Source organism: Lygodium microphyllum, chromosome 6 (assembly GCF_053477565.2).
Source record: "Lygodium microphyllum isolate KBCC chromosome 6, Lygodium_microphyllum_v1.1.10, whole genome shotgun sequence".
Taxonomy (NCBI): Eukaryota; Viridiplantae; Streptophyta; class Polypodiopsida; order Schizaeales; family Lygodiaceae; genus Lygodium; species Lygodium microphyllum.
Genome location: NC_141140.1, coordinates 15,018,228 through 15,162,406, shown reverse-complemented (window position 1 = coordinate 15,162,406; position 144,179 = coordinate 15,018,228). Strand labels below are relative to the sequence as shown.

The window sequence follows — 144,179 nt, the reverse complement described above, 5'->3', positions numbered from 1 at the left end:
AAAATATGACCCTGTGGATCTCAACAACTCTCTCAGGCTGCCTATGCATCTTGTCTTCATGGAAAACTACATCATGACTATGGATGACTTTCTGCGCCTGTAGATCCCAGAGACGGTAACCCATCTCACATGCATCCCCATAACCAAGGAAAATGCATTTGACACTCTTAGGATCTAGCTTACTTCTCTTGTCCCTGGATACATGGCAAAATGCCTCACATCCAAAGACACGGAGATGCGCATAAGAGGGAGGTTTTCCAGTCCATACCTCCTCTGCAATCTAGAAATCCAAACCACTAGAGCGTGACCTGTTTATGACATGCACATCTGTACTAACTGCCTCAGCCCAAAAGCTTTGTGGAAGGCATGCATGGCTAAGCATATTGCGTACACGCTCATGGATGGTTCTAGTCATCCACTCAGCCAAACCATTCTGGGGGGTGTAGGGGGCGGTCAACTGACGCTTAATACCCCTCTCATCACATAACTGCTCAAAAGCACATGAGACATACTCACCCCCATTATCTGTCCTTAGGCATTTTAGCCTAAACCCAGACTAGTTCTCAACCAATGCAAGCCATCTCTGAAACATAGCAAAGGCATCGGATTTCAACTTAATGGGATAAGCCCAAACTTTCTGTGAAAAATCATCTATGAACGTAACAAAATTCTTTGCACTACCCATAGACTGACAAGGCATGGGCCCACAGACACCCGAATGTACCAATGCCAAGGGCTCACTCATGCATGGCCTACCAGACTTCTTATGCGTAGACCTAGTCTGCATGCCATAAAGACAATGCTCACATGAATCAAAACATGCATAATCCAGGGGCGGTAAGTACTACAAACCAAAAAGCATTTTCATTCCCTTCAAAGACATATGGCCCAAACGGGCATGCCAAAGAGATACATGTGGGATAGAACCCACAGAAAAAACATGATCAAGGGAAGAAGTTGATACAATCAAGGGGTAGAGACTGCCAACCTTGACACCTCTCGCAATCACAAGTTTGCCACGAGTGATCTTCCATGCAGAGTCTCCAAAACGTACACGATATCCTGCATCATCAAGCTGTCCACACTCACATGAGACTGTGTGTCAAAGCAGGTACATGACGTACATCCTGCATAACAAAACTACTGCCAGAAGAAAACTGTAGCCTAACATCACCAATGCCCACAATATCAAGAGAGCTGTTATCACCCAAGCGCACAGAACCCAAAACAGTACGGTATGAATGAAACCACTCTCGGCAAGGTGTCACATGAAAGGACGCATCTGAGTCCAAGAGCCAACACTATGCATACATAGAGTGTATCTCTGTCATCTGCGAAGCACTAGAAGAAGCTGCTAGGATATAATCATCATCATCAACATTCTTAGGCTGCATAACATTGATCTCTTCAATTTTAACACTGGACTTTGCAGGCACTATGCTGCGATCAAAAGACTTATCCTGCACTTTGTCTTTCCCCTTATCTTTGCGCCTTTCATTGTGCAGTTCATGGCATTGTGGCCTAATATGGCCCTTTTTCCCACAATGGTGATAAGTAACATCTGCATTCCTACCAGGGATTTGTTACATGACTTCCCACGAGACTTGGACCGAGATTTCTGAGAATCCCGTCCACGGCCACTGCCACTGCCATGCTTTCCATAACCATCATTCTTGCATCTAACTGTCATAGCATGCAATACACGAGAGGCATCCAAATTCTTACGGTTGACCTCTTCCTGCAAAAGAGCACTCTCAACATCAGATAATTTCAAGGTAGCAGTAGAGGCACATAATGCAATGAGAAATACATCCCATGACTCACTAAGAGTACCGAGCAAGAAAAGAGGAGTGACATCCTCTACAAAAGTGATGTCCTGCGAAGTCAAGTTCTTGAGTATAGCATGGAATTGGCTCAAGTGAGCAAACGTAGTCACATTCTCCTTCATGTGGTGCAAATCCATAAGTTGCTTCAGCCAATACATCTGACTCGCTGGACTTTTCTTATCATAGAGATTCTTGATTTTATCCCACAACTGCCATGCACTTTGTTCTTCCTCAAATACATTGTAATAAACTTGTTCTGTGAGAGATAATACAATAGTGGACTTGCATAACTCATCAAGCTCAAACCATTCCTCATCTGGCATAGTTTCAGGCGGCTACCCGCTGAACCTCCAAGGTTTGATCTGCGATTTCTGCACTAACAACTGCCAAATCTGGCTCTTCCAATAAGAGTAATTCGTACCATCAAGCTTAGTGATGTTGAAAATAGCATGATCAATGGACGAACTCGTCATAATGCACGCTGGAAGATTGTAGACAGTTCAAAAACCGCTTGCTGTTTACTGCAGAAAATGATTAAAAAATCACCAAAATCAAGAGAAGATGGCGAGAAAAGTGTAACCAAAGCTGCTGCCCACCAAGTACTAGTGAAAGTACATCATTTTAGAATATTTTAGCATGAAAAATACTTGTCAATCCGGAGTTATATACTTGCTGTAATAAATTACATCAGGGTACTGTGAGAATCAATTTCTGACCAAATCACTGCATTAAGTCAGTAAATGATAAACAAGACATGACCAACCATAAACGGGCATAAATCAGTACCAAATAGTCATCAAGACCCAGAGCAAACACCCAAACATGTCACCAAAGCATCCGTCAGTGAGTAGGCATACCTCTTGGACAGTAGGGCAAAGTATACATAGCACTAACAAGACCTGACACCAGTAGGTGTATGCTCACTAGAGTGCAAAGCCCAAGCTCAGGTCAAAAGCAATTCCAAGATATCAGTGCATGAACCATGCAACATGTAAGTGTAAGAGATCCCAAAGTCTTAAGTATCTACAAAATGCTTAAATAGCATAAACCTCCTGCTCAATGTCAGTCAAGCATATAAGATGCTCCCACTGGCTCAAAAGGCGAATAAATGAGCTCAAAAGCTCAAGCAAACCAAGTCAAAGTACCAAAGACAGGTAACCAAGACAATGCCTCAATAGCATCCAAGGTCTAATGGAAAAAGCCAAGTCATAATGGAAAAATCCAAGTCAATGTTCAACTGCTCAAGGGAATACTCAAATGAATATCGAGACGAGCTCAAATAACTGTCATCCACAGCCAAAGCATAAAGCATTCACCAAGACATCATAACCCATACAGGGTAGCCTAGACATAAACCATGTCATAGATGAAATGCCAGCTGCAAAGAAGTGACAGACAAACCCAAATTGAGCTCTAATCTCAACTCAAAAGCATTCCAAAGCATAAACAAGACATGTGTCATAGTCCAAATACATCATGACATCATACTGAGTAGCCGAGAACACCCCGTGTGACCAATAGGCATAACTCAACTGTAGCATAAATAGCTTCAGCCCTGAAGTTTTCAGTAGCATATAACGTCTGTAAACTGATCAAATCAGTGCTCAATCCAAGCTCAAATTATAGGCATACATTCCCGTATGTATAGGCACCAACCGGGCATAATCGGGCATCAAATGCCAAGACCTGTAAGCATAAAATTGAAGTAACAGGTGGCTGCCCTGTTTTGGACAGATCTAGGATTGTTCAAAACAATCAATGGTTGAGCTGAATCATCTCCAAATGCGTCTCACATAAGAGGCATAACATCCACAAGTGATCCGGTATCAATAGACATTAGTAGAAGCATCACATAAGCCATGTCTCAGACTTGAAATCTGTTGCTGAATATTCTTTCATCAGAACTTGGCAAATTCAACATCACCATCACGTCTGGAGCATGCAAAAATCCCAACTTAGACTCTTACCTTGCCTAAATCGGGTTCCGAATGCCCGAGATATGACAAAAAGAATGATTTTTTTTTTTGCTAGATTTTGAAACATGCACAAAAAAAAAACATGAGCTAGCTGGGAGGTCTGTTGTCCCACGTGTCAACAATGGGACCCAAAGGAGGCACAAATGGGGGCAAAGAAGGCCTACACCCTCAGCAAGCCTTGATAGGCTGGAAGCAAGATCCAGGTGAAGGAAGCTCCAAGAGGTGTGAGCTATGGCTGCCCACAACCTATGAAAACCCTATTTACCTAGACCTGTGGACTGAAGTAAAACTCTGAAATAATGAAGCAGTAACTCAATGTCAATGCCCTGATGGTGCCTCAATAGGCCGAGAAAAAGCTTGGGAAGCCGAGGAGTGACGGGAGCTCAAGAGAATGAGCCATGGCTGCCGGGAAGGAGACCCAATGCAAGCGGGGAGTTGATGGGAAGCTGAGAATGCCACAAGCCAAGCTCAAGAGTCAGAAGCCGTGCTTTGATACTAGTTGAAAGGAGAGAAGGATCGAAGCTTGCACTCAAGAGCTATGGCAAGAGAGCAAGAGCAAGAAAGAGAGAGATAAGAAATGGGAACTCCAGCAGTCACAATGTGTGACCATGCATTCCTTTATTCAAATTGTTACTAAAGGAATAAAGAATAAAGTGATGGTGATGGGCACCCGCCACCTACAGTGTGCAGTGGCAGTGACTGTCAATGTAGTAATACATGGGCGGCTAGGCAGAGGTGCCTTTACCCCCAGCATTACAGGCTTCTGAGATATATTCTATGTATGCGCAATGCTGGCTCTTGGATTCAGGTGTGTCCTTTCATGTGACACCCTGTAGAGATTGGTTTCATACATATCGTACCATGTTTGGTTCTATTCATCTTGGTGATAATAGGTCTCTTGACATTGTGGGCATTGGAGATGTTAGGTTGTAGTTTCCTTCTGGCAGTTCTTTTGTTTTGCATGATGTACACCATATACTTGCGTTGACTTACAGCCTTATGTCAGCTGGACAGCTTGATGATGCAGGGTATTTTGTATCTTTTGGAGACTCTACATGGAAGATTACTCGTGGTAGGCTTGTGCTTGTAAGAGGTACCAAGTCTGGCAGCCTCTATCCCTTACTTGTATCTGGAGCTACATTGGATCATGTTTTGTTTGTGGGTTCTATTCCCCATGTATCCCTTTGGCATGCTCGTTTGGGGTATATATCTCTTAAAGGAATGAAAATGCTCCGTGCTTTGTAGTATCTTCTGCCTTTTGACTCTTCGCATTTTGATTCTTGTGATCATTGTTTGTATGGTGGGCAGACTAGAAATCCGCATAAAAAGTCTAGTAAGAAACGCATGGGTGAGCCCTTGGCTCTTAGGCACTCAAATGTATGTGGGCCCACGCCCAGTCAGTCACTTGGTAGGGCAAAGTACTTTGTTACTTTCATAGATCATTGCTCACGTGAAGTTTGGGCTTATCCCATAAAGAGAAAATTCGATGTCTTAGACACATTTCAGCGTTGGCTTGCATTAGTAGAGAACCAGTCTGGGAAAAGGGTAAAATGCCTAAGGTCAGATAATGGGGGTGAGTATGTACCATGTGCTTTTGAGCAGTTTTGTGATGAGCAGGGTATTAAGCATCAGTTGACTGCCCTTACACCCCTCCCCAGAATGGTATGGTTGAACGCATGAATAGGATCATTCAGGAAAGGGTATGTAGCATGCTAGCTTACCGCAACACTTTTGGGCTGAGGCAATTACTACTGCATTGCATCTCATTAACAGGTCGCTTAGCAATGGCATTGACTTTCAGGTTGCAGAGGAGGTATGGGCAGGCAAGCCCCTCTCATATTATCATTTGTGTGTCTTTGGATGTGAGGCATTCTGCCATGTGTCCAAGGACAAATGCAATAAGTTGGATCCTAAAAGTGTCAAATGCATTTTCATTGGCTATGGAGATGCAGGAGAGATGGGCTACCATTTATGGAATCCGTAGGCGTGAAAAGTGATCCACAGCCATGATGTCATCTTTCATGAGGACAAAATGCATATGCAGCTTGAGAAAGTGGTTGAGGTACACAGAGTTATCTTTCAGAAGGAGCCACCTACTCCTGTTCAGCCCACTACACGGCCAACTAGACAGCATGCAGCATCACTTGATGCTCATGGCCTAGATGTTAGACATGCTGATGTTAGACAGTATGTCGGTCAGGCAGCAGAGTCTGGGTTGAGGCGTTCTACGAGAGATAGACGACCTCCTGACCATTTTGCGCCCTCTATGGATTATGTACTGGTTACAGATGTAGGAGAGCCTCTCATTTATGATGAGGCTATGCACAGGGGTGATTGTCACTCTTGGGAGAGAACTATGCAGTCTAAGCTTGACTCATTGCATAAGAATTAGACTTGGGATTTGGTTTCCTTGTCTCAGGGTAAGAAGGCTTTGCCATGCAAGTGGGTGTACAAGCTGAAAAGTACCCCTGGATACCCCAAGCCGACATACAAGGCTCGATCAGTTGCTAAGGGTTTTAAGCAGGAGCATGGTGTTGACTTTGATGAAGTCTTTTCTCACATGGTCAAGATGACCACCCTACGCTTAGTCTTGGCCTTGGTTGCACAACTTGATCTAGACTTGTACCAGATAGATGTCAAGACGGCTTTTTTACATGGGGACTTGCATGATGAGATTTACATGGAGCAGCCTAAGGGCTTTGCAAACCCTGGTAGGGGACATCTAGCGTGCAAGCTAAAGAAGAGTCTATATGGCTTGAAGCAGGCACCTAGGAAATGGTACCATAAGTTTTATGCATTCATGCAGTCACATGGCTACAACCGGAGTGCTATGGATCCGTGCTTATACAGAAGAAAGCCATGATAGCCACCCATCTAGAAATAGCTTTTGCAAATGGGATTGTGGCACATTATATGGCTACACTTGGCAAGAAACATTGGGATGCCGTGAAGGGTATCATGAGGTACTTGAAGGGCACATCAGATATGTGTCTTTGTTATAGCAGCCAGGATACAAGAGTCATGGGGTACACTAACTCTGATTATGTAGGACATGCAGATAGTAGGAAGTCCACTTCTGGTTATGTGTTCACTTATGCTGGAGGGGCTATCTCTTGGATGTCTAGGGTGCAGAAGTGTAGGGCTCTTTCTACTACAGAGGCCAAGTATATTGCAGCCACAAAGGCTTGCAAGGAGGCTATTTGGTTTGGCCGTTTGATTGTTGACCTTGGTATAACAGATGCTATGCCTACACTGCATTTGGATTCTATGAGTGCCATTCAGTTCGCCAAGAATCCGATCTTTCATGCGAAGACAAAACATATTGAGGTGAGGTATCACTTCATTCGTGAGGTCATTGAGGATAAGTCTGTTGACCTTGTCAAGATTTCACCTGAGCAAAATCATGAAAAGCCTCACTACCACGCGCTTTGCCTTCCTCAGGAGATTGATGGGCATTGGATGAGATGACGTCTTTGTTGGAGGTAAATGTGCCTCTGTCTAGCCGCCTGTGTATTACTACACTGACAGTCACCACCACTGCACACTGCAGGTGGTGAGCGCCCGTCACCATCACTTTATTCTTTATTCTTTTAGTGACAATTTGAATAAAGAAAGGCCCAATCACACATTGTGACTGTTGGAGTTCCCATTTCTAGTCTCTCCCTTTCTTGCTCTTGCTCTCCCGCCATAGCTCTTGAGTCCAACCTTCGATCCATCGCTCCCTTTCAACTAGTATCAGAGCTTTGCTTTCCAACTCTTGAGCTTGGTTCATGGCATTCTCAGTATCCCATCGACTCCCTACTTGCATTGGGTCTCCTTCCTAGCAGCCATATTCGATTCCTTCGAGCTCCCGTCACTCCTCGGCTTCCGAGCACCTTCCCAGCATTGTTGGACACCTTCAAGGCATTACATCAGAGGTATTTGATCATTTTCTTCAGGGTTTACTTCAGTTCTCAGGTCTCACAGGCTGTAAACAAGATTGGAGCAGCCACCATTGAAGCTCCCTTGCTTCATATCTCACTTGCCTTTGAACAAGACTTACTGGAGCTTGTTTGTGGTGCGCAGATCGGTCGCCATATGCGCGCGTAGTGAGCGTCAGAAGGTCCCCAAGAACAAAAGAACTCTACTTTTTACACACAAATCAATGTAGAAAGCTTACACAACATGAACAAGAGACCAATTGGGTGCAATCTCCCCCCATGCCTTGTGTGAGCGCTCCACAAAGCACGTATTTTATATATTATTCATATTCAAACTCAAATAATAGCCCAAATTACAAAATAGCATGCTTTAGCTTTTGAGTTTGCTTTTATTCCAATAAAGAATTAAAGCTAATGGGCACCTAAGAAGTTAGATGTACCCAAATACAATGTCCAATACAAATATTTAAATCATGCACCCATGTGCATACAAAAATAATAAATAAATATCAAGCGCTTTGATAAATAAGTGTGACAAAATATAGGCACCATGCCTAAGATATGCGCCCATCAAAATTTGACGATAATTTGAATACACGCTATCCTCCAATGCTTCCCACTGCCACCGCTGCTTGCTCTACACATCAACTGAAGCATTCACAATTGTTAGAAAAATAATACAATTAAACCGACAAAAGTGAATACCTAGCAGTCTTCAGCTACATAAATAAATTGGTTAGAAATCAATCCTAACCTTAATTTATCACGAGTGCGCACTCTAAACTTATAAATGTTTATTAATTTAAATATGTATTTTGTGGAATCACCCGCTATGGAATCACCCATGTACGCATAAAATTAACAAAATGCCCGAAAAGGATAGGCGTCCCCATCGACTTCTCGCACAACGAATCCACTTTGTGTATGAGCCCCGGTAATAAAATTTTACGGAATCCATTGCAAAACCTCACGAAATCCACCATGGAATATGCCTCCTGGCATCATACCCCCGGGGTGGGATAGCAATTGTCCTCAATTGCTATTAGCTCAATGTGGAGCTAACAGAGTGGGGAAAGCATTTAAGTCTCTAGTGTGCATCCATTGGGCCTCTTCAACAGGATGGTTTTTAAACTTGACCAAATATCTAGAATATCTACGGCTAGTTCTAGTGGTCATAAAGTGAGTATCTATAATAGTTTTAGACTCAAGGATTTCAGTTTCCTCATCTAGTAAAGGAGGATTTCATAGAGAGGGTGTACAGGTAATTGGCCTCTAAAAGATCGTAATAAACTGATATGGAAGGTGTTGTGGATTTTCCAATGTTGTGGTAGTTCTAGTTTAAATGCATTGTCATTGATTTTGTGTATGATTTTGAATGGTCCATAAAATCTAGGTGGTAATTTCACAACTGGGTGTTTATCTACACTTTGTAATCTACGTTTTTCTATTCATAACCAAACATAATCATCTACTTTAAAATTCATAGCTTGTCTTTTCTTGTTTGCTTGTTTTGTATATGACTGCTGGGCTTTGGCAATCATATCTTTAACTTCATAAAAAATAGTAGCATGCATGTTAGCAATATCATCATCAGTTTGAATTTTGTTTGATAATGATGCAACAGGTGCAGGCAATCTATATCCATAAATAACTTCAAATGGTGCTTTCTTTGTAGCTGTATGTGGTGTATTATTATATGTAAACTGAAGTAAATATAGATATATATCCCATGTGTGTGGTTTTGAAATAGTGTAAGCACGTAAAAGATCTAAAATAGTACTGTTAGTAGCTTCTGTTTGACAGTTTGTTTCAGGATGAAATGCAGATGAAAAATCAATCTTTGTTCCTAAGCTAGTAAACAAAGTAATCCAAAAATTATTACAGAATGTAGAGTCATGATCAGAAATAATAACTTTTGGTAAACCATGGTTAGTGAAAACAGTTTTCAAAAACAATTGAGCAGCTTGAGATGCAGTTAAAGTTTTCTTGCATGGAATAAAATATGCTTGTTTGCTAAACCTATCTACAACAGTCCAAATCATATCATGGTTAGCTTTAGTGTTAGGTAAACCAGTGATAAAATCCATTGAAATCTGTTCCCATGGTCGTGATGGAATAGATAGTGGCATTAGTAAACCATATTGTTTACCATGGTGTCTTTTAACTCGTTGACAAACTAAACATTCAGATACAAAGTTAGATACATCAGTGTCCATATGTGGCCAATAAAAATCTTCAGTCAATGTACGCAAAGTAGATATAATTCCTCTATGACCTTGATATGGAGGACAATGAATTTCATTCAAAACAAATGATCGAAATGGAACACTCACACATAATCTCTTTTCATAAAACATGAATCCATTATTGTAAGACAGTGAATCAATAGGAATCCAATTATTTGCAACTAATTTATTCCAATCAGCTTGAAAAGTAAGATCCTAATGATAAGTATCTTTCATAGGGATAAGGGAATCAAATGATATCACAGAAATATTATGAATTGTCGGTCTTCTACTTAAAGCGTTAGCTACAACATTCTCTTTTCCTGGTTGATATTGTATAAGGGGATGAAAACTTTGAATAAAAGCTACTCATTTAATGTGTCGGTCAGATATTTGGGATTGACTAAGGAGATGTCTAATGCTTTGTTGGTTAGTTTTGATCATAAATTCAGATCCCATTAAGTAATGTTTCCATTGACGTAAGGCTTGTACTATAGCTAGAAAATTTTTATCATATGTAGAATATTTAAGTTCAAATGGTTTGAGTTTACAACTAGAGTAGGCTATGGGATGATTATCTTGCATAAGGACAGCTCCTATTCCAGATCCACTAGTATCAGTAACTACTAAAAAGAATGGTCTATTGAAGTCAGGCAGTTGTAATACAAGAACATGGGTTAAAGCATGTTTCAATAAATCAAAGGATTTTTATTGATTATCAGACCAGTTATACACAATACCCTTCTTTAAAAGTTTAGTCAAAGGTAATGCAAGTAATGAGAAATTCCTCACAAACTTTCTGTAAAAGCTAGCAAGACCTAGAAAAGAACGTAACTCATGCACATTTTTGGGTATGGGCCAATTTAAAATTGCTTCTATCTTTTTAGGGTCAACCTTAATACCTTTTGATGAAACAATGTGTCCTAGATATTCAATTTCTGTTTGAAAGAATTCACTCTTTTCTGCATTGGCATATAATTGATTGTCTTTTAACAACTTAAAAACTAAAGACAAATGTTTATAATGCTCATTCTCATTTTTACTGTATACTAATATATCATCAAAGAATATTATGACACAATGCTGATGTTTCAGAAATATGTGATTCATCATACGATTAAATGTAGCTGGTGCATTAGTTAAACCGAAAGGCATAACTAGAAATTCATAGTGTCCAAATTGTGTTCTAAATGCAGTTTTGAATATATCAGATTTATCCAATCTTACTTGATGATAACCAGATTTAAGATCTATCTTATTGAATATGGCAGATCCTTGTAGTCTATCCATAAGATCATCTACCCTAGGAATTGGATATCTATTCTTAACATTAATTTTATTGAGGGCACTATAATCAATGCACATACGATAAGTATTATTATTCTTCTTCACTAATAAGACAGGTGCACCAAATGGAGAACTACTAGGTCTAATTAATCCTCTGTTAAGCAATTTCTCTATTTGATTTTGAATTTCTTTCTGTTCAATTTGTTATGTCTATATGGTGCTTTACATGGTGGTTGTGTTCCAGGAATTAAATCTATTTTGTGATCTTTAGGACGTGAAGGTGGTAGTCCAGGTAGTAAATCATCAACAAAACAATCTTGAAATTGGGCAAGAAATTGTGTATGCCTAGGATGCATTTGTTTTTCTTTAGCTTGAAGTTCATTCACCCATATTAAATAAGATTTGCTACTTTTACGTAATGCACGTTTAGCTTGAGTATGAGTAAGCAGTGGAAAATTATTAGAAGTGTGCATACCATGCAATGTGATTTGTTTTCTTTGAAAATAAATTTTAATTGAATGTGTAGAATAATCTATATCAGGATTATACTGATGACGCCAAGGCATTCCTAATATAATATCACTAGACTGCAAAGGTATAACTAGAAAATTTCTTCGTTCAGTATATTCACCAATTTTAATTTCTAGATTATGCACCTCTTGTGTTCCATTATATCTTGTGCCTAGGAATGCAGCTTTGATGCGATAATGTGTAGAAACAGTTTGTAAATTCAATTCTTTGACTAACTTTGCAGAAATAAAGTCATGTGTGCTACCATCATCATGTAAAATAGTCTTTTCTTTACCATACACAAAACATTTCATTGTCAACAAAGAATGGGGAGTTGGCATACCTGGCAAACATCCGAAGTAGTACCAATGTCGTCATCATCTTCCGTAAAGTCAGGCATTTCCTCGCGTTCTTCTTCTTCAATTGCTCCAAGATAATTGATATGGATAGGTGGCTTTTTGGATTGACAATTGGCTACTAGATGTCCAAGTTGATGGCATTTGTAACAAACTATGGGTTTGGCTTTAGATACGTTATTGGTAATGGCAGGAAGTTTAGGAATATTGGGATTTAACTATGAGGATGGCTTAGGGTTTGGATTGGTATTTGATGGCAAAGCAGGTGGTCGTGTCCAAGATTTACGGAATGAAGATGGAAGAAAATGACTTTGATTGAATCTTCGAAAATTTGAATTGAATTGTTTGGAACCATAGTTACCATTAGTTGGAAATTGTTGTGGTCGCTTGTCTCTTCCGCGAATCTTGTCTTCAGTGTCATGAGCCAAGGAAATTGCATCTTCAAGGGTTGTTGGCTTGAACATATTGACTTCAATATAGTAATGTCCAAGTAGGCCAGACATAAACTTGCATTTGTGAGTTGCTTCAGGTACATCTTCGAGCATGCGTAGTTGTAGTAGGGCATTCCAAAAACGTTCAGTGTATTGGGAAATAGGTTCGCGATCTCTTTGCTGTAGAAGATCCCATTGCTTTATGGATTTTTCATGGAACTGAGGAGGAAGGAAATTCTGCAAAAATTTCTTTTGGAAAGTCTCCCATGTAGTGGGATAATCAATGCTCTTGCGGACCACAGTCCACCATAAGGATACTTGATCAACTAAGTGGTTAGTGACTCATTTAATTTTGTCTTTCTCAGCATATGTTTTTTCATGGAAGTAATCATCAAATTGATTGATAAATGTAAGTACAGTCTTTCCATCTCGTGATCCATTGAAAGTACGAAATTTGAAGTTTCTTTTACTTATCTTTGTTTCTTTGCGGATGGATTGGGCTTCAAGTGTCGCATCGATGGTATGTCGTATAAGATCTTCGGGTTGCGGTCCATCTTGGCCGATGATAGATCGTTGCAGATTGGCCAATTGAACTTGCAAAGCTCGTCGGGCTTTTCGTTCTTCTTTGAGCTGCATTATAATCAAATTCAACTTTTGCTCCATCGTTGGTTCGGGTAAATTACCTTCAGCCATAAAATCGTCCATGTTTTGTTCAGTCATCCTGTAAAATCCAAAAGACCTCACACTCTCGAAATCTTATTAGCAGGATGAGCGTAGCTCAAAGGCGGGTATACAAGGCTTGTATATTTTGTTTGGCTTTTATGGTCTTTGTCCTTTGCGTATACGAAATTCGTTGTCACAACCGTCGTCCAAGAGAATAATGTTGCGTAGAAACTGCGTATGAACTTCTGTTCTTGCTGAAACTGGTTTATCAAGTCTGCAAGTATGAACAGAGTCTACCAGAGAGCAATAGACTAGTTCGTAAGCTTCTGCGTGTGAACTGCCTTTATGGGAGTTGTTGGAGTAAGTCTTTTATGACCTTTGTAACTTGCAGGATTAGGAAGACTTGGAGAACTTAGAGGATTTAGGAGCTTTAGTAAATTAAACTAGTCATGATTTTTTAGGACGTCAATATGTTGGCGACGAAATCAGTGCCGTTCAGGACATACTCTTGCCGCCTAGTGATGAATTCATTGAATAAGCTTTTTTAAAGCTTACTATTAAGCTTAATAAGCTTTAAGTTAAAGCTTTAAAGCTTTTTGGCTATGGAAGCTTACTGTTTGAAGACGACTTTGAAGAAGGAGATATCCACGTGGTCCTCCGCCTACACAGGCTGGTCCTTCGCGATCAGAGAGTGCAGATGGGGGTTCTTGACCGCTAGGAACACACTGGTATCGACCGTTCACGACGAAACTGACTATAGAGCTCGATTGTTCCAGGAGATCCGTCTTCGTGCAAGATAATAAGCGATTGGAAGCTCTCGATCTCGGCTTCGCTCTGATACCACTGGTGCGCAGATCGGTCGCCGTATGCGCGCATAGTGAGAGTCAGAAGGTCCCCAAGAACAAAACAACTCTACTTTTTGCACACAAATCAATGTAGAAAGCTTGCACAACATGAACAAGAGACCAATTGGGTGCAATCTCCCCCCATGCCTTGTGTGAGTGCTCCACAAAGCATGTATTTCATATATTATTCATCTTCAAGCTCAAATAATAGCCCAAATTACAAAATAGCACGCTTTAGCTTTTGAGTTTGCTTTTGTGCCAATAAAGAATTAAAGCTAATGGGCGCCCAAGAAGTCAGGCATACCCAAATACAATGTCCAATACAAATATTTAAATCGTGCACCCATGCGCATACAAAAATAATAAATAAATATCAAGCGCTTTGATAAATAAGCACAACAAAATATAGGCGTTATGCCTAAGATACGTGCCCATAAAAAATTAACGATAATTTGAATATACGCTATCCTCCAATGCTTCCCACTGCCACCGCTGCTTGCTATACACATCAACTAAAGCATTCACAATTGTTAGAAAAATAATACAATTAAACCGACAAAAGTGAATACTTAGCAGTCTTCAGCTACATAAATAAATTGGTTAGAAATCAATCCTAACCTTAATTTATCACGAGTGCACACTCTAAACTCATAAACGTTTATTAATTTAAATATGTATTTTGCGGAATCACCCGCTATGGAATCACCCATGTACACATAAAATTAACAAAACGCCCGAAAAGGATAGGCATCCCCATCGACTTCTTGCATAAAGAATCCACTTTGTGTATGAGCCCCGGTAATAAAATTTTACGGAAACCACCGCAAAACCCCACGGAATCCACCATGGAATATGCCTCTTGGCATCAGTTTGAGGCCTTCCTTGGCTTTAACCAGACCCCTCTGAAGCTTGGCCATCATTTTTTACAGCCCCAGGACCAGCATTTACAATTGGCAGAATCACGCAACCCTCCCATATGTGTCTTCAGCATTGACAGTCACAACAGCAACTCTCCCGCTCCATTGGCACTTGGAAAGGCTCCATTTCGGGCATATGAATATGCTTTGATACTTTGTTTTGATTGTTGATGTGTTGGCATAGCATTTGGACTGATTTAACACTATTTTGGGACTATCATAACAGTCCATAGGCAATTTATGACAGTATTACATTGACATTTGATGCTACAACTTGTTTGGCATTGTCATTTGATGCTCAGTTGGTCCCGTTTGATGCCCGGATGTTAGGGGAATATATGCCTATTGCTTGGCAACCATTTGGAGTTGATTTTGGTGCTAAAATTCACAGTTTTGAACAGAAAATCATTGCTGTACATAGTTGGGCTGAAGTCATTTTACTCATGTATACTTATGCCTATGCTTCTCGAGCTATGTTTCGGACATATATGGTGATGTATTGACACTTGGGACTCGACATGGAGCTTGTTTTTGATTCGGGATTGTTGGTTGAGCTTGTTGAAAAATACGGATCTAGAGCATGACAGCTATGGAGGTTGGAACTCAAAGTACAAACTCATGAAGACATATACTAGACAAGACCAATTGTCACACAAGTGAATTAGGTTCCAAGATTGAGACTTGGACTCATAAAGACATTCTTGTGTGTAAGGACAATGACACTAACACTTGATTGAAAGGACAATAGCATTACTTGAAAAGTGAACCAAGTACATGTCTTTATAGCTTTCCCACTTCTTCACTCTCCTCAATGTGCTTATGGGATACAACACCTCATCCTGCAGCATACATCATTTGTCTATTTCTCAACACCCCCACTCAAATGATGAATCTCTATCCTTGCTGGCTTTTGCCCCCCTTGTATACAAAGATGGACCAAGAGAGTAGCTCTATGGCAGCCTAGTCAAGTTAAGGCTTGAAATTGTACATTTTTGGTAGGGTTTTTACAAAGTCAAATCCAGAAAGATCCACTATGGAAAAAATATACAATAAAAAATCTTCAAAACAATATGTCAGAGTTGTTGATGGTAGCGGAAGCATCTTCTTCTTCTTTTTCTTCATTCATGAACCGGTTTTGGTGATGATCACTTTGCACTTGTTGGGCTCTTTTCTTGTGGAAACATTCACTGGCTACATGGCCAGTCTTACCACAATAATAGCATGTCATCTGACTTCTATTGTCGGTGTTGAATCCTTGACCTCTTCCTTTGGGTCCAGTATCTCCTCTAGTGTATAAGAGGTTTTCCCTTGAGCTGGTGTCTTTTACATCTTTGCTTTTAAATTTATTTTCTTCATCAAGTAGTGAGTGCTCAATATCTTTGAGTGAGAGACTCGGAACATTACTTAGAGTGGACACAAGGTTCTCATATAGATCCTTGTTTACACTTGCAAGCAATACAGCTATTACTTCATCTTCATCAATATTCTTTTTAAGAGTTGCAAGCTGGGTTTTTAGACTCTTAAACTTATTAACGTGTATGGACATGGAAGCACTATCCTTTATATCCAGCTTATAAAATTGCATGAGCAATTTTACCTTTGAATTCTTTGCTTGAGTACCAAAGATCTTGTCAAGCTCTTCCCAAGCCTTTGTAGCATCTCTGATGCCAGAGATATGGTGTGGGACATCATAGATAGTCCCCATGCAATGATGCCTAGAGCTTTGTTGTTCATCTTCTTCCATTCTTTGGTTCTTGGAGGAGCTACTGCAAGTATCCCGATTTTTGCATCTTCCTCCTTGTCATCTGTATCTTCTTCTTCATCTTCAAATAGGTCCCACAAATCCTTTCGCATGAGGTGGTACATGGTCTTCTCCTTCCAGGCATGGAAGCCTTCTCCATTGAACTTTGCTATTTGCTCAAGCTCTATCATGTTGAGCAGCTCCAATTAACTGAGAAAAGACCAATAAGGGGGATTTGTGAAGTGTCAAAAGGAGGTTAGTGTCAACTGACACTAGTTGAGTATCAATAGATACTATTCTTGAGCTTAGTATTGAATGTCGGTGCTTGATCTTCTTCTTGCTTGTTGATTTGAAGTGTTAATCTTGCTGGGAACTGAGTTCAAACTCAGATAAGAGTGGCAATGTGTGCCCTAAGTTGAAGGAAATGAGAAATTGAAAAAAAATGAGCTTGGACCTTGATGGCTATGGCTTCCTGGATTAGGGTTTTGACCCAGGCCTGGTTTTTTCCAGATATCTAGAGCTAGATTTGATCTTTTTGAAAACTTTTTTTATGGAAATGTAGCTTACTCCATGCTCTATAAGAGCCCCATGAAAATAGTCAGGATCGGGTACAACAGTATGCGCGCAGATCAGCGAATCATAAACAGGCGCAGGCAGCGATGTCGAATTTCAGCAATGCCAGGCTTGTGAGTGCCCAATGTCAAGCTTAGATGTGATAGGAAGAAGCTCCTTGAGTAGAAGAACAATCCTCCAGAAGAAAGCACACTGAAATATTGCCTGATTTGAGAGATATGAGAGCTCAAAGTGAGGTATGTCCTGCAGGCCACAAACTAGGGCTATGGCAGCACAACTGACAATAGTGACAATGCTGAGGTCCAAATAGCCAAATCTCATGGATTGATGTGATACAGGGAAGCTTTGTGAGGTGGAGAACACTCTCCAGAAGGAAGCTTAGAGAGATTTGGTATGTGGAGTGAGATACAGGAGCTTCAAGATGACAGGGTGCTGTTGGCTATGGCTGACATGGAAGCTCAAGTGAAGGTAGAGTTGAGAGATGAAGTCATGGACTAGAACTGAGCTGACTAAAGTTGAAGAGGGATTGAGAGAGAGTAGAGGAGAGCTAAACCATGCTCAACTGAGCTCTGATACCATGTTGAAAAACACGGATCTAGAGCATGACAGCTATGGAGGTTGGAACTCAAAGTACAAACTCATGAAGACATAGACTAGACAAGACCAATTGTCACAAAAGTGAATTAGGTTCCAAGATTGAGACTTGGACTCATAAAGACATTCTTGTGTGTAAGAACAATGACACTGACACTTGATTGAAAGGACAATAGCATTACTTGAAAAGTGAACCAAGTACATGTCTTTATAGCTTTCCAACTTCTCCACTCTCCTCACTGTGCTTATGGGATACAGCACCTCATCCTGCAACATACATCATTTGTCTATTTCTCAAGAGAGCTTGAGCTTGCTTTGCAAAGCATTTGGATGCTCCGTCTTGGAAGTACTTATGGCATATATGTTGCTTATGTCTGACCGGTCTTGACATGCTTAGCCTATGCCATTACTACATGCTAGTTACATTGTTTGGAGCATATTGCTAGTGGAGCTCGGTCTTGGCTTGACCTTGGATTCTCGGAGCTTATTTGAGTTATTTATTGGCTGGCTAGAGTTGTATCTTGGAATGTACTTGATGTCTTACATGCTTATGGATGCTACATACGGATGCTCTACCGCCTACATGTTCGGGATGTACTATTGATGTATTGTCTTGAACTTATGTCATTGGCATTGTGTCTTGCCTTGGCTTGAGCTCTTGAGCTCGTACATATAGCTTTTGTGCCAGTGGGAGCATTCTTGAATGCTTATCAGACATTGAGTAGGTGGTACTTTTATGCATTGAGCCGTTACATGCTATTGAGCAGTTACAGACACTTGAGACTTTGGGACTTCTTACCTTTTGGGATGATACATCGTATGTCTTGGTTCACTGTATGCTTATGAGCTAAGTCTCAGTCTTGGATCTATATCTTTGTGAACTGACACCTACTTGTGTCAAGTTTTGGTAGTGGCAAAAACGCTTTGCCTCGTTGCCTGGGGGTGTGCCTACTCACTGGGGCAGATATTTGTATGACATACTTGGGTGTTGGATTCATGCTTATCGACCGTCATATTCTTATCCTATGCCCACATGATGCCGGCTTTGGTCTTGGCAGTATCTGATTGCCTTAGGATCCGATTTTGGCACTGTTAGCTCTCTTTTACTGAAACCTAAAATTTAGTACAGCAAGCATATATGTATGGATTGACATGGATTTTTCATGCTGAAACACTCTGAAATGATGTACTTTCACTAGTACTTAGTGGGCAGTAGCTTTGGCTCCACTTCCTTCGCCATTTTTCCTCGATTTTGGTGGTTTTTTGGTCATTTTCAGTAGTAAACAGCAAGTAGTTTTGAACTGTCTACAGTTTTCTAGCCTGCATTATGGCAAGTTCGTCCACTGATCATGCTATTTTCAACATCACTAAGCTTGATGGTACGAATTACTCTTATTGGAAGAGCTAGATTTGGCAGGTGTTGGTGCAGAAATCGTGGATCAAACCTTTGAGGTTCAGTGGGCAGCCGCCTGAAACTATGCCAAATGAGGAATGGTTTGAGCTTGATGAGTTATGCAAGTCCACTATTGTATTATCTCTCACAGAACAGGTTTATTACAATGTATTTGAGGAAGAATAAAGTGCATGGCAGTTGTGGGATAAAATCAAGAATCTCTATGACAAGAAAAGTCCAACGAGTCAGATGTATTGGCTGAAGCAACTTATGGATCTGCGCATGAAGGAGAATGTGACTATGTCTGCTCACTTGAGCCAGTTCCATGCTATACTTAAGAACTTGACTTCGCAGGACATCACTTTTGTAGAGGATGTCACTCCTCTTTTCTTGCTCGGTACTCTCAGTGAGTCATGGGATGTATTTTGCACTGCATCATGTGCCTCTACTGCTACCTTGAAATTATCTGATGTTGAGAGTGCTCTTCTGCAGGAAGAGGTTAACCGTAAGAATTTGGATGCCTCTTGTGTGTCACATGCTATGACAGTTAGAGGCAGGAATGATGAATATGGAAAGCATGGCAGTGGTAGTGGCCATGGACGAGATTCTCAAAAATCTCGGTCCAAGTCTAGTGGGAAGTCACGTAGCAAATCCCGTGGCAGGAATGCAGATGTTACTTGTCACCATTGTGGGAAAAAGGGCCATATTAGGCCACAATGCCATGAATTGCGCAATGAAAGGTGCAAAGATAAGGGGAAAGACAAAGTGTAGGATAAGTCTTCTGATCGCAGCATAGTACCTGCAAAGTCCAGTGTTAAAATTGAAGAGATCAATGTTATGCAGCCTAAGAATGTTGATGATGATGATTATATCCTAGCAGCTTCTTCTAGTGCTTCGCAGATGACAGAGATACACTCTATGTATGCACACTGTTGGCTCTTGGACTCAGGTGTGTCCTTTCATGTGACACCTTGCCGAGAGTGGTTTCATTCATACTGTACTGTTTTGGGTTTTGTGCGCTTGGGTGATGACAACTCTCTTGATATTGTGGGCATTGGTGATGTTAGGCTGCAATTTCCTTCTGGCAACAGTTTTGTTATGTAGGATGTACGTCATGTACCTGCTTTGACAACAGTCTCATGTCAACTGGACAACTTGATAATGCAAGATATCATGTATGTTTTGGAGACTCTGCATGGAAGATCACTCGTGGCAGACTTGTGATTGCAAGAGGTGCCAAGGCTGGCAGTCTCTACCCCTTGATTGTATCAGCTTCTTCCCTCGATCATGTTTTGTCTGTGGGTTCTATCCCACATGTATCTCTTTGGCATGCCCGTTTGGGCCATATGTCTTTGAAGGGAATGAAAATGCTTTCTGGTTTGCAGTACTTACTGCCCCTTGATTATGCATATTTTAATTCATGTGAGCATTGTCTTTATGGCAGGCAGACTAGGTCTACGCATAAGAAGTCTGGTAGGCCACGCATGAGTGAGCCCTTGGCATCGGTACATTCGGATGTCTGTTGGCCCATGCCTTGTCAATCTATGGGTGGTGCAAAGTATTTTGTTACGTTCCTAGATGATTTTTCACAGAAAGTTTGGGCTTATCCCATTAAGCTGAAATCCGATGTCTTGGATGTGTTTCAGAGATGGCTTGCATTGGTTGAGAACTAGTCTGGGTTTAGGCTAAAATGCCTAAGGACAAATAATGGGGGTGAGTATGTCTCACGTGCTTTTGAGCAGTTATGTGATAAGAGGGGTATTAAGCGTCAGTTGACCGCCCCCTACACCCCCCCTAGAATGGTTTGGCTGAGCGGATGAATAGAACCATCCAAGAGCGTATACGCAGTATGCTTAGCCATGTAGGCCTACCACAGAGCTTTTGGGCTGAGGCAGTTAGTACAACTGTGCATGTCATAAACAGATCACCCTCTAGTGGTTTGGATTTCTAGATTGCAGAGGAGGTATAGACTGGAAAACCTCCCTCTTATGCGCATCTCCGTGTCTATGGATGTGAGGCATTTTGCCATGTGCCCAGGGACAAGAGAAGTAAGTTGGATCCCAAGAGTCTCAAATGCATTTTCCTTGGTTATGGGGATGCAGGGGAGATGGGTTATCGTCTTTGGGATCCACAGGCGCGGAAAGTCATCCACATTCATGATGTAGTCTTCCATGAAGACAAAATGCATAGGCAACTTGAGAGAGTTGTTGAGATCTGCAGGGTCATATTTCAGGAGGAGCCGAGAGCTCTCGCACAGCCAATTGGATAGCCTACAGTTACAACATATGCTCATGATCATGGTGTTGGATAGGCAGTTGGACAGGTAGCAGAGCCTGCCGTGAGATAGTCTACTAGAGACAGACGTCCACCTGATAGATTTCAGCCCTCGATGCGTTATGTCTTGGTTACAAATGCAGGAGAGCCTTTCACCTATGATGAGGCTATGTGCAGGGGTGACAGTTACTCCTAGGAGAGGGCTATGCAATCTGAGATAGATTCCCTGCATAAGAATGGCACTTGGGATTTGGTTTCCTTGCCTATGGGCAAGAAGGCTTTGCCATGCAAGTGGGTGTACAAGCTGAAAAGTACCCCTGGACACCCCAAGCCGGCATACAAGGCTAGATTGATAGCAAAGGGTTTTAAGCAGGAGCATGGTCTGAACTTTGATGAGGTCTTTTCTCCTATGGTTAAGATGACCACCCTGCACTTAGTCTTGGCTTTGGTTGCTCAGCTTGACTTGGATTTATACCAGATGGATGTCAAGACGGCTTTCTTACATGGGGACTTGCATGATGAGATTTATATGGAGCAGCCTAAGGGCTTTGCAGAACCTGGCAGGCACACCTAGTGTGCAAATTGAAGAAACATCTTTATGGCTTGAAACAGGCACCTAGGGAGTGGTATCATAAGTTTGATGCATTTATGCAGTCACAGGGCTACAGCCGGAGTGCTATGGATCCGTGTCTTTACACGAAGAAAGCACGTGATGGTTCTTTATTGATTTTGGTACTCTATGTGGATGATATGCTGATAGCAGGGAAAGCTCATGATGAGCTAGATGCTATTGAGGCTCAGCTCAAGAAGAGCTTTGAGATGAAAGATTTGGGACATGCCGCTCACATACTTGGTATGCGCATTAGACATGACAGGCATCAGGGACTCGTCTACTTGTCACAGAGGGAGTACATTCATAAAGTCCTTGAGCGCTTCCGCATGCAGGACGTAAAGCCTATTGGCTATCCATTGCCTTCTTATGTGAAGGTATCACAGGCTGATTGTCCGCAGACAGATGAGCAGAGGGCCGAGATGGCCAAGATTCCCTATGCATCCATAGTGGGCAGTCTTATGTATACCATGATAGCCACCCGTCTAGATATTGCATATGCAGTTGGTGTTGTGGCACGTTATATGGCTACACCTGGCAAGAAGCATTGGGATGCCGTGAAGGGTATCATGAGGTACATGAAGGGCACTGCAGATATGTGCATATGCTATGGTAGCCAGGATACAGGAGTCGTGGGGTACACTGACTTTGATTATGCAGGACATGCAAATAGTAGGAAGTCCACTTCCGGCTATGTATTCACCTATGCTGGAGGTACTGTTTCTTGGATGTCCAGGGTGCAGAAATGCACGACCCTTTCTACTACAGAGGCCGAGTATGTTGCAGCTACTAAGGCTTGCAAGGAGGCCATTTGGTTGGGTCGTTTAGTTGCTGACCTTGGTATTGATGCTATCCTTACACTGCATTCGGATTCTATGAGTGCTATTCAGTTAGCCAAGAATCCGGTCTTCCATGCGAAGACGAAACACATTGAGGTGAGGTATCACTTCATACGTGGGGTTGTTGAGGACAAGTTTGTTGATCTTGTCAAGATCTCGACTAACCAAAATCTTGTAGATCTGCTCACGAAAAGCCTCTCTATAGAGCGCTTTGCCTTCCTCAGGAGGTTGATGGGCGTGGGATGAAATGACGTCTTTCCTCATAATGTTGTACTGTCTTTTTTCTTTTTCTTTTCACTCCTCACTGGGGCAGATTTGCCTTTAAGTGGGAGGTTGTTGGGGGTAAAGGCGCCTCTGCTTAGCCGCTCGTGTATTACTACACTAACAGTCATCGCCATTGCACACTGCAGGTGGCAGGTGCCCGTCACCGTCACTTTATTCTTTATTTTTTTAGTGACAGTTTGAATAAAGGAAGGCCCGGTCACACATTGTGACTGTTGGAGTTCCCATTTCTAGTCTCTCCCTTTCTTGGTCTTGCTCTCCCGCCATAGCTCTCGAGTCCAACCTTCGATCCGTCGCTCCCTTTCAATCTTTTTCCTCATTTTGTTGTACATGTGTACATGTTGTATTGCCTTTTCTTTTTTCTCTCTAACTAGGGCAAATTCGCCTTTAAGTGGGAGGTTGTTGGGGATAAAGGTACCTCTGCCTAGCCGCCCGTGTATTACTACATTGACAGTACCCGCCACTGCATACTATAGGTGGCGGGCGCCCGTCACAATCACTTATTCTTTATTCTTTTAGTGACAGTTTGAATAAAGGAAGGCCCAGCTACACATTGTGGTTGTTAGAGTTTCCACTTTTGAGTCTCTCTCTCTCTTGGCTCTTGCTCTCCATCCGCAAAGGGCCAATGGAACTAGTACCTATAGCAAAGGGATGTTTATAGGCAAGAAGGCAAGGGAACTAGTATCTACAGCAGTAATTACAGCAAGTTGCCTACATATCCAACAGTATATGGATCAAAACCAAGTGAAGTAAATGGTTATAGGCCAATGGCTGAAGCAAAACAAAGCTTTGTAAGGGCTAAAAATGCACAAAAGGAATCTCAAAACAACACTTATAGCAAAGTTATTTCAAATGAACAAATTAGAGACATGAGGGTCAAAGGGTTATGCTTTAAGTGCAGAGAAAAGTAGACATAAGACCATAGGCTAAAATGCAAATCCAAAAATGGCAAGCTTAACTTTGTCATTAGTGGATGAGCTGGATGAGGATGAAAGTGAAGAGGGGAATGCATTTCATGTGGAAGCAAACCCTATGGTTGAAGAAATGCATGATGAGGATGAAGGAAATAATGATGAATTTTATGATATTGTGGATAGTTTTTCTTTTGATCCGGGTGGTTCTTTATGTGCAATTTCTCATGATGCATGGGCCGGTTGTGAAGGAGAAAACACCCTTAGACTTGAGGGGCTAATCAATGGTAGAATAGTTCACATTTTGATTGATATGGGCAACACCCATAGCTTCATTAATAACAAATCTTTGCATGGGTTGAGATTGCTTCCTCAACAAACACAAGTGCCGTTGAAGATTCAAGTTGCTAACGGAGCTTATGAATCAAGTAATGAAGTATGTCTACATACATCTATTACTCATGTATTATGAAAGTGGACTTGATCACTTTGAAAATGGGTCCCATAGATATTGTCATTGGCTGCGATTGGTTGAAATCATTGGAAATTTTTCTTTGGACTTGCAAAACATGTTGATGGAATTCCAAAGGAATGGACAACCAAGATGCGTAAAGAAATCAATGCACGATTATGGATATTCACTCTTTTTCTTGTGAAAGTGGATGAAGAGTAGTCACCGAATAAGCCATCATCTTCTTCAAAGCAAAAGGATCCAAGAATGGAAGAGCTATTGGAGAAATACAAAGATTTATTTCAGTAACCATCATCTTTGCCTCCAAAGAGAGAGGTAGACCACCCTATTGACTTGCTGCCCAATACAAAATCCATCAACAAACCTCCCTATCGATTGTCAAAGTTTGAGAGGGAAGAGGTGGAAAGATAGTTAAAGAGTTGCTGCAAATGGGTTTAATTCAGCCAAGTTAATCTGCGTTTGCCTCTCCTATGCTCTTGGCTAAGAAGAAAGATGGATCTTTTCACATGTGCATTGATTATAGGAAGCTTAGCAAGTCCACGGTGAAGAATAGATACCCGATTCCTTGCATTGATGACCTCTTGGATGAGCTCAAAGATGCAAAGGTCTTCGCCAAGATTGATCTTCTTTTGGGCTATCATCAAATTCGAATGAAGGAAGGGGATGAGTTCAAAACAGCCTTTAGGACTGAAAGAGGGTTATACCACTTTTTGGTCATGCCATTTGGCCTTTCAAATGCGCCCGCTACTTTTCAAGCACTCATAAATAAGATATTGCAGCCTTTCTTGTTCAAAACAATCCTTGTATTCTTTGATGATATCCTCATTTATAGAAAATCCAAGGATGAGCATTTAATGCATGTGCGAGAGGTCTTTGAAACATTATGAAGACACACACTCTTTCCTAAAATGTCAAAGTGTTCTTTCATGGAAGATGAAGTTGAATACTTGGGTCACATTGTGGGAGAGCAAGGCGTTCTTGTGGATCCTAACAAGGTGAAATGTGTTAAAGAGTGTCCTACTCCTACAAATTCCACTTCCTTGAGAGGTTTCCTAGGATTATATTCATTCTATAGGAGGATTATTAAAAATTATGCTCATGTGGCAGCTCCTTTGATCGATAGGTTGAAGAAAGAGGCTTTATTTTGGGATTCCATAGCCGATAAGAGCTTCAAAGAGTTGCAATCTCTATTAGTTTTAGCACCTATTATTGCATGCCCTTATTTCTCTAAGGAATTCATTATATGTACGGATGCTAGTGGAAGAGGAGTTGGGGCTATTTTGTATCAAGACCATGGAGTTATAGCCTATGATAGTCGCAAGCTTGATGACAAGGAACGTCAACTACATGTCTATAAATAAGAGATGTTGGCAATTTTGCATGCTATCAAAAAGTGGCATCACTATATATATGGCAACCATTTCAAGGTGAAGAGTGACCATCGTGTGCTGAAATACTTGCTTTCCCAACCAAATTTGTCCCCTAAACAAAGGAGGTGACTAGCTACTCTTCAAAGCTATGATTTTGAAATATACTACACGGCTGAAAAAGATAATCTTGTGGTGGATGCTTTATCACATATGTAGGTATGTTCTATATATTCAATCTCAATCGTACATAAGGACTAGATTCATGACATCCAAGAAGAATATTTGCTTGATGAGCAAGCATCAAAGATAATGAAGGAATTTCAGCAAGGAAAAGGAGAAGAATATCCAAATTTCAGTTGGCACAATGGTATTTTATGGTATCATGGTAGAGTCTACTTGACACCACAATCCTCTTTCAAAGACCATATTTTGCATGAGATGCATTCTTCACCTTTAGTGGGCTATCATGGGCTGTTCAAAACATTTGGCAACATCCATAAGAGCTTCTATTGGAAGGGCATTTGGCGGGATGCCAAGGACTATGTGATGCAATGTCTTCCATGTCAACAAAATAAAGATTGTCTCTTCTAGCCAGTGGATTACCTCAGCCACTTCCTATTCCTCAAGGCAAGTGGACTGATATCTCTGTGGATTTTACTGTGGGATTGCCTACAACTAAGCATGGGTGGAATAGCATTTATGTGGTAGTCGATCGGTTGACTAAATCAGCCCATTTCATCCCTACTAAGGCCCAATTTACAACAAAGCAAGTTGCTCAATAATTTATGGAATGTATTTTCAAGCTTCATGGTTTGCCAATGAAGATTGTGTTCGATCGCGACACTAAGTTTATGGGTAGCTTTTGGAGGAGTTTGTTCTCTTCAATGGGGACTCTTTTGACTCCTAGTACCACATATCATCCACAAACGAATGGGCAAACTGAAAGAATTAACAAATGGCTTGAAGTTTATTTGAGGCATTTTATCCATGAGACACAAAATGCATGGGACCAATGGCTCCATCTTGTGGAGTTTTGTTACAACAATACTTACCATATGAGCATTGGAACGTCTCCTTTTGAAGCTTTATATGGCTACAAAGTACAAGTACCCTCCGCATTGTTTCATGAAGATGTAAATCCACAAGCACGTGAGGAGTTGGAAAAGATGCAAGCCCTTTATGAAGCAATGCAATGACAACATTCATAAAGCTCAACAGACAATGAAGGTCTATGTAGATGAGAAAATAAGACATGTAGAGTTTGAGGAAGTTGAATGGGTATTTTTGAAGGTTTCCAAGTCACGTTATGCTTCTCTTAAAGGAGGACACAACAAACTTGCTCATAGGTTTTATAGTCCTTATCGTATTATCAAGCGAGTTGGGGATCTTGCTTATCAAGTAGACTTACCTTCAAACATAAGAATCCATAATGTCTTTCATATATCTCAGCTTAAAAAGTATGTGGGACCTCAAATTCAAGTTCTTGAAGAACTGCCTCCCTTGGATGATGATGGTTTGATTATCTATGAGCCCGAGAAGATTATTGGCAAGTGGGAGAAGTTTCTAAGGAATTGTATTCTTATGGAATACCTTATTAAATGGAAGGGTTTGCCTATTAAAGAGTTTTCATGGCAACAAGTATCATATTTGGAATAATTTCCATGGCTTAAGCAAGAGGACAGTTCATAAACAGGGCAGTTACAGCTCACTGTATTAAATTTCTATGAGAAAGTAAATTGTCTTATCAGCATCAAAATTCAATTTTAAAGGCATGACTGGATACTACATGTTGTCCTCTACATTTCTATATCTCACATATGGAAATCAGCCACTTCTAGCTCAAGATATGGCCAATTTCGTACTACATCCTAGTCAGTTCCATTTACGCAGTCCATCTTCATCAACTTTTTTTTATCTTCATCAACATGGAGCTTTATTTCAACATGATTCCAAATGCTTCAAGCTATCTTTGTAATCATCCTTGTAATTTGTTCCCAATTCAGCTTCGAGGACAAAGCTCTTTTAGACCGGGATGGCTTGTAATAAAGCATAAGTCACCTTAGTCTAGAGTAGGATAGGGTTAAGTATAAAAAGTGGAGATGTAACTTGTGGGGGATCTTTTTGCCATTTCAAGCAATACATACTTTGAGGTTCCTTCTTGCCCATCAACTAAGAGGGTGCATGCTCTTAGCCACCAAGATATGGGGTGCATACCATGTTCCACCTTTACATGAGGTGAGTATTCATGTTGCAGCTTACATTTATGATTCTCAGCCTTTCATGGCAATACTATTTCATGCCTAGCTACCTTGGCTATGGCTTCCTTGCAAACATGGTGTATTTCTTGTATTTCTTTGCAAGTTATTTGACTTGCTATGAGAACTAATATATTACATGAACACCCTATTTTAGCAGGCATGTTTGACAAATGTATGACTAGGAGAATGGCCTCGAACAAAGTGCATGAGTATTATCTGTGTCAGGCAATGCCATGCCAAACAATAAGTAGAAAAATTCAACAGAGCAAAACCATAATATGGACCATGTGCTCGACTTTGTGAACATTAGACAAATGAACATCCGTTTTTCATAGTTAGTCCATCCAAGCATCCTATTGAACCTGCCTAAAGATAAGCACTCCCTTTACCCTAGATGTTTGAGGATTCGAGGCAAAAGGTTGTGATTTAAGTTAAAGATGTCCAATGTCCACTAAGTAAAAGGGAAAGCATATTTGCATGCACTCACTCATGAGCACAGTACTAAGCCTATTAGTCTGCCAGGAGTGTGATCGAACGGTTTCTTCGAAGGGTTTCTCTCTTTACTCCTACCGAGGCTTCCCGATTGATTGAGCAGCAGGCTTGTGTCTCATCAGTCAGTGCGAGTGCTGCTGCAGGATGCCTCCCAAGGCCGCCAAGAGCAAGGAGCCCGCCCCCGAGAGGCCCATCTTGGGCCGATTCTCCTCTCACCTCAAAATAGGCATCGTAAACCCTGCTTCCCTTAACAAACCACCCGCTGTGTTATTTTCCAGACTCAATAGATTTGACAGTACCTGTTTTCTTTTGGTTAACACTGGAGCCCCTGTGTAATTGTGCATCTGTGAGGCGGGTCCAATGAAATTGATAACAATACCCCCGTTAAATTTTTTTTTTTTTGCAAGTTTATCTTTTTTTGGGTGTTTGTGTGTTCGTCTCCAGGTCGGTTTGCCGAATGTGGGCAAGTCAACCCTGTTCAATACACTGACCAAGCTCTCCATCCCGGCTCTGAACTACCCTTTCTGCACCATCGACCCCAATGAGGCACGCGTGAATGTCCCAGACGAGCGCTTCGAATGGCTTTGCAACCTGTACAAGCCCAAAAGTGAGGTAAGCTGGTCTCCCCTGGCTCTCACAGATTGATTGATCACACAAAATGCATAAGTGATTGCAAACAGTTTTCTTGTTAATAATTCAAGGAAGTCTGTTTAGGCTAGCAGCACTTAGTACAGTACAAGATGAGTATCATGGACAGCTAAATTTGTTCTCCTCTTGAAGATGTTTAACATCTTAATTTAAGAAAACAGCCACAGTGAGTGAGTTAATGCTTATTTTGGAATATCACATTGTGCCCCTTTATTGCGGTGCATTCATGTTCTGAACAGAGGAGCAAAGAGGCCTTGTTGGAGGGACTCCTTCTTGGTGTCTGTCTTTACACCACTACAATTTTCTTGCTGCAGCTCTGGGTTCATAAGCTTCGATTTATTATTTCTAAAAGTGACTTGTTTCAAACAATGTCTCAACAAACTTTAATACAGTTGCAATCGTCCAATTTCCCAAATGATGTGATCTGAAGGTGCTGAAAAATATCCGAATAGAGAGTCTTTAATGTCTTTGCAGTCTGCAGATGCTGTTTGAGATAGATAAACTCAATGTTCATGTACCTTAGCTAACTTGTATTTGTTGCACAATCAGAACTTCTGTAGTGGTCTGTTGGTCCATTGGCTGTGTATTACCATCAGTACTAAGCTTTTGGGATTGTGCCTTATTCTGAAGACATTTTGAGTATTTTCATTTGTGACAGCTTTGGAACTTTTGCAGGTTTCTGCATACCTAGAGGTACATGACATAGCAGGTTTAGTTCGAGGTGCACACCAGGGTCAGGGTCTAGGAAACAGTTTTCTATCACACATACGAGCAGTGGATGGGATTTTTCATGTATTAAGTAAGTTTTCTTTTGTGATTAACTTCAACAAAGCTTGTACAACTGCATCACATTCATACAACCTAGCCTGATTTTACAAAGTTTCTGTAATTCCAAGATTAGACATAAACTATGTTTGTTTAAAAATCTGATTTTGACACCAGCATGGAATGCTGTAGGGCAGTTCCTACTGGATTGCAGGTCAAGTTGTTACCCTTCGTTTTCAGAAGTTGAAGTCTCTCTTGTGATTCCGGTTCACCTGCTTTCTCTCAGTTTCTCATGGTGTTCCACAGCCTATCCTGAATGGAAGATTATTGAACAATCTTTGCCTTACACTTTGGACTTGAAAATACTCATAACTCATTTCAAGTTAGGAGCCAGAATTTATAAATGCGTGCTGTTATATTCACCAAGATCTTTATTAGACTTAACAGTGTTTAGCTGGCACCTTGTGATGACCTTTCAAGGAAGACTTGCGCAGCTCTCCCTGGAATTGCTGATCATTTGCCTAATTGTTGCTTTCACGTTGCATGCTAGTTAGATGCAAATAAAGAATGAGTTAATTTCCATAATATGGATTGCTAATCACACTGAGCATGGATGTGTGTGCTTGTTTGCTTTGTGGTTCTGAACAGCATGCAGCATTGTTTCTCATTCACATGTAGCTTATGCATCTTCTCAAATGATATTTGGCAACCAACACCGCTACACAAATCATTATGGGAGCATAGATATTATTTCACAATAGAAAATTCATGGCAAGAGGGTGCAGCATTGCTTTTCTGACTTATCTTGTTATACACTTTGTTTCTAGGAGCTTTTGATGATACTGAGGTCACACATGTTGAGGACTCCGTTGATCCGATCAGAGATTTGGAGATTATTACCGAGGAGTTACGATTGAAGGTATATTTGTTGCTCTTAAGAGTTAGTTGGACCTATAGGACAATCTTTAAGGATCTAAAGGCAAGGTTGCACCACGAGAAATAAATGCATCTTTGAATAAATGCATATTCTCTCTCATCTCTTAGGTGAATTTAATGTAGCCTTGAATGGGAGTGTGTAAGTGGCCATTTGGAAATATCCCATATTCTTAAAGGCTGATTATTAGGATTCACAATCATGTTACCAAGGAGGTGAACTGAATTTAAGCTAGGACTTTTGGGAGTTCACTCCAAAATGGCCTTTAGAGGTATGTATAAACCATGCTAGCTGATGAGATGATCCAAGTAGAACATCTTAGGCATGAAGAACTTTTGAATTTTTAAAATTTGTAAAGATTTTGTCGGCGATGCAACAATTGTATTAAATGCTCTTTTTATTCCCCGTGCAATGTATCATAAACTAAAGTAGTTTTAAGAAAAACAATCACAAGTTGTAAGGCACAAGGTCTAATTTGCACAACTCAATAGAAGATTAGAGAATCCAAATGGCGGAAGAGATCCTCAAATCATCATTATAGTAGTCAATAGAGATTTGTACAAGTGTGGTTTCGAGAATCCAAGCATAAACCGTCTTGAATGAGCGTGAATCCACAAAGTTGTTGAACTGGCCCATTTAGGACAATTCTTCACACTGTCTCAATTGCCCCCAACAATCTTCACCTCGACCAAACCATAGTGCTATGACTTACCTTGATTTAGACTCTCTAGCACGTTGGCAAGATTGTCCCCCCTTGCTTTTTGCAATTGGCACGAATAGAGAGGAAGATGCATTGATGTTGTGATCTTCATGATCCAACCAAGAGGGCTTTTAGTTGTGAATAGTCACCTTAAATAGGAAACTTGCAACTAGTTGTTGATCGATCTATTTCTTCATGAAACAACATAATCAGAAAAGTAGTTGACTTAAATAAATTTGCCATGTTAGAAAAATAAATAAGCGGCATGTCCAAACAAGTTAACATCAAACCAACATATCTTGCTTTTTGATGCCTTGCTTCTTGTGCGACGCTCTTGTCCTCGTGATTGCTCATGCAATTATCCATGCCATCATTGCTCCCATTGCCATGAATTGCTTCACCATGTTTTGTTGGTGCTTACATGTGTGACTTTGCTACTTGCCTTGGCATTGCTTGCCAAGCGACTTTGCCATGTTATTTTGACTTGCACACGATCGTATGAAAATGAACATGGTTCAGGTACATTAGATTCTTCCCCAATAGAATTGTGACCATCCTTGGTTGCATAGCCTCATGGTAGATCCAAAGCAAAGGTAAGGAGTATTCGCCAAATTGATTCTCATTCAACCATACTACACTATGCATGGGTAACGCTTAAACTTGAGTAGATATTGAAGCTGCTCCTTTCACATACCCTTTTTGTACTTGTTGTGAAGTGACGCTTCTTCCAGCACCACAACCCTCGAAGCTTGTTAGCATTCACTATGGCTTCTCCTAATTTGGAGTTGTGGTAGGAATAGGTCCATTTTTCTCTTCAAGGTTATTCATGTGAAATAGTGGTGGATGCAATTTTAGTTAGAGGGTAGCTACAATCGATAAGTACTTAGTTTCTTAATCATGCAGAATGGTCTCTTCTTTTGAGTGCTAGCTTAGTTGAACCCCCAAATTGCTCTAAAATTTGCTTTTTGATCTTGAGATAGCATCATCCTTTTGATACTGTGGTGCTTGCTAGATATTCTCGCGAACTTTTTTCAACATTTGATCCATATTTGCAATTAGTTGATCCATTGTACAGTTCTTGGAAGAGGTCTCTAAAGCATGATTGAAGTTATTGCTAAATAATTGGATGCTTGCAACTATCTCAAATGTGTGTGGACTTTGTCATTGATTGAAAATGCTGGATTGATAGTAGATATCCCTTCCATGCAGCTTGATCTTCTTGATAGTTGCAATGAGGCATGGTAAGCATGTTACAATTAGAATGCTATTTGTGCCCATGAGTTTGTGGGTAAAAATTGGTAGAAAATGCCAACTTTGGGCCAAGGCCATTGGAGAGTCCCTCTCTCAAGATGGATGTGATTTGATACACAAGTCAAAGAGTAGTGGAGTATGGATAGGCTATAGAATGAGACTCTAGACAAATGAACTTACCCTAAACAAGGTGCTCAATTGTCCATAAAGGCACCCAATAACAAGCTTAACACCCATGAAATATATTTTTTGACAGTCTTGCAGATCATCAATGATGAGTAGAATTCATATACAACAATGGGGAGCAAGAAGGCCTTAAGAACCTATCAGAGTACAGTGATGCGGAAGCTTGGGACCAAGACTGAGAGAGAGAGTGAATACAGAGAGGAGAGAGAAAGAGACAGTAGAACAAGATCTGATGTAAGAAGTATGTTGTATACAAAGGAATGCAGATTTGTACATGGGAGCAATGTGTATGTCTGTGTATCTCCTCCTCGATGATGTCACCACACGAGCACACCTCGAGGATAGCAAGGCCCTGATCATGATTGGATCTCCACGATCTGTTGAGAGTGCCTGTGAATCTATGAAAGTGTGCCAAAAGATTGGCTATATATAGCCTAGAAAAGAAACAATGTCCAGCAACAGGTCTGCAACCGACTGTATAAAAAAATGCCAAAAAACTGACTATGCAGTGCAGTTGACTACATAAAAAATGCCAAAAAACTGACCTATTGCACAATCCTTTGCCACGTGGCATCTGCAACAACATCTCCCACCACACATGTGATTGCTGACTTGGCAAAAATGATGACGTGGCACTCAAATTGACCCCGAGCTGCTCCGCACACTGCCTGAAAGAGGAAAATGCCTGTGTCCAGGGGATGATCTCTAACACCCCCTCTTAGATCTTGGATGAGGCATAAGGCTGAGGGATCTGACATGTCTCCAAAGAAGAGCTTGGGGAAGCGCCTTCGTAAACAAATCTGCAAGATTATCCTTGGGCGTATTTATAAACAAATCTGTAAGATTATCCTTGGTCTTGTAGTACTCTACATCAATGGTTGCATCCAGAAGCTTCTCCCTAATGAAGTGGTACTAGATCTCTATGTGCTTTGTCCAGGCATGGAATATAGGATTCCGTACCAAGGCAATGCAACTCTCGTTGTTGCACCGTAGAAGAGTAGGACGAGACTAGGGGACAACCAAGCTCCTCCTACAATCTCCGAAGCGACACAACCTCACATGTGGTGAAAGACGCGGCCCAATACTTTGGCTCAATAGAAGAAAGGGCTACTGTGGGCTGCTTCTTGCTACTCCATGAGATAACACATGCACCCAAGGTGAAACAATAGCTTGTAGTAGACCACCGGTGGTCCACATCCCAGCCCAATCCGAGTTGCTTCAACTTGCAAGAACAAGATCTGAAGCACTTGTACCTGTTGGATAAGAAATCCCTAAGTCAGAGGTCCCCCTCAAATATCGAATAATCCTCAGGGCAGCCTGCCAATGCACCCGTTTTGGTTCACTCATTAACCCCGCCAAGAGACCTACAACAAAACAAAGATCAACACGAGTGTTGAGGAGCCAAGTCAATGATCCAATCAGTTGATGGTAGCGGGAAGCATCCGTCAAGGGAGAATCTGAGTGTGAAGTGGCCTTTCAGTTCGGATTCATAGGAGTAGAAACGGATCAACAAGTCTCCATCTCAAAAGTCACCAAGAGCTCTTAAATGTATCTTTGTTGAGAGATGAAAATCCCCTTTGAGATTGATAAATCTCGTGACCCAAGAAGAAATGAAGAAGCCCCAAGCCCGTTATCTCGAACATCTGATGTAAAACTGTCTTTGTCTCTTGGACCTTTTGTGCATGTTCGCCTATAAGTATCAAATCGTCAATATACAACACAAACAACACACGACCAGTCTCGGAAGTGTGTACATAAAGCTGCGGATCGGCCTTGGAGCGCTGATATCCCAGTACAGATGAGAACTCAGATGTATGTACGGGAAATGGAATCCATATATTTAAACACGAGACAATCGCATACAACAGTGAGTCACTGGTTGCGCGGGCACTGGCTCCTCTCTCCACAGAGTCTGCAGATGGTGAAGGTGGTAATAACGACTGAGGAGGAGCCACTTGAGTATAAATAGGCTGAAAAGTGGGGAGCAATAAATGCTGGTCGGCCAGCATTAATGCTGGCCGACTGGTGCATAAAATGCTCCACTGGCATAAAATGCCACACCAGAAAAATACCTAATAAAAATGCCTAGCCCAGATCAAGCTCAGACTCACACATGAGCTGACAAATACTTTGCTAACACCCTCTCTCAGATCATGGGTGATCTGATAGAATACAATAGTACAATGAAAAGGGATTAGAAACTATACAACATAGAACCACCAAGTAGAACCATGGATACCCAAGCAGTGGGTGATCAAGCCACCACCAAGGTGCCTCGGAGAGAACCTGATGTCGATGTCGATCGTACCAGATACTTGAAAATAGAGAAGATCATAGCATGTCTCTGTGTCCATCACCAATGTCTCGCAGTAGCATACAAGACCATCTTGTCAAAAATGCCCCTGAACATAGGTGACCATGGATTCCCTGCCTTTGGCCAGACTGCCGAAGTGTCCCCTCATGTGAGCTCCAGACGAAAGCCTCCCGCTCTCTGTCAGATAACCAGCTCAGCATGAACCTAGATGTCAATCCTAGCTCCAGGATTTGATTCCGCCAGACTGAAGTTGATGCGTCAGGGATGTCCCTCTCTGGAACCTGTGCACCGGTAGAAATGTATAAAAGTATAGATGAGGTGCGGTTGTCCCATTTGAACACCTGCTCACACTCCCTCTCTGGCACAAGAGAGTCGTGAGGGATGACCTCATCACCACCACTAGAAAGCAGCCGAGGAAGGGGCCACCAAGCCCTTCCCGCGATCCGAAGAAGAGGATCCCTTCCGTGCCTTGGACTTCACCTTGTTCGGAGGATCTGAGTCGGAGTCTGATGAAGGAGAGGACTCATCGGTAGAGTCAACATCCCGCTTTGTCTTCTGCTCCTTCCTGGAAGCCGCTAACGTCTTGCAGTCCTTCCGCAAATGTCCCTTCTTGCCACAGTGGTAACACTGGGCCTTCGACTTCTTCTTCTCATCACCCCTCTCTGAAGCTACATAAGCCTCGCCTCCATAATGTGTCGGAAACCGCCCCTGTAATCTCAAAGATGTCTCATGCTCAAGAAGCATCGAGGTCATATGTGTAAAACTGACAGGAGTCGATGATGTCTGCGCCCGCAAAGCATTGGCCACTCCATCAAACTCCGGGGGGAGCTTGTAGAGGTTCGTCCCGACGAGATGCGCCTCGGGAAGAGCAGATTGCATGTGCCGAAGCTGGTCCTGTACTTGCGTAACACGAAGAAGAAAAGATTGATATTATCTTTCGGCTCAAACTTCATCTGCTGGAGCTGGCCATAAAGTGTGACTGCCCGCATGGTGGAAGGTGCCTCGTACATCTGCTGCAACTTCTGCCATACTTCAGGAGATGTCCTATAGGAGGTAACCGCCGGTAAGACCGCTTTAGAAATACACCGAAGCAACGCCGAGTAAGCACGGGCAGCATCATCCGAGTCCCATGTGAGCACCGCTTCCTCATGGTTGTCCTCATCAAAGTCTTCAAGAAGAGAAAAAGGACGGAGGGGTCAAGGAATAGCTCCATAGACGATGTACCATAACCGCTTCTGCACAAACCAAGCTTTCATGATAGCACTCCATGTGAGATAATTAGGTCCATGTAACTTATCATCAGTGGAAGTGCACGGAGGAGCCTTATGGAGGGGATAAGAAGAGAAGTAGAGAAGAGATGGAATGTAGAGAGGAAACACAGCCAAAACACAAGCACAGACTGCAGAAAATGAGAGTTCACATGCAATATAATCCAAAATTTGATCAATAGAAGACAAAATCTGCTGCAAAAAGTCAAAAATCCGAGTCCCATGTGAGCACCGCTTCCTCATGGTTGTCCTCATCAAAGTCTTCAAGAAGAGAAAAAGGACGGAGGGGTCAAGGAATAGCTCCATAGACGATGTACCATAACCGCTTCTGCACAAACCAAGCTTTCATGATAGCACTCCATGTGAGATAATTAGGTCCATGTAACTTATCATCAGTGGAAGTGCACGGAGGAGCCTTATGGAGGGGATAAGAAGAGAAGTAGAGAAGAGATGGAATGTAGAGAGGAAACACAGCCAAAACACAAGCACAGACTGCAGAAAATGAGAGTTCACATGCAATATAACCCAAAATTTGATCAATAGAAGACAAAATCTGCTGCAAAAAGTCAAAAATCCAATTAAAAATTGCCAAAAACAGCAAAAACGGCCTGAATTAACAGTCACCCAGCCACGAGAGATGCTGAATCAGCAAAACGCAGGCTGTAAAATGCAGAAAAAACAGGTAGAAAACTGTTGCCAGCAGCTGCTGATGGAGAACGCAGGCAGCAGAGGGTGCGGAGGCAGCAGGCGATGGTAAAACTGCAGAAAACGCAGGTCAAGCAGGTCGCCTGTATTGAGCAGCAGCTGCGTGAGCAGAAAAGGTAAAACAGTCTTGAAATCAGCAATAAAACACAGCAGGAGCACAAATCCTGAAATCTGATACCATGTCAGAAGTGGAGCAGCGGTCGGTAGAAGCATAAACATGTGCTGAAATAAACTGCTGAAACATAAGACAAAAAGAGAAAAGAAAACGATACAGATGAGAACTCAGATGTATGCACGGGAAATGGAATCCATATATCTGAACACGAGACAGTCGCATACAACAGTGAGTCACTGGCTACGTGGGCACTGGCACTGGCACTGGCACTGGCTCCTCTCTCCACAGAGTCTGCAGATGGTGAAGGTGATAATAACGACTGAGGAGGAGCCACTGAGTATAAATAGGCTGAAAAGTGGGGAGCAATAAATGCTGGTCGGCCATCATTAATGCTGGCCGACTGGTGCATAAAATGCTCCACTGGCATAAAATGCCACACTAGAAAAATACCTAAAATACCTAATAAAAATGCCTAGCCTAGATCAAGCTCAGACTCACACATGAGCTGACAAATACTCTGCTAACAGACCAGTCTCGGAAGTGTGTACATAAAGTTGCGGATCGGCCTTGGAGCGCCGATATCCTAGCTTTGACTGAAGGAATGAGTTGATATTCTCGTTCCATGCATGCGGAGCTTGCTTTAGGCCATACAAGGCCTTCTTCAACGTGTATACTTTCCCATCCGAGGATCCAAAGTTGGGAGGCTACTCCACATAGATCTTGTCCTTCAAATCACCATTTAAGAAGGCCGACTTCACATCTAATTGAAAAACAGGTCATCTTCTATGGCTAGCCAAGGCAAGACTAGCACGAATAGTCACTTGGCGAGCTGTAGGGGCAAAAGTATCATGGAAGTCAACACTTGGGCGTTGTGCAAAACCTTTAGCAACAAGGCAAGCCTTGTGCTTGTCCAAAGAGCCATCACTATGGTACTTGGTCTTGAAAACCCATTTGACACCAATCACCTTTTTATGAGAGGAACGAGGCACAAGGAACCAAGTGCCATTCCGCTCAATAGCCTCCAACTTGGCTTCCATCGCCTTTTGCCAATGTCAGACTATAAAGCCTTCTTTACTAAGGTAGACTCTTGATCCTGTATAACATGCGACATCAAACAGTAGTTCGAGCAAACAAGCTCCGCAGTATGTGCCTGGTGCTTGTGTGATCTTTGCGGGCCATCCAGCGGTTCCCACTCCTCAGGAACCCCCGCGATCCTTGAATTTCGGAGTGTGTCACATGCCCAACGAGGAGGCCAAATCTCTCTTCGTTGCTCTCCATCTGTTGAAGGCTCGGGTATATCCACTGGTGAAAGCTCCACGGGGGTGGCCGATGGAAGAGAAGACTCTATATCCGAAGCAAAATTGTCATTAAGAGGCTTTGGCTCCAAGGGAATTGTCTAGGGAGTCCAACTCTCCCCTAGATCTCCAAGTACGGGGTGCTACTCACCCCCCTCTATAGCCGAAACTTCCATGAACCGCACATCTCGGCTCGTGTAGACATCCCGCTTCATGGGATCATACACGCGATAACCTTGGAACTGGGAGCGGTAGCCAACAAAGATATGTCGTCGGAAAGCCGCCTCAAACTTGTCACACTGCGTCTTCGGGATGTGCACATAGGTGTCACACCCAAAGACCTTGAAATAAGAGACATCAAGCTTTGTCCCAAAGTAAGCCTCAAAAGATGTCATCTTGTCAACGGCCGAAGTGGGAGATCGATTTAGGATGTGGATTGCTGTAGCCACTGCCTTGGCCCACAGAAATTGAGGTGTTTGTTGGTGCTCCATCATGGTGCACGTCATCTTGATCACACTTCGGTTCTTCCGCTCCATTCTCTTAAGGAGTGTTGGTATTAGCAAACTCCTGGTGAATGCCCCTATGTGTACAAAAACGAGCAAACTCATTAGAAACAAATTCAGCATCCTTGTCTGATCAAGGTCTTCAATCTTCGGCCAGATCGGTTCTCCTCGAAGAGAAGCCAATCCTTGAAGTGGGAGAAAGCCTCCAACTTCAGTGTCAAGAAGTAGGCCCATGTCATCCTACCATAGTCATCTACGATCAATATGAAGTACAAGCTCTCCTTCAAGGACTCGTCCTCATCGCGCCACAAAGATTCGTAGATACAAGCTCCATAGGTGAAGTAGACTGCCTCGAAGCTTTGTGGGGAATCACATCTCGATGCTGTTTCCCACGAATGCAGGAGACACATGGCTGCTGGCTCACCACTATGTTCGGCAAACCTCGAACAAGCAATCCTTGTGACGCCTTCCGAAGATATGCATAGTTCAGGTGTCGAAACCGAGCATGCCATAGCTCGGACTGTGTTTGAGAGGTAAGAAGAAGAGAGGTAAGAGCTGTAGAAAACTTAAATTTGTAAATGCCGTTCTCCTCATACCCTGAAGAGAACCTTCCTTGATCCATGATCAAGGACTCGAACAACATCATTGTTAAACTTCACCAAAAGGCCAAGAAAACAAATCTTATGTACTGAAAGTAAATGATACCCTAAACCTGGCACATGCAACACCTTGGAAGTGTGGGTACTACCACGTCCATTTGGAATCAGCTGTATCTCACCTCGCGCAGCAATGGACACCGAAGAGCTATCTGAGAATCTACCCACGCGAAGGTTGCAAATGGGCAACACCAACGGTAGAAGAAGTCATGTGCTATGAGGCACCATTGTCAATGATCCACTCTTGAGCTTGGGGGCTGTCATCGCAATGTTAGAAGTTTGCGGTATAGGGTTCTCAATGACCGCTAAGTGTAGAAAAGCAGCTGATGAGGGTGCAGCCACCGCCCTAGAATCCTTCGTGTCTTTCTTCTTGGTGTCCTTCTTGTCCTTGTCGGGGCAATCCTTCTTCCAATGACCGGTCTTACCACAATATGGCATGTCAATTCTCTCTTGTCCTTTGGTTTGTTGTCCTCCTTCTTTTCCTTGTGGTCCTTCCCCTTCTTTTGAGAGGCTTGACCTGTCAATGCCTCCGATTTGGAAGCATTCTGTCCCTTCAATTGTTCCTCTTGGTCCAAGACCATAGGAACCAACTCTTCCCATTGAAGAGTCGACTCCTGCCCTGATCGAATAAGAGCGGAATAAAGGGTACCGAATCGTGGCGGCAATCGGGACAATAAAGTGATTGCCATGTCTTTGGAGGAAATGGGCTTCCCTGCATTTTGAACTTGCATCTGAAGCTGCCGAAGCTTGTTAATGTGTTCCTGAAGCGAAGAAGACTTATTCACGGACAAGGTCCGCATTTGCACCTCCAAAGAAACCCTCTTCATAAGGGTCATCTGGTTGTACATTTGGTCAAGTTCCAGCCATATCTCCCGAGCCACCATCAAGTGCTCGATGTGGGCTATCATGGTTGTTGTACAAGATAGAAAGAGAAAAGAACGAATCTTGGCATTCAGGTTGTCCCAATGAGATTGAGCTTTGGCCAACTCCGCACGAGCACTGGAAGAGAGTTTGGACTTATCTCTTACCGAGGGCCGGTTGATCTCCTCCATCACAAGCTTCGCCAAATCATAAGAATCCAATATGGCCAACATGATCACTTGCTAGATACGGTAATTGTCGCCATCAAGCTTTTGATTTGATGAAAGAGCCGGTAGGATAGGCACCTTCTGGTCCATGATCGCTTGGAACTCCAAGTCATACTTTGTAGACATTTTCACTTGTAATGCCTGCACAAATGCAAAAGCAGCCCCCTTTGACTGTAAAGACGCAGCTTGCTAGGGCTCTTTCCTCCGCATCCCAAACCTTCTTCAGCCGTTGGAGGCGATGAAAAGGTAAAATCTGCAATTGAAGGCCGAAAACACAGCCTTTCTCCTCTTCAAACAGCAACAAATAGCAGTAAATTCACCAACCGGATTCCTTTCCGGCACGCCCATGCTCGTTTCAGCCTTGTTTCGATGGGCAGCCCTCCCGCTCGCCCTCGAATGTTGGAAACGCAGCCTTGTGTTGCGTTGAAATCTCCTCTTCAGGTAGGTTTTTCACTCAGTCTATAACCAGCCTTTCTTCCGTGGATGGGTAGTAAATCCTTGATTACAACTCAGCAGAAAACAATTAATGCAAATCTGAAAATACAAATTTACCTACTGATCTTGGACAATGCACACCCGATCGGTCCCAAAATTGGTGCCCCTTTCGGTATTTCTTTAGCTTTATTGAAGAAAAAGTTGATTTACAATGGGATTCTCCCGATCCCGTTCGCAATCCAAACTCCTCTTGCTGTCCAAAGTGACCAGCAAGTCTTCAATCTATTTTGCCCCTTGATTTGGGCACTTAATTGGCCTTCTCCCACTTCATAGATGATGGAAATGGCCCAAATTCAATGGTTGGCTAGTCCTTCACTTGAATTTAGCTGAAATTCACCTTCAGCCCTGTTGAATACGAGTTTAGGAGCTTCCAATTTTTGGCACGCTTCCCAAGGTCCAAATGTTGAGATCTTCAGAGTAAGGCTGTGAAATGGTTGGGAGATGAGAGAGAATTCAGAGTTTTGTCACGAAGAATGACTGAAAATCAGTCAAATGCAGCTATTGCCTTGCCACAACAGTTTGTAGATGCAAATAACTAAAGAAAATCAGTCATTTATTGGTGTTGCCCTGTCTCAACAACTTGTAGATATTGTCACATGCTGTTGATTGGTTTTCTCCTGTCCCTGGCTGCCTCAGAAGGTCCTGCAATGGCTGCAAATCAGACCGGCAGTATCTCCTCCCTCTCTCTTGCAAGCTGAATACACTAAAAATGCCTATCTCTAGTCTCTAAAGACGTTTTTCAGTCTTGTATGGGCATTTTTGACAAGTGACAGCCTTTTCAAATGGTTTTTCTAGCATTAGCCATAATTAAATATTAATTTTCAGTCTTTAAGTACTAAAAATTAATCTAATAATTATTCGGTGCCTTAACTGGTCAATAATTAAATTGACAAGGCAACTTTCATTCCCGAGTGTCTCTGCGTCATCTTTGACCATCAGATTGGTGCTAGGTACCATTAAACGCCACTTCTCTAGTGTCACCAATTGACACTTATGGCCAAATGAATAACCTAGGTCAACAATTGACACCAAATACCACCAAGTACATGTGTGGTATAACTTATAGCAACTTTTGCCTTGACATCTCGTGATTTCTTCGGGCCATGGGCTCGTAAATTTACTCTAATCTCAGTTACACCTCATATGTGCAACATTTACTTAACCATGTGATTAAAAATTAATCTATATGTTAAGTGAGGTTTCAAAAATACATGTTCTCATGACACAGTTAGTTCGTCTTCATCGCTCTGATAACATGTCAAAGTGCAATGATGTAGAAGTGTGGGATCAAGATAGAGAGAGAGTGAACATAAAGAGGAGAGAGAGAGAAAGAGATAGTAAAACAAGATCTGCTGTATACAAAGGAATGCAGATCTATATACGGGAGCAGTGTGTATGTTTGCGTATCTCCTTGATGATGTCACCACACGAGCACACCTCGAGGACAACAAGACGTGATCACGATTTGATCTCCACGATCTGTTGCGAGTGCCTGTGAATCTGTAAAAGTGTGCCAAAAGATTGGCTATATATAGCCTAGAAAAAAACAATGTCCAGCAACAAGTCGCTTGCATTAAATGCAACCGACTGTAAAAAAAAAGCCAAAAACTGTCCGACTACACAATCCTATGCCACGTGGCATTTGCGACAGCATCTCCCACCATACATGACTGTTGAGCTAGCACAAATGACGACCTGGCACCCTATTGCTGACGTGACACTCAAATTGACCCTGAATTGCTTCGCACATTGCTTGAAAGAGGAAAATGCTTGTGTCCAGGGGATGATTTGTAAGAGAACCATCACCATAGAAACTTGTATCACCATAGTACATACAACAATATCAAGTGATGTCCGAAGAAGATGTTCGAAGTACTCCAATGGACCGTCAGGAATACTCTAAGAATATAGCTTTGGGCTGTGAGTGCTAGTTAGAAGACATCTAAAGAAGAAGCATTAAGTTGTTATCAATCATACTCAAACTCTACTCACAAAAAGTTGAAATAGTGAGATCTCTATGTTTGTCGTTGACAACTTTGCAAAAGTATAATGCGACCATCAATTCCTTGCCTTTTGCTAGATCTCTAGTGTCCCCTTGTGTGAGGACAAACGAGGAGTAAACACCACTTGCTCTCCAAACCTCCCATCATGGACTGGAAACGTAAACCAATTTCAAGATTTGAAGGGTCAAACTAGATTAACACATGTAGAAAGCCTCCTTCAGGGTCCAGTGTACTCTGTAGATGTATAGCAGCCATCAATATGCTCCAACTCCACCCCCTCACTATTATCTCCAAGTATAAAAATACATGAGGAGCATTGGCTGTCATTCCGCTACTCCATGCCACATGTCAAGTCATGAACCAAAGGAGAATAGTTGTCGCTGTTGAGATATCGAGCTCCACTCGTGATATGCCAGGGTGACCGTTGTGCATTTATGTCACCGACTTGTCAGCTGCAGATGCGGTTGATACACCGCCCATGAATAATAGCTAGATGACAGCTATCCTTATCTACTCTAGTTCGTGGCTCAGTTAGTATGCCACCTTAGTTAGTTGAGTTTGGTTTGAGATCCATATATAGGGTTCTTCTATTTCTTTGTACTAGAGTTCTTTTGGCTTACATAACTAAGAAGAGTAAAACTGTTTTCAGCCTCCACCTGTGTGTGTATTCCCCCATTGTGCAAGCAAGAAAGCTACAAGTGAGACTCCTTCCTTCTCTCCCACATTCTTGACATGGTATTAGAGCCTTGTTCATGGTAAGGAGCTTAAGAAAGCAAGCCAAGTTCGCGGTGTTCTGGTAAGAGGACCAGTGTTGCTTTCATTTTTCTGTATTGGGAGCAAGTCTTTGCAGGTAGCATAGTTGGAAAGTGCAAGAGTGTATTGTCTCAGATTGAGCCGCCCTTTGCAGTATAGCAAGTGGGCTTTAGCCCTTGGTTGCTCTGTTTTTTTGATTTGAGGCCATTTCGAGGCCTGTTTTGGAGGCGGAAGTTGTCTGCACGCACTCAGGAAAAGGCGCTGTTTTATGCTGTGCGACTACTGTTTTACAAGTCAGTGAAAAGTTACTGTAGAAATTGCATCGTATGCTTGTGCGCAGAGACATTGGGAGTTACAGAATCATCCTTGTTACCTGTTGATGCAAATTCGTCACTAGAAAGTGAGTGTGTGGTCAAATACTACTTTCGTAAGTTTTGCAGATTTGCCCTTGTGAGGTTGAAGTTGTGTTCTTTGCAGTGACAGAATTTTTTGTAGTGTTCTGTAATGGTATCTAATTTTCTTTCACAGATTGTCACTGAAAAGCTTGACAAGAACAACTTCCAAGCATGGAAGTTCAGAATGACGAATTTCCTTATAGGAAAAGGATATTGGGAATTTGTTGCAGGAAACGAAGAAGAACCAGTTCTTCCTGATGTTTCCAATCAACAGCAAATGCAGGCATTTAAAGCATGGCATGAGAGAGCCAGGAAAGTTATGTACTGGCTGTTTATCAGCATTTCAGACTCTATGATTGTGCATATTCAAGATGCAAGTACGCCAAAGGAGGCATGGGATACTTTGTCAAAAATGTATAGCATAATACGCAAGCCAGGAAAATGCAGCTCAAGTAAGAGTTGTACAATGTGCAAAGAGAAAGTATGAGCATCAATGACTACCACATGAAGGTGAAGAAGATTGCAGATGCACTTGCTTCCATTGGGTCGTCAGTGAAAGATGATGATTTAGTTTCTGTGACCTTGAATGGTCTAGGAAATGATTATGCACAGTTCCGAACATCCATTTCCGTCCGTGAAAGATTTTTTGATTTTGAGGAGTTGATTGCTCTTCTAATTTCTGAGGAGCAAAGAAATGGTGGTGCATCTTCTTCAGGAGGAACTTCAAAAGAAATTGTTTTCTACTCAAATGCTGGAAGAGGTAGAGACAGAGGTAGAGGAGGCCGATCTGAAGGCCGTGGTAGAAATCAAAATATGCAACAAACTCAAGAAAACCAGTCCTATGGAGGAGGACGTGGTAACTCTAGAGGCAAGGGGAGCCAAAGAGGTCGTGGTGGATGGCAAAGAGGCTAAAATGCAAATATCAATGTTGAATGCTACTACTGTGATAAAATGGGTCATATGGCTAAAGACTGCTATAAAAAGCAGAATGACATCATGAATGGAAAATTGCAACATGGGAATCATGCATCTTCTAGTAGATAGGGTGATGACAGAAATGAGCATTTGTTTATGGTGCAGCACATGACCAATTCTGTGACAAGTGCAGGAGAAAAATGACGTGTGGTATGTTGACTCAGGTGCATCAAACCACATGATAGGTCATGCAGAATGGATGCAGGATGCAAGGAAAATGAAAAAACCAGGATTTGTGGAGACTGGTGATGATACTGCACATCCTATTGTGCAGATTGAAAATATTCATTTGTCTATTCAGGATGGGAAAAAGAAATACCTGTCGGATGTATTTCATGTCTCGAATATCACCAAGAACCTGGTTTCTGTTGGTCGAATGGTTGAGTAGGGCTTGTAGGTCAGATTTAATTCTCATGGATGCTTTGTTGAGGATATGAAAAATAAAGGTCGCTTGATAGCAAAAGGAAAGAAAAATGACAGAATGTTTACGTTGGATGCAGACATGCTTGAATTGAGTGCAGCAATGTTTGCACATGGGATCGGTGTAGTTGCAGATATTGATATCTGGCATAAACGCATTGGTCATGTTAATGTACAACGACTTAAATCAATGCAAGCTCAAATATTGTTGCAGGATTGTCTAAATTCAAGGTTGCAGAAATGCATAAGGTATATGAAGCCTGTCAGTTTGGAAAACAGGCAAGGAAACCATTTCCTAGACATGTTCAAGAGAGTAAGAAGCCATTGGAATTAATCCACTCTGATGTGTAGACTACTAAAGTTGCATCTCTTGGAGGCTGTCATTATTTTGTCACTTTTATTGATGACTATAGCATAAAAGTTTGGGTGTATTTTATGAAAAAGAAAAGTGAAGTTTTTGGGCATTTCAAATCTCCTAAAGCTATGGTTGAAAAAGAAACATGCCTGCAAATAAAATGTCTAAGGTCAGATGGAGGGGGAGAGTACCTCTCAAATGTGTTTGTAAGGTTCTTGCAGGAGTATGGCATAAAGCAACAATATTCATGTAGTCATACCCCATATCAAAATGGAATTGCAGAAAGGAAAAACAGGCATATTGGAGAGGTATCTCGTGCTATGCTTAACGAAAAAGACTTGCCAGATTTTTACTAGGCTGAAGCAGTTGCTACAGCAGTCCACATAATGAACAGGACTTCCACTGCAGCAATACATGGGATGACTCCAGAGGAGAGGTATACTGGTAGAAAATCAGATATTTCTCATTTGAAGATTTTTGGATGCATTGTCTATGTTCATGTGCGAGATGAGTTGAGATCCAAGTTGGATCCAAAAGCTGAGAAGTGCATCTTTATTGGTTACTCTTTGCAGCAGAAAGGGTATAGATGCTATAACCCTTTTACTCGTAAGTTTACAATGAGCATGTTGTTTTTGATGAGATGAGTAGCTGGTATAAACCAGTAAATGTGATTGATAATGTAGATGCACAAAATGGTAATGCTGCACAGAATTCACAGCAGCAGTCATAAGATATTAGTGGACTTGGAGCGTCCTCTAGCAGTGGTTCACATTCTTTGCCATGGACAGACAGATTGAGATCAGGAGAATCTTCTCAAAGAATGCAGATAGTGATATGCAGGTATCACGAAAAGGAAAAGAGAAGGCAGATCAGCCCATGTTTGATGTGAATGCAGGTCACTTTTATGTGGATGGTGAATCCAGTGGCTCAGAACAGAGCATTGATGATGAGTTGGGTATTCCTTCTATTGTTATACTTGGAGTAAGGAAGACCAGGGATGTTTTGAGAGCACCTGGGAGTGAACCTACTTTGCGCAGGTCTACTAGAGCTAGGTATCCTGTGGATAGGCTGAAATATGATGGATTTACAGCCATTCACTATGCATATATGGTCAAAGTGATACAGGAACCAGAACCGACTTCTTTTGAGCAATCCATGGGAAAAGAAAAATGGGAGGAAGCCATGGATGAAGAAATGGATGCTTTGGAAGCAAATGCTACATGGGAATTGGTACCTTTGCTTAAAGATAAAAATGCAATTGGTTGTAAGTGGGTTTATAAGGTGAAACACAATACAGATGGTTCTGTGAATAGATACAAGGCAAGATTAGTAGTCAAGGGTTATGCACAAACATATGGCATTGATTATGAAGAAACATTCAGTCCGTTTGCAAGGATGGCAACCGTAAGAGCAGTCATTGCTATGGCTGCATCAAAGGGATGGTCTTTACATCAGATGGATGTAAAGAATGCCTTCTTGCATGGTGATTTGCAAGAAGAGGTCTATATGGAGCAGCCACTAGATTATGTGCATGTTGTTCATCCTGAGTTTGTTTGCAGGTTGAAGAAAGCCTTGTATGGCTTGAAGCAAACACCTAGAGCATGGTCTGACAAGATAGGACAGTATCTTGTCACTATTGGCTTTCAGATTTCCAAGGCAGATTTCTCACTTTATGTGAGAAAAACAGAGAAATATAGTATGCTACTTGTTATTTATGTTGATGATTTGATTATCGCGGGTGATAGTGATGAAGATATCCTTCATGTGAAAATGCTATTGAAGCAGAAGTTTGAGATGAAGAATTTGGAAGAGCTGCGTTATTTCTTGGGCATTGAGTTGATTAGATCACCAAGTGAGATACGGCTCTTGCAGAGGCAGTATGGATTGGATATGGTGTTCAAATATGGGATGACAGGCTGTAAGCCTATTTCAGTTCCTTTGGAGCAGAATGTGAAGCTGAGCGCAGATGCAGGTGAGCTTCTGGAAGACCCTACTATGTACAGACGCATAGTAGAAGTTTGATTTATATGACTATTACCAGGCCAAATTTGAGCTATGCTGTTGAATTGGTAAGTCAGTTTATGTAGGCTCCAAGGAAACCGCATTTGGATGCGGCTAGACGCATACTCAGGTATGTGAAGTCCACATTGCAATATGGACTACTTTATGAGACCAGGGTTCAGATACAGTTGTATGGATACACTGATGCTGATTGGGCTGGTAGTATTTCTGATAGACAATCTACTAGTGGATATGTGTTCTCTTTTGGGAGTGTTGCAATCACTTGGAGCAGCAAGAAACAGCCTACAGTTGCCTTGTCGAGCACATAGGCTGAGTACTGGGGTGTAGCAATGGCTGCATGTGAGGTAGCTTGGTTGCATAAGCTACTTTATGATATGCATCAGCCTACAGATGGGCCAGTTGTCATTTATTGTGACAACATGAGTAGTATACACTTGGCAAATAACCCAGTCTATCATGCTAGAACAAAGCACATTGAGGTGCATTATCACTATGTGCGGGAGAGGGTTTTACTAGGTCTTATTGATCTAGTTTATGTCAGCACAGAGGATCAGGTAGCTGACATATTCACGAAGGCATTGGGCGTAGAGAAGCTGCGCAAGTTCAGAGACCTGCTTGGTGTGCAGGAATTGGGATTGAGCTCGAGGGGGAGTGTTGAGATATCGAGCTCCACTTGTGATATGCCAGTGATAGATGACGGAAAGTCAGATAGAAAAAAAGGATGAAAAAGCACGAGTGATTCTTCTCCTCCCAACCACGCCTAGATCAGTGATGGCCCTCTCACTCGGATTCCTTTGCCAGCCGTCAACTTCCTAGAGTCCTACTATTCCTGGACTCTCTTACTCTCTAGGCTCCCCTTAACCCCGTTCGGGCGCCCAAGAGCCCGGACGGTCATTCTCGTGCACGTTCCCCTAGATTTACCTTAATGTGACATTAAATGTCACTTTTAATGTCACATTCCATATTTATGATCTTAATGTGACATTAAATATCACATTTAATGTCACATTTCCTCCTCTTAAGAATCGATTCCGTCCTCGAAAACGATAGTTGGAAGGTCTAACTGTAAATCGGGAAACCTTTTCTTTAAAGTACTTATTCGCTCCCATGTTGAGCTTTCCTCTGAAGAATCTTTCCACTTAACCAAACATTCTTGATAAATAGTATTCCTCGTTCGCCTATTACGAACATTTAATATTTTTTCTGGTTCATGTGGATTAGATTGGTCATAGAATAACTCCTCAATATCATCATTTAAGATGAGATTATCCAAATCACCCAGCTTTTTCCTTAATTTACTTACATGAAAAACTGGATGTATTTTACTACCAGTAGGTAGTTGGAGCTTGTAAGCCAATTCTCCCACCCTTTTAAGTATTATTAAAGGACTACAATACCTTGGTCAAAAGCTTTGGACAGTGTCCCTTTTTCATAGTTTTAGTTTGTTCAGGCACCTTAAGATAGACCAATTCTCCTTCTTCAAAGGAGATGTCTCTTCGGTGAGGATCCGCATATGCTCTAGCTCGATTTTGAGCTTTTTTAATATTTTCTTGAGCAAATTTTAACATACTATTCATATCCTCCAAAAAATCTTTAGTTGCTTGAACCCTTTCCTTATGCAGTCCTACTGCAAAAGGAGCTCTGGGCTGAAATCCATACATTAACATAAATGGACTATATCTAGTGGAAGAGTGCTTGGCACTATTATATGCAAACTCTGCTATCGGCAAATACTCTTCCCAATTAGTTTGCCTTTTACTTACATATGCCCTACGCATATCTTCAAGAATTTGGTTAACCCTTTCAGTTTGCCCATCTGTTTGCGGGTGATCCGCCGTACTCATGCTAAGTTTAGTATCCAATTTCCTAAATACCGCACGTAAAAAATGGCTATCAAATTTTCTATCCCGATCAGAAACTATATTTGCCGGAAGGCCATACAATCGGTATATGTTCTCTACGAACAATCTAGCCAATTCTGGTGTTTTAACATCAGTTGAAGTTGGAATGAACCTAGCCATTTTGGTTAACCTATCCACAATCACCCACACAGAATCGTGCCCCCTCTGTGTTCCAGGTAAAGCAACAATAAAGTCCATGGAGATACTCTCCCATTTTCCCGAAGGAATTTCTAATGGATGGAGAAGTCCTTCCATTTTTAATTTTTCAGCTTTATTAACCTGGCATTTATTACATTTGACCACATAGTCAAGGACGTTCTTATTCATTCCAGGCCAATAGAACTGCCTTTTAATAAGACTATAAGTCTTATTAACTCCTAGATGTCCCGCACTAGGGGTATCATGACACTCAAAGAGTATTTGGCGCCTTATTTCTGTATCTTTCGGGACACATACCCTACCCTTGTAGAGTAAATAGCCATTATCAATGGTAAAATTCTTCCACTTGAATCCAGTTTGAGCAACCCCTAATGCTCCCTTTCCTTGTTGAACATCCTCAGATATTCCTTCCTCAGTAGAAGCACTTTCAGTTGGATTCCCATTTTTTATTGCTTCCCATATGTTGGAATATGCCGGATCAACCTGGCATTTCCCTTTTAAAGATTCAAGCAAGTTGGAAGTGAACTGAGTAAAACTCAATTCATTAATGATGGGCATTCTGCTGAGTGCATTAGCTACTATATTATACTTTCCTTTTCTATAACTGATCTCATAGTCGAACTCTTGGAGAAGTTCGGCCCATCTGGCTTTACGCCTTGTAAATCTGGTTGATCATTAAGCCACTTAATGCTTTCATGATCCGATAAAATCAAAAGTTTGGCACCATACAAATAGTGCCTCCATTTCTTCATTGCATGTACTATTGCATACAGCTCCCTCTCATAAACAGAATAATTCTGTTTTGCACGATCTAATTTCTTGCTTTCAAAAGCAACTGGTCGACCTTCTTGTAATAAGACCGTGCCTATTGCCTTATCATTGGCATCAGCTTCAACCACAAATGGTTTATTGGGATCCACTATTAATAATACTGGAGCTGTAGCAATAGCTACCTTAAGTTTTTGAAAACTTTCATTTTGATCTGTTCCCCAATTAAAACTTTTCCCTTTCCCTTTAAGTTGGTCTTTCATTGGAACAACTATTTTGGCATAATCTCGAATGAATCTACGATAAAATCCAGATAAACCTAGGAAGATCTGCAGCTCTTCCAGGTTCCTTGGAGGTGGCCATTCAATAATTGCCCTTACTTTTTCTGGATCCATGTTGATTCCCTCTTTCGAGATAATATGCCCCAGATATTTGACCTCGTGTGCAAAGAATTTACATTTAGTTTTCTTCGCATAAAGGGAATGTGTTCTTAACAGTTGGAATACTAATTGTAAGTGTTCCAAATGTTCTTCTCTTGATTTACTAAAGATGAAGATATCATCCAAAAAGACTACTACAAAATGTCCTAGATAGGGCCGTAAAACACTATTCATCAGCTTCATAAAAGTAGCTGTGCATTTTAGCTTTATTCTTATTTTTGTGTTAAAGCAAACTCAAAAGCTAAAAGCTTGCTATTTTGTAAATTGGGCTATTATTAAGCATGAAGATAAAATATACATAAAATACATGCTTTGTGGAGCTCTCACACAAGGCATGGGGGGAGATTGCACCCAATTGGTCTCTTGCTCTTGTCGTTCATGCTTTTTACCTTGTAATTTGTGCAAAAAGTAGAGTTCCATTGTTCTTGGGGACCTTACGACATTCACTACGTGAGCATACAGCATTCGATCTGCGCACCATTGACTAACTCCTATTATCATGACAATGAATGAGGTAAGCGTCAAAAATTTCCCATGGCACTACGGCTTTAGCATAATTACTTGTTGATGCCATGACCGCCATAGCTTCCAACATACTTGTTTCATGCCCTCTAGGTTGATGGATGGTTATACATGATTTCTCTTGGGTAGAGACCACACCAAGGCAAACCTCGGTCCATGCCATCGCATTAGAGGATGGGGTAACCACTAACTGGTTACTCTTCTCATCACCTAAATTATTCTCTATAGAGGACTCATGCTCTACATAACTAACTAAGTCCATCAGTAAGTTTTGTGTAGGGAAAGCCAAGGTTTTTCATCCTTGAACAAACCCCATTTTATGGTTAGCTTAGCATACTCCTAATGGAAATTATAAACTTAGGTCCCTTTATAACCTAGATTCGAAGACCGCCACTTATAGGCAGCTCCCAACAGGCGCACCATTGACGGGACCTAAAATGGGCCGGCACTGGCTATGGCACTAGCATCGGACCTCATGCATACGACAAACAATCCCACCACATGGCCTCGCAGGCTAGGAGCGTCTAAAACTCACTTTGCACTAAATGCTTATGACGATTTTGCGTTTGTATCCAATATGTAGTCCAACGTTCATCTTCCCTTCTCCTCAGAGGGAGATTCCATAACATATAGGCATAATGCCTTGTAATACACACATAGAGAAGCACCTCTCGACTGATTGCCGCGGCTCCATTGCGACTCTCCTACACCTCGGGGATTGGCCCCAAGATGCGTCGCTCCAACATATATAACATAACACACAAACTCCTTAGCGTTCTAGGAGATTTTGTGCCTTAATTCTTATTTGGTGATAACTTGATCTTAAATCTATTTTTGTGAAGAATTTTGCCCCTTGCAATTGATCAAAAAGATCTTCCATTCTGGGCATAGGAAATTTATTTTTCACCGTTATTTTATTAAGTGCTCTATAGTCAACAGAAAGTCGCATAGAACCATCTTTTTTCTTTACCAATAAAATTGGTGAAGCCCAAGGTGAATTACTAGGTTGAATAAATCCTTTATCCAGGTAATCCTTAATTTGTCTTTCAACTTCTTGATGCTGTGTTTCACTTAACCTATACGGTGGTTTTGAAATTGGGTGTGTATCCTTATTTATATCAATTGGGTGATTTATATCACCCCTATCTGGTGGAAGGCCACTTGGTAAATCAGAAGGAAATACATCTTTAAAATCATCTAACAAACTATTCAATTCATTATTAACATTCAACTCACAAACATAAGAAAATTGTTGCTTTATATTACAGAAAGTAAAAGTATTATGTACAGGAAAAGACCATAGCATATATACCTCACAAACTTCCTTCTTTATCAGCTTCTGAACTTCAATAGAACACAGCAAAGGATTATCAGATACTTCATGTTCACCTTGAATGACAAAAGTCTTACCATCCCTTTCAAATTCCAGTGTATTATGGTGATAGCTACGTTTTAAGGATGGTTCCAATCCCCATAGCCACTCCCTCCCTAGAGCAATATCAGCTCTTTCCATGTTCATTATTTGGAAATCAAGCTTATCTTTATATCCTTGAATCTCAATTTCCAAATTGGATACCATTGTATCCCATATTTTATTGTCTTGGTCTTGCATCATACGAACAACATATTGATGCTCACTATTTTGTTGGGGAAGTTTCAATTTTTTGACAAGTGCATAATTTATAAAATTATGTGTGGCAGAGTCATCAATCATGACTCTAACCCGTTTTCCAGCTATCAATCCATGTACTCTAAGTAAATCATGTGGCCCAAAAGTAGGCTGCCACATAGAAGTTGACATACAACACTTATGTTGTACATCCATGTGCAAGACCTCTAAAGATTTATACTTTTCATGGCCCTTTAATTCTAAGGTCTGCACTACATGGATTTGTTTTTCTTTTCCCTTGCCCTTGTCCTTATCCTTTCCTTTGTCTTCCCCCTTTTTCTTTTGAGGGCAATTCCAAGTAGCATGGTTAGGGGATAGGCAATTAAAACACAACTTTTCTTTTTTGGCCTTATCAAAGTCATCAGGACTTAACTTTGGCCTCATATATGGTTTCTTTTCAAAAGATTGTTTTTTACCCTTTAAAAATGGCATTTTCCTTTTAAATTTGCCCACAAATTTTGAGGTTTCCAATTCCTTAGACAATTTTGAGGTTTCCAATTCCTTAGACTTGGGCTCCGTATCAGTGAGACTAGTGAGTGTACCTGGACGCATACTATCTTCATAAATTAATGCAAATTTAATTGCCTCTTCCAGCGTCTTGGGTAAACTCCGTTTTACTTCCTTTTTACAGGCTTTATCGAATCCCCTAATGAATCCTCTTGTTTTTTGGAATTCATCTATTCCTTCCAGTTTGAGGATTATCTCACGATATTCCTCCAAATATGTCAGTAGGGGTCTTCCCTTTTGTCTGACATAATCCCAATCTTCCCAATTTATTTCCATTTCATTTTCAGGAAGAAATTCTTTCAAAAAGACGGATTCAAATTGAGCCCAAGTTTCAGGTATTTTATTCGCCTCTTTTAAAGTTCGCCACCACTTATATGCTTTGGGCCCCAAAGTTAAACTAGCCTCCAGTGCTTGGAGATGTGGTGGGGTATTTTTTAATTTATGTAAATCTTTCCATTTTTGGAGGAAATTAAAGATTGTGTCTTTATTCCTATCTTTTTCCTCCCCGTAAAATTGAGGTGGTTTCATATCCTTTAGAACTGGATTATCCCTCAATTTATGGTAAGGTTGGGGTTCCTTAGGATCTCGCATAGTCACATCTAAATCTTTCGATGAAGATGGGACATCCGAGGTTTCTATCTTATTTTTATCTCTTTCCAACAATAAAGTTAATTGAGATTTTATTTCAGTAAGTGTTTGGGTTAAAAATTCCATTTGAACCCCCTGAGTTTGCACACGAGCAGTAAGATCATCGAATTGCTCTCGCGTAGCAAAAAATTCTTCCCATTGTTCTTCTTGTATGTCTGGTTCATGGGGATCTACCATAGGTTGATCCCCGGAACTAGAACTTTCCATTACCCTTTCTTTCCCTTTTTTTGCCATTAATACACTGGAATTGGAAAGCAAAAATAAGAAATTTGCATACAAGATAAAGTACTTCCCTGATTTTTAATGGCAGGCTGTGGTTGCTGGTTTGGAAAGAAATCCGAAGAGTAAGGAACAAATTTTATCGCCCGAAGGAAGTCGGTCACGCAAGAAATGGAGTTTCTTTGCAGAACGACTAGTATTCAGCCCCCTTCTTTAATAATCACGCTGGTCATTAATGTCGCTTTCCTGAATTTGCTTCCTGCTGAACCTGTACTTATGATATAAATACAGTCGAGGCTGAAATTGTGTGTCTTGTTGGTGTGTTCATGGAGAAGCATTCACAGTCAGGCATGGGCAAGATTCGATGGCCCACGATCAGTTTTTTTTTCTTTAAAAAAACACGTAAAACAGAATGGCTACCCCTTTCGATATATTTCGTGGCCAAATTTACACGTCATGTTAACTTTCGTGACGTGTCACGTCACTTCTAACCAGTGACTTACGGGTCGTTACAGGTCCGTCGATTGTTGTCGACGTCTCGTATGACCAGCGACTCCAACGACTTCTTTTCGTGACGTGTCATGTCACTTCTGACCAATGAATTCACGGTCCATCGAACCTTCGACTGAACAGATTGCGGGCGAATCCGTCACTGCTCTTCCGTTGAAGACCTCCAGGAATCCTCACGGCTCTGATACCAATGATAGATGACGGAAAGTCAGATAGAAAAAAACGATGAAAAAGCACGAGTGATTCTTCTCCTCCCAACCACGCCTAGATCAGTGCTGGCCCTCTCACTCGGATTCCTTTGCCAGCCGTCAACTTCCTGGAGTTCTACTATTCCTGGACTCTCTTACTCTCTAGGCTCCCCTTAACCCCGTTCGGGCGCCCAAGAGCCCGGACGGTCATTCTCGTGCACGTTCCCCTAGATTTACCTTAATGTGACATTAAATGTCACTTTTAATGTCACATTCCATATTTATGACCTTAATGTGACATTAAATATCACATTTAATGTCACATTAATATCACAGCCAGGGTAACCGTTGTGCATTTATGTCACCGACTTGTCAGTTGCAGATGCGGTTGGTACACCGCCCATGAATAATAGCTAGATGACAGCTATCCTTATCTACTCTAGTTCGTGGCTCAGTTAGTATGCCACCTTAGTTAGTTGAGTTTGGTTTGAGACCCATATATAGGGTTATTCTATTTCTTTGTACTAGAGTTCTTTTGGCTTACACAACTAAGAAGAGGAAAACTGTTTTCAGCCTCCACCTGTGTGTGTATTCCCCCATTGTGCAAGCAAGAAAGCTACAAGTGAGACTCCTTCCTTCTCTCCCACAATCTTGACAGTCGCAAGGGAGGAGATTAGGGATTGCTAGAACTTGCATAAGAAAACCTTCTAGGCCTTGGTCTAGCCTATCCATGCCATAGGAGAAGTTGGCTTGCCTCCTCGACATGAAACCACCATCCAAGTCACTTTGAAGGGTCGAGGGCGAATGTACCGGTCACCAAAGAATCTAGTGACCTTCTCTACATCAAGCACCATTGTCAGTCGGACAGCATGGTCACCATTGAAGAAGCATCACACCTCTCATATGTGTAGCTTAGAGATGGGGCCACCAAAGCCACCTGAAAGCAGGCACCAAAAGAAGTTGATGAAGCATGCTGGAAACAATCATCCTTTGAAGATGCCTGTAGTGGCATTAAAGAGGTGGAGAGTATGTGTGAAGCTTGGAATAAGGTCGAAGCAGAAGATAAAACATGTGGAGTTGCAACCAAAGGCCAAGCATCCTCAAAGTCAAAAGGAAGCCTTAGAAGCTCAAGCTTAGGCCATACTGAAGAAATATCAAGCCACTGAGATAGAGAAGTCAGAGAGGAATTGATGGCACACAATATGATAATAGAGAATCGAGAGGGTAAGAAATACCTAGGGTACTAATGGTCAACCAGCCCAAAGAACCAAAAAGGTTCAACATTTCAATATAATAGTACAAACAAAGCACAAAGAGATGGGAACAATCGTGTAGAGAGTGTAGTGTATGAACATGACAAATTTCAATTGACACACAAACCGTCTCTTAATCGCAAATATAATGATTACCACCAGCCATAAAGAAACAAAAATCACATGGAGGAAAAGAACGTTGACAGGCTAAAATGTGCTTCGTGTTAGTGCAAACACAGCAGCAGAGCATACATTTATATTGGCTTTGAAATGAGTAGCTTAAATCTTTGCAGGGAGACTGACACTTTGAGATGTGTTCTTTTATTGTACTGTCTATGTATTAAAAACTGATATTGTCTCAGGATATGGAGTTTATGGAGAGAAAAATTGAGGACATAGAAAAGGCTCTAAAGAGGAGTAATGACAAACAGTTGAAACTCGAATTAGAATGCTGCAAAAAGGTACCCAAGTTAAAAATACCAGCCTTGTTACTTCTACTCATTTCAGAAATGATTATATAGAGGGAAACCCTAACTGGCTACTCATGACCAACTTTTCTGGTTTCAGGTTCAAGATGCATTAAAGGAAGGTCATGAAGTGAGGCTTGTTGACTGGAAATCAGCCGACATTGAGTTTTTGAATACCTTCCAGTTGCTAACATCAAAGCCAGTTGTATATTTGGTCAGTCTTTTTGGCTATGCCCTGGATTTTGTGTTTAGCATTTTATGGGTTCCATTGATTGAAGTTTCTCTCTTGGCATTATTGGAGTAGATAATAGTGATTGTGGTGATTAAAAAAGCATTGACACGTTAGCATTGAATATTGTCACTAGCCTTGCATGAATAGGCAGGACTTGTTCCATGTTCTCTTTGCGCAACTACACAGGACTCTCTCCATGTCTACTTACTTTACAGAATCACTCTGTTATCTGATACAGGTGAACGTGACAGAAAAAGATTATCAGAGAAAGAAGAACAAGTGGTTGCCAAAAATTCACAACTGGTTAGTTCTCTGGAACTCCATCTTACTCTCTCTGTAATCTCGTGTGATTAGCATGTCAAGTCTGGTTATTATTTGCTATGAAGATTAATTGGGAAGTGCTTATCCTTTAATAACATACTGGCTTGCTTTTAGGGTCCAGGAGCATGGTGGTGAATCGATTATCCCATTTAGTGGAGTGCTGGAGCAGAAGCTGGCTGACATGCCTCCTGATGAAGCTGCAGCCTACTGCAAAGAAAACCAACTGCAGAGGTAACAAAGAATAAGTTTCTTTCTGACAGTGATCTACCTGGATTTATTTGCATGCAAAGAACTAAGATACAATCAAGCAAGCATTTCTTTTGCTTCGCATACAGCAAACTTGCCAGCTGTTTGTTCTTACACAGGTTATGGTAAAGCTGCACTATTGCTCAGGTTGATAACATTACATTGAAGGTGAAAACGCGTAGGATTAACTTTAGCATAGACATGGACAACTGGATTTTTACTGTAAATTCTCTTAAGCTTTTATACTTGTGTCTTGTTTATATTGTTTACTCCTTGTACATGATAAGGTAATGCTTTCTCTTGTGGGACACACATATGCCTAGTGCTAACAGCCTCTAGTTTACTTTTCTAACCTCCCCTCAGGCTTGTTGGGCTTGCACCTGCAGATTTTGATGGTGTTGTCACTTGCCGGTAAGTAGAGACTGAAGAAACCGCAAGGGTTTGCATTGAGGAAACACAAGAGTGTATGACCATGACAGAAATACAACGACACAAATAGCAACATGCAAAACTCAAACCCTAAATGCAAAACACAAAATGCAAAAACACAAACACAAATAGAGAGAGAAGGAGAATTGTGAAGTGAACGAATCAATTCAGTAAATGAATGTAAGAGTGTACAGAATGCTCAAGGGCAGAGAGATGAGTGTCAGAGAGTGACCTCCACTGAAGACGGATCCCGAGTGCTGTAACCACCAGTAAGAGTGTGTTGAAGGGTTTAAAAGACCAAAATGCAGATCATTAGAAGCGGGAGGATGCCATGCGATAGCGGTGGAGATGCATGAGGATGTCGACGATGGCTGAAATGATCAAATGCAATAGAAGAGCTGTCAACTGGGGCTAGCAATGGTTGTTTGGGGCCAAATGCAGTAGTGGAAGAAGTGCTAGGCAGTAGGCGGCAGTTGGAAGGGTAGTTGCTAGGGGCTGGAGCAGCAGACGGAGTAGTGGCAGCAATCACAAAGGCTGGACAGCCATGTGGAGGAAGGTTGATGGCGAAGATCTTCATGTGAATGCAAAAAACTTGCATAAAAGGGACGAAGATTGAATGAGGGTAGCCAGTCTTTTTATAGATATGGATGGACCCTCCTAAATTAGGGTTTTATAGAAACTCTCTCAAATCACGTACTGATTTTGGGTTTTTCATTAAATAAGCACGTTTTGGGGTTGTTTAAGAGGCTAATCATCATGGAATGCATTTCTTAGCTCAACACCCCCTCTTAGGCCCAAAACACGGCTAGAAAAGAAGGCTAAGCCGGGTTTACACAAGATGTTTCATCCCAAAGTAGCTAGGGCATTGGACAAGGGTGCACGGTGGTTGCCCAGTGGCCTACCAAGACAAGGCGATGGATATCTTATTAAGGGAGTCCAAGTAGTTACCATAGAGAGGATAGGGCAAGGCATTGAACAAAGGGTGTTCGTGTCAAGAAAACGGGTATGCTCTAATACCATGTCAAGAAAATGACACAGACATCAAAGAGACAATAGGGTTTGCGGGGAGAAACACTGAGTGTGTACGGCAAACATTGAGAGAGAAGAGAACTCAGAAACACAAGAAAAACAAGGTGATGATACATTGAATCATGCTATGAGAAGAAAAGCTAATGCAACGGAGCCAAAGCTTAGAAAATAACTGTATTGTCCGGTTTGAATCAGGTTGCAACACATGTGGGAAATCTGCACAGTGAAGGGAGAAAAATGCAGTCCTCTGAGCAGTGGGCTATGGAAGTAATCACTAGAAGGTGAATAACAATTGCCGAGGGAGTGAATGGTAGTTCTCTGATGTCGTCAGGGATGAAGAAGATGAGTAAAGGGAGTGAACCGTAGCCCTTGAATGCTAGAAAGATGGCGTGGGCAGCAAATGCAAATCCGAGAGTTTGTTAGAGCATTCAAATGCATGGAGAGCAGCCTAGATGTTGATGCTAGGGGATGGATAATGATGCTAGATGAAGGAATAACCATGGGGAGGGCAAATGTAGCTTGTGAAGATCGGTCAACCCAAAAACGTTGGTATCTGGGGCTTCAAAAATTGAGGCTAGACATGGGGTGATACCAGGCAAGAAGATGTTGACTTTAGGTTTGTGAAGGTAATGTTAGATGTGGAGCAGGTCTCCAAGCAGCTAAATGCAAATCTGGTGAAGCCTAAAGGGAGTGGTGAAGGTAATGTTAGATGTGGAGCAGGTCTCCAAGCAGCTAAGTGCAAATCTGGTGAAGCCTAAAGGGAGTGGAAGAGGTTGCCAACTATGGAGGATTGACACCAAGGTAGGAGTGTTGTTGCCAACAATTTGATGATAATGCCAATAGGGTGGAGTCTCCAACAAATGCAGGACTTGAGTGATGGGATCTGGGGCTTCAAAAATTGAGGCTAGACATGGGGTGATACCAGGCAAGAAGATGTTGACTTTAGGTTGGTGAAGGTAATGTTAGATGTGGAGCAGGTCTCCAAGCAGCTAAATGCAATTCTGGTGAAGCCTAAAGGGAGTGGAAGAGGTTGCCAACTATGGAGGATTGACACCAAGGTAGGAGTGTTGTTGCCAACAATTTGATGATGATGCCAGTAGGGTGGAGCCTCCAACAAATGCAAGACTTGAGTGATGGGACATGGCGTCTGAAGGAGAAGAGGGAGGGTGACCACGAATTGTGATGTCCTCTAGTAGGGGTATGGCGTTTGAAGGAGAAGAGGAAGGTAAGTTGTCTAGGATGCCACACCATGGTGTGTGTGCCCACTGAAAAAATGGCTAGAATGTGGACACTACTCCTTTTTGGGATTGCTAGTGCAAAACCCTAAATGAAGTGTGTGAATGGAAGAAGTGGCTTCTCAATAGCTCGTCGGTTGCTCAATGGCCTACCAAGTCCTGCAAAGGTGGATGGAACCACAATGAACTATGTGTTTTTCTCTTTGGGTTTTTAAAATATATAAATATAAAGGTGTTTGGAGAGATGGTTGGCGGTCAATTAAGTAATTGTATCATATGGGAGAATGAGAAGGGGTGGTTAGGTCTAACCCATCACAAAATAAACAAGCTACCCATATGCTCGAGGGTGTCGATGATGAGGGAAGTGGTGATGGTGTGGTGTAAGAACCTTTGGGGGAGATAGCTCAGGGTTCGCCTAGGGGTGCTTTGCACAATGAGATGCAAAGGATGCTACATGTTGAGAATGCTTATGTAGTGCCAGTTGGACAATATCCCTCTTGGAAAAATTGATCACTCGGCGAAGCACCCTTTACAAAGATGATAACACCATGCAATGTAAAGGAGAAGGCACAATAGGAGGGAAAAGGCCGATGTCGAAGACAAGTGACGAAACCGAGAGAATACCAAGAAGGGTAGTAACCCCCACAATCGTGGATGTCGATGCCGAAGAAGGAAGAGGAGCCAGATGTTGATCGTTGCCAATAGCAGGGCTTTGCTAATGAAATCCTTGATAAGGTGGTGAGGTAATCCTAGATGGAGGTGAATGTGAAGTGGATGTGTAGAGTGCAATGGAATCAGTACTAATAGACCAATATGCTAATCCTTTAGGAATAGTGGAAGATATAGGCTGTTGAGGCTATCTGCATGCTACATGTCTAGTAGCCATTGGGGTAGATGGAGCAGATAGTGCAGTAGCGAGAGGTGTAACCAGATTGGATTGGCTAGTCGGAGTGGAGGTAGTCGTAGGAGTTTGCCGCGGTTTTCTAGGTGGAAGACCTTTTTGCTTTGGTACAACACTTCTTATCCACATGGCTCGACTTGTAGCAATGTATGCAAAACCTTTTTTTCTTAGGGAGTTGTTGCGAAATGGGTTTTGTTTCTTTGGTTCCATTTGAGGAAGAGGCATCACCCTTTGATTGGATTACCTTGGCATCTTGTGAGTTTTTGCAAGTGTTGGTTTTTCCTCTCAAAGAAGAGGTAACCAACCCCCTTTGCTCAAAAGTAAGGCCATGTGGAGGCTTTCTTGTGGACTTGATTGTGCAGCCGTGTGTACCACAAGAATTAACACTCAAACTTATAGAGGGCCGGCAATCTGCATAGTGAGATAATGTACTGGATAAAATGGAGGTATTTGTCAGGTAACTTGTTCAAGAAAAACGTGACTTTGAGGAGCTTGTAGTGGCAAATTCCGCGTGAGTAATTGTTGATATTCAGCCAACTTGTTGACTTTCAGATTATCCCCTTTCTTAATGGAAAACTTATGAAGCTCAAAATCAAGATTGATACATCAAGTGCGATCTCATGCCACATAGCGGCAAATGAGATGACTCCCTCGCTTAGATGCGAGGAGAAAATGTTGTAATTGACAGTGGAACTCAGGAAGCAATCCCTACATTAACTCAACATTGGTTGTGGCATTGTGGGCTTTCCATTGAGGGATGAGATTAGGGTGAGCTGATCGAGGGTTTGGTATAGGCTTTAGATCAACGACGAGGTTCCAAAGTCCTTGAGATTGAAGCACTTGTTACATGAAGTTTGACCAAGTGGTGAAATTTGACCCATTAAAACGAGTCTTATCCGTGAAGAGGCATTCTTGGCCATTACAGCAGGAGTGATAGTGCTATGAGATGGATAAGGTGTGGAATACAGGTAGGGTGGATAAGGAGGATAGGGTGGGGGAGTGGCGTACACTTGGGAAGTAGTTCTAGAGTGCCCTCCATGCATGTGAGAAGTGTGCACAGTGGATTTAAATGTGTGTATGGGCTGATTGGGTATGGACATGGTAATCACATGAGGAGCCTATGGTGGAGGGATAGGGACATGTGGAGCACAGGATTGGAATCCTTGCGTAGGAGTGACTCAAGGGATGTGAGATGACACACCATAAGCAGAGGATGGAAATCCGTGTGTTTGAGAGGTTACAGGAGGTGGGTGATTGGGGGTAGAAAGGGGGATGCCCATCATAGTTGTCCTAGTGCGAAATGATATACTCACTAGTGGCGAGATGGAGGGAATAGTGACAAAGGATGGAATGCCCTGTAACAAGGCCCCATGGTGCAAAGAGGCTTAAGGGTAAGTGGACGATATAGTGTTAAAGGGTGGCATTCTCCCTAACAATGTATCATGATGTGAAGGGGTACGAAAGTGCACGTATGGAATGGAGAATGAGAATGTGCTTGGAGCGGAAACAAAGGTTCCAACTCCGAATGTGGAGGATGCGGATGTGGAGTGTAATTCAAAGGTTTGGAATGAAGAGGCGAGGAAATTGATGTGTGGTGGGATGGGAGGGATTTGAGAAAAGTGGTTTACATGCTCAAATGAAGCGGAAGATGTAGATATACGTGATGAAGGATGCTTGCTTTGAGATCCCCCTCCATGGATGTTTTTATTCAAAAAATCATCCAGATCTTGCACAACAAAAGGTGAAACAGAAGAGAGTTTTGATTCATATGGCTCATAGTGATTGTGCAAACCTGACATTGGGCCTGGCTGAAATGAAGAAGATGGGCCACTAGTTGTCTTGAATGTTGTATGTCCTCCATGATTTGAGAGGTGGCCAGTCTCACCAACCAGCTTGGATGGTGTAGCAACATTGGTAGGAGGGGTGTAAGATCGACTATATGTGATGTTCAAGTACACTTTAAACTCCTTTGTCATGAGACTAAAATTTGGAATAGGAGAAAATAAAGAAGGTGAAGGTGAAGGTGGGGTGTCGTCTTCCTCACCAAGTCCATAATGCTTGCTTAGGGCCTCCAATGATGTCGAAGCTTGATAAGACATTATGGGGTCCTGAAAAGAAGGTGACCGAGACATTGTGATTTGGTTACGAGTCGATCGTGTCTCACACAAAACCTAGCACTCTACAATATCTGTAGGATACTCTTTACAAGAGCATCTAATCTGATACCATGTGAAGGAACCGCTAGGATTTGCATTAGAGTGTATGACCACGATAGAAACACAAAGACACAGATAGTGACATACAAAACTCAAACCCTAAATATCAAACACAAAACGCAAAACACAAAACTCAAAAAAACAAAAACACAAACACAAATAGAGAGAAGGAGAACCCTGAAGTGAATGAAACAATGCAGTTAATGCGCATAAGAGTGTGCAGAATGCTCAAGGGCAGAGCGGTGAGTGTCGAAGAGTGACGTGCACCAAAGAAGAATCTCGAGTGCTGTAACTGTTAGCAATCGTGTCTTGTGTGGTCATCTCTTGCTTGTGAGCCTCAGTTTGAGTTAGACGAGGACATTAGGAGCTTTGACATTGTCTTTGTTTGTCATTGTGTTTTAGACACATTAGATTGAGGGCACATTAGCATATTTCTCTTTGTGCACTTTTGACTATTTTTTAGGGGTTTGACTACATTAGGGTTTTCCCTCTTTTTCGCCTATATATAGGCGGCTTGTCCTCCCACTTTCATAATCCATTATTCATCATATTTCCTTTGTGATCAGCCAGCCCTCCTCATTCTCTCATCCCCTTGCTTTTGTTTGCCACCCACATCGATGCATAGAGCTGCATGTTGGGGCTGACTGTTGCAGCCTTGTACCTTCAATCATTGCAGTGATATTGTTGCTTCTCTCTGCGTTCTCTTTGTATTCACTGTCCTCTATCTGTTGTGCACTCTCACATGGTATCAGAGCCACGCATGGGAGCGGGAGATCTCGAAGAGGAGCGTGCTGTCCACGACAAAACTAGATGGGCGCCATCCACGTGTTGCAGTCCTTGTGTTTGACATTCAACAGTGTAGGGCAGCCTATCTCCAGCCCCATAGTAGGCTTGGTTTGACATGAACATTTTGCATTTTGCACGAGGGTGCTTCTTCCCAGGTTGGGCAGCCATTAATTAGTGCTGAGCAGCATTACAGCAGCTTGGGCAGCCTGTTTACAAGCAGCCAGACTTGCATTTTCAACAGGGCGGCCACTCTTCTTACGTGGGCGGCATCAACACAGCATGGATGGCCTTCAGACGAGGTGGACATATTACTGACCTGGGCGGCCTATTTCAGGCTTGGGAAGCAGCTTCTTGGCTCAACAAGCGAGTTTTGCTGTGTTTCATATTGGATAGATTCTTTTGACCTAAACATCATATTTCATATGAGCAGCTTCCATTGTAGGCCAACAAGTGAGTTTTGCTGTGTTTCATATTAGACAGATTCTTTTGACCTAAACATCATATGTCATCTGAGTGGCCTCCATTGCGGGCCAACATCCAGGCAGATTTGCATTTACTACATGGACTCGCTTTCCGGGCACTCCTGGTCCTTGATGAGTCCCTGGATTGGTTGTGTTTACAGGTTGAAGACCTATTTTCCTTTGCATTTAGTGCTCCCTCTCTCTACTTGCATTGTGTGTTCCCTTCGGCATCGGATACTCCTCGTCTACCTTGCCCCAGTCAGTCTTTTTCTATACCATGGCTTGACAGACCCCAATTATCTTGAGGACATCTCTTATTTTGGTTGTCTTTATTTGTGTGGCAACATCTTCTTTGTTTTCTTGTAGATACTTTATTGAAGGACATTTATGGTGGCCGACGTGTATGCTATGGGGGATTGTGTGGTTTGAGATCATTTTGACCGAGCACCATCTTATTACTCTTTCTTGTTATATTCTTTCGGCGCTTCTAGTTCCTGATTGGCATATTGATGGCATCTCTTGAGCACATGCTAGTCCTACCCTCGCTCTCGGCAGTAGACAAGTTGGATGGGACAAACTATCCTGTATAGTTGTGCCTCATGGAGTGTCGCCTCGATGATTGTGACCTTTGGGATTTTGTTACAGTCCCTATACCTCAACCTACTGTGGATTCTCATGATGGTGTAACTGTGGATTCGCAGATTTATGGGATTGGTTGAATGCCAGAGCTAGCTCTTTTCTCTAATTGAGTTGTATAGATTCTGTGCTCATACATGTTTGTATCTATACCGCTACAGAGATTTAAAGAAGATCGACATCTCTCTTTCAGATGTAGACATTTGGGCATCAAGCATCTCTTGAGTTGAAGCTCCAATAGCTTTTTGTCGTAGATTCCCCTATGATGAGGGATCACATCCACAAGATGGAGGAAATTTAGAATGAGCTTTTATTCCTTGGTACAAACATTTCTTTAAAGAACCTAGCTGTGACACTCCTTTCACATCTTTTGTCACCGACAAATGATGTGTTCTACATCAATCTTCTCACTTCTCGTAGTTAGGAAACTCTTACATGGGAGGAGCTAGTCCTATTGGTGCTTGAGCAAAACGTGTGTCACAGTGAGACAGATTCTTGTAGAGCCTGTGCATATGGTTGTGCTTATGCGACTTTATCTGCAGGTATAGGACAAGCCGAGCAAAAGAAAGGGACGAGGAAGAAGTTGGAGTCATCTTTCGACTTTGATACAACTTTTGTGGGGAAGCGTAGAGGATATCTCACATGTCCTCATTGTGAGAAAACCTCGCATCTCGAGGAAAAGTGTTGGAGAGTATACCCTTACCTTCGTTTGGGAGTGAGGGTGGATCTACAGCTAATGGCACCTTCAATAGTTCTTTGCCATCTTCTCATAGTTGGGTTCGAGGCTTGGCTTACCCATCCTCGAGTGGAGTTTTCAAGAGTGATCTGTTTGAGACTTCTTTGTTTCCTTAGCCCTTTGGTGACCTTCCGTTTGATCAGATTTTTCTATGGAGAGGGGCTCTTGCTCCTTGACTGACTTTCTTCGTTGATGGACTACATCGGCATTAGCACTCTTTCTACCACCCTCTGATTTGCATCTCCTTTGGCCTTTTGCCACATCCAGAATCTAAGAGAGGGTGCTAGCACTTGTGTGTCTTGTGTGGTCATCTCCTACACGCGAGCCTTAGTTTGAATGAGACGAGGACATTAGGAGCTTTGACATTGTCTTTGTTTGTTATTTTGTGTGTTTTAGATACTTTAGATGGAGGGCACATTAATGCATTTCTTTTTGTGCACTTTGGCTATTTTTTAGGGGTTTGACCACATTCAAGGTTTGATCACATTTAGGGTTTTCCCTCTTTTTTTCTTATATATTGGTGGCCTACCCATTTCTTTTTGTGCACTTTTGGCAAATTTTTAGGGGTTTGACCACATTAGGGTTTTTCCTCTTTTTCGCCTATATATAGGTGGTCTACCCTCCCACTTTCATCATCCATTATCCATCATTGATCCTTTGTGATCATCCAGACCTCCTCATTCTCTCATCCCCTTGCTATCGTTTGCCGTCCACATTGACGAGTAGAGTTGCGTATTGGGGCCAACTGTTGTGGCCTTGTATCTTCAGCCATTGTAGTCACATTATTCCTTCTCTCTCTTGCATTCCCTTTGTCTCCTTCTCTTTGTGTTCACTTTCCTTTTTCCGTTTCACACTTAAAGTAACCACGAGTAGGAGTATCTTAAAGGGTGTAAAAGACCAAAATGCAGATCACTGGAAGCAATAGGATGCCTAGTGACTACCCTTTTAGTTTTCCCCTGTTGTTGAAGAAGGTGACTAAGACATTGTGATTTGGTTACGAGTTGTTCATGTGCCTCGCACATTACCGAGCACTCTATAATATCTGTAGGATACTCTTTACAAGAGCCCTAGTTTTGATGCTATGTGAAGAAATCACTAGGGTTTGCATCGAGGAAACACAAGAGTGTACGACCATGGCAGACACACAAAGACACAGATAGTGATGTGCAAAACTCAAACGCAAAATGCAAAACTCAAAATGCAAAAATACAAACACAAATAGAGAGAGAAGGAGAACTTTGGAGGGAATGAATCAATGCAATAATTGAATGCAAGAGTGTATAGAATGCTCAAGGGCAGAGTGGTGAGCATCGGAGAGTGGTGTCCACTGAAGATGGGTCCCAAGTGCTGTAACCATGAGTAGGAGTGTGTTGAAGGCTGTGAAAGACCAAAAGACAGATCATCGGAAGTAGTAGGATGCTCGGGGACAGCAGTGGAGATGCACAAGGATGCTGGCGATGGCTGAAACTACCAAATGCAGCAGAAGAGGGGTCAGCTAGGGCTGGTGATGGCTGTCTGGGGTCAAACGCAGCAGTGGAAGAAGTGCTAGGCAGCAAGGGGTAGCTAGAAGGGCAGTCGCCAGGGGCTGGAGTAGCAGACGGAGTGACGGCAACAGTCACAAAGACTGGACAGCCATGTGGAGGAAGGTTGATGGCGAAGATCTTCACGTCAACGTGAAAAACTTGCATAAAAGGAATGAAGATTGAATAGGGGCAGCTTTTCTATTTATAGACGTGGATGGACCCTCCCAAATTAGGGTTTCATAGAAGCTCCCTTAAGTTGCACACCGATTTTGCATTTTCATTAAGTACACATGTTTTGGGGCTATTTAAGAGGCTAATCAGCATGGAATGCAATTCTTAGCTTAAGAGGGACTCTTGTAGGTTCCTCGATTGGTGCTTTTTACATTATGATTCCATTAGCTTCTATGGTGGCTATTCTAGGCTAGAATAAGACACCCATCAAGCATCTTTGTTTCAGATCCTTCCTTATTTGATCAATAGTTTCCATCAATTCTTTTGACCTTGGCATATAATTTGTTGTCTCCCTCTTTGACGAAGGTTCCTAGACCATGGGTACATTATTGTTCAAATTTTTGGAAATTAAGAGTGGTTCTAGGTAATCTGTTTAATGGTCAAAGTGTAGTTGAGTTGTGGTCTCCTTCAGATTCAGAACCTTGCCATGTAGGCAGTAGGCCACAGTTGGATGAGAGCTAGATTATAGCAAATCAGGGCTGGTTTTGGAGTGTTCTACCCTCCTAGGCAGTCTACGTAGGAGGCACTTTTGTTCAAACCATTTTTTACAACTTGATGCTCTAGATGCTTGTGTGTTTTATTTGGATGCCTTAGACTTCCTAAAGATTGCAATTGGAGCATTTTTAGAGAGTCTCCAAGTGCCAGGTGGACAACATTATTTGAAATTCCAATCATGGAGATCAAAAAGATACTAGCACTCAATGTGGATTGAATATGTATATGCTCATTGTGCTAGCATGTGGTTACCAAGAATTGAAAGAGAGGAAGCAAGACAATGTGAGAAAGACGAGTGACACAATGATAGAGATAAAAAAGCATATTTTTGTTTATTCATGAGATGCTTGCTATATAGGCTCAATACATCAACTAAGACCCAAGCGTTCCTTAACATCACAAGTGAGGTGGATGCCACTCCTCACCAAATCCTCTAACTAAGATTTTACCTATTAAGGCTCTCTTTTCCACCACAGTAGAGCTAGTTCTCATGCCCTTTTCCATGCCTAACGTTTAGTGCTAGTTCCTATGTTTTTAGACTATAGCAATACAGTGAAGGTCCATGTAATTTCAACACCTTCCCATGGTCCAAGCATGACATCTCTTTTGTTTATGTGGACTTAGGCTGAGTTTACATCAATTTTCAAATGGAAGTACTTGAGCTTTACATCTTACCTATCAAACTACTATTTCAAGAAAGCTTTGAGTTTGACATCTTGGCTGCTAAGCTACTATTCCAAGTCAAATTTGTGGCATTTTGGATCATTCATTAACCTGAAATCGGGGCTCTTTCAGCAAGGATTGAAGTGCAGCTACATCGTCCCCAAAGTTGGGGTATTTGGGATGTGAAAATTCCACCTAGATTTGGGATATTTTCAGCAAGAAATGCAAGCTGAAATGCGGTTAAGTTTGGGGCATTTGGGATCTGAAACTACCTTCAAATTTGGGGCGTTTTCAGCAAAGGAATTCGGGCTGGGATACCTTGAATTTGGTGGCTGAAATATCCCGGAAGTTGGGCATTTTCTGCAAGGGAATGCAAGCTGAAATAACCCCAAATTTGGGGCATTTTCACCAAAACATATGCATGCTGAAATTTGGGCTGCATTTGTGTGCAATTTCTTTGAGGTTTATTGGAATATTTGTCACTTTTTGCAATTTATGTAACTGGGAATTCGGATTTGCAGGTTTGATATTGTCATGGAAGCATTGATATCGATGGGATCTTCATCATCCTTAGTAGGTACTTTGTGAACAACTAGACAAAGTCGAAGCACTACTTGGCCATGGTGGGATGAGGTAGATGCAGGGGTGCCTTTTGTCCATAGACCATAGTCTCCTCCAACTCCCCTTTGTAGCCGAGACAAATGGGAGTTGTTCCTCAAAGAGGACTACTCACAAAGTGAGAGACTTGGGTGCAATCGGGGGTTAAGACGGTGTCAGACCAAAGGTTTCCTTTGTGTCTTTTGAGTTCTTCAAGGACCTCTTGTGTGACTTGGCAATTGGTTAGCCAAAGTAGGGGGAAGGTATTGCAAAGGGAGCATCAAGAAACTTAGCTAAGAAAGGAAAGTGGGGCTAGAGATGTGTGAAGGGGTGGAGAAGCATCACAAAGCCTTGCAAGTACAAGACAATGGCGGTGGGTAGAGAAAAGGCTGTAGGTGGTGATGGTAGAATTGGTGGATGCACACGGGAGGGTGTGAGTAGGTTGGTGGTAGAGAGGGTGCAAATTGACAAGCATGTGGTACATGTGATGATGTGGCAATTGGGCACCAAAACATTTTGGTATGTGAGCTTGCTTGGATTTAGATTGTGCCTCCATTTGATTGTATTCATATTTTTTCATTGTCCACTAGCTTAATATCTCTATTTCCATTAGTTTCTCTTTGAAGAAGAGTTTAAGTCCTATTAATGAGACTCCTTGGAACGAAATATCCCAAGGCAAAATGCAAAAATAGAGTAGCCTTGTAAGGGACTTCCATATTTCAAATTATGTAATAGGGAGAAGTCTATTACGACAAGGGCAAGTCTATTACAAAGCTTGAATAAGTAACCAGTTGGATGGTCTATAATGTAGGTAAAAAAGAAGAAGGTGACAAAATCACAGCCTGAGAAAAGCTTCTCTCCTCCTCCTTGTAGTCTTTGAACTGTCATGGATCCTCTTCCATTTGTTCGTAGAGAGTATGTACAATCTTTATCTAGATCCTAGAGAGTTTGGAGTTTTTTTTTCCTTTGTCCATCTAAAGCTATATTAGAACTTCTAGTTAGTTGTTTCATTTCCTCATGTATTTCTTTGTGATGTGCAAGATAGTTCAATAGATGGTATGCCAAATCTATCATACATTTAAGAAGATGTGCACAATGGTTTAAATGTATTTATGGGGAGTTTGCATTTTTTCCTATGTACTAAAAGTATTGCTAACACAACGTTTTTGTCTTCTTCTTATATCAGTGCACTCCCAAAGATAATCAAGACAGGCTTCAGTGCTATTAATTTGATCTATTTTTTCACAGCAGGTCCAGATGAGGTAAGTCTTTGCCCTTTTTCCCTAGCTTTTACGTGTTGTGATTAGCTTGTGTTTCTTATATAAAACATTTGTGTTAACTCGTCATCCAATATCCCTTATCAAGCATTGTAGTATGAAGTCTAATAGATAGGGCTTCTCTTTGTCTCAATCACTCTTCCTCCCCTCTAAACCCAAGAAAGAAAGAGAAAATGAAAATTGTATTAATTACGTCAAAAGGTTTAAATAATCTATGAGACTTGGAAAGTTACATATATGTTGATTAGTAATGTTGTCGTCATGATAAATAAAGGAAATGAATTATGAAACTAATGTTTATGACTATCTCAAGTGCTTTAAAGAAAAGAGGGGAGACACCACTCTAGTACCAATGGATGTCTCCCAATATCCCTCATTAAGCATTGTTGTATGAAGTCTAAGGTATAGGAGTTAAAATAGTGATGTGGTTGGCTCCTAAAGTGGATGGGGTGTTTGCAGCATTGGATCTTTAGAGCCTGAGCTAGTATCACCCCCTTGGAGTGGGCTTTTGGTCAAGGATGGATGAATTCATTTTGGCAAGGGGTTTGAAGAAGTGGTTGGTACTCTTTGTGGGTCATGCTGCAGACTGCAAGGACTCATGTATAGAAGCGCTAAGAGGAAGAGCTCAAAATATCTTTGATCAAGGAACTTCAAGGTCTGAGAGCGTGGCCCAAAGGGAAAAGCAATGAAATCTTTGTTGGCGTTCACAAGAAGCTAGCATCTGCAAATGCAATGATCCTTTATTGCGTGTGAAGATATTGTGGGCTTGCACTCAGAAAACACAGAACGTACGAAGATGACAAAACTCAATAACTTGGACAATGACACAAAAATCCTAAGAAAAAGGAAGGTTAACTTTGAAGTAAATGAATGAATGCTGTAAATGAATGGAAGATTGTATGGAATGCTTAAAGATAGAGTTGCTGAACAGTTGATGACTATTATGGGCATAGGTTGAGGGAGTAGTCGTAGTGTGACGTCCAATGGAGACGGATCCCGAGTGCTATAAACCATTAGTCAAAGTAGACAGGCAGCAAAATGCAGCTTGTCTGAGTGTATGTTAGGTTGACGGGGGCATCTAAGTGTAGAGTGGTTGCAACCAGCCTTCCTTCTCGGAGAGGGTAGTAATGACATGATTAATTAACAATTACAACAAGCATGAAATTCATATAAACTGAAAATGCAAATGTTATTGCTTAGTCTTGGACAATGGACAACATGTGGGCCCCAAAAGTGGTGCCTCTTGTGGTATTTCTTTATCTTGAATTGAATTTGAATGGAATACAATGAGATTTCCTACTCTACCATTGCCACGTTGTCATACATGACCAATGAGCCTTCAAACCAATTTTCCCTTATGCAACTTCAATTGTACTCTTTGGGTGACAAATTGGGCCCTGAATGTTTGTTGGCTAAATGGCTACTCGAATCTTTTGAAATTGCCCCAATTTTAGTGACTAAAATTCAAGTCTCTAAGAACTCAAAATTTTGAGCGTGCTTCTTGAGGTGATTGTCAAACCCTCATTTTAGTGACTAAAATTCAAGTCTCTAAGAACTCAAATTTTTGAGCATGCTTCTTGAGGTGATTGTCAAACCCTCATTTTTGTTGTGAATTAGGGTTTGTAGTAGAGATTAGTCAAATCCTTTACCTCCAATGGTTGATATTGGTGGAAAGTGATAAGGAAGGACAAGATTAGGTTGGAGGATGAGAGAGTGTTGAAGAGAGAGAAAATTCAGACTTCTATCTCTAGAAAATGGTAGAAATCAGTTGATGCCTGTCTAGATTGCTTGTCTAGACAATTGTGAAAGTTATCTCCCCATTGATGGAGCACCTTGAATATGATGCTGTTGTTACCTATTGTTGTATCTTTTGGACATATCACTAGTTCCTGGAGGGTCTCTTGCTGGTTGAAAATGGCCTACCAATTGTTACAGCAGCAATGGCTTTCCCTCCCCCCCCTCTCTCTCCCCCCAATGCTACCGATCGATCACTACTAAGGTCTCATTGTCACTTAATTGACTTGCATTTCATATGTGTATCTCCAATGTGCACAACTTAATAATGCCAAAGCTAAGCATTAAAAATGCACATTCTCGTGACAGTGATAAGAGTAGGACCTGAAATTAGACAAAATGTAGATGTTAGATCGGGGGCTGACGATGACATAATAGCTAGAAGTTTCGGAAAGGGTAAGGTAGGAAATGAGTTTCAAATATGTTTCTTGTAGTGTTCTTTTAAGGAAATGTCAAATAAAGCGTTTCATACATACATTAAAAAGTATGGATCATAGAGCTTGTATACATGAGATATTTAGAGAATAGATCTAGTTATTCATTATGTACACGTCCAATGATTAAATTCTGCAATATTGACCTCCAAACAATGTCAACTCTTTTAAAATATAGGCATTACTTATCATTTCTCAACCATATCATTATTTATAATGTGGCTAAAAGGGAAAAAACTACTAAATTATTTACAATGATCATAGAAACAATATTTGAAAGGAAAGTTGTAAGTATCAAAGGTCAAGGAAGGCAAGGACAATGCTACATATGTAATAAAAGTGACAAGCATGAATATATCAAGAAAAAGTGTCAAACAAGACCCATGGACCTTTCCAAAATGTTCATTACATACATGGAAAGTACAAAAAGGCACTCTTTAATCCTAGAGAGTATTTCACAACTCACCCTCCACATCCTCCTCAATCTACTTATTCTTTGTTGTGTAGATGTCGTGTGTGCGGTGACCATTTGTAAGAAGTTTGTAATCTATGATTGTCCCACACCACCCACCCCCCAACCCCCAACCCGAACCCCCACCACACCCACCCCCTCTCAAAAAGCCTGCCACCTGGGCCTTATGTGGAGAGTGTCTATGGTAGTGATTTGCAAAGTCGTTGGATGTTGGCTATGAACCGGTCAAGTCAGCATTGGTTTGGGGATTCCTTGACCAGTTTGAAAGATGCATCCCCTTTGAATAGTGTGGGGTATTTGGCTTGGGTTTTACTGTAGGCCTTACATTTGTAGATGTAGTGCTTCTCGCTCTCCACCTTGTCCTGGTATAGTATGTAGATCCATTCATCTTTGGGGATGCGGATTGGTCTCCCAACCTCAATCTCGAGATGGTGAGAGGAGACTCTAAGCTGGCCGATTGCTACACACATCTTGTGGGGTTTGGCATAGTATGTAGATCCGCTCATCTTTGGGGATGCTGGCTGGTCTCCCAACCTCAATCTCGAGCTGGTGAGAGGAGACTCTAAGCTGGCTGATTGCTACACACATCTTTTGGGGCATGTATATGTTAAGTTATCGCAAGTCTCGCAAAGAAGCCATCTGCTGTAGTCATCATGAAGTGGTCCTTGTAGCATGACATCTTTGGGGGAAGGGACTGTTGGGGTAGAAAGCTTGTATGTTGTGTTTGTAGTTGGTATAGATCCTGTCACGTGACTGGGTTCCTCTCTGTGTGAGAGGTGTATGGAGGCAGATTCAGGATCATACTGGAAGGGGGGGAGGGAGATAATCCATGTCAATGTCACATCTTGGGAACCATTGCTTGATCTATGCATATTACGAAGTCTCATGTCATGCCTGAGCTAGTTGCCTAGAGGCCTCGGAAGCTCTCCCAGGTAGTCTATGTGGGTGCATGTGGTGTACTTTGTGTACAAAGCTGATGGTCTGAAAGAGGGCCTCTACAAACGTTGAGAGAGAGAGAGAGAGAGAGAGAGAGAGAGAGAGAGAGAGAGAGAGAGAGAGATGTGTGTGTCACCAGCTATCATGATTCTGAAGGTGCGTTATAATCAACATGATAAAAGTGAGAAAGACTTCGTCACATTTTTTGGAATCACCAGAATTTTTAGGATGATAAGAAACTCCCCTAATTTGAAAGAAACATTTCTTATGAAACTAATAAGTTTCCATGAAATTATGGAAGATGACGTGGAGCTTGTTCCAAGTGCATAGAGTGAACAAGAGCCTGCTGCCTGACTGTAGGAGCAGAAAAGACAAAGCTGGACGTGTCAAAAAGATGGGACAGATGTTGATGCACCAGATTTGATCAAAATGCAGTAGTCTGTATCCTCTAGAGCGCTGGGTGGCAGCTAGTATCAGGTCATCAGGTCACTAGGGGCTGGAGGTGTGGGAGCAGTTAGAAAATAGGTGGCCACCATAAGGTGGTATAGACTTGATGGTCGGGATGCAAGTGATTGAGTAGACCACCTATTTGTAGATGACAAAGCAACCAAACTCAAGAGAGTTTGCTTATTTCCTTTTTTAGCCTAACACCCTTGCTGAGGCCCAAAATTGGAGCTAGAAGGATTGCAAACATAGCTCACCTGTGTATACCCCAAGATTTCCCACCTTTGAGCAGCTAGGGCATTGGCCAATGGGTGCATTTTGGCTGCCCAAGAACCTTACAAGACTATAGAGGCAAAGGCTACCTTACCTAGGGAGTCCAAAGGGCCACTGAGAGAGGCCAAGGCATTCAATAAAGGGTGCAGAAGAAGAGTTGCTGGGCAGTGTGCAAACTTGTAGAAGAGCTGAAGAAGGAGGTAGTACTACACAAGGGGAATATTCTGGTCTTTGCTTTGATGGTGTTGGATTATTGCTCCTAGGCAGCACAAACAGATGACAAGACACCATACCGATGGTTTTGTCCTAGCCAGTTGCTCCACAAGCATACACCTTACTTGTTACACACGTGCACACAGACACATGCACGTATGTAGTCCATACCTCACAAACATAAGAAGGTAATCTAAACTCATGCAAGCATCATACAGGTACACACTCAAGAATTTACGACTTTTCAATTCTCCTCATGATCAAAGAATATCCTCGATACACTCATTCTAGATGAGCCTTATTTCTGCTTCTCAAGTGGTGGTGCTTACAATGCAATCCAAGCATGAGTTTATTGATGAGTAGTTTGGTTGCATGCAAGAAAGATGATGTAGAAATGCAATTTTTCTTTTGTATGCTTGTTAGCTCAAGTCTTAACCCTCACACGGATTAAAATATCCCAAGATTGTGAAAATAACTTGAACTTTCATGTGAAGGTCTAACTGTTCATTTTTCATCCATGTAACAGTAGATAGCTTGGGTTTTTGCACTCCTTTCCTTTCTTGACTATTAATTCAATGGGACAGCCAAATTGGGAGATTATGAGTTTGTATTTTGTATGTTTTAAAGAGAGGTTCTAGGCAACAGTTCTGCATTTTCATCCGAGCTGAAGTATTGGTGGAGGAGCACGAGGGGTTTTCCTGTTACTTGGCTGTTGTGTGTCCCCAAGAGACTGCAGTATTGTTCTAGTTTAATTGTGGATAGAATCTTTCACTGCTTTACATGTGAAAAATGTATGACAGATAGTGCATGTGCTAGGGATCACTTTATTATCCTCAAAATGTTTTCAAACAGATTCTAGAGTATATTGTATGTAATCTTGAAATCCTTTTCAAGCTTTTTGGTAACAGGGACTTGACCATGGGGGTAACTAGTTACACATTCAAGTTTGTCAGTGTAATGTCTATGCTTTGTGGCCGATAATGTTTCTGCTTAAACCACTTACCTCAGGATTGATTCAATTACAATCAAGTTGAATGATGAGATATGTTTGTAACAAGTTAATTCAAAGGATGTAAATATGTACACACGTAACACCTGCATGTGCTTATTATGCAATGAAATTATTGATTTGTTTACAAATTTTCTCTAATGCTACCCTGGTGACATAGTTCCTAATGAGCAAATAATGAGCTCACATACATTGATTCTGTCTATTCTGGTAGGAATGGCTTCATAGTTTTCCTACAATTTTGTAATGTGTTGAGAGTAACTGTCTATTCTGGTGGATCTATCCCGCATGCTCCTTTCCATGTACAACTCTGACCATGATATGCTTGAGGTTTGATCACATGTGCCCAGTGGGGTTATGTAGGTGGAAGTGTGCACTATCCTTGTTGTAACCCACTATGTCTATTCATCAGAACCGATGACCGCTCATTAGTGGCTAGCTCCATAGCACTGTTCTAGATATCTTTCAAGTTTGAGATATACAAGTTTAATGATTAATTGAATATGCAAATTCAATAAAAACACTATGAGTTCTTTTGTGTTGTGTAGTGACATGTTATGCTCTGTGCAGGTCAAATGCTGGCAAATCCGGAAGCTGACTAAAGCTCCTCAAGCTGCAGGAGCTATTCATTCAGATTTTGAAAGAGGTTTCATATGTGCTGAGGTATTTGTTAACTTGTCTTGGTTTTGTTGATTGCTTTTTATGTGCATGTATTCAGTTTTGATATGACATCTGTTATAAGCCTTAAGAGCTCTTTTTGTTATCACAAAGCACCATTGCACATGTACAGCTCAAAGAGCAATTAGAGTGGATACTTGCATTTGCTTGGGATGAAGTTCATTGTGTTTGTGTCTTGGAGTAGTGATTTTTTAAGGTCTTGTGTATAGGTATGCATACGTACTTGCCCACTTTCTTTAGGGTGATAGATCCAAAATACTCTTCTGCTAGATAGGATACGATCCCTTTAAGCTTACGTATGGTATTCTCTTGAGTTCCTTGTGCAATAGTCTACAAAAGGAGAGTATGAATTCAACCAAAGATTTCATAGAGAATAGGAAGGAAATGTTAAAACTTGAACAAAGAAAAATTAGGAAGACACAAGATAGAGCGAGAGCCTATGTTGACCCACATAGAATATTCCATTAGGAGTGCAAGTATATTTTAGGGCACCTGAGCAATGTGAATCCATGAAAATGGGATAATGTCACAAGGTGTCCCCTAGGTATTGTGGTCCATTCAAGAAGATAGGTGAAATGGCTTATAGACTCCAAAATCCTACAACAATCAAGATACATCCAATTTTTCATGCAAACTAGCTATAGAAACAATGTGTAAAGCTGATAATCTGGCCTTTGGGGATAAGATATTGGAACTCTTTGATGATAATTTTTTTCTACATAAGTCTGAATGAATATGAGGTGTTCATTCTAGATGAAGTAGGGATACTACTCACCTAGAGTGTCTAGGAAAGTGGAAGGATTATTCAAAAGAGATTTCAAAATGGGAGTCTGTAAGCATTTAAAAAAAAAGTTTACTGCTTTGCACTTACACCTTTCAAACTTTGGAGAATGAAGAAGTTGAAGTTTTGAAGTGAGAGGGATATGTATGGAGTATAGGGGGGTGCGACTAACAACACATATATGTGATACATGTGACCAAGGGCTTAGGCCATTTAAAATACGGGGCGTGCGCTCTAAGGATTAAGCCAAGCAAGTTGTGTTAGGTTAGGGTTCAACAACATGCATACACACACACACACACACACTCTCTCTCTCTCTCTCTCTCTCATAACGAACAAGTGAACAACAAGAGAGGAGAGTGCTGGAATGTCATGTCCACTATGTCAAAATGATATGAAGGTACAATCCCTAAGGTACTAAGTACCATTGAGGGGTGCTTATATGAGAAAAAAACCCATCACTTGCTAGAAGGTAAAAAGTGGGTGTGGATAAGGGAGTGTTCACACCAAAACTTAGGAGGAACACGATAAGTGTAACAAACCCCTCTTGAGTGAATGATGTGAATGCATATAGGGTATAGGTAGATAAATCCCCAAATGGTATCAAGCCTAGAGCCTTGTGAAAGGCTTCAAACTTTTGTTTAGAGAGAGCTTTCGTAAACACATTTCCCAAGTTGTCCTCTATAGGGATATAAACCAAGTCAATCTCCCTTGCATGGAGCCTCTCTCTGACATAATGATAGTGCACCTCAATGTGCATAGTGCGAGCATGAAAAATTGGATTTGTTGGAATTGCCATGGTACTTTGATTGTCACTATTGATAGGAGTGGGTGATTGCTATCCCAGATTAAGATCGACCAAAAGGCATCTTAGCCACATACATTCCAATGTAGCTGTAAATGCTGCCTTGTATTCAGTTTTGCAGCTAGATGTGGCCATTGTAGACTGCTTCTTGCTCAACCAAGAAATACATGAATCACCAAGCACAAAACGATTACCACTAGTGGACACCCTTGGATCAAAACAACCAGTCTAATCACTGTTTGTGAATGTATGCAAGCAAAGAGAAGTGCTGTTAGGATTAAAAAGACCCAATGTTTGAGTGCCTATGAGATAACAAAAGACACACTTAATTGTTGCGAGTGTGTAGTACCAGGGTTGTCCATAAAGGTGGCAATTAAGAGACTCGAATCAAATACCCAACCGAGTGTTACAAAAATACAATAAATATCGAGTAACTTGCTAATAAAGAGAAGCATCAAATGGATCTCCTGCATCCTTGAGTGTAAACATGTCGCTTGTCTCAATTGGAGCAGAGATAGACATGCGGTCTTGCATGTGAAAATGCTGAAGCAGCTGCCCAATGTACTTACAATGTTGCAAAATAAGACCCCTCTTAACTACAGTAAATTGTATGCCAAGATAGTAGTGCAAGTGGCCAAGATTTGTCACACCAAAAGCATGTTTCAATTCAGCTTTTAAGGTTGAAACGTATGCTTCATGAGGACCAATCAATAGCATGTCATCTAGATAAATGATGAGAATCAAGAAGTTATCCCCATCTTTGTAGACATGAAGTGTGCTTTCAACGTGTGAATTACTGAAGCAAGAGCAATCAAGTATGCATATATCTTTTCCTACCATGCCCTAGGTGATTGCTTTAAACCATAGAGGGACTTATTGAAATGGTACACTTTGCTTTCTGGCCCTTTCTAAACAAAGTGAGGAGGTTGTGTGACATAAACCTTCTCATAAAGATCACCATTCAAAAAGCAGTCTTCACATGGTGGTCATATGTGAAGTGGATGCAAACGTCTCATCATAGTCAATCCCATGCTATTGGGTGTTGAGAGACCCTCCACTTGTGTTTTGCGTTTTGCGTTTAGGGTTTCACAATGGACAGCCCCAAAAAGGGGCTCGGTGCCCATAGTGGGGCACAACCCTAGACAGCCAGCGCCCTCCCTTTAGGCACCAGCGTAGATCGTCTCTTGTCTTTTTATAGGCTGCCTGTGTCACTCATTCTTCACGGCTGATTCATTTAGTTTGTTACCTCTTCTCTCCAACCTCTCCACTGCCCTCACACCCTTTTAGGAGGACATTGCGGTTCGTGGTGCTACGACACCCTTGTTCCCTTGTATCACATTCACTCCATGAGTCAGATCTTCATCATTCCATTCATCAGAGTTTCTTCTCTTTTCTCTTCTCTTCTTAGTGTTTGTCAAGTTCACTTTGTGTTCCATCCCGCAAACCCTATTGTCTCACTGGTACGCTGTCTTTTGACATGGTATCAAAGCTGCATATGCTCAAATGGCTGCAAAGATCCTCCACTCTAGTGAAGGCAAAGACCGATGGCGGGTTTGGCATCAACTTCTCTTCTTCTTCCATTGCATCAGCACCTTACCTAGCGGCTGCTCTCCCTTGCACCTGCTGTTTTTTGCTTGCGTTTCAGCTTGCTGATAGATGGCGGGTCCTCCCAATTAGTCGGTAGCTCCTCCCTGCTGTTGGGAAGCTCAGCCAGTCTGTTGGCGGTTGTTGGGAATAAAGGCTCACTGTGCCTTTTATTGTGTTCGGGTGTGAACGCACCCTAACACTTTGTACTTTATATATATTTAAAACCTAAAAATGTGGTACATTCGTTATTGTACTGTATACCCATTGTGTCGTGCTCACTCTCTCACTCTAGTGCTCTCAACTCTCTGCACCTTCACTCTCAGCTCAGCTCACGCACAGACTCCTCGACTACAAACTCGACTACAAACTAGTATTAGAGCGGGTGACGGGTGCAAGGTAACTGGTGTGAGGTGACACGCCTGAGGTGACGAGTGACAGTCAGGGCGTGCGACAGATTGCAGGCCAGTCAGGGTGTGCGACAAACAAGTCGTTGGCAGGCTCAACAGACAGGTGTGACACGACAAGTTGCACGGTGGACAGAACGGGCTGCAAGAGATAGGTTGCACGGATGATGAAACGGGCCGCAGGAGATACGGCGCACGGTGGACGAAACGGGCTGTAGGCACACGGCGCACGGCGGATGGGACGACAGTCGCCACAAATGTGGCACGCAACAGGCAAGAGTCAATGTTTTTTTAAAAGGAAATATCCTTTCTTTCTCTCTCCTTCATTTGGCGTTCACACGCCAAGGCACAAAGCCAAATTCTCCCTGAGAAAATTGGGGCTTTCCTCGGATTTGGAGACTCTAATGTAGAAGTGGACAATCTAAATCTAACTCAGAAATTGCAAAATTAGTGCACAATTGCTTATGAAATTTTGGGGCTTTTTCACATTTTAGTGAAATTTCTTCAATTTCAGTGAAATTCGTGCACACCGGACCCGAGAAATTTGGGGCTTTTTCAGAATTTCGTCAATTTGTGCAAGAATTGCTTGGTATATGCACTTGGGCACTTGAATTGATGCAATTTTGAACAGATTATCCTCAAAAATTTGGGGCTCGAGAATGCTTTTGGAGCAGAAATTGTGGTGAAATTTTGGGGATTTCACATGTAACTGTTGCCTTGGTCGGTAATTGTGTCAGAAATTGCTTGAGGAGTGCAGAAAATGACATTTTTTAATTCTGAAAATTCATTTGCAGATCTGAAAATTTCTGCAATCTTGGGTTTTTCATTGCTGGTTGGTACTCTTGTGCATTGTGTTCACTTGTGTCATATTTGGGCTTGCCTTTGGTGACTGGTTAGTCAATTTGGGACTACAAATTATGGCTGGAAACAGTGACAGCAATTATCGTTTGCACATTAAGAAGCTTGAGGGTGCCCATAATTTTGCAATTTGGCAGAAACAATGCTATAATGTCTTGGTGCAGAAGAAACATGTAAAGCCCATCAAAACAAAGGGAATCAAATTAGCAGACATGGAACAAGACGAGTGGGATGACTTGGATGAGCTTGCTTGCTCTACCATTGAGCTCTCAGCATATGCAATGTGGCAAAGGCTTGAAGAATTGTATGCTCAGATGCTCAAAAAAGTGCAGCCGACAAGGTTTATTGGCTGAAAAAATTGATGCACATTCGTATGAAAGAGGGTACAACCATGTTTGTACATTTGAATAAGGTTAACTCAATTTTCAGTCAGTTGATTGCTTTGGATTTTCATATTGACGAAGAGTTCAAAGCTACCTTTTTGCCATGCACTCTACCTGAAAGTTGGGATACCTTTAGGACAGCTTTAAGTAATTCGAATGCTTAGCTGTTATACTCTGATGTGGAGAGTTCTTTGCTGATGGAAGAACTAAACATGCAAAATAACTTAGCAAACAAGTCTTCAAATGCATTACACACTAGAGGTAGATTTCAACATAAGAGCAGTTCTGAAAACAGAGCATACAACAAATCTCGTGGAAAGAATGTGGAGTGCCATCATTGTGGCAGAAAGGGGCACTACAAAAGGGATTGTTTTCAGTTGAAGAAAGAGAAGGGCAAAAACAAAAACAATGAAGCCAACAAGGTTGAAAACAAGGATAGCCAACATGCCAAAAAGAGCAATGTGAAAATAGAAGAGGTTAATGTAGTCACTTATGATAATGACAGTGACGGTGATGTACTTCTAGCTTCTTCTTTGGATGCACATGCATTGATTGCAGATTTTGAGGACGATGTTTACACTTGGATACTTGATTCAGGTGCATCTTTTCATGTCACACCACATCATGAGTGGTTCTTTGACCACAATGGCGCACTATGTGGTGTTGTTCACTTGGGGGATAACTACGCATGTAAAATTGTAGGCATTGGTAGTGTGAAACTGGAATTTCACCATGGCTCTGTGTTTGTTTTGCATAATGTGAGACATGTATCTTAGCTCAAGAAGAGCTTGATAAGCACATGGCAACTAGATGATGAAGGCTATCAGACCACCTTTGGGGATAGCAAATGGAAATATGTAAGGGCTCTTGCATTGTTGCTAAGGGGTCCAAAAGTGATACTCTGTATCCTCTACATGTATCTAGTGTGCGTGACCATGTTGTCGCTATAACTGAGCAGCCAAGTGTTTCTTTGTGGCATAGCCGATTGGGACACGAGTCAATCTGGAATGAAAGTGCTCTCTCGTTTGGGTTATCTACCGTCTTTGAGGTATGCTGATTTTGAGCAGTGTGATCATTGTATTTATGGTAAACATGCTCAAACGTCACACAAAAGATCTCTTTCTCTAAAGTCTTCACCCTCAGAGTTAGTTCATTCAGATGTATGTGAAATGCTAGGATTATCTCTAGGGGGGAAGAAGTATTTTATTACCTTTGTTGATGATGCCACACGCAAAGTTTGGGTTTATCCAATCCGTCGCAAAGACGAGGCCTTGGATAAATTTAAAAAATTCTTGGCACTTGTTGAAAATCAGACCAGCAAGATGTTAAAATGCCTTCGCTCTGACAAGGGTGGGGAATATGTGTCCAAAGCGTTTTAAGACTTTTGTGACAGCAAAGGGATTAAGAGGAAGCTTACTGCTCCTCATAAGTCGCCCCAAAACAGTGTTGCAGAGTGTATGAATTGGATGATTTAAGACAAGGTCCGTTCAATGGTGTCACATGCTGCTTCACCCCATGGTTTTTGGGCAGAGGTTGTTATGACAGCTGTACACATGATTAATCGGTCACCAAACAGATCTTTTTGTTGGGGGGGAGTTTTTCAAGAAGTGTGATCGGGCAAGCCATCTTCGTATGCACACTTGAAAGTGTTTGGCTGTGAGGCATTTGTGCACATACGCAAGGAAGAACGCAACAAACTTGAGCCAAAGTTCTATAAATGTATTTTCCTAGGATATGGTGATGAAGGTGAAATGGGGTATAGATTATGGGATCTCGAGAAAAGAAAAGTAGTATGCAGCAAAAATGTCATCTTCTGGGAAGTTCGCATACACAAATATCCCAAAAGAACAAAGGAGGTCTGAAGGGTTGTATTCCGGGAGGATGTACCAATAGGACAGCGAAGAATGCCTGTTAGAAAGCAGCAAATACCTGCTGAAAATGTCCCTGAAAATGGAGGGAATGATGCTGTAAATGATCAGCAAGATCTTGGCCATGATGTCCCACAAAATTCTGAAAGAACATGTGCACCTGGAACAACTTGAACCAGTTAAACAGCAAGTTGTACCTGCAGAATAGCAACCTGTTAATGCAGGTTCACAGGCTGAACAGCCAGCAAATATTGACCATTGGGTCTGTAGGTCGACCAGAGTGCAAAAACAACCAAACAAATTTGTTCGTGGAGTAAATTATGTGGCTGATTATGTCATGTTAATAGATTCCAAGATGCAATGGACAAACAAGATAGTAGGAAATGGCAAAAAGCAATGCTATTAGAGATGAAATCTCTCATAAAGAATGGCACTTGGAATTTGGTACTTTTGCCAAAAGAACAAAAAGTGTTACCTTGCAAATGGGTTTACAAAAGGAAAGTCACTTTTGGTTCTTTGCCCAATTACAAGGCACACTTGGTTGCTAAAGGGTACAAGCAAGAACATGGAATTGATTTTGATGAAATCTTTTCTCTTGTAGTCAAAATGACTATTTTGTGAACCATCTTGGGCTTGGTTGCATCTGAGGCCATGGAACTCATACAAATGGATATAAAAATCGCCTTCTTACATGGTGATTTGTATGAGAAAATCTATATGCAGCAGCCTGACGGTTTTGTTGCAAAAGGAAAAGAGCACATGTTATGTAAACTCAACAAAAGTTTGTATGGGCTAAAGTAGACATCACGCGAATGGTATTACAAATTTGATACATTCATGCAATCTTAGGGATTTAATCGTTCTTAAGTTGATAACTGCTTATATACCAAGAAGGCAGCAGATGACAATCTTATTCTCCTGGTTTTATATGTGGATGACATGCCAATTGCAGGCAAGGAAGCTCATGCCTTGGACTCCTTAAAATAAAGCCTACACAATAGCTTAGATATGAAAGATCTTAGTGAGGCAAATCACATTCTTGGCATGCGTATACTCAGAGACAGATAAAAAAGTCTTCTTTATCTGTCAAGGAAGAAGTATATTACGAAAGTTCTGCAACGTTTCAATATGGAGGGGGAGAAAGCTATTAACGTACCATTGTCTCCATATGTGAAACTTAGTGCATACGACAACCCTACATTAGATGATGGTAAGGTTGAAATGGCCAAGATACCTTATGCTTCAGCTGTTGGTAGCTTGATGTATGCTATGGTTGCTATACGTCTTGACATTGCATTTGCGGTGGGAATAGTTAGTAGATACATGGCATATCCTGGCAAAAAGCATTGGAAAGCAATGAAGGGTATGATGAGATACCTTAAGGGCACAAAGGATTTGTGTATCTGCTTTGGTAGCTGGAAGTCATCTGTTGTTGGTTTCAATGATGTAGACTATGCTGGCCATCATGACTATAGGAAGTCTACTTTAGGATATGTGTTTATGTTCACAGGAGGAGCAATCTCTTGGATATCTAGGCTACAAAAGTGTGTTGCACTGTCTACTACAAAGCCAGAATACGTGGCTGCCATAGAGGCATGCAAAGAGGCTTTATGGCTTTCACGTATGGTGAGAGAGCTTGGGATTACAGAGGTTGCTATCCTCCATTGTGACAGTCAGAGTGCTATTATGCTAGCACGGAATTGTGCCTTTCATGCAAAGACAAAGCACATACATGTGAAGTATCACTTCATCAGGGATGTACTTGACATCAAAGGCATTGAGCTTATCAAGGTACATACATATGATGATCCTGCAAACCTTCTCACGAAAGGTCTCCCAGTCAAGCGGTTTTCTCATTGTCGCCACATGATGGGGATTGGATATTATATGTGTCTTTTAGCTTTGTACATACATACACTTAGCTGATTCTTTCCTCTATCTTTAGGCACGTCGTCTTTAGGTGGGAGATTGTTGGGAATAAAGGTGCGTCGTGCCTTTTATTGTGTTCTGGTGTGAACGCACCCTTACACTTTGTACTTTATATATAATAAAAACCTAAAAATGTGGTACATTTGTCATTGTATCATATACCCATTGTGTCGTGCTCACTCTCTCACTCTACTGCTCTCAACTCTCTGCACCTTCACTCTCAGCTCAGCTCACGTACATACTCCTCGACTACAGTGGTGGTTATCTGCAATTTGGTGGCTGTTTCTGATTTGTTGGAACTTGTGTTTTCAGCTGGCAGCTCTTTCTTCTTAGTCAGTGGCTCCTCCCTTCAGCTGGCAGCTCCACCGTACTGCTGTACCGTGTGTTTTTTTGCTGGTAGTTCTACCCAATCCGTTGGCGGCTCAGCGTGGTCTTTTGGTAGCACTTCTTGACTAGTGAGGCATTTCAACAGCTATTTTTGTTGTTGAAAGTTGCGTTTGTAGCTGGTGGCTCTTTTAAGTCAGCCAGTGGCTACTCGTGATTGTTGGCTGCAACCTCTTACTGTTGGTAGTATCCTCCTCCCACTGGCAGTTCACTCTGAATCCTTCCACTACCCTCCCACCCCTTGAGGCGGACTTGCGGTTTGTGCTTCGCACTAGTCGCACACCCCTTGAGGCGGACATTGCGATTCATGGTTCGTGGTTGACCTCTTCCACCTCTTTCTTTTTCAACAAGGCACACTGGTACCCATGGCTTCTTTACCAAGTGATGACCATTCTTTTGGATGTTGCTATTGTGGCATTATTGGACACACCATTGATGCTTATCAATTTCGAACTTTGCTTCCTACTCCTCTGGAGTATATGTCTTCCACCCGGCATTACTTGTGCTACTTTTCCTTTCTGGGCCATAGAGATTGTTTTGCATCGGCTATTAGAGTACTATGCTCAAGGCAATAAGACACATCCGATGCATATTAAGTCCTTTCGAGCACATGGAGGATCGATTGGTGCTACGATCTCCTGGAGATCATCGCAATGCTAGTGGCAATCTTCTCCTACCTATTTTTGGGTACAGTGGCTACTATGGCCGAAGGTTTTGTAGTCTGCTCCATTGAGAGACAGTGATTGTTTGATACGGTCTCCTTGTCAGTCTGCTCCATTGAGAGATAGTGGCTGTTCGACTCCTTTCTCTTCTTTGACTTCCCAGTCCACTCCATTGAGAAGCAACCATTGTTGCCTACTCATTGCTCAGTTTGAGCCCCACCCTTCTCCACCCCCACCTACTCAGGTTTGAGAGGCCACCTCTGGGAGTTCTTCACCACCCTAAATACCTTCTTCAACACAATCGATGGCACTTTCTTCGTCCTCAGACATTTTGGAGTCCGTGATCAATGAGTTTTTGAATTCCCTATCTACCTCAGAGAGGGGTATTCAGAGGGGGATGATCTTTCTTTGCTCTTGAGGGGGCATCTACATCTACTGCGACGTTAGAGGGACTCTTATTCCTCTAGTTTCAAAGGGGGTCCCAACCACCGCTTAGTCCTTCGTACACCTTGGTGGAGGTCTTTTACCTTCTACCCTTGGATGGGGTGGCTTTCTTCCAGTGGTCATCTCACCTATTGATACCTAGAATCTCGAGGATCTACCTAGATCGGGGCCTTGAAGGTTCAACCGTGACTTGGTGATGAGGCCTTTGTATTCCTTCTCGCATGGATTGAAGGGGAGAGAGTGTGCAGTGGAGTGCGAGATAGAGGCACGAGTAGCAGAGTTGAGGGTTAGAGAGAGCGAACATAGAGATAGGTGTACTAAATTGTGATGGTACACAAAGAATGAAAGAATGTACTTATATGTTAGGGTACAATAAGGGTGTGTTCACATCCGTATGACTATAGATGAAGGGACTTTACACCCAACAACTTCCCACTTAAAGGCTCGAAGTGGTACCTTTAAGCTAACCAACTCCCACTAAATGAATTCAATGCTCATGTTGAGCCTTTGCAAGACACTTAGTGAGAACATATGCAGGGTTTTCTTGGGTTTTGACCTTAGTCAATGTGACAAGACCATCATCGAAGACCTGTTGGACGAAGTGGTACCGGCATACTGCACTTTGGCTATCACAACCAAGCACTGGAGTACGTGAAGAAAGACCAAAATCCTTGACTAGACGGCCAAGCCAAATAGCTTCCTTAGAAGCTTCTTTGGCTGAAATATATTCAGCTTCTATAGTACTTAGTGCCACAATTTTCTGCAATCTTAAACACCAAGACATAGCCCCACCGGCCAAAGTAAAAACATACCCACTGGTAGATTTCCTAGTGTCAAGATCTCTTGCCATGTCCGAATCACAAAATCCCTGGAACTCTAGTGTACCCTTTCCATAGCATATACACTTTTTTTGTATACCTTTCAAGTACCTAAATATACATTTCATTGCTTCCCAATGTGGCTTGCGAGGGTTAGACATGAATCTACTAACATTTCCCACTACATGAGCAATGCTAGGGCGAGTTGTCAGGGCGAGTTGCAACCATGGCATACATCAAAGATCCACAAGCTGGTGCATAAGGTATACCCTTCATGGCACTAGTAGCTGCATTATCCTTAGTGCAATCAACTTTGCTAAGCTTTGTATGCGGCGGTAAAGGCACATCAAGAGGCTTAGCATCAGCCATATTAAACCTGTCAAGTACTTTGTTGATGTACTTGTCCTGTGAGAGAAACAACAAATGCTGCCCTCTGTCTCTTTTAATGTGCATGTCCAAAATGTGTTCAGTTGCCCCCAAATCTTTCATGGAGAAGGCTGAACTCAGCTGCCTTTTAAGAGCATTCAAAGTACTCTTATGCTGTCCTACAATCAGTATGTCATCCACATATAAAACTAGCGCAATAAGGCTTCCATCATCAGTTTTTTTAGTGTATAAGCAGTGATTTGCATGACTGTGTTTAAATCCATGGCTGAGCATAAAGGTATCAAATTTTTTGTACCATTGTCTAGGGGCTTGTTTCAGCCCATATAAGCTGCGTTTCAGCTTACAAACCAAATGCTCTTTTCTTGGAATAGCAAATCCTTATGGTTGCTTCATGTATAACTCTTCATCCAAGTCACCATGAAGAAAAGCAGTTTTCACATCCATTCGATCCAACTCTAAATCCAAGGATGCAATGAGAGCAAACAAAACACGGAGCGTAGTCATCTTCACCACTGGTGAAAAGACCTCCTGGAAGTCTATGCCTTCCTTCTGTGTATAGCCCTTAGCAACCAGTCATGCCTTATATTTGGGCTTTCCATCAATACATTTCACTTTGTAAAACCATTTATTAGGAATAGCTTTCCTATGCTTGGGCAAAGGTACAAGTTCCTATGTGTTATTTGCATATAGAGACTTCATCTCTTCTTGCATAGCAAGCTCCCACTTTCACTTGTTTTCACATGACTGTGTCTCTTTAAATGTCAGAGGCTCACCCTCATCAGTCAACAAAATGCAATCCAAAGATGGCTGAAACCTTTGTGGCTGCCTTTTGACATGTGTAGACCTTACCCAATGATCTGTATTATCAGGCAGTGGGCCTACATCCTGAGGAATGTACACATCCACACGAAGTGGATGATTTTCAGCATTTTCTTGCTGCTGTAATATTTTTTCAGCATGTTCTTCTTGCTGCCCTATTTCATCCTGTGCATCTACGTGCTGTCCATGATGTTCTGGCTGTAGCAGAATAGGTTGCTACTCATTTTCAGCATCAAAAGGAACAAAACTTTCAGCTAATGGCTGCTGAATGGCTGACTGTTCATACTGAAATTTGACCTTCTTTTTGTCAAGATCACCTTGTGTAGCATTTTTTAGCAACTTTGCCTAATTAAATACTACGTCTTGGTTGCGTACTATCTTCTTGCCCTGAGGAAGCCAAACTCTATCTCTCCCTCATCTCCATATCCCATGAAGATGCCCTTGATGGATTTCATGTCTAGTTTGGTCCTCTGTTCTACAAGTACATGCACAAAGGCATCACAACCAAAGACACGCAAATGGTCATATGAAGCAGGTTTGCCAGACCAAACCTCTTCAGGAATGCCATTTTCCAATGCACGATTGGGAGAGCAATTGCGTACATGAATTTTTAAGAGCCTCTCCCCAAAACTGCTGCGGGAGCTTAGTTGTGGACATCATGCATCTGACTCTCTCAGAAAGTGTGCGATTATATCTTTTAGCCATGCCATTTGATGCATGATCGTAAAGGGCTGTCAATTTCCTCTTAATGCCATGCATTTCACAAAACTTGTTAAATTCATTTGAGACATACTCACTCTTATTATTTGTTCTTGTGGCTTTCAACTTAAGCCCTTTCTGTGTGGTAACAAAAGCATGAAAACTTTTTAAAAGCATCCAATACTTTCTTTTTGCTCTTAAGTACATACACCTATGACTTTCTACAGAAATCATCAATGAAAGTAACAAAGTACTGTGCATCCCCATACGAATTAACAGGCATAGTGCACATATCAGAGTGTACTAAGTCAAGAGCATTAGACTTCTTAACGACACCAGAGTAATAAGGAGACTCCACATGTTTTCCATATAAACAATCATTACAAAATTTGAGACCAGAGTCTTTTATATCAAATCTCCATAAAGAGGAGAGAGCTTGAAGGCCTTTCTGGCTCATATGACCAAGTCTTTTGTGTCAAAGCTCTATCTATGAATGACTTCAGCCAGAGCCAAGAACATGCTAGGTAATGCTTTACAATGGAAGTAATATAAAGTTCCCCTTTTACTGCCTTTAACAATCAGCATAGAGCCCCTATGGACTCTCCAAGATCCACCACCAAAGGTAGTAAAATACCCTTTAGCATCAAGTTGTTCAACTGATAGTAAACTTTCCTTTATGCCAGGTACAAATCTGACATCCTACAAAATCAGCTCTTGGCCATTTTCAAGGGCCAAGTGAATGGTGCCAACACCCTCTGCCAAAAGATGACGTACCAACGAGACAATAGGGTTTGCGGGGAGGAACACGGAGTGAACTCGACAAACATGGATAAGAGAAGATAAGAGAGAAGAAACTCTGATGAATGGAATGATGAAGTTCCGAATCATGGAGTGAATGTGATACAAGGAAGATGATGAAGATAGCCACAAACCATAAACCGCGATGTCCTCTTGAAGGGGTGTGAGGGTAGTGGAGAGGCTGGAGAGAAGAGGCGACGGACTGAATGAATTAGCCGGTAGGAATGAATGAGAGAGTGGTCTATAAATAGGCACAGTTAGTCTAGGATGGCACCCCTTTTTGGGGCTGCAAAACCTAAACGCAAAATACAGAAATGCAAAAAATGCAAACTGCGGGTGAAGGGTTTCTCGATACCCCCTCTCAAGCCCAAAAAGGGGAACAAGAGAAGAGTGAGGTGGAGATGAAATGCTACATGCTGAAGAATGCTCATGCAGCAGGTGTCAGTTGGACAGTGTCCCTCATGGGGAAATTGTTCACTTGCCCAAGCACCCTAGTACAAAGATGATTAAAACATGCAATGCATAGGACGAATGTCGGACTTTGTGTGGTGCCGAGAACCATAAGGATATGCTCATATGCGATCTTGGGAGGTGGCTTTTTGTTGACCAAGGGATGAAGGCTCTTAAGAAGAAGAGGAAGAAGATGTAGAAGATCCCTAAGATCCAAGATTTCCATCGGAAAGGGGACCTGCAGTAAAGAACAATAGACAGAGTGAGTTGGAGAATCCGAAACTCAACCTTGGGAGAGAAGCCACTAGATCCGTGCATTCATGCTGGAAGGAATACGAAGGTCTCGTCACCAAGTCGCCGTTGAACCTCCGAGGTCTTGATCTAGGTGGTACTCGAAGATCCTGGGTATCAGTAGAAAAGATGACTGGTTGAAGACAACCACCCTAAGAAAGTAGAGGATGGGTGAAGATCTTCATGTGGAGTAGGTTTCCCCTTTGAGGTGGGAGGTGGAGGGGCTCCCGTTGAAGTCGAAGAAGAAGTAGATGCTCCCTCTGAGGGCAAAGAAATAACATCCCTCTCTGAATCCCTCTCTAAAGTAGATAGGGAATCCAAAAACTCATGGATCACGGACTCCGAAATGTCTGATGACGAAGGAAGTGCCGCCGATCGTGCTGAAGAAGGTATTTGGGGTGCCGAAGAGCTCCCAGAGGTAGCCTCTCGAACTTGAGTAGTCGAGGATGGGAAAGAGTGGGGTTCAGAATGAGCAAGAGGTGGACTCCGAAATGTCTGATGACGAAGGAAGTGCCGAAGGTATCTAGGGTGCCGAAGAGCTCCTAGAGGTAGCCTCTCGAACTTGAGTGGTCGAGGGTGGGGAAGGGTGGGGCTCAGAATGAGCAAGAGGTGGGCAACAGTCGTTGTCTCTCAGTGGAGCAGACTGGGTAGCCAAAGAAGAGGAAGGAGTCGAGTAGCCACCGTCTCTTGAAGGAGCAGACTGATGAGGAGACGGTATTAAACAATCACTATCTCTTGATGGAGCGGATTGCAGATCTGTAGGTTGTGGAAGCCACTGTACTTGAAAATAAGTGGAAGAAGACTGTTGTTGGCATTGCGACGATCTCCAAGAGGTCAAAGCGCCAATCGATCCTCCATGTGCTCGAAAGGACTAAGTGCGCATCCGATGCGTCTTATTGCCTTGAGCATAGTACTCTGATAGTCGATGCATAATGATCTCTGTGGCCCAGAAAGGAGAGGTGGCACAAGGAGTGCCTGGTGGAAGACGCATATACTCCGGAGGGGTGGGGAGCAAAGGTCGAAGTCAGCAAGCATCGGTGGTGTGTTCGGTGATGCCTCAATAGGAGTACCTAGTAGTCTGGACATCTATTGGTAAAGAAGCCATGGATACCAGAGTGCCTTGCTGAAGAAGGAAGAGGTCAGCCACCATGAACCACGAACCGCAATGTCCGCCTCAAGGGGTGTGAGGGTAGTGTGAAGTACGAACTGCAATGTCCGCCTCAAGGGGTGGGAGGGCAGTGGAAGGGTTGGAAGTGAGTTGCCAATGGGAGGAGGATGCGACCAACAATAAGAGGTTGCAACCAATAGAAAAACGCAGGTGAGGAGAGAGAAATACTAAAAACGCAGGTAGCAGGTGAGAGAAAGACTAAAAACGCAGGCAGGACAGCCTGTAGGAGAGAGAAAGACTAAAAAAGCAGGAAAAAACAGCAGCAGCAATGAGTATGCTGAAATCAGCTCCGAATAGTGTGTGGTAGACTAGGAATAGACGCCAGACTGTTGTAGACAGCAATGGCCAGCTTGGACTGCAATGTCCTCCGTGTTTGGGGTGTGGGCAGCAAAGCTGAAATACTTGAAATTTGCAAAAACGAGATTGTTTCTTGAATGAAGAGTGATCAGCAACAGTCATTCTGCTGTAAACAGCTGCAAACGCGGGTGGAAAGCTGGAAACATGCGCCAGATTGTAAATGACAACAAGGGACAGCTAAGACTGTGATGTCCTCTGCGAAAGGGGTGTGGGCAGCAAGTTGAAAACATCTGAAATCTGCAAAAACGAGATTTTGATGTAGTGGAAGAAGAGATGTGGATGCCGAACCTGCCACCGGTCTTTGCCTTCACTGGAGTGGAGGATCTTTGTTGCTAGGTGAGCAGATCCAACTCTGATACCATGTCAAAAGATGACGTGCCAGCGAGACAGTAGGGTTTGCGGGGAGGAACACGGAGTGAACTTGGCAAACATGGAGAAGAGAAGAGAAGAGAGAAGAAACTCTGATGAATGGAATGATGAAGTTCCAAATCATGGAGTGAATGTGATACAAGGGACCAAGGGTGCCGTAGCACAAGAAAGATGATGAAGACAGCCACGAACCACAAACTGCAATGTCCTCCTGAAGGGGTGTGAGGATAGTGGAGAGATTGGAGAGAAGAGGTGACGGATTGAATGAATTAGCTGTGAGGGATGAATGAGAGAGTGGCCTATAAATAGGCATAGTTAGTCTAGGATGGCACCCCTTTTTGGGGCTACAAACCCTAAACGCAAAACGTAGAAACGCAAAAAACGCAAATTGCGGGTGGAGGGTTTCTCAACACCCTGTGGCAACCTGTAGTGTATTTAGAAAATGACTCCAAAGAGGGGGTAACATGAAAAGAGGCACCGTTGGCGACTATCCATGATTGTGACAGCCCATCATGAGTTGAAAGTAAAGCATCAATTACATCCTTTTTGGTGATGTGCATATCACCCACTGCTGCCATAACGTTTACATTAGTGCATGAGGCTGCAACAAGTATCTCTTCAGTGCCAGGAAGCTCTTCAGTAACCACACTAGATGCAACTTTTGCCTTTGCAACTTCTTTTGAGGAAGAGTTGTGATCATCTTTCTTATCATCCTTCTTTTTCTTACTCTGCTATTTCTTTCTTTCTTGCTCTTTCTTGAAGTACCGGCAATTGGGCTTTTTATGCCCTTTATGCCCACATTGATAGCATGTGACATCTTGCTGTTTGCCCTTGCTTTTGCTTTTGCTTTTGCCTTTATTGGCTGCATTACCCCTCTTTTCAGGCTTACCTCTTACATGGTAAGTTGAGCCACTACTATCATCACTAGACTCTCTTATGATTACTTCGTCGTTAAGGATTGAACCTCTAACACCATCAAAAGTCAAAGCGGGGTTGCTGCTAAGTGACACAACCAAAGATTCCAAGCTGTCAGGCAAAGTCATCAATAAGAAAATAGCTTTCAATTTATCATCGAAAGCCGTCGAAATAGAGTCCTGCAGTTGACTCAAAACCCCTGTGAAAGCATTCAAATGCTCAGATGTTGGCTTAGACTCATCCAACTCCATGTTCACAAGTTTACGCATAAGTTGCACTTGATTCACAGGAGTTGTATTTTCATAAGTGTCCTTAAGCTTTTTCCATATAGCATAACCTGTATCAAGATGCTTGATGTCTGTAAGTACATCATCAGACATTGCCATCTTAATGTATGCAATGGTCTTCTTGTTAAGTCTAGCCGAATCCACATTTGTCATAGCTGCAAGCTTAGTCTCCAAGAGAGCATCTTCACAGTCCTTGAGAAACAAAATGCTTTGCATCCTATCCTTCCACAAGTCAAAGCTAGTGCCATCAAACCTCGTGATTTCAAAGAGGGATTTAGTGTCACTATTGCTAGAAGCATTTGCAGCCTTTTTTCAACAATACACCAGAAACTCAATGCTGCAATTTATGACAGCAAAAATGAGCTGAATATTCATCCGATTTCAACCCAAATTTTCAGCAAATAATAGCAAGATTCAGTCTAAGTACATGTACAACAGTAGAACAAATGGCTTTCAACAGTATGACTGCAATTTCAGCATACATTAAATGTATACATCACTGCCAAATAACTCCCACCTCAGCAATATCACCAAAAATAGATCTGCAACAATCCTAGATCTGCAAATGATCACTAAGAGTGTTGTAATATGAATAATCAGCAATACATCAACTCAATGAGAGCTGCCTAACATGTGTATTGCATACGTATGTGCTCGTATCAACTTCTGATACACAAAACACCAAGAAATCTCTGCAATTTCTCCAAATTTGCATAAGCGGGAGATAGAAAATGCTCAAATCACTTTGCTTATGGCAACAAGATTGCTTCAGCAATATTCCCAAAGTGCATTTCACGCATCAACTTTGCCAAAATCCACAGATTTCAGCAAAAGCCCCAAAATTTCACTAGTAAATTTGCCCCAATTGCATTAATACATGTTCTCGAGAGCATAAAACGGGCAAATTTAGCAAAATTTCACAAAATTTTGCAAAAGCCCCAAAATTTCCGGTCCAAGTGTGCACAAATGTCAGCCAATCTGACTCAGCAGAATAAAATTTCACCAATACAGCAAAAACCCCAACTTTTATGGGCCCAGTTGAGAATTTTTCCTCGAATGAGCAAAATTTCACCAAATTCGGTGAAATCCCCAATTTAAACACGCACAATGTCGGCAATTTCTAACGCCTGAATTATGCATGAACAACACTAAATTTGGAAAAGCCCCAAAGTTTTGGGCATAAATCTGCACAAATCTGAGCACTGTGCTTGTGTGCGCGAACCCGCGTTAGTGAGCAAGGTGCCTGCTTGCAAAAATTAATGAAAAATTGACGAAAATTGCTGATAATGTGACGAAACACCAGCTGTTGACCAGCCGCCTGTCCCGTGTGCTTGTCGCCTGATGAATCTGCCTGCGCCTATCCTTGTGAGCTGTTGCTTGCTGTTCGTGATTGCGCTTGTTGTCGCTGACCTGCCGGAAGTGGCGAAAACTGCTGTGCTGACCAGAATCAGCTATTGCCTGCAAAAACGAGCTTGCACGTGCTGTCCCTTGGCTGGGAATAGTCAATTGTCTGTCTTGGCAACACGTGTGTCATAACAGTGACGACCTGGCCCGTATTTGCCTGCAAAGGCTGTGTGTGGCCTGTTTGGTGACTGTCTGAGCAAAAACGAGCCTGAAGGACTATTGCCTGTCTCGTGCGTGCTCCTACATGACCAGCAGAGATGACGACTTGCTGATTTCTCGTGAACGAGCGTTGGCGATGTCTCGCACGGGCTTTGGGAAGTGCGCACACCTTAGCCACATCTTTGATACTAGTTTGAAGGGGAGAGAGTGCACAATGGAGTGCGAGATAGAGGCGCGAGTTGCAAAGTTGAGAGTTAGAGAGAGTGAACACAAAGATACGTGTACTAGATTGTGATGGTACACAAAGAATGAAAGAATGTATTTATATGTTAGGGTACAATAAGGGTGTATTCACACCCGTATAACTATATACACGAAGACGAAAGGACTTTACACCCAACATGGATGCATGGAGCTAGTGACCTCTCTCTCGAGTGGCATCTATATCTACTGCGACTTCAGAGGGGGACTCCTATTCCTCTAGTTTGAAAGGGGGTCCCAACCACTGCTTAGTCCTTCGTACACCTTGGTAGATGCCTTTTACCTTTTTCTACCCTTTGATGGGGTGGTTTTGGTCATCTTACCTATTGATACCTAGAATCGCGAGGATCTACTTGGATCAGGGCTTTGGAGGTTTAGCCACGACTTGGTGATGAGGCCTTCTTATTCCTTTTCGCATGCATGCATGGAGCTAGTGGCTTGTCTCCCGAGGCTAAGTTTTAGGTTCTTTAGTTCACTTTGTCTATTGTTCTTTATTGCAGGTTACCTTTTAAGCGGCAATCTTGGACCTTAGGGACCCTACATATTTTTTTTCCACTTCTTCTTGCCTTGGTCACTTGGTTAGCATGGAGCCAACTTCTGAGATCGAGTATGGGCATATCCTTATGGTTTTCGGCACCACACAAAGTCCGACATTCCTCGTATGCATTGCATTATTTCATTATCTTTGTACTAGGGCGCTTGGGCAAGTGAATAATTTTTCCATGAGGGACATTGTCCAAGTGGTACCTGGTGCATGAGCATTCTTCAGCTTGTAGCATTGCATCTCCACCTTACTCTTCTCTTGTTTCCCTTTTTGGACTTGAGAGGGGATGTTGAGAAGCCCTTTACTTGCGTTTTGCGTTTAGGGTTTCACAATGGATAGCTCCAAAAAGGGGTTGGGTAACCACAGTGGGGCACTACCCTAGACAGTTGGCTCTCTCCCTCCGAGCGCCACCCTAGACAGTCTCTTGCCTATTTGTAGGCTGCCTCTGCCACTTATTCTTCACAGTTGATTCATTCAGTTTGTCACCTCTTCTCTTCTCTAGCCTCTCCACTGCCCGCACACCCCTTTAGGACATTGCGATCCGTGGTTTGTGGCTGTCTTCATTATCTTCCTTGTGCTACGACACCCTTGTTCCCTTGTATCGCATTTACTCCATGATTTAGATCTTCATCATTCCATCCATCAAAGTTTCTTCTCTCTTCTCTTCTCTTCTCAGTGTTTGCTGAGTTCACTTTGTGTTCCTCCTTGCAAACCCTACTGTCTTGCTGGTATGTTGTCTTTTGACATTGGATACCCTTTGGCAACAAGACGTGTCTTGTGGTGATCAATGCTACCATGAGATGTATGTTTTAATTTTTAAACCCACTTTGTGCTTATAGCACACTTGTCAACAGGCAAGTCACGTAACTCCCATGTGCCATTTTTATAAATAGAGTCCATTTTTGATTGTATAGCCGCTATCCAATGTTCATTTTGCAAGGCATCATGTAAAGAGATAGGTTCCTCATTGCATGCAGTAGCTATGAGTGCCTATGCAACCAAGTTACCTTGTGCATTGCGATTAGTTGCTCTAGTTCTATCAAGAACTGGAATGGATTGTTTGCTGTCCTATAATGTGTCTAACAACCATCGAGGGACTGTTGTAGCTTCCTGAATGGCAGCCCTCTTATCGGCCACATCATCATTAGCAATGCCTTGATCAATAGGCTGAAAATTAGGTTGCTGTTCTGCATGTATGTGCTGCTGATTTTGCTGTTGTAGACCTTGAATAGGTTGCTGAAATTGACCAAAATCAGGTGCATTTCGTTGAAACAATGGGAACAAACTGTCAAACATGTCGATAGGCCCCAAATTGGGCTGATTTTTGCAGTTCTTGAAGGGTTGACCAGCATGTTCAGTGAATACTACATCTCTACTAACAAAATCTTGTTGATGGAGGGTTGGTACAAGTGGTACCCTTTTACTTTTTGCATAGTAATGAATAAAAATGCATTTGACAGCCTTGTCTTGCAGTTTATGTCTTCATGGCTGTGGCACCAAAGCATATGCCAAACAAGTTACAACCAAAAGCCACAAATATGTGACATCACTGGTTTTTGGCCATTCCAAGCCTCATAAGGTGTACATATTCCCGATGCTTTAGTGGGGCTGTGATTCAGCACATACATTGCACACATAATGGCATTAAGCTAAAACTTTGGGGGTAGCTTATTATGTTAGAGCATACAACATGCCATTTCCATCAAAGTGCAAAATTTTCTTTCAGCCACATCGTTTTGTTGAGGTGTGTAAGGCATAGTACACTGATGTATAATGTCCCTTTCAGCCAAAAAGAACTAACGTGACATGTATTCCTCCCCTTGATTGGTATGTAGTGTAATCAACTTGCATTCAGTGCCATTTTTAGCCAAGTCCAAGACGGTTTTAAAGCATGCAAATACTTTTGGTTTATGTCTCAAAGTATATGCCTATTGATGATGAGTCATGTCATCAATGAATGTAACAAAGTACAAGTATCCTTGGATGGATTTGACTTGCATGGGTCCACAAATATCACTATGCACAAGCTGTAATTACTGATTAGCACGCATAGATTCACCTTTGGAAAATGAAGTATGATGCATTTTGCCAAGTACACAACTTTCAGATACATTGTAAGTAGGTGTTTTTAAGGGACAGAGATCAAGCACCAGGTTTTTACTTTTTAGGGGAAGCAAACTACCATAGTTAAGATGACCAAACCAAGCATGCCAAACTCAATGTTATCCACAATGGTGGCATCAACTTGTAATGCATGCTTTGATGCTCTCCTCTCATATAAATCAAGCTGGTAGAGTCCATTGTACAATGTACGAGTGATAGTGAGGGAATCTCCATCACTATAGTCATAGACATTGCATCGATCCATGTGGAATTTAACCACAAAACTAGCATTTGCAATGGTTGAAGGTGGGAGCAAATTTTTCTTTATGCCTAGAACATACAAACATGATAGTTTTTCCACCTATTGCAATAACGGGAATGTGACCAACACCTTGAATTGTATACAAAGCATTGTGTGCACATACAACGGATCCCTTTTTTGTATAGGTAGTGGATGAGCTAGAAGAACTTGTCGCATTCTATGTTGCGGGGCCCGCAGGCCTAATCTCTGAACCACATACATGACCCCAAAGCTGCTTGGCAACAAGAATATGCTTCATCATTTATGCCCTATGGAATAATTAGTGCTTTCCAATTTGTTAGAGTTCCCAAACATATTGAGCAAATTATTTTGCCTGGCCACGCCTTGCTGCAAATTGCTGGTAGTTATGACCAGCAGCTGTCCAAAGTACAAATGCAGGGCAACACAAATAAATCAAATAAAAGGCCTAAAGGCTTATATTTTTTGCAAAATTGATAATGACAATGAGGAAGAATCTGCAGTTGAAATTACTCCAAAGAGCGCGAATGTCAATGTAGAATGTGTAATTGGCCTCAATGTTGATGAATTTGGGGGAATTTCAGAAAAGCCTCAAATTTACTTGCTGAAATTTCGTGGAATTTGAGCTCGAATGTGAAAAGCCCCACATTTTTGGCATGTAATCGAACACCTCCAAGCTGCTCACTTTATTTTCATGCAATATGCACGGCAAGCTGAACTCTCTAAGGACTCCTATAGTTTCTCATTGCATCTGAAAGTAAGAAATGTAGTCATTTTCACGTCAAACCCCCACTGAAGCAAGTACAATCCAAAGCTTGCAGCAAAGTCCCGTGTCAGGCCTGCTTCCACAGTCACAGTAGATCTGAAACACAGCTGATTTTGGCTTTGGCTTAAGATAGGAAAGAATGTAATAGACAAAATGAGAAGACAGAGTAAGGCACTATGAAGAACATCAAGTTGCATTATATAGTAGATCTACACTGCTACCTGATACTCGAAATAAGGTGCCGGTCTGCTGATATTAATTTGGAATTTCAATATTAAGTTACTCAGTAAGTCACAGTTAACTAAGATGACCATTTCAAGTGTGTTCTGAATCAGAATGTAATGTGGTTAAATACAGGTCATGAAGTTTGAGGACCTGAAAGAACTGGAAAGTGAGGCTGCAGTAAAGGTGAGCTTTTGAACATCATCAATTTAGAATAATAGCGTAAATATGTGGGAAATTTCATGTGAATTTGCTTTGCAGGCTGCTGGAAAGTACAAACAGGAAGGAAAGACCTACGTTGTTCAGGATGGTGATATAATATTTTTCAAGTTCAATGTTTCTGGGGGCAAGAAATAAGCTCTACTTCTTGGTGGTGATTCTAATTGTTCTATGCGGAGTACTCTCTCTTGGCCAACTGCAAATGGTTTTTAAAGAAGAAAAGGGTGTTTGCCATCAGTTTGCCACCAAATCTTCAAGCATACATGCACATCACTGGGTCTTACAAGTTTTCCTGCAGGGTTTCTTGAATGTCATACTCAATATTGTTTCCACAGATGCCCACATCCTTTTACAGCCATAGACTTCCCCCAGCTGCCTCTACATGGGGATTGAGATGGGTTCACTCATATACTAAGAGTGAGCAAAGTGCAGATCTAAATTTTTTTCCACAGAAGCTATTTACTCAGTCGAGAGCCATTATGTAGTGCCCTTGATGTTCATTTCTCTATTGACATTCTCCAACTGTATCTTAGCCTTCGAGTTTAAATCAAGAGTGCTCTTGTAATAGACACTGACAACTGTCTTGCAAATATCAAACAAAACTAACTTGTTCATTAACCTCATTCTCTGCAGGTCTGAGGTTGCAAAACAATCTCATTAGGAGGCGATGGTGCTTTCTGAACAACTTTTATTGAGAAGTGCATACATTAAATTCCAGTCTTTATTCTTTCTTGCCCAATGGGATTGTCCGATTGAAAGCATAAGATTCTTTGTAGTAGAAGCTAAGACTTGCTCTTACAGGCAAAATCTTGTTCTAAACAAAGAGTGCATTAGACAACCTTATTGAGATTGTGAACTTGATAGTTGCTATGTTGGAAGGTTTGCTCCCTCTATTATTTACAATGACAGATAGAAAATCACTAAGAAAAACAAGATTGCAATATCTAGCCTAAAGCTAGCCTTAACTTAGAATGCATTAGTGCTTTATATAGCATAGAGAGGAAACATTTGTCCCTGATGTTTCCTAGCTGTGATGGCAAGACCCAACCCAATGCTAATCCTAGCTGAAAATGCACTAGACTTAGAGGAGACTATTATTTATTCTTGTATAGTACATATATTCTCGAACCCATGTCTTTTTTAAGGGTTTGATGAATTCAAGTCCCTCAAAGGTAAGTGTTTGGCTTGACTTCATAGTTAAAGTTTTTAAGGGATCGAATGGAGGGCACATGCTATGCCTTCTGTCAAGGGATGGTTGTGTATCCAGGATGTATGTGCATTTAATGAAGCCTCTATGATGTTACAGCAGTGCAAGCATATGGAGACAAAGTTCTTATGTTTTATTGGACTCTATATCAATGAATATGGACTTCCTAGGCAGGTGTTAGGGTTGCTAAGTCCCATTGACCAGCAGGGTGGCCTTTAATGATAGGTAGAACCTTCTTGTAAAATCTAGTTGGGTGCCATTTGGATTAAATGCCTAGCAAGACAGCTAGCTATCCTCACTCTATAATACCATGAAAACTAGCACGGCATAATGAGCAGTATACATTATAGGATACAGAGTTGTATTCCAAGCACTGTGAGATCCTTGTGGAGAAATGCTGCCTAGAATTTGTACTTTTGAAATGCTAGACAAATCGTGGCTCAGCCTCTTTTTTTCATGGCCTTCACAATCCTTTCATTCTCTTGTAGAGTGTAAAGTTGGATTCGTTTGCCTATCTATGCATATTGTCTGTGCTTCTAACAGGGAGTAGAGTTGGTCTCCTTTTTTGATTGTTGGGCTGAAATCCCTCAAGCCCGAGGATTGGGAGGATGGTAGTGGGGTAATACGGTTAGTCATTTCAAAGGCTTATATACATGCAATTGGTAATGCTTGCATTGGCTTGTGGTTTGTCAACATGTTTTTCATGTTTGCTTGTTAACTATGTGTTACGTGATGATTGTGTTGCATTTGACTTGTGATTGCCTCGTGTGTTGTTAGTGCCATTGTATCATCTTGTTGGTTGCTGATGTGTACCTTTTTCTCCATGTGTTTACTTGCATCAAAGTTGCATTTGAGTGCTACATTAGGCATTTGCCGTTGTGAACACATGGCATGTTGAAGTTGGTTATGATTGTGATCTCATTGTTGTCTCAATGTGTGTTTGAGGTGCATGTTGTGTTCCTTGTTTTGTAGCTTTTTGTTCCATTGCCTTTTAAGAGTTTTGTGCATCAATTTCCATGTGGTATTCTTCGTGTTGGTTTGTATGAGTATTTTTTTGCTGGGTGTGTTTTGCTTGATTCATATAAATTGAAATGTTGATAGGTAAGTGTTTGCACTCCCTCCTCTCTCTCTCTCCACCTAGGTGACGTGTGAGAATTTTCTTTTGCTTTCAATTGGATACGATTTTCTTAATACCCTTGTTATTAAGAGAAGTATCTCCTATCATGATGTAGCAGGATGGTCATGCATTTGAAGGCCATGGATTAATGTTGTGTGGTGTCACATTTGAAGTTGAGAAATATCTAGAAGACATGTTGCCTTTGTGTGGTAGATATCATGGTTGTGCTTGGTGGAGGACAAGATGACATGCAAGGTTGCATCGTCTTGGTTTACATAGGGGATATTGATGGGCAAAGTAAATGACTCTTCATGGCTTCAATGCAGTTGCACACCTTCATATGCCCCTACCTAAGAGAGGTAAGTGCAACGGTGTAGAGATGGGATGTAAATGCTTATTTGTTCTTGGTGGATTTGATGTGTCATTGACTTCACATGGTTTGGCAACTTGAAACATAGGATTGGTGTGTTTAGCATGAATTTCATTATGGGATGTGCAACATGATGTATTCATGTGGTCTTGCATTGAGGGGGACTCCCAAGGGAATGGATATGTTCTTGTAGGGGAACTATTGAAGGGTATGGGTCTTGCATTGAGGGGGCTCGAAGGGTATGGGTATGTTCTAGTAGAGGAACTATTGAAGGTCATGTGACTACTAGAGGTGGAGGTGGATTGCTTGACTACTTTGCCTTCACAAAGGTTATAGCATTTGGAGTTCAAGGTGCTTTCTTATGTAGGTGCATCCAACACAATGCACTTTGCCAAGTACGCACAATGCATCTTCGGTATTCTTGTTCTTTGCTTATTCACATGTGCTCTTAAGAGTGGATGTTGAGAGTGGTCCTTTCATACGCTTCAAGCATGGCTACTGTTCTCTCGTTTGCTGTCATTGGTCTTGGTCTTATTTCATTTCGCCGTATGTTTGACTTGTCTATAAACATGTGGTAGTGGCCGATTGGCGGACGACAAGGTTTTTCAATAAAATTGTTGGGTAGGACGTTTTTTTCCTCAATTTCGAGTACTTAAGAAAGTGTGGGGGGAGCATTTTTTTTCTTTTCTTGTTTAGGATTTTGGAGGTTCCTTTTACTAGATATTCTCAACAACTGGAGGTTCCTTTTACTAGATATTCTCAACAACCTACCTATTGGCTTGAAAGAGAGCTTCAAAGTGCTTATGTTAAGTGTAAATTTTTCCTCATTTAGTGTGCTTTTGGCCTCTAGTGATAGTTGATTGTGTTATCGTTGTGATATTTTCCCATGCAATGCTACAATAATTGCTATGAAAATAATTTAATGATGTTTGTGGAGCTTCATTCAATTCTCTTCTTACTACTATCATTTAAATTTAAGTGCCTTGTATGTATGTATGGTTCCCATTATTTGGGGTGTTGTTCTTTGTCAACCTTTTTTGCATTTCTACTAATTGCAACAAGTTGGTAAAGTGGAAATTAGTTTGCTTGCATGTTGTGACTTAGGAACCGTGTGCCTAATGGAAAATGGTTTGACTAAAACATCATGACACACAACAATAATAAGTTGAGAGGATGATGAATACCCAAGTGCTGGGTGATTAAGCCGTTGCTAAGGTGCCTAAAAAAGTCAACACTATTGATGTCAATCATACTTGTGTGTTGGCCATAAAAAGTGGAAATGGTAGTCTTATTTCTTACCATAAACAACTCCATAGAAGGCTTGTCATGACCGTGTAGGGGGTTTGAATTGCTAGAGTTCAACAATGCACGAAGAAAGCCATGCTCAAGGCCCACCAGATGAAGATATGGATGAGACCCCAAGCTACATTACCATTATCTTGTCAAAGTTCCTCTTTAGCATGCAAACTCATTTAAGGATAGTAGCATTACTAGGGCTATAAAATTGATTCCTTGATCATGACCTTTGTAATTGCAAGGCGAGAATCAAAGTTGTAGTTAGAAAATGATGAAGAATCGTTGTCATCCTTCCCCTTCTTGACCTTCCACAAATAACATACATGGATCTCATTTTGGCAGCCCCTTGCCCCAAAGATGTACTACAAGGACCACTTCATGATGACCACAGGAGTTGGTATCGTTGAGAGACTTGGATACCTCCATGTATACATGCTACATGAGATGTAGGTAGCCATTAACGAGCTCAAGGTATCCTCTAATCAACTCGAGATTGAGATTAGGAGAGGAGCCCGCATTCCCAGAGTTGAGTATATTTACAAACTATGTCTGCGTATTGTATTCAATTCAGCCACACATCTAAACATGCACATTTTCATCCTCTTCTTATTCCTTGCATGGGCATTCTTTTGTCTTGTATATCACCTTAGCTTCTTTTCACAATATATCACTTATAACCTTTTGTCATAACACACTTTGATGTCTAGTGACAATTAGCATGGTACATGGTTTTGTCTAATAGGCCAAATTTGGCCTCAAAACACACACCCCCCCTCCTCGCACGCACAACATCTAAACATTAAGTGTAGCAATAAATTCTTTTTCCTCTAGTTTATTTTATGTAGGTTCTTCTCTCATCCTTTCAAGTGACATCGTTAAGGATTCATTTAGCTGAGCACTAAGGTAAACTACATGCAAGAGGAAGAGCCTCACATGTTGTTGGGGGCATGCCACTCTAGGTAAATAATAGTATTGAATGATATCTAACATGCTTTAAGTACATTGACTACCTTTGGCTGGGTCCACTTATAGGGAGAGATGTAGACCTCAAGAAGCTATGCATCTATGGCTATGGCAATGGTTTGTATGGCATAGTGAAATGCCATACTAAAATTTAGATAATATTCTCAATCCCAACATTCCAAACATGGTTATTTTCATTTACTCCTATGACACCTCTTGTATTAACATTCATCATAAGCTTAAAGTGCCTAAGTACTCTACTTGGCGTGCTACTATGAAAGCTTGGTTTGTGCAAAAATGATTGTGTTGTATCACATCACGATTGGCCCTTAATCCTTAATAACCTTCTCCACTACATTTGGTTAGGATGAAAACAAATTCAAGGAAGAGGTCCTCTAGTATTCAAATAAAGTCGCATCATACTTGTCTCTTCTCCAATACATCTCAAAGAAGGTCTTACTAGTAGTCACCTCATGTGGGACATCTCTCGAGATCTATATGAAGCTTTGCCACATGTATGCAACTCTGCCACCCATGAGAGCTCTAAATCTTTATGGTTAGATCCAAACCCTAAAGTTCAAGTTGATAATATTCATTCTTCCCTTGCTTCTCCAAGTGAAAATCATTCAAGTCAAACTTTGGAACATGCGTGGTACCCTTCCGAAAGCATGTTTCCTAGTGATGGTGCTTTACAAGATCCCTCCTATGTTTGATGGGGTGGCCAATACGTGTACTATGTGTATGAAGTTGATGGTCTAAAAAAGGGCCTCTGTCATCCTGGGGGGTGTAGCAAACTCAACTCTAATGATCTCATCTAGTATTGATGGTTTGTTGAGGATCATTTGTGATTGAATGATAATCTCTAGTTTGTCAATGTGTCCATTGATATGTAGTTAGCGCAGGGGTCCAAAATAGGTGTGCCACACACCATGATGGTGTGACGAATCTGTTAAATAGCCACCTTTGTGTGCGAGGCTCTTGGAAGTGTGCCTTGTGGCACTTTCTCTCTATCATGGCCAATGCCGTGTCCTTCTGTCAGTAAATCTCTAGTTGCTTGTGCCATGGTGAATCTCCTAGTAGATGTAGTGAATGTGACCCCAAGTAAACATATGAGTCCACAACCTCCACTTGTCCTATCCCTAGGGGTGAAGAATGATGTCCTTCAAATTGGGGTTGATGTCATTGTAGACCCTCCTATGGCTCAGAGATTAGAACAATATCATTAGCATACAACATAATAGAGATCAATAGAAATCCTATCTCCACCCTCCTCCTCATGTGATGTGGTCTTTTATCTCAATGTATAGTAAAAAAGGTGTAGGGTAGAGGGACATCCTTGCTTCACTCCAATGGTGCTAGAGAGCATGTGTGAAAGTCCTCCTCGGCATAACATTTTCCCTAACACATTGTTGTACAATGCATAGATGCCACAATCATGTCCTATGCGTCTCTTATGTCTATGTCCAAAGCAATAATAAAATATCAAACTTGTTCGAACAACCTTCGATGTGAATCTTATTCCTACTAAGAAGTTGTCTTTCCACATGGTGATTGATGGAAAAAAAGTATTCAATGTGAATCTTCTTTTCAATTAGAGCTTCTACACAAATCCCATGGCCTAATCAATTCAACTTGACTATACTTTTTTAATAAAATCTAACGAAGGAAAGATTCCCATGTGGTCAACTAGAGGCAGGTTATATACTTAGAAGACCTAATGGGAAATCCAGTAGATATATGTTACCTAACAAATTGAAAGTAAATTAATACGCTAAGGGTTGTTTACCTTTCATTTCTCACAAATCCATATCTCATCTTCATACTACTAAGAGTAATAGATTCATGTGCATATAAGGTAAGGTTTAGGGTTTGATCCATTTGATCTATTAACTCTATGGACACAAAAGTTGTTGTATAACATATGGTGTTTTGTGTGGCTATTAAAATTCTCATAAGGATGAGTAGTTATGGCACAAGAGCTCCAAAGGACACACCTCATATAAGTCTCAACTACCTTCACATAATAGTATGGTTGTGTAAAGAAAATGACAAAACAAGGACCATTCCAGAATGCAAGCTAGTGATAGTAGAAATGTGGACTTGATTTGAAGACTGTAGGATAAAATTTTAAAAGTATTATAAGTGATGAGAAAAAGTATTATAAGTGATGAGAAGTGTAAAACTTTAGCTTAAGAATTGGGGTGATACTTTAATGCTGAGACGTCAAGCTCCACATGAGCTAGCATCCAATACATGCCTTAGTGATGTGGCAAGACTTTACTCAATTCGTGTGTTACATAACCAACATGGAGGATATGCCAATGATTCTATAAACTATATGCATGTAGTCTACTCTTGGTTATGCACATTCATTGTGCCATCTCATTTATCCTTAATGGATTAACACTTAGCGAGTGCATATACATGCTTTTGTAATTTCATATTAGTTGTAAACCAAGGTTTTTTGTATGGAAAGCAGGAGAAAGGAGAAGAAAAAGATTTTAGCCCTATTTCTTTGTGTATACAAATATCCATTGTGTGTATATGCTCTTGGTTGCTTCATCTCTCTTTTCTCTTCTCTATCTATTTGGTATCAAAGTCGTCCCATGGTTTTGGGGAGCTTGATTGAAGGCTGAGATGAAGGTAACATAGGATAAAAGCAAGCAAGAAAGAAACTATAAGAAGCTCTTCCATCTTGTTTGATTTTCTTTGGAATATGGTTGTAGGAGATTGTTTTGGTCTCTGTTTTGGCCTTGCAAGTTGGTCAAGCATTGTAGTCACGCCATGTTTGCATTGATCTTTTTATTTGGCACAATGCAAGAACTCTATTTAGAGACGCTTATTCATCCTGACCTAGATGCTCAAGTTGAAGTTTTAGCTATGTTTTTCCTTTATAGATAAAAAGGTTATGCATTCTGAATCTGTAAGGTTTGAAGTGTTTGTTGGGTTGTAGACATAAGAGGACATCTGCATATAGATTGTAGATTACAATTATTATGATGTTGTTAGTGAAAAAGGTTGTGTGCTTTGGTTTTAGTGCCCCTAGTATTGGTTGAAGATTGTAGGTTTTGCAAGGTTGCTTGTCTTGCCAAAAGGTTTGATAATTTCAACTAGATTATAAGTGAAAAGTTTGATAAAAATAATTAGCTTGCATGGAAGTTTAGGATGATAAAAATTTTGAAGGGAAAGGGCATTTGAAATCGCATTGAAGGAGACATGGTAGTGGCACTTGAAGTCCTTCTACAAAATGCTACTATAGAATAGATAAAGGCTAGGAAGTATTGGGAGTAGACACATAGGAAAGTGATATATTGGCTATCTACGAGTGTTATAGATAGTATAATAGACTATTTGCAGGAATTTGAAACCCTCCATGTTACTTGGAAGAGTCTAACAAGGCTATTTAAGGCAAACACAAAGGCCAAAAAGCTGTAGTTCAAGTCAGAGAGCTCAAGTTAGAGCTAAATCTAGTTAAGAGAGAGAGTTGATTCATCAATGATTGTACATTATAGATCAAGCATATTGTGGAAGTTCTTGGATCTATGAGTGTAGCAATTGATATGATGATGCTATGTGTGCACATCTAGCAAGACTCGGACTCCAAGTACAAGAGCTTTAAGTCATATATGGATACTAGGAATGATATCCCTAACTTTGCAAATTTGATTTTCATGCTAGTGCTTGAGGAGAAGAACATTGGGTCAAATTCCTTTTCTTATCAAAGTAAGATCAAGTCTGAATAGGTGTTCTATTTTACTAGCATGGGTAGAGGTTGTGGCTAAGGCCAATATGGTGCTTGTGGACAAAGTTATGATGCACAACAAAATAGGGGGAACTGTCATGAGGAAGGGAAAGCCAAAGAGGGAAAGTTGTAGGTTTTAAGGTACAATGGAAATCTCTCTCTCTCTCATTTACAATCCAAAATCAATCATGTGAGCACTTTGAATTGATGGGACTTGTATTACAATGTATTATGACAAGCGTTGCAACACATAGTTCTCTCTTTACTCATAAATAGCAATCTCTCTCTCTCTCTCTCTCTCTCTCTCTCTCTCTCTCTCTCTCTCTCTCTCTCTACTCGTAAGCATCTCTCTATGTTGCGGAACAAACACTCCATCTCTCTCTCTCTCTCTCTCTCTCTCTCTTCCTTTTACAATACAAAAAAATTCATACAAGCAATCTGGCTAGATTTGTATTACATTGGTGTACTATTGTTTCACAAAAGGAGAGAGAAAATAATGGTAAAAGATTATAAAAGAATTGATCATAGCTAACCAAGTGAGCTAAGTTCATATTTTCCTAACAAAATAATATGCATTTGTGCTAAGAACTAGCATAGTTTTTGTTTTCTTGGTCACACTATGGGCGATGCTAGACAAGTTATTCTACTTCCAAATAGGACGTGCAGTTTTTCTTCAATAAGCATGAATTGGTATATAAACATGTTTACATTTGCATCCATTTCAGTGTGTCTCTTCACAGTTGCATCTAGAGCCAATGCTGAATCTATCCTTTCCCCTGTAGCTCATGAGACACTATTCTAATATTTGTGTGAGCCCTCGTTAGCATCCACTTGTTGTGCACTCTCTTGTAAAACAAACCCATCACTATCTAATATATGGATTTTTTATGTAGTCAAATTTGTGCCATGGACCAGTGGCCATAATTATGGAACTCTAGGTGGTGCATGTTGAATGGAAGGACACATGTTCCATGTGTGGTCCATACTATTATTACCACATGAATTGGCATTGTATTCCATGTGGATTGCTAGATTTCCCTCTTGAGTTAGACCACTCCATGAAGCCCAAAAATGAAGGTGTAGGCATCCCATGTGTCGTGTTTCTAAATGGTTTCTTGCGTTTTCCTTCTTGAGCCCCCAACAACCATGACGTTGGACATGATTGTGAGATAGAATCCTTCTTATGGCTAGATGGTGTTGTGGTATGTCTCCACCACCACTTTCTTTGAAGAAATCAGAGACATTATCCTTACTTGGTTTGAAGTTGAAGGGCCCTTAGAATTTCTTATACCCTTTCTTTTGGATTGGTTTTCAATTATCTACTCAAGCTTGTGAGAGGAGTTTGCTCCTTTGATTGCACTTTCTTATCAACCTTTCATTTGCTCGCTATAATTATACTGTCACATGCCAAATCAAGTTATTGATGCATTTCAGTTTGGTTGGGAATAAAGGGCCACCATGTTCACACCCACATTGGGTGTTAATGTCTCTTTATGGGACATTGTACAATATACCTATCTGAAATGAATAAGTGGTATGCATTGTAGTATCCAAAAGTGACTGTGTCTATGTATGTCTTTCTCTCAACCCGCATCTCCATTGACACACCTTTGAAGCTCCATCAAAGATCAGTCTTCTACAAATTGATATCAGAGTAAGGTTCTTATTGAAGGAGCTTCTAACATTTTGACTCAGCAGTAGTCAACAAGCCTACAGATCCAACTCTTGGCAACCATATCTCATTCTTGTAGGTTTGTCTTGATTTGTCCTTTCTTGGCACTTATCAAGGAAGTAGTGGAGCTTCATTAGGTCATTTTTGAGCCAATCTTGAGCTCATTTTGAAGAGCATTTGAGTGCACACAATAGGGCAGCTACTGTTGCATGCCTCTCATCATTGAATATTGGCAACTCTATGCTCAATGCCTTGCTTCAAGGTTTCTTGAGGAGGTTCTTGGGGGTTTATTAGAGCTCTAAAATCTCTCTTTAGAAGCATTGGCACCTTGTAGGCCAGCAATAGAACATCACACTGTTTGCACCTGTTTGCAGGCTGTTCTTCTTGGTTTTTTTGATAGCCATACATAGGCTGTAATTGCTCTTTTGGGCTTTGAAAATCCATTGACATTGGCCTAGACAGTGGCTACACGCTTCTAACACTGATATCAAGCCGCCTTGGCATTGGTGTCTAGAGTCCTCCAATTGTAGATAGTGGCTGTAATACACATGCAACCCCCTATTTTAAGTTGACATTGATCAATGACTATATGATGCAAAAACATTGGCAGATGATATGCCTTGGATCTAAGGTGCTTTTGGCCTAATTTTAGTAGGGATTTTACTCAATTTACATAGAGTTTTGTCTGTTGTAATAGTAGGGTTGAATGCACTTGGTAGAGGTTTATGCTATATCTATTGCTTTGTTGAGCTATCTCTCGGGTGCTAGTAATGCAATGTACATGTACAACATGAATATCAATCATTTGGAGGTGACTTTGGGGATGTTTTGAGCTTGATTTGGAGCTTATAAACATTGTCTTGGTAGTGGAAATTTGCAAGCACCAGGTACCATACCTGTAAGGGATTTTGGTTGGGTTGTATGCTTTCAATGAAGCTCTCTAGTTTTGATTGGGTACTAACATAATAGCATTTTCTTGAGCAGTAATTGCAGTTGCTTTGTGCCTCATATCTAGTTCGAAATAGATCAGTTTATTCAGATATTTTTTTGATGTTGTACACTTTGAATATCAGGTATCATTTGTAGACAATCTATGCCTAGAGTTGTCATATGTTATTTGATGATGCATTCATGTATACTACTGATTTGAATTGTCTTGGTAGTGCTAGAATATGATGAGTAATTAGTATTGAACATAAGAATTTGGAACCATCTTGCTGGTTGGATTTTGCATCTCCTCTTGGTCCTTTGTGTGACAGTTTGGGCTTGTCTTTGGTGACATTTCTTGTCATTTTGGGCTACAATCATGGGGCTTATAGTAGTGATAGTAGCAACCTACTACATATCAAGAAGCTTGAGGGTGCACATAACTTTGCCATATGGCAAAAGTAGTGCTATAATGTCTTGGTGCAGAAGAAACATGTGAAGCCTATCAAGACAAAGGGGGTATGATTGGCAGACATTGAGGAAGAGGATTGGGATGAGCTTGCATGCTCTACTATTGAACTATTAGTTGTTGCAGATTTTTTGTTGTTCAACATAGAGAGCTAGACTCTGGCTATGCTATGTGGACTAGACTTGAGAAATTGTATGCTTAAAAGAATGTTGCTAGACGGGTTTACTAGTTGAAGAAGTTGATGGACCTTCGCATGAAGGAAGGTACAACCATGTTTGTACATCTCAATGAGTTTAACTCGATTTTCAGCCAGTTGGTTGCTTTGAAGTTTAATATTGATGATGAGTTCAAGGCCACTTTCTTGCTATGCACTTTGCCTGAAAGTTGGGATACATTTAGGATAGCTATGAGCAACTCAAATGCGATGCTTATGTACTCTGACATGGAAAGCTCTCTGCTTATGGAAGAGTTGAATTGACAAAATATTGCAACAAATAAGTCATCCAGTGCATTGTATGCTAGAGGCAGATCTCAACAAAAGGGGAAATTTGACTACAAAGGACACAGTAAATCTCATGGGAAAGATGTTGACTTCCATCATTGTGGCAAGAAAGGACACTTTAAGCAGGAATGCTATAAGTGGAAGAAAGAGAAAGGCAAGGGTAAGAATATTAATGATAACAAGGATGAGAAGAAGGACAACCAACCTACAAAGAAAAGCTATGTCAAGATAGAGGAAGTCAATGTGGTCAGCCATGAGGGTGACATTGGTAGCAGTGATATACTCTTTGTCTCTTCTTGCTTTAGTGCATACTCATTGTTGGTACCAAATTTCAATGAAGACATGCATACTTGGATCTTGGATTTAGGTGCTTATTTTCATGTCACACCACATCATGAGTGGTTCTCTGACTACAATGTTGGCAGACATGGTGTTATCCACTTGGGGGACAACTATGCATGTGATATTGTAGGCATTGGTAGTGTGTAGCTAAAATTTCAGCATGGTTTAGTGTTTATCCTTCATCATATGAGGCATGTGCCCCAGCTTAAGAAGAGCTTGATAGTCACATGGTAGCTAGATGACGAAGGTTATCACACTACTTTTGGAGATGGCAAATGGAAGATATGTAAGGGATCTAGGATAGTTGCTTATGGTTCTAAGAGCCATATCCTATATCCATTGCATGTACCTAGTGTGTGTGACCATATTGTTGCCATTACCGAGTAGCCGAGTGTTTCCTTGTGGCATGGCCAGTTGGGAGACATGTGTCAAACTAGAATGAAAGTGTTTTCTCATTTGGGTTATTTGTTGTGTTTAAGATATGCTGATTTTGACCATTGTGATCATTTACAGCTCAAACATCACATAATAAGGCTATTTTATTGAAATCTTCTCCTTTAGACTTGGTACATTTAGATGTATATCAAATGCTAGGGTTGTCTCTAGGGGGAAAGAAATACTTTATCACTTTTGTTGATGGTACTACATGCAAAGTTTGGGTGTATCCTATGCATCGTAAGGATGAGGCTTTGGATAAATCCAAAAAATTCTTGACATTGGTTGAAAATATGATAGGTAAGACTCTCAAGTTTCTTCGCTCTGACATTGGTTGAAAATATGATAGGTGAGACTCTCAAGTCTCTTCGCTCTGACAATGGTGGGGAATATGTATCTAAAGTCTTTTAGGACTTTTGTGACAATAAAGGGATAAAGAGGGAGCTCATTTCCCCTCATAATTCATCCCAAAATGGAGTTGTAGAGCGTATGAATTGGACAATTCAGGATAAGATCTGCTATGCTGTCTCATGTTGCATTACCCCATGGTTTTTGGACACAGTTTGTTATGACAACTATTCATTTGATTAATTGGTCACCAAATAGGTCTTGGAGTGGAGAGTTTCTCATGAAGTGTGGTTGGGCAAGCCACCTTTGTATGCTCATCTGAGAGTGTTTGGCTACAAGGCATTTCTACATATCCATAAGGAAGAATGAAACAAACTTGAGCAAATGTCATGTAAATGCATTTTCCTAGGATATGGTGACAAGGGTGAATGGGATATCAATTATGGGATCCTAAAAAAAGAAGATTAGTATGCAACAATGATGTTATCTTCTAGGAAGATCACATGTACAAATAGCCCAAAAAGACAGAGGAGGTCAGAAGGGTTGTATTCCGGGAAGATGTATTGATTGGATAGTAGAGAATGCCCAGCTAGACATGAGCAAATACCTGCTATAAATGGCCTTGAAAATGCATGGAATAATGTCAAAAATGATTAGCAAGTGGTTGCCCATGATGTCCTGTAGTCTCAATAGGATAAACACAGTTTGGATAGTTGGAACTAATAGGACATCATGCTGAAATTTTAGGACAACAAGTTGTAAATGTAGATTTGTAGGCCCAGCATAGCCACAACAAACGCAGAACCTTTACTCCATAGGTCAGCCCGACCTTCAAATCAACTAGATAGGTTTGTTCCTGGTGCTCAGTGTTGTGCAGATTATGCCATGTTGACTAATTGTGGTGAACCATTGTGCTTCAAGGAAGCCATGCTGGACAGGAAGGATAAACAAAAATTGCATAAGGCTATGTTGTAAGAGATGAAATATCTTAAAAAAAATGGTACTTGGGACTTGGTGCATTTGCCTAAAGGGCAAAAGATAGTACCATGCAAATGGGTTTACAAGATGAAAGTCACTTGTGGTTCCTCGCCAAAGTACAAAGCACGACTTGTTGCAAAGGGGTACAAGTGGGAACATGGTGTTGATTTTGATGAAATCTTTTTTCCTATAGTCAAAATGACTACTTTGAAGACCATCTTGGGCTTAGTTGCATTTGAGGATATGGAACTCATGCAGATGGATGTAAAGACTATGTTCTTACATGGTGATCTACATGAGGACATCTATATGTAGCAATAGAGCCAGAGGATTTTGTGGCAAAGGGGAAAGAGAAAATGATATGTAAACTCAAAAGGTGTTTGTATGGGCTGAAACAGGCACCTCATGATGAGTAGTATCACAAGTTTGATACAGTCATGTAGTCTGAAGGCTACAATAGGAGTCAAGTGGATCAATACTTGTAATCGAGTACACAGAGAAGGCAGTAGATGACAGCCTGATGCTCTTGGTTTTGTATGTGGATGACATGTTAATTGTAGGGCGGGGTGCTCATACCTTGGACACCTTGAAGCAAAGTCTACATAATAGGAGTTTTGACATATAGAATCTTAGTGAGGCAAATCATTGTCTTGGGATGTAGATACTGAAGGGGGACATGCCAAAGGGTCTTCTCTATTTGTCACACCAGGCGTATGTATCCAAGATTTTGCAGTGTTTCAATATGGGGGGGGGGGGGGGAAGTGATTGGTGTTCCATTGCCTCCATATGTGAAACTCAGTGTAGAGGATAGCCCTACATCTGATGATGATAAGGTTGAAATGGCCAAGATTCCATATGCTTCGAATGTTGGCAGCATGATATATGCTATGGTTGCTACATATTCTGTCATTGCATTTCTGGTGGGAGTGGTTAGCAGATACATGGCACATCGTGGAAAGAAACATTGGGAAGCAGTGAAGGGTATCATAAGATACCTTGAGGACACAAACAATTTTTGCATCTAATTTGGGAAGCAGAAGGCATCTATGGTTGGCTTTATGGATGTAGACTATACTGGTCATTCAGACTACAGAAAGTCTACTTTAGGATATGCGTTCACCTTCCACGGGAGGAGCATTCTCATGGATATCCAGACTATAGAAGTGTGTTGCATTGTCTACTATACAGAGGCAGAGTATGTGGCTGCCAACTATTAAAGCATGTAAGGAGGCTTTATGGCTCTCACATCTGGGAGAGATTGACATTATAGTGGTTCTTGTTCTCCATTGTGATAGTCAAAGTGCTATTATGTTAGCACAAAATCCTATCTTTCATGCAAAGACAAAACACATATAGGCGAAGAATTGTTTCATTAGAGAGGCACTTGATAGCAAGAGCATTGAGCTTGTCAAGGTGGTACATACAAATGATAACCTTGTAGACCTTCTCACGAAGGGTCTTCTAGCAGTAGAGTAGTTTGCTCATTGCCGCCAGATGATGGGAGTTGGATAGGCATAGGTTTTCATCTTTGTACTTATTTAGACTTAGTTGATTCTTTCACTACTTTTAGGCATGTTGCCTTTAGTTAGGAGGTTGTTGGGAATAAATGGCCTCGGTACATGCAACCACACTAGGTGTGAATGTCCCTTTATGGGACATTGTACAATATACCTATCTGAAATGAATAACTAGTACGTATTGTAGTATCCAAAAAATGATTGTGTCTATGTCTCTCTCTCTCTCTCAACTTGCATCTCCATTGATACACCTTTGAAGCTCCATCAAAGATTAGTCTTCTATAAGTTCTAGATGTAACCTCCTCCATAATCTTTGTTGCCACTCTTGGTATGGGGTCTGCTTCCTTGTTTTAGTCAACTTAAAAGCTTCTCTACACTAGGTCGTGTAGCATGGAACTTTCCTCAAATGAATGCATGCCATTTTATGCTATGTATAGTAGAGTACTAGCCAAATCACTAACACATGCATTACAAAAGTTGATAATCCCTTCGAATCCCTCACTGGCTAGCCAACTTGCATGCATCGACTTTGCCAAGTTTGTGGCTAGTGTATTAGCAATGTCCTCTACTACCTATACAAAAACTAGCACAAGAGTATAATTACATTGCATATCACGCTATCTACTCTTATGGATTAGACTTACCCCATAGGCAAAGTGTCATGTTCAACGTGGATATTTCATATACAGCTAACTAAGCAGACAATTCATTGCCAAAATATTGCAATTTGCAAGTTTACTTGAGGCCTGGTATGCTTGAATGAATTTGTACTTTGTAGTTGCATCATCTTATGGAGATGCACATCCCCATGTGCAACACAAATGCTTGTGCTCATCTTTGAAATTCTTGTGCACATGCTGCAACGTGTGACTTCGGAGTTTTGGTTCCCAGTGAAACAAGCAAGATCTCTCCCTTGCATCTAGACTATCATTGAGCACTACGCAGATTTCCCTCTTGTTGGAATTTGCCTCGTTTGTATCCTCAAAAATCAATTTTTATGTCAACACACTTCTCCATCACTTCATTCAAATTTGACCAAAATAAGACTTGTGTATTTGTATCTTCTTCCTTCATCTCATATATTGCCATAGTCATCACCTCTTATATGCTACAAAAGATAATCCTAAATTGAACATCAAGAAGAAATATCCTATTTACGTTGACATTGTGATGACAAAACAAGATAAGAGGAATTATCTTGGGTTATACACATGTGCTATCGTGATGGTCCAATTATTAATATGATATACATGGTTGAAGCATATCCAACTATGGCGTAGGTCCTTGGGACCATTCCTTCACATGTAATTCACCAAGTTGACCCTTGACATAGGCCCTATCGTTGTCATTTTTAATATGAAGCACCTACTATCATCATCAATAGCTTGCCTAGGAAATAGGCTACCATGGAAAAATCTGTATGCACAACATTGCTTTAACATTATAAGACAAGATTCTAACCCTTGCTCACTCTCTACACTATTGCATGAACCATATACTTGAACCTACATGCATGGAATACTCAACATCATTTGTTGGGTTTTTTTAAAGCCAAATTACTATATGTTACTTATTCTTGAATGAACATTACCTATTCATCTAAACAAGTGATTAGAGTTCCTCAACCATTCTTAAGAGTTTAGTGTCAAGCATGGGATTACATTGCTCATGAACCATGGCACTTTGTCACTAGTCTTCTGGCCACATCTATTTGTAAGTGTTGAGCCCCAACCACACTAAAGTCTCTCAGTATTTCCTCTATTTTTTTTTGAAGCTCTCTCAAATTCACTTTGCAAGTGCCTCTTTATAGCTCATGTTTATGTGTGCCATGATGGATGAACAATCTTGAGATTGTGCTTGGTGACATCACATAATACACCATGCACTTGTACTTGGAGCAAAATGGGAGGACCACTTACAATAGAAGCATACAAGGCTTCCAAGACCATTAGACAACATTTGGACAATGATATGTTGGTATTAGGTTTCCTTGTATGGCATGAGGTGGGCGTTAATTCGTAATACATAGTCGTTTTAGGGCACAAGTGGTGGGATGCTATCCCATAATGCATATAAAAACCTTGCAAATGAATAATGCCACATGGTTTGGTAACCTAGAGATTCAACAGACAAAGTAATTTCTCTTTGGACAATCTAGGTCTTTGATGCATTTGCTTTAGCAAACTATGCCTACGAATGCCGTTGATGTCCACATGGGCTTTGTCTAGCAATGGGCATCGTACTTATGCTCCATACCCTCCATAGGACACATGTTGTCTGCTAACTATTGGTGGAAGCTCATATACCACATTGTCATTGTACAAAACTAAGATTTCCTCCACCCTCTCTAGAACACGCGTATTCTGAAGCAATCAATGTAAGGCTCGATGTCGTCCTTTGGAAGACATTATGTACTCAACAACACTTGCAATATGAGTGCTTGCCCTTGTCCCTTCTCTTCCACATCAAGTATGAATGGGGTGGCCATGTTTGGGGCTAGTGAGCCTTCCAAATTGATTGTTGTTTGCCCCATGTTGCAAGGGCTTCTTGTGAGGTCTATTGTAGGGAAGGGTTGCGACGTAGGTCTATTTCCTTGTTTTAAAAGATAGTCTTGTGAAATTAGAGTATCTAAAGTGTACACATGGCAAAGCGTAATGGTTACTCTTGCAATGGATTGATGTACTTTGTATTCGGCCATTCACATGGGTAATAGTAAGAACACATTTACATCGCCAATGCAAATCTTGTCCTTTCTTAGCATTAAGAATTGGCTATTTGTATATCACATAGTTTTGGCAATAAGAGAGGATATGAATATATGGATCTCAGTCTATTTCTAATGTGGCACTTGATGATGGGTCCATTTTAGATGCAATTTATGCACGTGCACACACACACACACACACACGCACACGCACATGCACACGCACATGCACACGCACGCGCACACACACACGCGTGCGCGCGCGCACGCACACGCACACACACACACACACACACACACACACACACACACACACACACACACACACACACACACACACACACACACACACACACACACACACACACACACACACACACACACACACACACACACAATGTACACACAATGTAGGTATGCATGCCAAACGAGAGAGAGAGAGAGAGAGAGAGAGAGAGAGAGAGAGAGAGAGAGAGAGAGAGAGAGAGAGAGAGAGAGAGAGAGAGAGAGAGAGAGAGAGAGAGAGAGAGAGAGAGAGAGAGAGAGAGGGAGGTGGGGGGGGGGGGGAGCTTTAAAGGATGTGTGTGTCTATGGTTTACTTTTCACCAAAAAAGGGGTTAGTACAGCGACAACGAAGAGATATAAAGAAGGTAAGTGATTGAGAGAATTAGAGAGAGGAGGGGAGAGACATAGAGAAAAGGTATACAATGTAGAGATATTGGGAATATTTGGAGAGGGAAGGGGAGAGATATTTAGAGGAGGAAGGGGAGAGAGAGAGTTTGTATGTGTTGAGATTATTTTTCGTTGAAAAAGGGATCATTGTGACACCCCCTGGTCTCTCTCTCTCTCTCTCTCTCTCTCTCTCTCTCTCTCTCTCTCTCTCTCTCTCTCTCTCTCTCTCTCTCTCTCTCTCTCTCTCTCTCTCTCTCTCTCTCTCTCTCTCTCTCTCTCTCTCTCTCTAATTATTTATAACTAGTTTTAGAAAAATCAAGATGATTATAATAATTACTTTTAGATAATTTTAGATAATTACTATTTACTAATAATTAGATAACCTATTAATGTCTCTCTCTCTCTAATTATTTATAACTAGATTTAGATAAATTGAGATGATTATAATAATTACTTTTAGATAATTACTATTTACTAATAATTAGATAACTTATTAATGCATAGATAAACAAATAGCTTATCAATAATAAAATAAGATAATTATTAATAAGTACTTATTCTTGATAATTAGATAAATTAAAATTATAAATAACAAGGTACCTTATTAACAATAATATAATAAGATAACTTGTGAAAAATGAGATAATAATTATCAATAACTATTATATGGTATTTATTATGTGATTGGATAAGTATTAACAATATTAATAATTATATAATTATGAGATAAATAACAATTAAATAAGTAGCACAATACGATTAATGATTAGATGCTAATAATAATAACGTTTAAGTAATAATATATAATATGAATATTTAGAAAAATATGAATAATTGCATAAATATTAATGATTAGATAACTAATACTTAGATAATAATGATAACACTAATATTTAACTAACAATTGATAATGATTTATTATATACCTAATAAGTAGATAATAGTAATAATATTTAAATAATACTCAATAATATGATAATTAAAAATAATACAAGTAATTATATAATTAATAATTATTAGATAATAATAATATTCACTTAGAAATTACTAAAATTAATAATTAAAAAGATAAATAATTAGATAACTAGTAATATTATTAATTAAATATTAATTAGATAACAATGACTAGTAAATTAGTCTAACATTTAAGTCATACTTAGATTAAAATTAGTTCATTATATAATATTAATAAACTAGATAATAATATTAATAATTAAATAAAAGTAATAATTATGATCTAACAATTAACAATATTAGTAATTTGTTAATAATATAAATAATTAATCATATAAATAATGAGGTATTAACAAGATAACTAATATTTATTTAATGAATAATTAATAATTAGATAGCTATTATGGACAAATAATTGGTATATATTTAGATTGATCTCTTATTAATAACTAGTTATCAAAAGCACACTACTCAAAAGCTAGCTAATCAAAAGCAATTCAATAATTAAATGGAGAGAGAGAGAGAGAGAGAGAGAGAGAGAGAGAGAGAGAGAGAGAGAGAGAGAGAGAGAGAGAGAGAGAGAGAGAGAGAGAGAGAGAGAGAGAGAGAGAGAGAGAGAGAGAGAGAGAGAGAGAGAGAGAGAATATTGGATATATTATTTATTAAGAAAATATGGGGATGTTGGTAATCCTCTTTTTGGCAAAAAATAATCCCAGCACACACAAACCATCCCCCTTCTCTCTCTAGATATCTAAATTGCTCGTGTTCTCTATATCTCTTTGTCATCGTCGGTGACTCCTTTTTTGGCAAAAAACTGCCCCTAGACACACATCCTCTCTCTCTCTCTCTCTCTCATACTAACTACTAACCGATCCCACTCTTTAAGGACTTTCTATTAACACACACACACACACACACACACACACACACACTCTCTCTCTCTCTCTCTCTCTCTCTCTCTCTCTCTCTCAACAATAATTAATAACTAGTTCTAGAAAAACCCTCATAATTATAATAATTACTTTAATCTTTTAGATAATTAATAATTACCAATAATTAGATGACTTATTAATGAATAGACAAATAGATAGCTTATGGATAATAAGATAAGATATTTATTAATACATACTTATTATTGACAATTAGATAAGTTATTTACTATTAGATACTCATGATTGAAAATTAAATAAGTTATTAATAATTAGATAATAGATAATTTATAATAATAATAATAATAAAATTAAAAATTTATTAATACTTTTAGATAATTAGCTAACTTATAAATAACAAGATACTTTATTAACAATAATATAATGAGATAACTTAACTATTCATAATAAGATAATGATATAAATTATTTAAAATGAGATAATATTTATTAATAACTATTATATGATATTTATTAAGCAATTAGATAATTATTAATAGTATTAATAATCATATAATTATTAAATAACTAATACTTATTAGATAACTAATAATGATATATTTTTCATAATTAATAACTAATAATTAGATAATTAGAAAACTAGTATTAATAATTAGACACTAATAGTAATAATAATTAACAAACAATCCATAATATGAATAATTAGATATAACAAACTAGATAATAATAGTAATAAGTAGATAAACTCAATAATAATTAATAATATTAGTAAGTAGTTAATATTATTAATAATTAGATGACTAATAATATTACTAATTAGATATTAACAAGAAAACAAATATGTATTTAATTATCTACTAATAATTAGATAGCAAGTATGGACTAATAATTAGTATCTATTTAGATTGATTTCATATTAATAATTCGTTATCAAAAGCACACTACTCTTAGTAGCTAGGTAATCAAAAGTAATTCAATAGTTAAATGGACGAGAGAGAGAGAGAGAGAGAGAGAGAGAGAGAGAGAGAGAGAGAGAGAGAGAGAGAGAGAGAGAGAGAGAGAGAGCAAGGCTTAAGGAGGAAAGTGAAAGGAGGAATTAGGTATTGTCAAGATAACTAATATGTATTTAATTATCGACAAATAATTAGATAGTGCTGTGATAACTGTGTAACTTGACATAACATTTGCAGTGGTGGGAGTTATGGTACATTATGTGGCTATAGTTGGCTAGTGACATTGGGATGCCATGAACGGTATCATGAAATACCTTAAAGGTGTTCTAGATATGTGCATTTGCTATGGTATAGGTAGGATACAAGAGTTATAGATTACACTAACTCAAATTATGTAGGACATGCATATATTAGGAAGTCCACCTTTGGGTATGTCTTTACCTTTGCTAGAGATGCTATCTCTTGGATGTCTAGGGTGCATAAATGTATGGCCTTGTCTACTACCGAGGCTAGGTATATTGTAGTCCCATGGAGGCTTGAAAGGAGGCCTATGGTTAGGCCATCTGGTTGTAGATCTTAGGATGACTATGACTCCTACTGTAACATTGCATTCAAATTGGAGGAGTGCCATTTAGTTAGCCCATAATTCGGTTTTCCATGTGAAGATAAAGCACATTGAGGTGTGCTATCAGTTCATTACAGAGGTGGTAGTGAACAAGTCCATTGAGCTTGTTAAGATTCCTACGAGTACAAATCCTCTTGTTGTACTTTATGTACATATTGTACTTTTCTCTTTTTTCTTTTGCTCCTCACTAAGGCACATTCGCCTTTAAGTAGGAGGTTGTTGGGGGTTAAAGGCTACCTATGCCTAGTCGCCTACATTTACTTATATACAATATCCACACATGTGTACACTGTAAGTGGTAGGTGCCCATCACGATCACTTTATTCTTTATTCTTTAGTGGTAATAGAAAAAGGGAAAGCACATTAAACATTGTGATTGTTGGACATTCCACACACCGATATCTCTTGAATCTCCATAGCTCTTGCTCTCTTCTTACTTCTACTTATGCTTGTGCTTTTGGCTCTACCTTTTTCACTAACTTCAAATATGTAAGTTTGGAGATGTTTGCTAGGTAGCAAATATAAGGTTTATCTATAAATAGATTGCAAACTATATATATAATTGAGCAATTACTGGAAAAAACTACCTAAGTTATTATTGAGCATATCTTATGAAAGATTGTATATGCTAACTATACTCAATTTTGTCATATTGACTAAGAATAGTGAAAATCCTACTATTAAGAAGCTAGACAAGGATGATTAACTATCATGGAAGTTCCATATGATGAACTTCCTTGTTGAAAAATGCCTTTATGAGTTCTTACTAAGTTGAAGAAAAGGAATCCAAGCTAAGTGATCTTGCGACTATAAAAGAATTAAAAGTTGAAAAGAATGGAATATAAAAGACAAAAAAATGATATATTGATTATCTAAAATAATTGATAATCCTATAATATCACTATTTTTGTCACCCAAATAGCCACCACTCCAAGGCAAATGAGTTCAAGCTTGAAGCATGATGACCTCCCCAATTGGCTCAGGTACATGGTCCACAAGGCATCATTGGATTTAGGGGTATCCCATCTAGCACTTATGAAGTCGTTGAGCCTTCATATTGAAATGAAGAGTCTATGAGCTCTCTTGTTATCCATGTAGCTAGCCCCCTAGTGAGGCCATAACTGCCATTGGTATAAGCCCAACCCAGTTACCCTAGGAGCCCTTCCAAAAATGGTGGTTTAAATGGAACTTATGTGGCTTAGCCAAATTATGGACAACATGACATTGGTGGCAAGCATGGCATTCATGGGCAATATGGCATTAATGGTTAGCATGGTGTAAATATGTGACATGGCTTTAATGGGCTGCATGGTATGTATAGATAGCATGGTATATATGGGCTATAAGGATTTAATGGGCAACATGCCCCTAATGACCTTCATGATAAGATCATTCTCACCAAGTACAATGGGCAATCACCATCCCCATCGAGCTTGGAATAATGAACCTCTAAATTGGAGTCATATTTCAATATCTACTTGAGCCTCGATAATCAAAAGTTCATCTTTATTTCTCTTCATTTGGAAGGATATTCCCACTCATGGCACTACATAAGCAAATAAAATCAATAGTTCATTGATTGGGAAGATTTTAAAGTATTTGTATCTTTAGTGGAAAAAGTGTAGTTGGCAAGGCAATGGTATCAACTTAGCCAACGAAACCTCACAATAAGAGAACACAAAAATTAATTCATGAACTTGACCATATATGTTGAAAGCATAAATGATGATGCCAAGTTGCACAAATACATCTATGGGTTAGACCTAAGCCTCTCTACTGATGTAATGGCCCAAAAACCATCTATCTTGTTTGATGCAATCGAATTGGTTGAAAGATATAAAAGAAAATACTGTAAGAATGAGGGTTTCTAGCAAGGTTTTGGACAACAAGGATCCTCCATATGACAAGGCCAATATGGTGGTATTTATAGAGGAAATACGTGTCAGAGTGCAGCAGTGCGGAAGCGTAGGACTGAGAGAGAGAACGTAGAGAGAGAAGAGAGAGAAAGAGAGAGTGGAAGATGAAGATCTGCTGTATAAAGTGTGTTGTATACAAAGATATGCAGATATGTACACGGGCGCAGTGCACTGGACTGCGTGTCTCCACCTTGACAATGCAACTTGCTGTTCAGCTTGAAGTCCGCTCTGCAGTCTGCACTGTCTCCTCTCTGAAATCTGCGAACAGAGATGGAATCTGCGCGTGCCACCAGTTTGTAATCTGTGAGTAGAGAAGTGTGGGAGACTGTTGAAAACCTCGGCTATTTATAGCCAGAAAATAGGGTGCCATAAAAGATCTGCAGCCGGTCGGACTGCCATGTGGCAGTCTGACTGTGCAGTCCGACTGCACCTGGATAGAAACTGTTCGACTGCACCTGGTCAGGCGATGATCTCTAACAATACGATGCATATTCCTAACCTCAAAATCCCTATTTACCCCTCCCTTAATGCTCAAAGAAAACAAGGTAGTTTAGGGACAACACTTAGCCCACAGGAAGATGGTAAATATGTTGAAAATGGGCCCAGAAATGCTTTAGCCATAAGTGGTCAAAGAGGTTATCCTCCCAAATATAGTGAAGGATAGAAATGGAAAGGTGTTATGTCTTAAGTGTGGGGATATGCACATGACAAATGATGCCTCAAAATGCCCTTACACAACAACTACTAAGGTCAAGGTTCATAGTATGCATACCATAAAAGATTGGGAAAATGAAGATGAGGATTCAATTCTTTGAATGTTGTAAATACCATAGCACATGTTGAAAATGATGAGTAGGAAGAGGACTTAGAGCAAGAATATTGAGAAGCACGCATGTGAATTCTCCTTATACTAGAGGGGATAAGGGTAGCTAGGTGTAAATAAATTGGAGGATAGGGAAGTAAGGGGAAACCCTAACCCTAACTTTTCCAGAGGCTATATAAACTACCTAAAGGTTACTCTCACAATACAGGAGAGTGTACCGGTTGTACCTTTGAACAACTTACTAAGCAAGATCTTCTTCTTGTACTTGAGCTCTCTCTCTCTCCCTCTTGTGCACACTCTCATACTTCCAACTTTGATTTTCCACATGTTATCAGAGCCATCTCTAATCCTTCAGCTTCCCTCAGCCTCTTTACACATCTAAGTGCACAAGAAGAACTCATGCCCTCCCATTTACCTTCCTTTCCACCATAGCCAGCCTGACCCACCTCTCTTGGAGGACATGGGGAGAGAAAAGGAGATCATTTTAGCTCTTTATTCCTTCTAGAGATCTTCTCCCGGGCTTTACGTGGCACATCAAAGCTAGAGATTAGGCAACATGGAGGGATGCATTGCAATAAACATGAAAAATGACGTAGATCTGCAGGTGACATGTCCCAAAGCTTGGCGTGACCTGTAGATGGCACAATCCTCCTAGCTACCATGGGGCTTTGTTAGCCCCCCTAGTGGCCCATCTCCATCCAAGAGGGATTGCACTAATTCCTTCTTTGCTGGCTGCTATAAGCAAAACCCTAACTGTGGGTTTCTGGCAGCCATAGCCAAGAAGCTTCAAGCTTCCTATTTTTTCACTTTCTTCAATCTGGAATCATTAACAATGATTCTAATCATTGAGGCATATGCTATGAAGTGTAATCCTGATCTGTGAGTAGCTCCAACACTCAAGGGACATCATAAGTTCATCGAGAAGCGTGCTCTCAACACCGGTAATGAGTTAAGTGTCTCAACAAACTTGACAAGGTAAATACCTAAACATCTCAATCTTGAGATGAGTGCTTCTAAGCACTGAAAAGGCATTTAGTGAAATTAGTACTACTGCCCTATGTCAGAACATGAATATTGATGTGATTGAAATCTCCTCAGACTCTTCACCAAGTGTCGAAGTCATTAATTGACCTTGCTCAACCAAATTCTCATACACTAAACCACAAGGTGGGGAGGAGCCAGAAGTTCAGTCAAGGTTCACATCATTGAAACCTAGGAAAACAGTAAAACTTAAATCAAGGGTTGTTCGAAGGATAGGACCGCCAAAATCTTACCTTGAGATATTACATACGTATGATTTTCAACCTTTTTCATCTTTTCAGCTTTAAAGTTGGTTATCATTTGTAGGGCTATCGATTCTGTTATTTGGTTCGTACTTGGCCACTTGTAAAGGAATAGATACTGCCATTGCCTAAGGGAATAGGTAAGACCTTCTTATGATAGCCATGGCCTATGCAGACATAAGGCCTCAAATCCACAAGTTTAATGGAAAAGATTTCCATCCTTGACAAGTCCTGGTAAATATAAAATGATGGAACGAGGCTATTGGCTTTTCATAAAAGGGACCAAAGTTGTTGACCCATCAAATCCCCTTGATGTAGAAGACGATGAAAGAGCTTAGGCCATCATCATGCTTCATCTAGATAAATCCTTAATTCATCCTATTGACCAACTCTCCACTGCAAAGGAGAAGTGGGATGCGCTTGAAAAGCTCTATGGCACTATGGGGACGAACTCCAAGATTTTTTTAAAGATTGAGTTTTTTAGCTTGGAGTATAAACAGGGAGAAGATCTAAGTAAGTTTATTTCACATATGAATGGGATCATGGCACATCTAGCCTCCGTTCAAGCACCAATTCATGATGAAGATGTCATTGCCATCCTTCTGAAGTCTGTAAAGAAGGTCTTTCCAACCCTTGTTATTACCCTTACTAATATTGCCAACCCACCTTTGGCAAGTACCATCCAGTCATGCCTGGATGAAGAGAAGATGAACCATAACAAAGGCACTTCAGCATTTACTTCCCGTGAGCAAATGTTAGTCCATACAGCTTCTACAAAGTGCTCCTTCTATCATAAAAAAGGGCATATTATAAGTAATTGTTGGAAGAAGTATCCCAAAAAAATGAAGTGCAATAAATGAAAAAAGACTAGGCATATCACCAATAAGTTTCCCAGTGTTCCAGAAGTACCTAAGGAATTGGAGGCCAATTTTACCTCCCAATCCACAGATGATTGACTCTTTTGAGTCTTGTAAACTCTCTACTTATAACCATCTTTTGTAGCCTGATTTATAAAGGCAACTTTTGTAGCCTGATTTATAAAGGCATCTCATTGTGGATTAAGGGGGGGCATCCTATGATGCTTTATCCAATACCACCTGGCATTGAGGGGGGGTGTTGAGAAGTAAGCATGTGAACTCTCCTTATACTCGAGGGGATAAGGGTAGCTAGGTGTAAATGAGCTGGAGGACAGGGGAGCAAGGGGAAACCCTAACCTTAACTTCTCTAGAGGCTATATAAACTGCCTAAAGGTCACTCTCACAGTAGAGGAGAGTGTACAAGTTGTACCTTTTGTAGTGATGGGTTGGCACAAAGATTGAGACAGTCGTTGTTCCTTATGTGCGGAGAGACAGAAAGAGTGAGAGACAGTAAAGTAGAGATTTCTAGCATGCATTTAATGCTCAGCATCTTCAAGAATAGCACTCTTTATGTCTTCATCCATCTGGAAGCAATTCGGTCTCATTCGGACAAGCTTTCCTCCATCATTCTTCATTGTCTTCTTCCACACAAGAACAGCCCCTTAAGGGAGAGATAGGGAGGAGAGAGAAAGACTAAAATCAAAGATCTTCATCCAGGCCATCATTGCGTGAGCGAGAGGCGGCGATATGATCAGCATACAAGAGGAAATCAAGGGCCAATGTTGGTCAGGGGGGTTGCATTGAGGCTGCATGATGGATCTCCAAGAAGTGGGCGCAAATTTCGGTGCCTGTCTGGCCACGTTTTCTTCATCCCTCCTCTCTCCACGATTTGCATGCCACATTTCATGTGGCATAAGTTGTCTTGGGCTCCCAAAGGTCACCACTCATTTGGCCAAAAAGAAGTCCACCCTTTCGCATCTTGCCCATTTGTTGGCCATTTCCCCGTCCAGTGTCCAAATCGAGTGCTGTAAATTTCTGGGCGTCCAGCTTGACATCCCGCATTGGCAGACAACTCCTGACAACCCGCAATGTAGTCTGAAAAATTATCAAAAATCAACAAATGTTGCTCGGGCGCCTTTTAAGAGTCGTATTTCACTTGGTGCTTAAAATTGTCCTAGCTGGAGCCGCCGCCTTCGATGTTGAATATTTTTCCCTTGATATTCGTAATTTTTGGCTATTTTTAAGCACTTCTGGGCATCAAAAGTCCGCTCTCATTGGTGACCACGGGGTAGGGTGACTGAGCCTGTCGAATCCCACAATAGATGTGCACAAAAACAACCAAATGAAGCATCAAGCTGATACAAAATAGATACATACTAAACATAGCGCAGTGCTCACCTGACCCCTTGACAAAACCAAGGCATGACATCCACAAGGAGTAGGCCTAGCTGAATCTGATAGAAGGTCCGAAGCTAGTCACTTACCAACTGGTCCAACACGGCCAAACTAAAAAGAACTATCAAAGAGGTTGCTCTAAGTGGTGGTCTGAACTACCTACCTAATTAAGGACAACACAACCATGAGCTCCTACTAGGTGAAGACTCCTATAGCCTGATCAAGAAATATTTTCTTTTAGCACATCTCTTCTTTTAGGGTTTTATTTTCTATACTCGGGCATGTAAAAAGGAGGGAGCTGAGCGTAGTGACCCAAGGAGAACATGACATCGGCCTCAGGACCTATCTCGGTACCCAAGAACCTACTAAGCCCTCGCTAGGCGACACTTAATCCTTTTCTGACGCCCACTTTTATTTTCGCTCCAACCTTCCTAACTTTCTTCTTTTCTAGCAAGATGCCACCCCTAGGAAGACAAGGCATCGGCCTCGGGTCTGACTCGTCCCTAGGAATCTACTAGGCCTTCGCTAGGCAATTATCAACTGCTTATAAATTTTCGTTTCTTTTCTTTTCTATTTTTATAGGGGTTAAAACCCCTTTTTACACACCTCTGTATATATTTATTTTCTTTTAGGATATTCAGGGTTTTATTTTCCCTATCATCATTATTTTTCTTCTGGCAGGCTTCTCTGACTGCCTCACAACTAACAAGAACTCGTAGAACGGTCGCCTAGCAGGCTAACAGAATAGGGTCACTAGAACTCCCTTCTAAAACAGGTCTTTCGATGCCTGGCAATGTCTTTATAGGAGGCAACGACTACTCAGACCTCCCTCAAACATACTGAACCTAAACTTGGGACTTCATATCTTGGACACCGGTCCCCAACAAGAAAAGAAAAACCCCTTAACAAGTACATAGACACATATAGCATAAAATACAGTACTCATAAAGGAGAAATATCACTTGGATAGGGCCACGAGAAGCTTCCATGCAACAAAAGGCTCCTTCCAAGCTCTTCTTCGAACTAGTCTAGCACAAAACTAAAACAAGAAACCATTAACCGCACCTGCACTAAACAGACAATTGGCCCTCTTGGCCTAATGAAATAAAACATTCAACACCTCGAAAAATGGGCCCTCTTGGCCTAACGAGATAAAACAGAATAGCACCTACACATCCTTCCCTGGAATAGTACAGATATACAATAATGGGCTCCTTCCCAAGGATGAAAACACAGGGCTCATAGCCCTAAACTAAATGCATAAGGTTATGACCCATCCCTCCTACATATATAGCAAGAGGCGTACGCATAACATGTTGTCTAATCAACCTATGGGTCCAATATAATAACGGTAAATTTGTCTCGGTTACTCTTTGCATCACCCATATCAACCATCGTCTGCCATATATTGCATGCTCCGATAACATCCCCCACAAGCGACCAGGTCCTGTTTCATCATTGATGGCAATATCCAAACTAGGACCACAATTAAAGAAAAGGTCTTCTTCATAAGCAAGATTTGCCAGTGAATCCGCAAACTGATTCCAGTAACCTGGAATCAGCTGAAAAGACACTCTCTCAAACTCCTCAAGTAGGGTCATAGCAGTTCGATGATACATACAAAGAATGGGATTCCGCATTGTGTACGTCCCATCTACCTGATTCAGGATCAACTGGGAATCCCCTTTTACTAACAACCGACAAATACCACCTTGTTTTGGCAATATGCAGTCCCATAATCAAGGCTTTATACTCCGCCATATTGTTAGTAAATCCTACCCCAAGATAAGCAGCTAACTTCATCATCACTCTACGTCGGGGATCTCAAATTACTACTCCAACACTCCCTTTTTTAATAGGGCCCCTGGACACTCTATCAAAATATAATATATACGTCCATAATGGGTTTACACAGCCTGCCATCACGAACTCTATTCGTAATTATGATAATCAAAATTTAGCATGTTGAGAGGATGAACTAACGGCTCCATCCCACCTTCTTCATTGAGCTCAACAGGGATACTTGTCAACAGTCGTAAGCAGTGATGACAGAAGACTTTGATCTCCCACACAAAGGTTCTGTCTTCTTGCTCAATCACTTTGTATCCTTTGCTCCACCAGATGAGTTTCCCCTGATGGTATCTCTGCTCCAGATATGGGTGCTCCAAATAAGGGATTAACCGCCCCATCAACCGGCTTTTAAGCTCTTTTGCACGTCTCAAATCATCCCCAGCATGGACTTGTAATGCATTTATTTTGTATTAGCATACTTAGAAATAATAAGGTTTAATCTTATTAAGATTAACCTTATTTTAAAACTCTACTCCCTGTAGTTCAACTAATAGAGCCATAGATTTATTTTTCCCCAGCCTAACAATCTTGTAGGGACCATCCCATTTAGGTTCCAGCCTCTTCGGAAATAGCTCCCTACGCGCATCATAATAGAGGAATAATTGCCCCTTTTTAAAGGTATACTTCTTCGCTGTAAGGTCATGCAACTGCTTCATCCGACGTTTAGCTACCTCCTGGTATAATAAGCTCTACAACTTCAGCTCATCCAGGTGGGCTATGGTTGTGAAATGTTCAAAAAGGAAATCCTCATCTCCCAAAGAGTGGTTAATTGCAAACCGTATGGTTGGCAACTCGATCTCGAGGGGTAACACACACTCTTCCCCATAAACCAATTTAAATGGCTGGTAGCTCGCTTGAACGTGGTATTGTACGCCCATACTGCCACATATAGCTTCCTGTCCTAGTCTCATTTCTTCTTAGAGACTATTTTAGACAAGATCCCCACAAGCTGCTTATTAGTACTTTCCACCTGCCCATTTGCTTGTGGATTATAAGGAGTCGTTTTATTGTGCTTGATTTGCCAAGCTTCAGTTAAGCTTTTGATCACTTTATTCAAAAAATGGGTTCCACGGTCTGACACTAGTTCTTTCGATGGAAACGACACATAATCTGCTCTAAAAGGAAACTTGCAGTCTCTTTTGCATTGTCCTGCCTCGTCGCCCATGCTTCTGACCATTTTGTAAAATAATCATTGGCTACTATAATGTATCTCTTCTGGATAGTAGACGACGGGGTGATAGGACCCACAAAATGAATGCCCCACTTCTCAAATGGAAGGACAACCATAATAGGCATAAGTGGGCGTTTCCTATTCTCTCTATTGTCATGTCTTTGACAGCAGGTGTCACATCTCTTCACATACTCAAAGGAATCTTGGAAGATGGACGGCCACCAATATCGAGCTCGTAAAGCTTTCTGTGCCGTCAACCGTCCCATGAAGTGCCCTCCACATGTAGAGTCATGGCACTCTTCCAAGATAAAAGGAACCTCGTCAGGCATCACACATCGACGGCAAATATCATCAACACCCTGCCGATATAGTGTCCCTGCGATCAAGGAAAACTTCAAAGCCTGTTGTTTAATTTTCCTCTTTTCTAACTTTGATAAACCAGGTCCCGTCTCTCCTATTGATAAATAGTGTGTAATAGCAGCATACCAAGATGGAATAGAAGCTGTATCAATTTTAAACATTTCTTCAATATCACTTCCTTCAGCTAAGATCTCTTTCGGCTCCTCGAAATCCACAAGGCATTCCACAATACCCTACAGCCTCGGTGGCTTACTCTTAATCTCATAATCGAACTCCTGCAAAGTGATTAACCACTTTGCCAAATGATCAGGCGGCTGGAGCTTGTTCATAAGCAATCCGAGCCCTTCCGCCTTCGTATAGAAAACTACCTTTTCATAAAGGATGTAGTGCCTAAATTTTTTAGTCCCAAAGACCATCGCAAGACACAACTTCTCCATGTAGGTATAATTGATCTCTGAAATGCCCAATTTTCGACTAGTAAAAGCGATCGGATGATACCACTTTTCCTCCCAAATTTGGGCTAAACAACAACTTATACTATGCATGGTGGCTACTGAAAATATATAGAACACCTTGCCTCTTTTAGGTGCTTTTACTAGCTCCTGTTTCACATCCTCAAAAGCTACCTTACAAGGGTCGCTCCATTCAAATAGATAGCTAAAGGATAATAAATTCGTCAATTGCAACGTCCTTTCTGCCAAGGCATTTATAAACCTCCGATAGTACCCTATCGACGACAAAAAGCTATGAACCTCTTTTGGAGTGCGTTGTGGACTCATAGCAACTATGACCTTGATCTTTCCAGGGTCAGTTGCGATTCCTATTGAACTGACCACATGGCCTAGCAATAGCCCATAAGGCACTCCAAAGACACACTTCCGCAGGTTAAGAGCGATACAAAATTGTCTGCAACACTCAAAGCATTTTCTTAAAATAATCAACATCCTTTCCCTTACAGTGGCTGCCCCAGGTCATCGATAAATACTTTCAGCTCGTCTGGGGAGATGTCACCAAAGGTCTTGTCTGCTATTCGTTGCCATGATCCAGGCGCATTGCACAAACCAAAGGCCATCACATGGTACGCAAAAGTACCAAAGACATTAATAAAAGTCGATTTCAACTTGTCTTCTTCTGCAATTGCCATTTGGTTATATCCTGCAAAGCAATCCATGAATGAATATATTTTCCTACCCGCTAATTGATCCAAAATCTGTCAATAAATGGAAACGGGTAGTAATCCTTAACCGTCTGCTTATTCAGCTCTCTAAAATCTACACATAATCGGATCTGGTTGTTTTTCGTCTTCCTGATGACAACTAGTGAACACCATTTTGTGTGTTGTACATGGAAGATTAAACCAGCTTTTCTTAACTTCTGTAACTCCTCAAACAGACCATCCCTTAATTCAAAAGGCATACGTCTTACCTTCTGATGCACAGAAGGACTGCCTTCTTTTACAGGAATAGTATGAATAGCCAGGCTGGGAGGGATGTCTCTCAGCTCATCATAACTCCAAGCAAAGATATCACGAAATTCTTGGATCAAGGACACATAGTCCTCCCTTTCTGCTGAACTGAGCATGGAACCTAATTTAATTGGCCGCGAATCATTTGGTGTGCCAAGGTCCAACTCAATCACATCCGCGTCTCTTATCCTACCTTGCGGCTCTATCGGCTCATTTAGAGTTATCTAATAGATATCCTCTGTAGTGGACCCCTCTTTAGATTCATCACTGGATGATGTTTCACTACTAGATGGATCATCTGGTGTCTCTAATTCAGTGGAGGATAAAGGAGCTCTCTCACTTTGAGGAGACTCAGGATAAGCATCAACTATTACTTGATTAGCACCTTTACGTAGAACCACTCGACCGGCGGATATATCGACTTGACAGTCTGTTTGTAAAATCCAAGGCCTCCCTAGCAAGACTCGATAGCTAGGATGTCCTGCAAATCTTACTACCCTAAAGTCCAAGAAGCATTCTACACTTGCAACTGTAACATGGACCTTAGTAACGCAACCTTCTGGTTGTCTCAGACTATCATCAGCCATTCTAAGGAGGGTGGAGCTATCTTTTTGGATGCCTAGACCCAGCCTCTCCATCAACTCTGAACTCATGATATTGACGGAGGATCGAGTGTCTACAACGGCATATTCTAGTAATATTCCATCCACATAAGATGGAACCCTAGGGCAATTCTTTTCAGCATGGTCAAACCAATCTTTTCCTACTCGTGCTATGCCCAAAGGTTCTACAATATACCCAATACGCAGGATCTTCTTAAATTCCTTGCGTACTCCTTGAAATAATTTGATCAACTCCAAAAGGTTCACATCTGGTTTGACTTCGCAAAGAGAACTTGCTAAATCAAAGTCATGATAAGTAGCCAAAGCTCTCTTTTCTTGCCAAACCATCCTCTCTTTGGGTCTTTGGACTGGTTTTGGTGCTTCTTTCTTAGCTCTTGTCTTCTTTCTTGGTACTTCTTCATCCTTTTTAGGGTCGCCTTTTCTGTCAACCGGCCTTAGCGGTCCCCCTTCTATGCTAGGATTCTTGACTTGCGTCCCCTTATCCCCTTGTTTAGGGTTTCCCTCGACCGGTTTTGCATTATCTTTGTCAACCTCTTTAGCCTTTTGGCCTCTTGTCACGGCTCTTAAGTTAGAGATTTCAGCATCATTGACTCATACAGCCTCAATAAGGCTGACTCCGTTGCCTTGTGGCAACTCTTCTATAGTTGTTTTTCCCCTCTGCAATATTAGTCTTGGTGCATCATTCTGCTGGAGTTATTTCCTTGCGCTCTATGATTCACTGGGCTCGGTTGTTTACTCCCTTGTTGGAGAGAACTAATCTTACTCCAACAGGTAGTAGCTAAATGGCCCAACTTCCCACAAATATCGCATTTAACATTTGGACAGTTTCTAGGGAAATGCTATCCACCAATCACTTACAACTGAATCTAGTGGGTCCACCCTCTTCAGGGTGTCGACTCCCTATCAGATTCAACTGCTTCTTCAAGAAATTAGCGTCGATAGCTATTTGTCGATATTGTTCAGAAATCATATCGGTATAATGCTTCATCATGTTCTTAACTTCACCAAGGACATTAGATGCACTCGACTCATAGCCTCGATCATCGACCCGTCATTCCATTGGCCTAACAATCTGATTTAGCATTGGCTGTTGACCCACAGGAACAACATTAGGTTTCAAAACTTGGCCTCCAACATTTGGTGGAGTCAACTGACTTGCCATAGGCATAGTCACACTAGGAGGAGCTGGCATCAAAGGTACATTCTGAACCATGCTCCCTCTCCCATTAGGGTTAGTCATAGGCATCCCTTGACTTCCATTCGTCAATGGTAGATTGCCTCCAGGTACTAAGCCCCCATTAACATTCATTTGAGAGGAGTAGGCTGTTTGTAATCGTGCTTCTACTCCCTCTGCCCGCATAATAGCGGTGTCTATATCTGCCAAGGCCACACTGTTCAATTGTACTAGGATATTAAAATCCAACCCATGCAAAAAATATTGCAATTGGACAACCGGCGGAATGGGAATATAAGTTTGTAACTTACGAAATACTTCCTTCAGCTTCTTGGCATAAGCTTTCACATTCTCATGAGGATCTTGGCGTGTTACATTCAAGACCCGCAACTAATATTGGCCACCTCTTTCACGGGCATATTCTCCTCGGAAAGCTTCATAGAATTGATAAATTGTGGTTATGGTCTCAGACTCTATGCTGTGATACCATACCACAGCCCTTCCTTTTAACGTCATATTAAAGAACATCATCAGATGTCCCTCATCTTGGATACCATAATTGAACATCAATCTTTGGAACTCACAAATGTGAAATTCTGCATCCTCTTCAGCTAACCCATTAAAAATGGGCAAGGGAACTCCTAAAGCTGGTAAATCCAGAGTCCCTGCAGGAATTACAATGGATTTTGCCATGGCGACAATCGGATTAACAGTAGGAGCTTGAACGGGTGAATTCACCCCCCCACTTGAAGTGGGTAGACTTGGTGGAGAATAAGAACTTATGCTTCCTCCTACACCTAATGGACTATGTAGAGCAGTTGGGTTACTAAGACCACTGCCTCTTATACGTACTGGGCTACTCCTTTGAGGAGAATAACGACTTACGATCTCTAACCGCGCGCCTAGCCCTCTTAGCACGTTCTGCTTTTTGGATTTCGACTTGACGGTCCTTGTCAGAGGACATCAACCAACTTTCTTTTGGTTCGTAGAAACCCTAGATCCGAAAACCACCACTTATAGGCAGCTCTCGGCAGACGCACCACTGATGGGACCTGAAATTGGCCGACACTAGCTATAGCACTAGTCGGACCTCATGCTCATGACACACAAACACCCTCACGGCCTCACGGACCAGTGTCAAGATTGTGGGAGAGAAGGAAGGAGTCTCGCTTGAAGCTTTCTTGCTTGCACAATGGGGGAAGACACACAAGGGTGGAGGCTGAAAACAATTTTCCTCTTCTTAGTTGTGTAAGCCAAAAGAACTCAAGTACAAAGAAATAGAAGAACCCTATATATGGGTCTCAAACCAAACTCAACTAACTAAAGTGGCATACTAACTGAGCCACGAACTAGAGTAGATAAGGATAGCTATCATGTAGCTATTATTCATGGGCGGTGTACCAACCGCATCTGCAACTGACAAGTCGGTGACATAAATACACAACGGTCACCCTGGCGTATCACGAGTGGAGCTCGATATCTCAACACTCCCCCTCGAGCTCAATCCCAATTCCTGCACACCAAGCAGGTCTCTAAACTTGCGCAGCTTCTTTGCGCCCAATGCCTTCGTGAATATGTCAGCTACCTGATCCTCTGTGCTGACATAAACTAGATCAATAAGACCTAGTAAAACCCTCTCTCGCACATAGTGATAATGCACCTCAATGTGCTTTGTTCTAGAATGATAAACTGGGTTATTTGCCAAGTGTATACTACTCATGTTGTCACAATAAATGACAACTGGCCCATCTGCAGACTGATGCATATCATAAAGTAGCTTATGCAACCAAGCTACCTCACATGCAGCCATTGCTGCACCCCTGTACTCAGCCTCTGTGCTTGACAAGGCAATTGTAGGCTGTTTCTTGCTGCTCCAAGTGACTGCAGCACTCCCAAAAGAGAACACATATCCACTGGTAGATCGTCTATCAGAAATACTACCGGCCCAATCAGCATCAGTGTATCCATGCAACTGTATCTGAACCCCAGTCTCATAAAATAGTCCATACTGCAATGTGGACTTCACATACCTGAGTATGCGTCTAGCCGCATCCAAATGTGGTTTCCTTGGAGCCTGCATAAACTGACTTACCAATCCAACAGCATAGCTCAAATCTGGCCTGGTAATAGTCATATAGATCAAACTTCCTACTATGCGTCTGTACATAGTAGGGTCTTCTAGAAGCTCACCTGCATCTGTGCTCAGCTTCACATTCTGCTCCAAAGGAACTGAAATAGGCTTACAGCCTGTCATCCCATATTTGGACAGCATGTCCAATCCATACTGCCTCTGCAAGAGCTGTATCCCACTTGGTGATCTAATCACCTCAATGCCCAAGAAATAACGCAGCTCTCCCAAATCCTTCATCTCAAACTTCTGCTTCAATAGCATTTTCACATGAAGGATATCTTCATCACTGTCACCTGTCATAATCAAATCATCAACATAAATGACAAGTAGCATAATACCTTTCTTTGTTTTTCTCACATAAAGTGAGAAATCTGCCTTGGAAATCTGAAAGCCAATAGTGACAAGATACTGTCCTATCTTGTCAGACCATGCTCTAGGTGCTTGCTTCAAGCCATACAAGGCTTTCTTCAACCTGCAAACAAACTCAGGATGAACAGCATGCACATAACCTGGTGGCTGCTCCATATAGACCTCTTCTTGCAAATCACCATGCAAGAAGGCATTCTTTACATCCATCTGATGTAAAGACCATCCCTTTGATGCAACCATAGCAATGACCGCTCTTACGGTTGCCATCCTTGCAACCGGATTGAATGTTTCTTCATAGTCAATACCATATGTTTGTGCATACCCCTTGACTACTAATCTTGCCTTGTATCTGTTCACAGAACCATCTGCATTGTGCTTCACCTTACAAACCCACTTACAGCCAATTGCATTCTTACCTTTAGGCAAAGGTACTAACTCCCATGTAGCATTTGCTTCCAAGGCATCCATTTCTTCATCCATGGCTTTCTCCCATTTTTCTTTTCCCATGGCTTGCTCAAAAGATGTGGGTTCTGGTTCCTGTATCACTTTGACCATATATGCATAGTGAATGGCTGTAAATCCATCATATTTCAGCCTATCCACAGGATACCTAGCTCTCGTAGACCTGCGCAAAGTAGGTTCACTCCGAGGTGCTCTCAAAACATCCCTGGTCTTCCTTACTCTAGGTGTAACAATAGAAGGAATACCCAACTCATCATCAATGCTTTGTTCTGAGCCACTAGATTCACCATCCACATAAGAGTGACCTGCATTCACATCAAACATGGACTGATCAACCTTCTCTTTTCCTTTTCGTGATACCTGCATACCACTATCTGCATTACTTTGAGAAGATTCTCCTGATCTCAATCTGCCTGTCCATGGTGAAGAATGTGAACCACTACTAGAGGACGCTCCAAGTCCACTAATATTTTGTGACTGCTGCTGTGAATTTTGTGCAGCATTACCATTTTGTGCATCTACATCATCAATCACATTTACTGGTTTATACCAGCTACTCATCTAATCAAAAACAACATCTCTGCTCACTGTAAACTTACGAGTAGAAGGGTTATAGCATCTATACCCTTTTTGCTGCAGAGAGTAACCAATAAAGATGCACTTCTCAGCTTTTGGATCCAACTTGGATCTCAACTCATCTGGCACATGTACATAGGCAATGCAACCAAAAATTTTCAAATGAGAAATATCTGGTTTCCTACAAGTATACCTCTCCTCTGGAGTCATTTCATGTATTGCTGCAGTGGGAGTCCTGTTCATTATGTAGACTGTTGTAGCAACTGCTTCAGCCCAATAAAAATCTGGCAAGTCTTTTTCATTGAGCAGGGCACGAGATACCTCTCCAATATGCCTGTTTTTCCTTTCTGCAATTCCATTTTGTTGTGGGGTATAGCTGCATGAATATTGCTGCTTTATGCCATGCTCCTGCAAGAACTTTGCAAACTCATTTGAGAGGTACTCTCCCCCTCCATCTGACCTTAGGCATTTTATTTGCAGACCTGTTTCTTTTTCAGCCATAGCTTTAAGGGTTTTGAAATGCCCAGAAACTTCACTTTTCTTTTTCATAAAATACACCCAAACTTTTCTGCTATAGTCATCAATAAAACTGACAAAATAATGACAGCCTCCAAGAGATGCAGCTTTAGTTGTCCACACATCAGAGTGGATTAATTCCAATGGCTTCTTACTCTCTTGAACATGTCTAGGAAATGGTTTCCTTGTCTATTTTCCAAACTGACAGGCTTCACATACCTTATGCATTTCTGCAACCTTGAATTTTGGCAAACCTGCAACAATATTTTGGGCCTGCATTGATTTAAGTCGCTGTACATTAACATGACCAATGCGTTTATGCCAGATATCAATATCTGCAACTACACCGGTCCCATGTGCAAACATTGCTGCACTCAATTCAGACATGTCTGCATCCAATGTAAACATTCTGCTCTTCTTCTTTCCTTTTGCTATCAAGCGACCTTTATTTTTCATATCCTCAACAAAGCATCCATGAGGATTAAATGTGACCTGCAAGCCCTGCTCAACCATTTGACTAACAGAAACCAGATTCTTGGTGATATTCGGGACATGAAATACATCGGACAGGTATTTCTTTTTCCCATCCTGCATAGACAAAGGAATTTTTCCAATCTGCACAATAGGATGTGCAGTATCATCACCAGTCTCCACAAATCCTGGTTTTTCCATTTTCCTTGCATCCTCCATCCATTCTGCATGACCTGTCATGTGGTTTGATGCACCTGAGTCAACATACCATACATCGTTGCTTTCTTCTGCACTTGTCATAGAACAGATGCTGCACCATAAACAGATGCTCATTTCTGTCATCACCCTGTCTACTAGAGGATGCATAATTTCCTTGTTGCAGTTTTCCATTCATGATGTCATTCTGCTTTTTATAGCAGTCTTTAGCCATATGACCCATTTTACCACAATAGTAGCATTCAACATTACTGTTTGCATTTTGGCCTCTTTGCCATCCACCACGACCTCTTTGGCTCCCCCTGCCTCTAGAGTTACCACGTCCTCCTCCATAGGATTGGTTTTCTTGAGTTTGCTGCATATTCTGATTTCTGCCACGGCCTGCAAATCGGCCTCCTCTACCTCTGCCTCTACCTCTTCCAGCATTTGAGTAGAAGACAGCTTCTTTTGAAGTTCCTCCTGAAGAAGATGCACCACCATTTCTCTGTTCCTCAGAAATTAGAAGAGCAATCAACTCCTCAAAATCAGGAAATCTTTCACGAACTGAAATGGGTGTCCGAAACTGTGCATAATCCTTTCCTAGACCATTCAAGGTCACAGAAACTAAATCATCATCTTCCACTGGTGACCCAATGGAAGCAAGTGCATCTGCAATCTTCTTCACCTTCATGTGGTAGTCGTTGATGCTCATATTTTCTCTTTGCACATTGTGCAACTCTTGCTTGAGCTGCATTTTCCTGGCTTGCGTATTTGTGCTATACATTTTTGACAAAGTATCCCATGCCTCCTTTGGCGTACTTGCATCCTGAATATGCACAATCATAGAGTCTGAAATGCTGATAGACAGCCAATACATAACTTTCCTGGCTCTCTCATGCCATGCTTTAAATGCCTGCATTTGCTGTTGATTGGGAACATCAGGAAGAACTGGTTCTTCTTCATTTCCTGCAACAAATTCCCAATATCCTTTTCCCATAAGGAAATTCGTCATTCTAAACTTCCATGCTTGGAAGTTGTTCTTGTCAAGCTTTTCAGTGACAATTTGTGAAAGAGAATCAGATGCCATTACAGAAGACTGCAAAAAATTCTGTCACTGCAAAACCACAGCTTCACCCTCACAAGGGAAAATCTGCAAAACTGGCGAAAGTGGTATTTGACCACACAGTCACTTCCTAGTGACGATTTTGCATCAACAGGCAACAGGGATGATTCTGTAACTCCCAATGTCTCTGCGCACAAGCATACAATGCAATTTTTACAGTAACTATTCACCGACCTGTAGAACAGTGGCTGCACAGCATAAAACTGGGGCTTTTCCTGAGTGCGTGCAGAAAACTTCCGCCTCCAAAACAGGCCCCGAAATGGCCTCAAATAAAAAAAACAAGGTCGCCGAGGGCTAAAGCCCTCGCCCGCAGCATATACTGCCCTCTTGCTTCACCGTGAAGGGTGTCTCAACCTGAGACAATGCACTCCTGCACTTTCCGGCTGTGCTACCTGCAGAGATCTGCTCCCAAAACAGAAAATGAAAGCAACACTGCTCCTCTTACCAGAACACCGCGAGCTTGGCTTGCTTTCTTGAGCTCCTTACCACGAACAAGGCTCTGATACCATGTCAAGATTGTGGGAGAGAAGGAAGGAGTCTCGCTTGAAGCTTTCTTGATTGCACAATGGGGGAAGACACACAAGGGTGGAGGCTGAAAACAGTTTTCCTCTTCTTAGTTGTGTAAGCCAAAAGAACTCAAGTACAAAGAAATAGAAGAACCCTATATATGGGTCTCAAACCAAACTCAACTAACTAAAGTGGCATACTAACTGAGCCACGAACTAGAGTAGATAAGGATAGCTATCATGTAGCTATTATTCATGGGCGGTGTACCAACCGCATCTGCAACTGACAAGTCGGTGACATAAATACACAACGGTCACCCTGGCGTATCACGAGTGGAGCTCGATATCTCAACAACCAGGAGTGTCAATCTAATGCTAAATGACAAACTACCCTAAAGCTTAATTCATGCGTTTATAGTTTATAGTCCAATGTTTCCCTAAAACTCCTCAAAGGGAAAACCCAAAGTACATAGGCATAACGCCTCATCAAACACACAGGAGGCACTCCATCGACTAATAGTCAGAGCCCCACTGCAGCTTTCCTACATCGTAGGGATTGGCCCTTTGATGCACTGCTAAACATATAACACAAATGAGCACAAGCTCCTCTCAGGGTACCAATATTTTATGTTCCAGGATGTACCATTCCTCACTACAATTTTCCCTTAGGACCCAACGAC

General features: G+C 41.2%; 1 protein-coding gene across 1 annotated transcript; it reads left to right on the top strand.

Moving 5' to 3' along the window:
• Positions 1-28,744: 28,744 nt before the first annotated feature.
• On the top strand, positions 28,745-102,289 carry LOC148034319 (GTP binding protein). Its single transcript, XM_087679271.1, has 12 exons — positions 28,745-28,996; positions 29,210-29,377; positions 30,089-30,212; positions 31,006-31,097; positions 57,758-57,856; positions 57,963-58,076; positions 58,333-58,397; positions 58,530-58,646; positions 71,786-71,861; positions 78,022-78,114; positions 101,467-101,517; positions 101,593-102,289. The coding sequence occupies exons 1-12, from the start codon at positions 28,910-28,912 to the stop codon at positions 101,686-101,688; spliced, it is 1,182 nt and encodes a 393-aa protein (XP_087535397.1). The 5' UTR covers positions 28,745-28,909; the 3' UTR covers positions 101,689-102,289.
• Positions 102,290-144,179: the final 41,890 nt, after the last annotated feature.

Bases quoted from the DNA above. Each gene is read 5' to 3' on its own strand.
- LOC148034319 (XM_087679271.1), top strand. From the start codon at position 28,910: ATGCCTCCCAAGGCCGCCAAGAGCAAGGAGCCCGCCCCCGAGAGGCCC. The intron at 28,997-29,209 runs GTAAACCCTGCT...GTTCGTCTCCAG, and splicing joins CTCACCTCAAAATAGGCATC to GTCGGTTTGCCGAATGTGGG. The intron at 29,378-30,088 runs GTAAGCTGGTCT...GAACTTTTGCAG, and splicing joins TGTACAAGCCCAAAAGTGAG to GTTTCTGCATACCTAGAGGT.